The sequence below is a fragment of the Homarus americanus genome, unplaced genomic scaffold (assembly GCF_018991925.1).
Source record: "Homarus americanus isolate GMGI-L3 unplaced genomic scaffold, GMGI_Hamer_2.0 scaffold24260, whole genome shotgun sequence".
NCBI lineage: Eukaryota > Metazoa > Arthropoda > Malacostraca > Decapoda > Nephropidae > Homarus > Homarus americanus.
Window position 1 is genome coordinate 2,974,459 of NW_024721079.1, and position 144,179 is coordinate 3,118,637.

At 40.6% G+C, this 144,179-nt stretch overlaps 1 protein-coding gene across 1 annotated transcript; it reads left to right on the forward strand.

Moving 5' to 3' along the window:
• The first annotated feature begins 18,142 nt into the window (after positions 1–18,142).
• Positions 18,143–110,464, forward strand: LOC121861435 (agrin-like). The gene is made up of 30 exons (XM_042359157.1): positions 18,143–18,364; positions 68,248–68,383; positions 68,868–68,947; positions 70,101–70,316; positions 74,877–75,089; positions 75,827–75,921; positions 77,038–77,155; positions 77,315–77,457; positions 78,425–78,500; positions 79,539–79,799; positions 80,446–80,613; positions 81,031–81,156; positions 89,268–89,405; positions 89,813–89,956; positions 91,147–91,262; positions 92,191–92,320; positions 92,456–92,772; positions 92,941–93,077; positions 95,001–95,108; positions 95,409–95,610; positions 97,661–97,814; positions 101,071–101,178; positions 101,782–102,028; positions 103,869–104,033; positions 104,694–104,944; positions 106,184–106,265; positions 107,177–107,299; positions 107,553–107,751; positions 108,332–108,479; positions 109,805–110,464. Exons 1-30 carry the CDS (start codon positions 18,358–18,360, stop codon positions 109,954–109,956), a joined length of 4,560 nt encoding a protein of 1,519 aa, XP_042215091.1. The 5' UTR covers positions 18,143–18,357; the 3' UTR covers positions 109,957–110,464.
• Positions 110,465–144,179: the final 33,715 nt, after the last annotated feature.

Below are 144,179 nucleotides of genomic sequence, written 5' to 3' on the forward strand. Positions count from 1 at the left end.
TTTAAAAGAAGAATAAAAATCATAAGACTTAGGATCTAAACGGGTCAACGACTGCGGGATTCACGGATGACTGGGAGTGTCCTTCGTGTCCCCCCCCACTCCATTCCTATATCTCCAATTTTGTTCCTTCTCTTTCTCTCCGTCTAACCTTTACCCATCCCCCTATTTCCGGCTCCCTTCCACGTCATCCTCACTGCTGACTCCACACCCGCTGACACCAACCAATGAGAACGTTTCACTGAGGCTCAATAAACCGTGATTGGTTGGCTGCTTCAGTTGTATTTATTTTGTTATTCCATCTGGTGGGGACTGCCAAAGCAATCTCTTAAGGCTGCTCCAGGGAGGCCATAAAGAGGGAGCAAATATGGTGGGTATGCAAAAGCTGTGAATAGTCAATGCGGGAAGCTATCTGGGCCCCCTCCGTCAATACCTGGTAGGACGCCGGCCAATTGGTGAAGCTCTGCCTTTCTTCAAACTTACACGAATCAGTAAACAAACCAAAGCACCTGGTAGTATTATTACATTAGCATACGTAATGGATTATATTCCATAAACAAGAACAACTACCTGTACGTTTGTTTATCCGAGAATGTCTACTAATACATATTTACCTGCGAAAGAACCTGTAACATATATTAACAACAAAGGATTACATGTTCAGATGCCATAGTCTGATGTTTATATTGTATACATATACCCACAGCAAACGTAAACTTATGAATAAGAAAAATCTAAAATGCATCTGTTGTATACATGAGACAAGTTCTTCATTACCCCCCTCCTCCCTCTACTACTGGGTGAGCCTTGTGAGCGACACTGTTGCCAGATTATAGCCATCAGTTCACGCCGCAAATTCCATCCCATCATTCCTCAGCAAAGAGTGCAGCCAATTTCGAATATTGGGGAAAATTCGATGAAAATTTCCCCAACCAATTGTTGTAACCTGAATTTATTATGTTGTGTCACAGTGTTACGTGAAAGATAAGTAAAGTGTACTTATTTTCGTCGTATATCTAACACACACACACACACACACACACACACACACACACACACACACACACACACACAATAAATCTTCTGACAGAACATCTCGACATATACTGATCCTTGTGTTTCCTTTTAAGTAGTTATTATCACTGATCCGATGTTGGATAATGGGGTAAAAGCGACGATAGAGATCATAAGAAGAAAATCTGACAAAGAGAAGGAAATAAACGAGAAACCTCAAGACACTGACAAGATAAACTTAAAGAACAGAGGAAAAACGCCCGATTAAGTGACACAACAGCTCAACATGACAACTTTTACCAAGAAGGAGACAAATGGGTGGAGGTTGTCAGCTCTGCCAAGAAAACAAACGTTATGAGAAGACAGACAACAGTTTGTTTCGTGTCTCTGTGAAACGGAGACTCAAGGAGGTAAATTATGAGTTTCAGTGTTGTTCTAAGTCATTCGGGGTCAAATACCACGTAAACACAGTCGCATTCGAGATCTTACCTCTTAAATTTTATCAGTAACTGAATTTATAACATATAGACAGTCGCACATAAGCGACTCTGGATGCACCAGCCTCATAAAATCTCATCACTTCACGTTCAGTTAAAAGAAGGGAATAGGAAACGTCTGTTCCATGAGAGAAACAGGTGACTGGAAATAAATATAAGTAGAAAAATTAGATAAAATAGGGGACAGTTATGGGCCGTGATAATGAACTCCTCTACGTTAATTGGTAGTTGGCACACCTACCCCGGATGGTCGTCTTCCCGGCCCATCTATCTTGTTTATGTTCCCGCGTGGCGTCGTTCGCTGTGTGACCTCTCGTGACCTCTTGTGGACTCGCTTCATTCTGCGTGGCTTCAATGACCTCTTGTGGTTTGCTGAATTACTATGTAACCTTGTGTAGCCTTATATGGTAACCTGTTAACGCCACGATAACCTGTACAATATCTTCTACCTTGGGTTACACAGAACTTCGTATGGCCTTGTGTTCCTATGGGTAATGGTGTTACATTACTTCGTTACTTTAAATGACTTTCATCTCGTGTAGCCCCGTGCCATCCCAGGAAATTAAATTTGACTCTGTCCAGTCATTTATGAATTTGGTTATCTCCTGTGACTTCATTAAGCGACGGGTATGGTTCTCTAGCACTGTATGTAATCCCCTGTGGCTTAGGGTGACCTCGTAAACTAAGGTAGCACCTCCTGTCTCCGTGGTGCCCGGCTGGTCTCTGTACAGTATGACCTCACATAACACTAACACGTCGCAACAAACGTAAACGCTCTACAAACCATTAAATGACTTCAGGTGACCTTCCTGTACCTACTGTAATTCAAATATTCTGTGACATCGAAAACAAAAACCTCCCTTCGTAAGCTTGTTCATCTGTATACAAAATTGATGGTATATTATACGTGAAGGAATATATATATATATATATATATATATATATATATATATAATATATATATATATATATATATATATAGTACCGACAAATTTAGCTGGCATATCTAATATGAAACTGAAGAGCTTAATCGTTACCCCGACGCTGTAAGCTCAACACTTCTCTCGTAATGAAAACTTGAATATGATATCCCGCTATTGCTTCTGAATTAATGAAGAAGAAAGTGATCCTGTGTTAAGAGGACTCTGCAAAACGTAAATTCTGGGAATATTTCAGAGACCTGGGAGAATTTCTAAAGGTGCTGTTTAAATTTAAATAAATGCAATTTAAAAGTTTTCGGAATTATATGTTGATATTTTAGGTAGGGAAATATTGGTGTATTAATAGTCAGTAGAAAATGATAATATCCTTATGTTCTAAATTAGTAATTAAAAGACCAGGAAAATTTATCTGGTCTTCCGAAGTCCTGAACTGCCTTAAGTACGTTGGGTCCATAGTGGACAGTGTAGTCGGCCTGACCTATATATACAGCTTAATAGTTTTTTAGAGTAAAACAACGAAATATGCAGAAAGTCGAACATCTAAAAAAAAAATTGAAATAAAGAGTTTGAGGTGAATCTAATCTTAAAGGCATCTAAGGTCTTATTAAACACGAGAAGTTGTTGGGCGATTTTACTACTCTTAAGAAAATATGGAAAGAGAAAATAAGAAAATCCGAAAATTTTCTAAAAGAGTTTCTACAAAGTCGAGAAAAATCTATAAAAATTGAATAGTTCGGTAATTATTTTTAAATTTGTTATTTACTAAACAATTTCTCTTCCAATTAAATTCCACACGAAGTTTTTTTATATCAGAATTTTTGCAAAATATTGTATTACAGAGCACAAAGAGACACAAAAGAAATAGTGTTTGTAAAAAATTTGCATATGTTATGATAATCGTAAAATCTACTAAAAACGTTACATCTTTTCTCTTATATAGAAAACACCTTTTAACAATATTTTTTCAACTAAATATACAGCGTAAAGTGTAAAACATTTTGAATCATAATTCAGATATACAAGTGTAATGGCACTAAAAGTAATCACTACGTACTGTACTATACTGAGGTGAGACATAGGACCTTGTTAACGTGGTAGTCGTGAGCTGCGATGAGGCTTCTTTACCAGGTCTCACAGTGCCTCCACCACCGCTGGTCTGGCCGGAGCCAACGCCCATTATAATCCCAGCTCATAATAACTATTACATGTTTGCTTATTTACTTAAGAAAATTAGCTTGGCGTGAGTCTACCACATGTAAAAATGTATTCACTTGGAACCGCTACCATAAACACATCTGGGACTGTCTATTACGCCGGAAAATAGCCACAAATGGACGATAATTACACTGTGTCAACCCGATGTGTTTGTGGTGTCTGGGAGCAAACACAACGCAGATGAAATTTATTAATTGTAACGGGAGGCAGCCACTACTTTCTATGTGCTAAGACCACAGTACAACCGGGGAAGAAACTTATATTATTATCACATTTACTTCTCGTGTGAGGTTTTAATTAGAGATTGTATGTGAGTGATGTTAGACATGTGTGTTGTTTAGGTGGATCACTGTCTTCCCGCACTATGCTGTTTCTCGTTGATAGGTCAAACATCAGGGTCTGAGGTCAAGAGGTTATTTTACTCTCGTTATGATGTAGTTACCCTCAGTCTCTCGGGTCAAATTCTGATCTTTGGAATATTTTTGATATTTTTTTTTTTTTTTACATCTGGTGATTTTACATAATGTTAATGTTCATGTTATAATGTATTACTGTGCTTCGTGAACTAATGTCTTTCAGCTCATCTTTAATTTAGATTATACGCTAGGCATCATTTACTGTTGATATGTATTTATGTAATCCAACAACTATCTTAATCATGTATAGTAAATAAATTCATATGCGAGACAAGAATAAATAAGAAAGATATACGAGGAAAATTATTTACACTCTGACAGTCATTTATCCACACTGATGACGTCAACTCTATAAGTACTTTGGGAAGTCATACGATAGTCCTCCTCAGAGATACATTAATGACCATGACCTTAGAGGATACCGAATGAGAGAGCAAAATAGGTATCTAGGGTTTCAACATATGGATTAATACGTCAAATTTCAGAGCTCTAAGTATCACCATTGCCGAGATATTTGATTAACACACATACAGGGTAAATGCTTATGTCACCGTACAAACAAATACAATAAATACAAAACTTAATGATATTCTTCCTATAATGAAACTGTATCCTGGACGGTGCTTGGTAAAAATATCAATACTTCGTCGTGAAAAACTTTTATGTTGAAGGCCGGAATCCAATCAAATTACTCGAATGTAATTGCCTGAAACCTTTATGATGACTTTTGTACTTGTAAACTTGACAATTGATCTTTCTAAAAAAGTAGTATAAACCTGAAAGGATATATTTCATCCAGCAGAAGGCAAAATGTGACGAGTGGCATCTGACCTGAATGATCAAACTCAAAAAGACGAATACGCTTGACATGTATAACTGCGTAATTAGACACTTCAAGGGATGACTGTCAGAGACTTTTTGTTGCACCACAGAAATACTTACCTCACTATGGGCTACAGTTATGATTGGTTATGTAAATGTGACCTTTGCATAATGTTGACCAAAGATTCCGTGTGTCTGACGATGATCCCTACTGAAGATTATTTTACTTTAAGCCATATATCTCTGGGTTGAGCTGTTTTCTCGATTTAGGTTAAAGTGAGAAGGACTCGGGGACCTTAAGGCACATTCTTGACTAACTACAGCAGTTATTTCAGAAACAAACCAATGCTTTCCAAACATAAGTCAAAGGTCTCGTGTACTGACATTAAAGGAGAGAGAGAGAGAGAGAGAGAGAGAGAGAGAGAGAGAGAGAGAGAGAAAGGCAACACTTGTAAAACTCTACCTTCCACGTTTGAGCTGTGGTCGAGAATCCATTTATCCCAATTTCCATTACCTTGATCTTTGGACAACCTGGATGTTAATATTAGGTTACAATGACGTCCACATGACACTAATATATATATATATAAAGCTTCTGACCTTTAATTAACGCCCTTACCCCAGATAACACCCCCAAACATACTAACACCAACCATGCAGTATCTTACCATCATAAGTGACAAGATTACACCAACTAATAACCAACTCTTCAATATCCTTGGCTACAAATTTTCACTAAATAATAAAATTAAGACAAACAACAACACCGACAGATCAACAAATTTTTTACACGCTTCGCAAAGTTATAAAAATATTACCAATAAATCCACAAACTTGGCGAATTTTGGCCGTGTAATATGAGGTGATTCTGGTAGCAAGGAAGCATATATCAACATCAGGTTGTATCACAGAGGGAGGACGGGGATTAATATGCACGCCTGACTCTACTTAGTTATTGATCCTGGTGGATTATTACCTTCAGACCTGCCGGGGTGTTTCCTGCAGGTGAGGAGGTGAGTGAGGCCTCCTTCTGTCTCCCCCCCTTCCTATATCTATACAACCAACTTACAAACACGACTCTATACTGATCTGTAACTGCGATATCCAACTAATTTTTTTTTTTCGTCAGGAGGAAATACACTTATAATTGTTTGAGCTGTATAGTAAGGCAACTACTGCGTCACAGCCTCAACACTGGTTAATATTACAGGTCATGGTCTTCACATCTCTTGTTGAATATGAAGTTAAGGAGATAATTTTATATATTTATAGTGTTTTTTGAAGTGTTTGTGTTGTGTGTTAGTCTTCAAAATGATCACGATTTTTACTATAATAATAATAATAATAATAATAATAATAATAATAATAATAATAATAATAATAATAATAATAATAATAATAATAATAATAATAATAATAATAATAATAATAATAATAATAATAATAATAATAATAATAATAATAATAATAATAATAAATAATAATAAATAATAATTAATATTAAATAATAAATAATGATAATAAATAATTATAATAAATAATAATAAATAATAAATAATAAATAATAAATAATAAATAGTAATAAATAATAATAATAAATAATAATAATAAATAATAATAATAATAATAAATAATAAACAATAATAACAATAATAACAATAAATAATAACAAAAACAAAAACAAAAACATAAACATAAAAAAAAAAATAAAAAAAATAAAAAAAATACAAATTAAAAATAAAAATAAATAAATAAATACTGTAAAAAAAAAAAAATAAATAAATAAAAAAAAATAAATAAATAAATAAAAAAAAAAAAAAAAAAAAAAAAAAAAAAAAAAATATAAATATATATATAAAAAAAAATATATAAATAAAAAATAAAAATAAAAAATAAAAATAAAAATGAAAATACTCATAATAAAAATAAACAACAACAACACCAACACCAACAACAACAATAATAATACATTAAAAATATTTATAGAATATAAGGACAAAGGCATAGAAATAGGTTGGTAAGAATGACTCAACAGACTGAATAAATTATGGAGTTCAGACGCCAGCTGTGTCCAGTCTCTCCCTAACTGCCATGAAGGCAAGCAAGCAAACAAGCAAGTCAACACACACACACACACACTAGAATGCGTGAAGGAATCCTCACTGTGCCAGTATTACAATCGAGGTATTAATTAACTATCGCTTCTCTGCATTAAACTGTAATTTGTGTCATTTTACAGTATTATTAGTAAATATCATCAAGGTTTATGGCCTCCCAGGGACAAATAGTAATCGTTTAAATGTTTCATATGACGGACTAAGTTGTTTTTATAAGTCGCTGCACAGTTATTAGACAACAGTGCGAAAAGAAATAATGTCGGAAAATTTTCAGTTTGATTTCTGTTGAGTTAGATAATTATCTGATCAAGTCGTGGAAAATTATTGAGTAAAGAGACAGCGGAAGTTATCACAGTTCAGCGGAGGTTATCATAGATCAGCGGAGGTTATCATAGATCAACGGGGGTTATCATAGATCAGCGGAAGTTTAAAAAGTTTTGGGAATATAGTTTTGAAAGTTTTCTAAGTGTTGCATGTTGTAAGGAAAAGTATCATGAACTGTTGATTACATACTAGAAAAATACTTTTATTTCTCCTCACTGGGGAAGATTGTCATTTAAGACCTAATAATATCAGATGTATATTAAGAACCATATTAATTAACTAAGTACCTAACACGTTTCGATACCTGAGTACCACCAGACCTCGTAATACCAAGGAGGGAGACTCATGAGAAGGTAATTAACGACTGGTTGTTTTATTCTTGTTTAATGACCCAAAGTAGCAGCCATTTTGAAAAGTAAGGTAATTATGACCCCTGGGTGTGTTTACAGACACACATGGGTCATAATATTTAACAAATCGAGGTTCACTCCACTCCACTCCACTCCTCTCCCCTGCCCTGCCCTGCCCTTAACACCAAGAGAATCAAGAATGGCTGGAAACGATCATTTACTCGAAACTTATTCTTGATAATCATCCGGGTCAAGTTACCTCTCACATTATGCCAGTAGCTACACCATTACACTTATTTGTCTGGTCTGTGCAGATTATAATCAGCCGGACAAACTTCCTCCAGGGAGCATTTAGAGAGAATAATTATAACAGACATTAACAGGGTGAAAGGTAAGTTAAGACGGTAACTATGAAATGATGTTGGTAATAATTGATTCAACAAAGAACTAACACTCATTATAACATGAACAAATACATTACACTGAGTCTCTACCCTTACTTTAATATATTCACTTACCACAACTCAGGAGACATAATTACCATAAAGTCGACCAAAAAAGTATCGGTATCTCAGCATTAATAAAAAAAATCGAAACAACCTGGAACATTATACGATGCCTGTGGTTATGTTGGCACCCCTGAGGCACCTGTTGATGACGTAAGAATCGACACTGCAACCTTTTCCTGTCTCTAGTTTATTGTGAAATGTCTTATTATAATTTTCCTTTGGTTCAACAGTTAGGTGTACTCTAATGACTTCCTTATGGCGACAGCAGGGATGATGAGTGCAGACATACACTTAACCTGGACAATTATATCCGGTTGTTTTAAATGAACGAGTTGCCATCATCCTATATTCATGAACATCTCTAATATATTGTGGCCATATTAACCACACCATTATTTAACCCGTTTTTATGTTAGAGGTTATGTAGAATACTGTTTGGGCGATGAATTTAAAAAAAAAATCAAGGAGGAATTGTCTCATCAAGAATTACTTCATGACAGCTGCATCACACAGAGCACATGAGTCAAGTCTATTCATGAATCACAAAGTATTTCATTGGTCAGTCTTCATTCAAATCATTTAAATCTTTCTATGAACACCCTCCATGTTTTCGTAGTTCATTTGATTCGGTGGAATTCGGGGAAATATTATAAACATAAGCGTTACTAGTGGTCGACGGCAGCTTGTTATCTGTGAATTTGTTTTTAATTTTCGATCTGCGGTGAAATTTCCTTCCTTATTTACTTCATCTCTGTAAAAATTTATCAATAAAATCTCCTTAATGTGGCAGTCATTGAGGTTGTTGATCAAACTGGTACCACGCAATCCATCTCTCCATTGTCCTTCTGTCAATTCTTGGTTCACGACTGATGGTTCCTCGCTCAGTCAATTTCGATTCAGTGCAGTAATGGATCATCTTATTTCATTAGTTGTTTCGTGTTTTATTTGAAACTCTTTTCCCATTTTCCTTCTGTTTATCACTTAACGGTGTCGGGGAGGTGGAGAGGGCGTGGGGGAGTAGTGGGCGGCGTTAGGGGCGTGGTGGGGAGGATTAGGGGCGTGGTGGGGGATGTTAGGGCGTGGTGGGGGCGTGATTGGGAGGCGTGATTAGGAGCGTGGTTGGGGACGTGGTGGGGGGCGTGGCAAGGGGCGTGGTGGAGGGCGCGGTGGGGGACGTGGTGGGAGGCGTGGTGGGACGTGGGGGGGGGCGTGGCGAAGCGTGGTGGGGGACGTGAGAGTAGTATTTGTTTTAAGTTCAGTTGAATACATCATGTTCCTCACCACTGTTCCTCACTCCTCTAGGTATCATGTAACTCTTCGCTCATAGATAATATTATTTCCCTCACACACACACACACACACACACACACACACACACACACACACACACACACGTAGACTGTACTGTACGTAACCTCTTTAGAATCGTGATTCTGGCATGAGAAAGTTCATCCTTATAGAGGCAGAAACAATAATGATTTTTTTTTCGGCAAGTGATTCAATTCTGTACAAGTGAGTTCTGTCTGTATGTGCGTAAATGCGTGTTTGTGTTTGTATGTGAACTTTGTGAGTGTATGGGTATTGTCCAAGTAGGTGTGTGGATGTGTTTTTTTTAAGTATATGTATATGTTAGTGTGTGTGTGTGTGTGTGTGTGTGTGTGTGTGTGTGTGTGCGTGCGTGTGAGAATGTGTGTTTTTTTCTGTCCCCTGTTGGTCTGTCTCTTGGTCTACCTGTTCATCTACCTTCTACCTGTCTACTTGGCTACTTCTATCATGTTCAGCGCCTGTATGTGTGCGTGAGTGTACATGCAATTGTAAGATTATACCGTTAAGTGACAACCATACCTGCAGTAATTATATACTAAGTTAACGTGAAAACATTGGACATTGATTATAGGAAAACGATAATTATTCTCCACTGAGAGGCTAAAATATTCTCACATTTATGGAATTCGGAAAAAAAAATATATAAAATCATTAATGGATTTATCTTTGAGTTAATGATGAAGTGCATGACGTCTCAGTAACACCCAAAAGGTATCATGAATGTTTGTCCCTCAAGTTGATTTTCAAAGAGACATGAAGGAAAGTCTTATTGTACTAAGAGAATCAGAATCTGTGCCAGTTTTTATTTGTTCATCTTTGCTTTATATAGATGTGTAATGGATTGTGTTATGGGGGTTTATCAGCGTCGTCTATTTTCATCTGTAAAAATCAACGTTAAATCGTGGAGAAATTTGTAGCACTCCACGTAGATACTGGAACACAAAGGGCTCTTAACGTGGCCTGCCCCTCCATATTTCATACAAGACCAGTCAGAATATCTATAGATGTCTGGCCTTTACTCCTACGAGACTAGAGAGTATGTTTCGCCATGGTGAATACGTACACATAGTGGTATAACACAAGTACAGGACAATATATTGTAACAATATATAGTCACCAAAAATTCACAATACAATAGTCAGGGAATGTAATTACAGCCCAGTCATTGTGTGGCCGCTCGAGCAGTGCAGTTAAGTTTCGTAATGTTGAATTACAATGCATCACTGATACAGTTGCAATGTATAATGCGGTCCTTATGTGCCTAATATTACAGCAGTATTAACAAAAGGTTATGTTCATCGGTTTAGTTATCACGAGAACTGAGGCTGTAATCACAGCACAGTCACTGTGTAGGTGCCGCAACACAGCCTGTTAACAGTTATGTTTATTTACATTTTGCCACTAATGTTGCTTCAACTGTATAATAATGTCCTTATGTTCCTAATACTGCAGTAATACTGACGACATTTAATGTCCTTCGGCACAATTATAACGCGAACCGAGAGCACTTGTTTGTTCGGTGCAAACCATGAGAGGCTAAACAGGAGGCGTGGGTGGAGGAGCTACCCATGGGAGCCGTAAGCAAGTCCTCACAAAGTCACCCTAACCGTCCCTTTCCCTTCTATAAGTAACAACCCGAAAAAAAATAATAATTTGCATTTTAGAAACGTTTTACTGTAACTATGGATGGGATATTATGTATCAAGGAATTATTTCTTACGCAGTATCAACTGATGTATTGTGTAAAAACAGTCGTACATTCCCTCTCACTTCACTGTCACTGTGTAGTGACCTGCAACTCCCATCAAACTCAGTCACTGTACAACTTCCCTCTCACTTCACCTCCCACCACACTGACCTGCAACTCCCATTATTACTCACTGTGTAGCCACCACCTCCCACCACACTGACCTGCAACTCCCATCATAACTCATGCCTTACTTCACTGACCTACACCTCCCACCACACTGACCTGCAACTCCCATCACAACCCACGTCTTACTTCACTGACCTACACCTCCCACCACACTGACCTGCAACTCCCATCATAACCCACGTCTTACTTCAATTTCCTTCACTTCGATCAGGGTTCCTATCTTTCTTCACATCTTTATCTCCACCCCTTATCCACTTTCCAGGCTGTTCCCTTCTCTAAGTGTTCCTCTGCCACTTGAGTGTGTGAGAGCTCATCACACTTGGCACTAATGGTTGACATGTGGACCCTCGCTCTCTCCTCCTCTCTTATCTCCCGTTTCGTTGTCGGTTTCGTTTTTCCTAAAATCCTGGGGCGAGATTCTCAAAGATTCGTCCGTCAGTGTTTACGTCCTAGGTGGGTTTGTTAGAACGCAGTTAACTGGCTTACTTAAACTACGATACAAAATCGGTGGACAAAATCGCATCAAAATTCTCCCTCGGGTTTAGTCAGTGGACCAGAAATGGAAAAGCGGCTTAGTTGATATTTTCGTTACCGCTTCTCCCTGTATACGTGCAGCCTTGCCAGATATGATGTAGCAATTTTTGGTCATGAGTTTCACCCCGGTTGAAAGGTTGCGAGTGTGTGTGTGTGTAACCTTAAACTATTCAGATTTGAAAAATGGTGGACAAATTGTTCTTAAAATATTTATATATCCGTTAGAAGTGTGGATACAGCCTTGGTACACAAGGAGGCAGTTTGCCTGACACTGTCTCGACTTGACTTTACTTTCCCATCTAAAAAAAGAAACGCACAACTCAACAACTGGGGGAACTAAAGGTGCCACGGAAGCGATCTAGTGACCTTAAGTTCACTCGGCCGCAGTTCCCACAGACGTCAAACTAGCTGTCTTATATAAACACCACCAGACATAGCCGTAATCTCTTCAGAAGATCACTGACTGTAGCTCAAAGTGACAAAGAAATGGATTTACTTAGCTTACTTGTACACGAGGTAACACACTCTTCGTCTCTAGCAACTGGTGGATCACAATGAGCTTCACACCACGAACAAAACAATGTTGTCTCACTCACTATAGTCTGAGTCATTGATTACTGCACTGAAACTATAACTCAGAGAACATGGAGCTGATGATTGTAGCTCAAGCGTTGAACTTATTCATGAGAAATATCAACTCTGAAGATCATTCCCCTAATGCAAATGAGCTAAAATATCTTAGTCATTTATAAAGCTGTGTGAATATTTTAGTAATTAGCTAACATCATCAACCCTACAGTTAACTCTGGAGATTTTAAGTATAACATGTGACTCCTGACTTAACGGATAATCCCCAGTGCATGAACTTAACATTTAATCTTCATTGGTAATACATCAGAAAGATTTTACTGAATTCATTGTATTTTTTAAATGTAGCAACAGTGTGCAGTGCGGGCAGTTACCTTGTGAGAGTAACGTTTAGTTAAAAAGTGTCATTACGTTTCACCAACAACAATTTGGTATAACAAGTACCGGTATCACCTTTATCCTTTCGCTTGCCTCTTTGTCCCGCACAAACAGTAATACACATACTGCATCGTACGATATATACTGTACCGTACTATACATACTGCACCGTACTATACGTATACTGTACCGTACTATAACACAGTACATCCAAATATTTCAGTCAATAGTTCTAAACATAGGTAGAATTACATTAACTAACATTAAGCTGAGTCAGGTGGAGATAATTACGGTCACCTGATAAAGTGTAAACATATATAACTTTACTAATCAATGTTTGGTCAACAAAACTCATGAATTTTCAGACCGAGTCGCTAAGTTACAATCGAGTCCATAATACCAATGTGTCGAGTCAACCACCATACGGTTCTGAGTAATCAATGAATGTTAGACTCACAGTTATAAAACATTCAGTTGACCGTTTGTACTTTTCCTGGCAAAAAAAGTTATATTTAATTTATTGCAACAGTAAATGGCAAAAAATCATCCTAATGAACATATATTTGTAACATACTAACTAAAATTACTGTAAAAAAAAACTGCTCATTGGGAGAAATAAATTAAGAGCATTTAAAGTACCTTAAAGTATAAATAACAATTCACAAGAGTTAAAATTAATATTGAAGACCAAATTAAAACTCAGAAGTAAAAAAATAAAATAAAAATAAAAGTTTGTAGTGTACGTTGCTCACTTACCGAGAAAATACCTATATTGTTGGTGTATTGTAAGTCGAGCACACAGGATGAGGGGCGGGTGACCTTCAAAGGATATATGTACGGGGAGATGAGGGGGGGAGGGGGAGAGAGAGATTAATCCAGATTCTTTGAAAAGTTCATTCAATTTGGGCGTCAGAATTTCCTGTTCCATATTTTGAATAGATTTAATAATAAAATTTGGTTTATCCTCTCTAGACATTTTTACTCTTATGTTGCCTTGTGTCATACAGCACACGTGACACATGCAATTATTGACACTAGGTTAGGTTAGGTTAGGTTAAGTTATGTTAGGTGAGGTGAGGTTAGCGTCATCCTAATTATGTGGTTATGTGTAACAAGCCAGATAAATTGATGGTAATACCTGGATATACAGGTATGCTATTATAAATTAAACCACCTTCAATACCTGAAATTTAGAACATAATTGGTGGAGTTTGTAAAAAAAAATTAAAACTTGGATATTTTCGTATTTTTTTCCGGAATTAATATCGTACACACTCCTGCAACCTAACAACCAGTGGTAAAATGTACACACAGGCCACATGGAAGACTTTAGAAAATATTATAGATTTACAGATTATATTTACAACACAATCGCTTTTTTCTTTTTTTTTTACACTGCAGGATAACAGACTACCTACTGCAGTTGATGCGCTTTTAACATCCATAGCTACGAAAACGAACTAAGCTCACACATATTTCAAAATTCAGAGCAAATCCTCAAGTTCCCCTCATGACATCGTATACAGAAGCTATTAGATACTTGTTCATAGTAATTGAGTTAGGTTGTTGTTGTTTTTATTAATATTGTTGTTGTTGTTATTGATGTTATTAAAAAATATGATAAAGTCAATGTTCCAACAGAAGAAATAAGAGAGTAATTCAAGTTACCCTTTCCACGTCTATGAACATATTCTAACTTTGTACCATTTTCATTTCACTAAACAAAAATAAAGACAAAAATAGTAAACAAAGTAAATGAATAATATAAATAAGAGTTATAAAGCAATAAAAAGGACGTCTATGAACATATTCTAACTTTGTACCATTTTCATTTCACTAAACAAAAATAAAGACAAAAATAGTAAACAAAGTAAATGAATAATATAAATAAGAGTTATAAAGCAATAAAAAGGATTCCAGTGATCTTATATGAGAGGGGCACAAGTTAGCCACGATGGTCATAAGTTTGGTCATGTGTCAGGGAGGATGTGATAACCTGGGGGAGGAGGGAGCCAGGCGAGCCACTGGTCCCCTGGGCGTCCTCCTGGTATTAGTTCCATCTCGCCCACCTCTCTGCCTTCCCCGCCTGTTAATTAAAAGTATCCTGAGGGGCCCAACTTTCTTCGCCAGTCATTGTGATCTTCGTAAATGCGCTAAGAGGATTAAGTCTCCTTACTGAAGAGGGAAAAGGAGATTTAGCTCTCTCATTGGAGATTTAGCTCTCAAAGAAAACAATGGTGGTTTCTGCTGGGAATGGGAACTTAAACCATTCGTCTGCTTTTATAGGAATAATATATTACTTTAGGTGCAAATGTGTTCATTGCGACTACTTTCTTTTCCTTGAATCAACACATATTATGATAAACTAAACTACGGTTCGCGATACAAAGACGTGATATTGTTTACCGTGTAGTGAAGATGAACTTCCAGCTGTGGTAGAGAGGATGGGTCTCATCGTCTCTTGGGTGCGAGTCAGCGAGGGACGTGACAATGAGAGGCTAGTTGGCATTACCTTCATGACATGTTTTATTAGTCGACGACGAACGTGATGATACAGCACTGGAAGGCATGATACTGACAAGACGATAGATTGGTCGACGAGAACGTAACAGTATAAGACTCAATGGCATTACATTGACGTACTCACGAGTGCAGTTCATCACCATTCCCACACGTACTCCAGGCTTGGGCTTCCCGTTAGTACTCTAGGGTACGAAGTCATCCACCATCGTCTTCATTTTGCTGCCATTCAACATGCAGCTCCTAGCACCAACACTTAATCATTTAAAACAAGAGAGATCAGCCCGCAGTCACGACCCTGGGTTCTTCCCCGAATGAGGTACTAAGAATCTTTGAGAATTGAACTGACTCCTCCAGCGTAAAGAGGGTGGACTCCGCAGGAGGTAGTGATGACTCTAGCTCCGCCCTACCACCAAACTCTCTCCCCTCACATTTCTGTAACATTCAGTCTCCATTCTAATCTTTCCTGCGTGGGACTTCATCTGACGTTTTCTCTAAAATCCAAATGTATAAGAATGCCTCTCGTCAGCTTCATTTCATCTTTATTGAATCACTTCCTCCAATTGCTCGCCCCATGTACCTTGGATTACCTACAGTCAATGCCAGTTGGCTGCAAATGACTTTACTTTCCATAATCGTTCTTTTAATTTGTATCTCTTCACCTAACTGCCCCTACTGTGTGAGAGTCTTCAAATTCTTAACCATTTGCTACCAGACATTACCCCTCACATCCAGACGATTTAACCTTTATATCTGTACACCGCGATGAAAGACACGACTCTACCTTAGATAATCCAGATGGAGGAGAGAAACATTTTTTTTTTTTACTTAACGATTTTGAGCAAATGATTAAGCATCCAAGTTTAATTCCTGACCCTCACGAACATTATTTGTTTTTTCGTTTAATCTTAACTCCTCCCGCTATTTCTATCCCCTCAATATCCTCCCTTCCTCCGTTTCTTTTAACTGGTCACATCCACCCCAATTCTTATCTCTCTCTCTCTCTCTCTCTCTCTCTTTTGGGGTGGGGAGGAAGGGAGGGGGGTGTCGCTGGTCCTTGCCTCCGAGAGAACCCTGACCACATAGTAAAGGTCACCATAGTTAGGATAGAGAACACATTCGTCTTCTAAATCTTTGTCTTCTTCCTACTAATTACGTTGCCTATGTCTTGTCGGAGATAGAACGGACAGAATGGATAAGCTCTTCCCTTTTTCCGATTTATATTTCTTGTTTTTACTTTCGCTTGGAATCAATACACATCTGTTTGTCAAGTCAATCGCCCTCGACAGTTGTATTTCTTTATTATCTGAAAAATCTCGCTGGTCTATACCCGAATATATTTTTGAGAATTTCTTCATCTCTGTAACACCACGTGACTACTACGGCCAGATAACCAAACCCAGACAAGATCCCGTCAACCACTTTAAACCTTGGTTACATCTCCCGCCTCCAGATCAATTCTTACCACCAGAATATAATGACCAGTGATAATCCTTTAACAGGTTTATGACAGAAATTTCAGCCTCGGTACAAGCGTGAGTCAGAACGCCGATAGTTGTGCGAGTGTACAGAGTGAGTCAGTAGTGCGTGTACAGTAGCTGAGAGCACTGTTGTTGTTACTACACAAGTGATAACCTGTATATCTACTCGGGTGCATCTCGTCATCCAGTTGCAATGCACACTAGAGTAGATGATGTTAATTAATGTCACTGTGTTACCTGTGGAACACCTATTGACTTGCAAGGCACTGGTGAGTGTGTGGGTAACAGTCTCTAACACACACAAAGGACCAAACCTTATTAAGTATGATATTTTGAACTTTAAATATCATTTCGATACTTGAACCAAATCAAAAAGTTTTTCTAACTTTCATTTACTGTATAATATAAATTGCCAAGATCATAATTCCAATCAAGTTATTATAGTTTTCCAACTGAAGAGACACGTGTACATCACTTGCTTCACAGCGGTTCACGGGAAATAACTACATAAAAAAACTAGAGATTTAAGAAGCGTCGGATTATTATTTGATGTACAGTAACCCGGAAACTGTTACCAGTACCTACGATGACGTCATTAATATGGCCGCCGTAGCTGAACAGGGAAAACAACACGGGGGAACAAGTATTTTTGTTATATATCGGATTTTACTTAAAACATATTCTCAAATTCATAAAAATAAAACGAAAAACTTATCCAGAATTTTAAGGTAAATAATTGTGGGGATATTTTACAATACTGAACTACTTCCTGGTCAATGGCAGAATTATTTAGGTCTGTCTCCCCCCCCCCCTCCCGGAACACACACGGGCTCGCTCAAGTTATTATATATTTATTGTATTTGTACCAAAGTGAACCAGAAGCAGTCTTTAGGGAGGCACATTTAATTAAGTGGATAACAGCATTAGGAGCAGAGTGTAGTGTGGTAGTGACAGGAACATAGCTGCTGGCATCTGTGTCATGCATCCGTCCAAAGCTCTCTGAGCCTTTCCCTGTGGGCTGGGTAATTATGCTGTTGTATACCAATGACAGAAGGTGAGCGCAGAGGATAGGTTGTGTGGTAACGATGATGAGGTGGCAATGGTACCTTGGTGGTGTGGGGTAACGATGATGAGGTGGCAATGGTACCTCGGTGACGTGTGGCGACTATATTTGGTTATGAAAGGTAACATTATTATATATATATTAACCACGTGTTTATCTCCATGACAGAGGTGGCGTCGCAACCTTGTGATGGCGTCGAGTGCCGTTCAGGGGCTGAGTGTGTGTTGACGGAGGAGGGCGAGCCGGAGTGCAAGTGCCGTTCTCAGTGCCTCCAGGATGGTGCTCGCCGTCCTGTCTGCGGCTCTGACGGCACCGATTACAGCAGCGAGTGTGAGCTGACCCGCACCGCCTGTATCCTCAATCAACAGGTGCAGGAGCGCTACGCCGGCATGTGTGGTGAGTACCTGACCTACCTGGCTTCCTATTCTGTACCTGATCTACAGTACCTGGCCTCCTGCGGTGTACCTGACCTACCTGGCTTCCTATTCTGTACCTGATCTACAGTACCTGGCCTCCTGCGGTGTACCTGACCTACATTACCTGGCCTCCTATTCTGTACCTGATCTACAGTACCTGGCCTCCTGCGGTGCACCTGACTTACACGCATAAAGTGGACACTTATATTACTAGCCAACAGGACTAAGGCAGAGGAGATGTGTCTTAAGTGAATAAGGTAAGTGGGGTAGAAAGAAGGACATACACTCCTCTTACACTCTATTCGTGAACACTGTTTGTCTTACACAGCAAATCGAGATAAATTGGAAGGCCTTCTCAATACCAAAGCTGTCGGACGTGATGAATAACCTGCAGAAGGGAATTCAAATATGCTCCTGTCGGCCTCTCACTTACTCTGGACGTATTGAAATATGATTACAATTTTTATCAGTTATTCCTTAGCAGGGTCTAAAGTGTTTGTATGATCCGACTAATAGTTCACAGTATAAAGTCCCCATTAGTATCAGGATTATCGGCTCCAGATTTATTTGCCATAAGACTGTGTGGAGGAGGGGGGGGGGTGTTATTGTCTTGTAGTGGGAAATCTTCAAGGATCAGGTAATTTTGTCATCGGCTTCAAATTATTCTCGTATATAACTTTTGTATTTGTGTTCCGTTTATGAACATGTTCCTGGAGTAAAGTCATTATTGTAATAAGGAAGCGAATATCTATCACACAGTATCTTAGAGGTAACTTTTATAATCACCGGTTGTGACAGAATATAACATAGTCACCAGTAATGACTATACTGTACATGACGCTCTTCATGTCTATACTGAAAAGGACGATATTTGATGATACTATACTACGGATAATTTATATAATGACGGATAATCCTCTTTTTCTTAAGATGGAAAGTCAAGGAGAACTATTCTACCAACAGTGAGTTTTTACGACTCTTCACGATGCAAAGAGCCTCTCCCCATCTTGTTTACGATCCGTGACTTCTGAGTGTGGAATGATGACACAAGGAATGAACCAAGATTACTCTCAACTTTATTCTGCAATACAATGTGAAATGGTTTGTAAAAATGAGAAATAAATCATCTCTTATAATATTGTTTCTCTAAAGTAAAGGATTAAAAATTAATCTCTTGTTAATCATAAAAATCAGTAATATTCTCTCAGCAGGATATTTAAGGACAGTGGGTAAGGTTAACTGGTAAGGCTGCAGGGTGAAGGTGGATGTATGTACTAGGAAATTGTTTATATATATAGGTGCTGTTATACGGTGAGGCCGGAGACGTGAGTAATGTATGAGAGGCCGCTTACCTGTATTGATTACCGTATAAGATCGATGAGTAAGGGCAAAGGAAATTAATTACCATCTTCCATGAGTAATTAGGTTGAATGAGATCGTTTAGTGAGCTTAAGTGGGGTTCGGTCAGTGAATGAGGCCAACGAACAAGATGGTTTGGTGCGATCCCAGGCGGAGGTGGAGGAAGCTCGAGCGTGTACGGGGCAAGAGAATGTTATGTTCTTCTTTAGATATATTTATTTAATCATTACAAACTACTGACAGTCATTTCATCTTTTAAATCTTCATTCACTTGTTATTACTGATTTAGTTGAATATTTAATCTCACTATTCATAATTAAGGTAGCTTGTAAGTGTACCACATGAATACAGGTTTGGTTTTAAGTTAGGTTAGGTTAGGTTAGGTTTTCTTTTACTATTGATCACTCATGTTTATAAGAACCAGCTGATGGTACTATAAGGTGAAAGTATCAGGTCTCCTTATCCCTCATTTTCCAGTCCCAAAAAAAACCAAAAGAAGGGGAGAGGCTCAGACGTTAATCTCACATACCTCATACAAGCTTCCCTTATACTCGAGTCCAATTTACCCATCGTACTCAACTCGTCCCTCTCAGGCAACAGACACAAGTACACCATCCATTCCTGTCCTCCACACCCCTGACATCAACATGAAAAACAGTAACTACTGGAATACGCCGTCGATATTTCTCTTATGCCATAAATATGATCAAGGATTCTGTTAGGAGGAACTGTCCCATGGGTGGTATTACGACTCTGAATCTTCCTAACTTTAGATTTACTGGTATTTTCGCTATATAAATCAAATAAATACAGAATAATCTTTACTAACAACACAATAAGTCATCGTGGATAACCAACCAACATATATTTCACTTAGTTATCATTATTATAAAAAGTAAATATTTCATCAGTTTATTCCTTTTGTCCTAAACGTCTAAATAATTCCTATAAAATTAGTATTCAGGAGCCATCGATATGTAAGACCCATAGGTAGACAACAATGAAGATTCTGAATTAGTTTTATTAGAAAGTCTTACTGAGTTTCCTGAGAAATATTTATAATAACACTGATATCAAATATAACCAGGAAATGTACATGTTTATTATCTTTAAATATAAACGTGTATGTAATATAATCATTATTTACCTCCAGGTTATAGTAAATAGAAGCTGAAGTCAAGATGGTTATTAAAATTCTCGACAGCTTTGCCTCAGACACTCGCTGGGTTGACTCCACAAAATGACGAGAACGTGGATGACTAAATTTGCTATTGAAAAAAATCGTTAACTGCACCAAAAACTTAAGATAAACTTATACTGGCGTTTATGATAGAGACCAACACGCCACAAGGCAAGCCAACTGACCGTGTGGCAGGACTGTGGACCACCCGACCCCTCACACCTTCCTACCACATTAGGTGTTTCGTCCCTTTTCATAAATTGATTTTTCTTTCCTTCAAGTGATTCATTATCAAGAAGTTTCCGTCGATTGCTATTACGTGTTTAAAATGTTTGTGGTGCCGTGTTAAGAGTCGTGGCTTATCTTGTCTGTACCAGTAATATATATGGGCAGTCGAAGAGGAAATTTTCTGTTGTAATGGAAAACTGTGTTATCAATCTTGTTTAGGGGTTCACTGGTATAAATACACAATATACAGTTTGTTATAAGGATCTAGAATGTGATCTGCCCCGAGCCGTCATTCACCTGTTAATGAGACCATTACCTGAACCACAGTGATGGCGGACACTGGATGGGTTCCTGTCACAACGTTGGATGTTAATTGAAATGTTGATTTAACAAATTACGCCAATCCGTCATGTGTCACTTTTCCCAGCTGCTTGAAATTAATACAATTATTGCGATAACAAAGACGTATTGTGTCAAATCAGTGAGGACATCTGTCAACAAACAACTGCAACAATGGTAGTTTTGCCTGTGATTGGTTTCTCTCTCTCCTCATTGTTGTCTATTAGAGGGAGGGACCAGCAATTTTACACCAGAAAAAGACACTAATAACCTCCTGAGCAGAAGCAAATCAACTTTATGGGTCGAGACCATCCTCATCCAGTTTCCATCAACATCGTGAAAGGTTAATAATGGTCAAAGTCACTTTATATAAACATCTAGTCTTCATACTGTGAGTAAAACAGTGAAGGCTACACTTGCACACCAGTCATATCCCTAACAGACATGTTTTTCCTGAACGTCGGTGCAGCACAAATTTCATGGTTGGGCTGGAGGGGATGGAGCTCCACTGTTTCTGATGCGACGCTCCACCGACCACATGATTCGTCAGAACTCGTTGTTTATCGGAAACTCTCCTGACAGGGAAGCTATTAACACTTTTCCAGCAGCTCCCACAACACTGTGGCAGTATTGTGTTTGTGCTGGAGGAACCACAGTCGCTTTCTACAGTTAAAACAAATTGAAGATATAAGCGCATATATATATATATATATATATATATATATATATATATATATATATATATATATATATATATATATATATATATATATATATATATATATATATATATATATATATATATATATATATATGCAAGTAAATCACTGTAGGTGCGCGTGATCTCGGTATATGCTGATAACCACAAGGAAAGAAGATTCACAAATACGATATTTAGAAATAAAAGCAGAAGCCGTCTGCCTCAGCAGCTATGAATCGTCACCTGAAATCAATGAAAACTTGAGGTGCCATCGTGTGTTTGTGCTGCTGGTGTTGGCCCGGCAATGTAATCGCGGCTCTTCTTTTAATCCTGGCCATAAACCTTCCCTCCTTTGAGCTGAAGACAATAATGTGTTCATTACACGAACTCCCGTTAAAAGAAATGGCGAGAAGAAACAATGTGGTATTTTCTGCTCCAGGCATCTAAGCTATTTATCTCATGGTACACGACGGTAAAAGTGTTTAACGCTGCGTAGCGGGAGGCCCGGGTCACCATTCTTGTTGAGGACCCGGGTAGGAGTGGCTCAGGGTCTACACTTTACCTGTTATGTTGAGGGCCTGGGCAGTAGAATCTGTGGCACTACACTGGTACCCTGGGTCCTCAATATGACAGACTAGCTTAGTGCCTCATCCACTCCTGCTGAGGGAGAGAATTCACACAAAATCTCTCTGGGAATATTGGTGATCGAACTACCATGTAAGGTAACTATTAGTTCACAAACTCGCAAACGATTAGAAAAAAATAATAACCAGAAAAGAAAAATACTAGATGGTAGTAAACGGAAGTAAGAGAAAATGATCAAGATCCTCCGAGAAGATATTGTAAAGCTATTCAATCTAATTTCATCAACATTGTAAGTACTGTTCTAATTATTTATATCAAGAAACTGACTAAATTCATCTTTAGGTGGAAAAAACGTCTCTTAATTCCAATCCTTATGCAAAAATAGATTCGATGACATTCAGTATGTGTTTATTTGGGTACTTTAGTAGTATGATTAGGTTAGGCTAGGTTATTTATAGGGAAAACCTAATAAAGTTACAGATGGGGAAAAATATGTCCACTTTCCGGTGGGGGCAAAGGAAGGTTAAAGGAGGGGTGGGGGGATGGTTGTGAAGGGGGACGGAGGGGACCGAGGGGTGGACCTGGGGATGGGAGGGGGCGGATGGGCAGAGAGAGAGTGGGGGATGTGGGTGGGGGCCGGAGGGGGTTGGAGGGGACAGCATATATATATATATATATATATACACGTCATGTTTTTAACACTACCAGGGGTGTACTAGTGTCTGTATTATTATATAATCTAACCTCGTTTCCCTCACAGCATTATATAAAGTTAAGTTATTTGGTAAAGACATGTGAAGAAACAAGAAATATTATAATGTACAAATAATTATCATGGCACAGTTAATGATGATGACAAGTTGAGTGTAATAATAATATAAAATGAAAATAACAATAATTATAGTAAAAGTAAAAGTAAAACTTTAACTACTACTGCTACTATAACTAAAGGAGTGGTGAAGGCTGTTAGAGTTAGTGGGGGGGCTGGGAGAGATGAGTGTGTTACTACAGGCTGGAAGACAACAGACGAAAACACGGCTTTAGGAACTTCCATAAGCTGTGGGTAGGCAGGCATAGCCCAAGTCCACAGTGCATCTGTTATTGTTATTGCTCTCTCTCTCTCTCTCTCTCTCTCTCTCTCTCTCTCTCTGCTGTAGACTAAGAACCTCCACCTTCTCATATCCTGCAAACTGCCGCGGGAAACCCATTATAATAATTGCATTATACTCGGCAGCATTACCAACAAGGAAGCAGGAGTTGAAGGTAGGAAGGAAGGAAGGAAGGAAGGAAGGAAGGAATTACAAACTAAAATTTAAATAAGTCTTAATAGGTAAACAAAGTGAATATTGAAGGAAAGTCATGGAATGTTTAAGTACATAGCGTTATGTATAGGTCAGATGATATTCGTATATATAAGTCAGACAAGAGGAAGATAAAATCATAATGTTAAAAATAACCAGGAATGCCAACTAGTGGACTAAAAAATCATGAATTATAAAAGCAACACACATTTTTGCCTCCGAGGAGAAGAAGAAGAAGAAGTATTTGACAGATGGGTGGTACTTAGTGTTAACATATGGGTGTAAGACATGGTTACTGAATGACGAGAAAAAAAATTACAAGTCCAAACAATTCTAAAGGGAATCAAATAGAAAAAATATACTAAGAATAACGTGTAGATGAGAAACGAACTGAGGAATGAAGATAACAATAGCTGAGAGATTTTGACAGGGGGGCTGATTAATACAAGAAAATCCTCGAGAAGATAAGTCAAAACTGATAAAAACAGAGTCGTACGAAGGGCCACTCCCAGGTGACTAGGTAGAAATGAAGTTATTTGGAAGTTTTTAAAGGACAGGGAAAGTCAACGTGGCAGACTACATACAAGCATATCAGGGGACGCCTTCCTCCATGTGCTGTGGCCATTACGTGGTGGGTGGGTGGGTGGAGGGTGCTGCGGGGTGGCTGGTGGGTCATGTAAGTTCTCATGCGACTGCAGGCAATATTTGAGACCATAAATCTGCGGTCTACCTACTACTTCCCCAGGCAAGGGTAGAAAACTTGTTGCATGTGTGTGTGTCTGTGTGTGTGTGTGTGTGTGTGTGTGTAGACGAGGGGGAGAGGTGGGGAGGTTCGCTCGATTCCTTCTGACGTACACTATGAGTACATGAGACCAACCAGAGCTCAATCATATGTTCGAACATGTGAGTCTTGTACGAAGCTTACATAAGAGTATTCAAACCCTTCCGAAGTTTAAAAAGAAAAATAACAAAACAAAAACACTCAAAGCAAACACACAAAATTATCACAATATTACACTAAACAAATACATCATTAATACCAACATTGTCTTTGTAATCTGTATTTGTCTATTTATCACTACATACGCCACACCTACGTAATCTTGGTTAATTCTAGCTATGTAAACAGTCATGAAGAAGGAACTTTATGTGTACATTAAACCGTGATAAAGAACTGAACCACAGAGCTGCAGCCACGACAACCCTCTGTGTGTGTGTATGTGTGTGTGTGTCTGTGTGTGTGTGTGTTGCATGAAAGTTTTATACTTAAGTCATGCGTTGATGGTCATTGTTCTGTCTTCTAGTTTGTATTGTAGGCGGATTTGACACAAGTATGAAATGGGAAAGAGAGAAAAATAGATTATATGAGAGAGAGAGAGAGAGAGAGAGAGAGAGAGAGAGAGAGTGTGTGTGTGTGTGTGTGTGTGTGTGTGTGTGTGCGTGCACGCTCGCCAACCAGCAACTACACAACTTCCCTCAACATTTCCCGAACATCAACAAGATCACGTGAGAGGGGGAAAATCCGCGAGGCTGAAGACCTGAATATTGAGAGAGAGAGAGATAAAGGAGAGAAAAATGCAAATCAGCTACTTCATTGATTATGTATACAGGCAAAGCTCATAAACCAGCTCCAGTAGGCACCCAGGCGGCTCAATAGTACCCAAATATTCTGTTTGTTAGACCGTTCACCTGCGAGGCCTCCCACTCTTCCATTACCACAGGGAGAGGGGGTGGAGTGTAGGGGAGGGGGGTAGGGGAGGGGGAGGGAGGGAGGGGGAAGGGGAAGGGGAAGGGGGAAGGGGGAAGGGGTAGGGAAGGGGTAGGGAAGGGGAAGGGGGAAGGGAAGGGGTAGGAAGGAGGAAGGGTGAAGGGGGGGGAGAAAACAAAACATCTACCTCCTTACCTCCTTTCATCTTGATTCCTAAAGGTTCCTACGATGAATTGTTCCTTGTAATTGTCGATACTTCAGAGCACCTAACTGGGTAACTTGTGCTAAAGTGTATCTACAAGATTCTCCCCTCTCTCCAAAATATTGCATCAAAATTTCACAACGATTATATTAACTAGATACAATTACTTATTACAACTTACGAAACAAAATTTACGTTGAGTATTACCGGATATAATTTTGATGCTGTTTTTGAACGAATATTTCTGAGGTTTAGTTTTAAGTTAACCAGTAATTTGGGTTTTATTTTATTTAAGTTACGAGGAACTTTCATGAACAGAACCTTTGAAGATTTGGTTCCTCGTTCTCTCCGTCAGATTAGAAAAGGAGTTTATCTTCAGTATAGGATAAACTTTGAGGTAGAAACACTATTGTTCCTATTTTTAAGACAACACCAGGTTAATGAAGGTAACATGTTTCAGGGATGATAAGTTTACTTTTGGGTAAAACAGTAAGAGCCGAGTATAACCCGCCGTGTGCTGTTTACTTTCATGAAGATGGGGTCACATACTGCTGTCCAAACGATACTGCATGTTATTGAGTCTTGCTAAAGCTATTACGGGAGGAAGATGATATTGGAGAATTCTCATCCACATTAGTTAGCATCGCCCACTTCACATGCTTGAGAGTAAAATCAGCCAAGCTTAATAAGCACATATGAGTTGGGTGCCGAGCCTCCATAAGAGTCTAAACTGCCGGCCGCCGAGCCTGGCACACCCACTCTTAGTCACTCTTAACACACGGCTCAGAATAGATCGCCTGAGTGGGAAGGAAAGGGCAGCAAATCCTCTCGACAAATCCTGGGATTACAGGGAACCCGGACCAATCCTCGCCGACCTCTTCAAGTTGGCTCTTGGGTGAGGAGAAGGGAGGGAGAGGGTAAAAGAAGAGGGTAGAAGGGAGGGAAAATAAATGATGGTAGGTGGTAAGAAGGAGAGCAAAGATTATTATCTCTAAATTACTTTTCCTTCGAGCAATCTGTAAGAAGAAATTCCTATTAAGATGTGTTTTTATTTTTGTTCTAGAAGATGATAATTACTCTTACGGTAAGGTGAGTCTCTCTCTCTCTCTCTCTCTCTCTCTCTCTCTCTCTCTCCACTTATTACTCTATAATTTATTTCCTTACATCCATATTAACTCACTTTATTTATTACTTACATCCATATTTACTTTCATTCTTAATTACTTGTTCAAATTTTAACAATAATAATAATGATAATGATGATGATGATGATGATGAATGAAGATGATAATAATGAATGAAGATGATAATAATGAATGATGATGATTATTGATGGATGATGATGATGATGATGATGAATGAAGATGAAGATGATAATGAATGAAGATGATAATAATGAATGATGATGATTATTGATGGATGATGATGATTGATGATGATGATGATGAATGAAGATGATAAGAAGCACCAATACAATACGATAAAAGACACTTTGCCAAGGTGTTGAACAACCGGCTGGCCATCGGGCTGGGGACGGATCTTTCAAGTGTTGGGCTACAGTGTCATTTCCGACTGACGCGTAGTACATTGTTATAACACACACACACACACACACACACACACACACACACGTATACCTACATGCACGCACATACACCAAAAACTACGAGAAGCGCCGCTCCATCTATTGGTAAACAGAACAAATTGTTTATGAAGCATTAAACTCAAAAGCTTAGAGGTTCAATGTCCGTATACTATACCTCCAGGTCAGTGTCTGCCAACTGTTGTCCGCGAGTGTACCGTGTGTATTACACTGATGTACCGCGCAGTACCTTGGTGTAAAGTTGAGTACAATGAAGTACCTTGGTGAACCATGAGTTACCATCAAGTGCCATTATATACCATTAAATACATTGGAGAGCCATATTGTATTGGCCTTCCCATTCATGAAGTACCATGGTGTGCGTACCAAGAAGAACCGTTTTGTACATCGTAACACCATGATAAAATATGATATACTATGCTATACCTTATTGTACCGTAAAGAAGTGTACTGTACCATCACATAATATGGTGTACCAAAAAATATTGTGGTGAACCATAAAATACCTTAACAAAGCACCACGGTGTACCATAAAATGCCGTGATGTACCATAGAGCACAGTGAAGTACCAAGATATATCGCCGTGTACCGTGATGAACCGTAACTTTACTGATGGATCAATAGCACAGATCTGACCTTGTCGTTATAAAAGGCTGTCCAGGAACCATTAAATTGTGAAGGCTTTTTTAACAAGATCACTGAAAGGTTCTGACGACTGCCGCCTCACAGGTCACCAGGTACCACTGCCACCACTATCACAGCTACCACTACCACCACGACCACCACCATCACACACACATGCACTGGCATAATGGACACGATTTTTTTTAGTATATGATAATATGCATTCAAAAACTTAATTAACTCTCCTGAGGACTGAACTAACAGGAGTACCTGTGTGGGTGTGAGAGGTTGAGGCAGCAAGTGTACCTGTGTTGGTGTGAGAGGTTGAGGCAGCAAGTGTACCTGTGTGGGTGTGAGAGGTTGAGGCAGCAAGTGTACCTGTGTTGGTGTGAGAGGTTGAGGCAGCAAGTGTACCTGTGTGGGTGTGAGAGGTTGAGGCAGCAAGTGTACCTGTGTGGGTGTGAGAGGTTGAGGCAGCAAGTGTACCTGTGTGGGTGTGAGAGGTTGAGGCAGCAAGTGTACCTGTGTGGGTGTTGCTAAAGAAACAGCTTTACGAGGTGCTCTGCGCTTGTAACTTATACACACGGAAAACTCATTTGTTCCCAGAAACTCCGATATTTTATTTTTTTATTTTTTTTTACGTCTGGCACTGCTTCTCGGACTGCCAGATGCTGTACACAGAATCGAGATGAGTGTTTGTTTACAGAAATATTACCACAAATACAGAACTTAGCTACAAAGATTAGATACAGTAATTCAGCAGCTATGGGAAGATCTGAATCTGATATTTTTTTCCTCGATAGTTGTACAGGAGTAATTTAATATAAACTTCCAAATTTGTGGATATATTAACTTTATCAGTTTGTATGCGCTTGACCAGGTAATGATGTTGTCATTTGAGTTATATTGTATTTATCTAAGGCATTAAGACTTCCATTCCTCCCTCTTACCATTAAATTGCAATAAGGTCTTTTGAAGATATTACGTGATTTTTGTGTCCAATATTGTATCTCTTTAAGTGGTTAGGAACCCCGTTATAATACCTGTACAATATCAAGCTTCTCTCTCTAAGTACATCTACCTGTAATCAATATTATTCTTTAGTCATCTCCTTACCTATCCAAGTACTTATCTATCCATTTGTCTATTATTAATTCATCATTCCCCGTATTAAGATATTTACTTTAAACCAGGTATCTAGTTATTCTTCATCGTCTCCAAGTTTATTTCACCCTCACGTGTTTATTTTCTCGTTTAACATAACACCTTCCTGCTCTATACTTCACTCTATGTTACCTAAAGCATGAAGTCGTCTATACTATTTACTACATCAAAAGAGTCAATCTGTTTCGGTCTTTCCATACCAGAACATCAACACACTGCTTTACCACCACCACCCCGTGTGCCCTGATGACCACAAGAGGAGTTTTCTTTCACTGTGCCGGAGATAAATCTTCACTTATTTACCTCTCTTCTTATCTCCTCTCTCGTCATCTTCTCCCTCCACATCTCCCCTCCCGTTTTTTCATCTCTTCCACTCCTTCTGCTTCTCTTCTCCTCACCTCTGCTTCTCCTCTCTCCTCTCCCTCTCCTCACCTCACCTCACCTCCGGCTTCTCAAAAAGTGCTCGTTGCTTAGTGTCCTATAATGAATAACTTTTATTTTTTTAGCCATTTATCTACACAAGGATCTCCACTACAATTTCCTTAATGCTCCCTCAGTGTGTGTGTGGTTCCATTGTCACTACTGTTTGGTCTCCCAACATTATACGTGGCTGGCTCTCCTTCGTCTTCCCTATGTTCTTATTCCCTTATTTCTCGTTTCCCTCCATTTATTTCTTTAGTTATCCGTGACCTACCTTCTCCCTAGCTTCGACTCACTAAAAGCTAAATGTCCTACAGCGTCTTGTCCTCTCCATAAGTTTTTAATCTTGTTATGTATTTATTATCACGTTTATCCGTTCCTCACATTCATCTTTAATTCTTGTCTTTACTCGAAACTCCATGAAAATTATAAAGAACCACATATGTTTTTTTTTTATTTTTTTATCGCTATATTCATCCCATTTCTGCTGCCTCATGCCTTGAAACATTTATATTTTCACATGTGTCTACCCGAGGTGTTTAGTCTTGACTGATGAGTTGGTGGTTTAGTGCACTGACGGACGTAACTGTTGATGAATGCGGCCTCTCTCTCTCTCTCTCTCTCTCTCTCTCTCTCTTTCTCTCTCTCTCTCTCTCTCTCTCTCGTCTTTCACTACGACTCATTTTTCTCCTCAGTGAAATTGACAGTTCCTCACATTCATCTTTTTTTCCTTTACTTTTTACCAAATTTCTGACAGATGTAAAGATTTTTTTTCCCTGACACATGGAAATCAGTTCTATACATACAGTACATACATACAGTACATACAGTACATACATACAGTACATACATACATACATACAATACATACATACAGTACATACATACATACATACATACATACATACATACATACATACATACATACATACATACAACATACATATACATACATATATACATTACACATACTTACTTACACACTTGATGTTTTGTTTTATTGCTATATATGAAAGGAAATTAATTCAAATATGATAAAATTGCTATTTTAATTTAAGACATCATATGTCATCAAAGGATAGCTGACATATTTTGCTCTACACATGATATAATATTAAGGTAAACCAAGGCAACATTGGCAGATGTATGTTAGGAAAGTTTCATCAGGAAGTAATGACGTTCACGAGTGCAAGATGAAAGTATGTTGTGCAGGGATGTGGCGGAGAAGATCAAGAATATTTCATGAGAGCGGACGAGATGAGGGACAGGAAAGAGGCTCCCGGGAGGCAGAGGGAGAGACCCAAGAAGAAAAGGGTGGGAGAAAGGTCCTAGAAAGGGTGGGAGAAGAACCCCATAGAACTAAGGGAGAATGACGTGAGGGAGATAGGGAGAGGGACAACAGGGAGATGAACTCCTAGGATGAAACTGAGGAAGACCCCAGGGAGGCAAGGCGAAAGGCAAGAGGAAGGCAAAGATGGATGCACCAGGAAGGGAGAAAAGGCGGTATCAGAGAGAGAGAGAGAGAGAGAGAGAGAGGCCCGTGGTGGCATTTGTTAGGTGTACAGTATATGTAAATTAGAGCATCACCCCGGAACTCACAACACTACTCCACCTTTGGCTCCTGTTTATCTTGTTGTGGTGCAGGGGAGGGGATGGGGACCCTATCTAGTGGATCAGCTGTGGCGAGGGTTTACTGTGGCGTGGGAGAGACTATTTTGGCGAAGGGGGAGCTTATTGTGGCGTGGGAAGTCTCAATTCCAGACTAGGAGGACGGTCTCCGGTATGGGTAGAATTTATTGTGGCGTGGGAGGAATCTATTGCGGTCAGGAAGAAGTCTATGTTGGTGTGGGAGGAGTGTGGTGTAGAGTGAGAGAAGTGTGTTGTGGTGTGGTAGGAGTGTGTTATGGTGTAGGAGGAGTGTGTTAGAGTGTGGAGGACTACCCTTCGCTCGTAACAGAAGAGTTCAGTGTAGTGTGGGTATGGTATAGAACAATTTAAGAAGAGGAATACATTCTTAACATTGACTCAAGATTTCTTCTGACTAAAGTAGAAATTATTGAAGATGTAAAACTAGATCTGATATTAAATAAGAAGGGTAAATGAAAATAATTAGAAGTAGGAAACAAATTATTGACGGAGAAGAGAGTTTAGTAGGAGAGAGTAATGAATGTGGTTGGAAATTATAAGGAAAGAGAAGAAAGTTATTGTCAGGTAGCGAGAAGGAAGATTTTTTTTTTCTTTTTTTTAGGATTGAAAGAACAAAAATATATTGTTTATGGCTTTGGGATCTTGGTCCTGAGAGCCATATTGTTGAAGAGGGCAAAAAAAAAATGTCTGGGAGGAAGGACGAAAGTTTGGAGAGGAATTAAGTAGTTGAGGGGGGAGGGAATAAATTATTATAGAGAAACAAGTTGTTGAAAAGAATATAAATTGTAAGTGAGGAGTGAACTGTTGGAGGCAGGGACCATATAATTAGAGGGGGAATAATTATTGGAGGGAGAGACCCATACATTTGGTGAGAAGTGAACTTTTGAGAAGGATCAAGTTCTTGTGGCGGGAGGTGCATGGGCGTGCGAGCGTGAAGAGTTTATTTAGGATATTTTCTCCCGCACCACTCTTGATCTGCACGGCCTAGACATGCCTTGTTTGTTGTTCCCCTGTAATATTGATGGGCGAGGTGAGGGTGTGGCCTGACGGGCACGGCAGGAGGTAGAGAGGTAGAGAGGTAGGGAGAGAGAGGAAAGAAAAGGAGAAGAGGGAAGACAGAGGGAGAGAGGGAGTTGAGCAGAGAGGGAGAGATGAAATAGACAAAGGTAGGAAGATGCATTTGAGAATTAACTAACTATAATTCCACAGGTTTTTGTCGTCTTCATCCATCTTATTCATATTGCATGAAAGCTCAAGATCCCTCTGAGACGACCTACAACAGCCCACGCATGTCTACAGAAACTGACTCTTGTGTCGCGCATTTCACGTGTTTGGTGGTGGTGGTTGTAGTTCGCTAACATGCAAAAATGGCTTTCAACATATCTGGTTTAGTTTTAATCCCTTGAGTATGAAAACTTAACCCCCTGAGGTACATTGTCTTCATACTCAAGGGAACTCGTCATCATATCCAGTTTTAATACATTTTACTCGATGGGTTCATTTATAGTACTCAAGGGGTTAAGACTTCGTACTCAAAGGGTTGAAATATCTTAAATAGGTTAATTAATTGTACTCAGAACATTGACATCGCACAAACGAGGTTAAATGAATACTTCACTTCTGATGTTATAAAGCTCATCACGCCACATTAACATATATAATTATTTGTTGCTTTGTGATGAGCATTATTACCAATTAGCAAAATAGTTCTCTGGGCGTCGGCCAGAAAATAATCCCAGGTAAACACAAGATAAAACAAATTAACATTGTGTTTATATTTCCACGAGTCTGTCAACGAGTTAATCTTTGTGGTGAATGTACACGAGTCAAACCCCCAGAGATTTAATGGTTGAAACGTGCAAATGAAGCATCGATAGCAAACAAAATCTCTTGGATTTCACTAAAAACAAATAAACACTACGACCATTGGGAGACCGGATAAAAGCCTGCACCTTCCACTTTAATGGTCGCGTATGTTCCAGTGATGACTCAGATAACGAGTGGAATAGAGATTTTTTTCGAGGAACATTCAATTTGCATTTTATTCTTATTCAGCAAGCGTCTCATATCAGACCCGCCGTTCCCGCTAAACCTAGACCACCCGGAAGCTATGAAAACATGAAGATTCTTAGGATAATACTGACTGAAAATTCACAAAACGGAAAGAAAAAATCCAATTATTTTTTCCTTAATCTAGCAGAAGGCAGCAGAAAAAAAACCCTCACGCCATAAAGACTACCCACCGTATTTTTTCTGCAACTATCCTCATGCTCTTTGATGTACCTTTTACACGGTGAATCTTATCCAGATGAATACCCGAGGAGAGATTCTTTCTACATTTTACCATCACGACCGACAACTCCACCAAGTATATGATAGCGAGTCTCTGCTCTCACCTTTATGGGGGGACCTAATATCCTGGTTACCATAGAAACATATAAAACACATATTAATACCATGAAGTTGATATTATTGGTGTTCCTTATCATATCGTTAAAAAAATGTAATATAGTTCATCTTCCTGTAATGACTTTGTGTGGCTTCGAGTATCGTCTGTTAAGTGTATCAGTCGACACTCTTGTTCTATTTATCTTAACGCCTTCATCATGGGAGTTTGTCACACACACACACACACACACACACACACACACTAGGCGGTGTGTCGCCGTGTTCCTTGGCCACATGACTGATGAGGCGGAGGCGGTGAGCTGCGGGTCGCGGCACATTAACCACGAGACTAATGTGTAGACCCTGCCATCATCGCCACCCCCTCTCTGTTGCCCTTACTATCTTCCTTCTTGAATGCCTCCTCCTTTCACTATCCTCCTCCTTTATGCCTCCTTCTCTTACTCACTCTCCCCCTTTATGCCTCCTTCTCTTACTCACTCTCCCCCTTTATGCCCCCTTCTCTCACTCACTCTCCTCCAAAATGTCCTCCGTCCTGCACCATCATACCTCCCTCCCTCCCTCCACCTCTTTCATGACGCAGCAGCCTCCCTCCAACACTATTTCCCCTCAACACGGTATCTCCCTCACCTCACTCACCTCACCTCACCTCACTCTCCCTCATCCCATCTCCACCATGCTACGGCTCACACCTCATCTCTATACCCTCACCACACATCTCCCTCTTCCCTCACAAGTCGTGCCAAGTCTCCTCAACCAACGCTAAATCTTTCCTCTGTCTGGTCAAGCCATTGCTAACATCATCAAGCATTTTGAGACCTCGCCAAGTAATTTCCCGTCTTCCTAATCTTTTTAAAAAATCTTGTGAGACGTTTTCTGCTTCCTTCCACCACGACCACTAGGTTTTAATTGAGCCTCGGCCTCCCCACTGTCTAATATTAGGTCTTCTTTTTTTTCTTTCTTGGCCATAGATCTTAAATCCTATCCTACATGGAAGAGATCAGATGGAATGGGTTCAAATATGTGGAGTTAAATGGAAGGGAAATTAAATGGTAGGGAGTTAAATGGAAGGGGTTAAATGGAAGGGGTTAAATGGAAGGTAGATTAAATGGTAGGGAGTTAAATGGAAAGGGTAAAATGAAAGGGAAATTAAATGGTAGGAGGACAAATGGAAGGGGTTAAAGAGAGGGGTCAATAATTTTTACATTGCACGACTGAAGTGGATCCTGGATGTATGTTAGCGAGAGTGCAAGTTAAATGAAGAAGATTGTTAGACCAAGCGGTGTTTATTTTTTTTTTATTTTTTTTTTTTTTTGCTTTTCCAGTGATTAAATTATTATTATCTCCCTTTCGTTGTCTTTACCTCTTATTCCCTTCTCTCCCTTATTTTTTCCTTCTCTCTCTCTCTCTCTCTGTTACGTCTCCTGTTCTCCACTGTTGCCCTCACCTCTCTCACTCCCTCACCTCTCCTCTCCTCCATTCTAACCCTCCCTCGTCTCCTCTTCTACTCTCCGTCCTCACCTCCACCAAACGTTGATTTTTCTTCGCTTTCTACGTCCTATACACCTCTGTCCCCTCCCCTCCTCGCTTATCATTACACATCCTCCTCCCTACCTCATCTCATTCTCCCCTCCCCTTCCCTCCTCTCCCCTACCCTCCTCTCCCCTTCCTTCCCCTCCCCTCCCCTCCCCTACTACCCTTCACATGTCCCCTCTGTTGAAGGTCTGGACGGTTCATATCTCACCCCACACGCGCGCTGACTCAATTTATCACGAAGCTGGAGAAGGGGGGGAAAGAGGAGAGGGGAGGAGGAAGTTCCTCCCGCTCCTTGGCTTGTTTTTGGGCCGTCACCTGCCGCCTCCATCATAACATAAACACCCATCTCCATACACCTGGAGGGAGGCAGAGGCATCTATGACCTACAGACTAACATCACTGAACTAACGCCCTCGAGCCTTGACATCTATGACGGTACAAGAATCAAAACTCGGTGTCTGGATCTGGGACCTACACCCTAAATGGTAAGATTTCGTGAGCTATAAAATCCTGGTTGATCAGTACAGTCAGAGCCAATAATATAACTCAGAAGTAATTCCAAAGTCTCTACACTGTCGGTATAAACTTCAGACCAGACGACATCTAAAAGTCTGAAAGAAAATAAGCATCAGATCTTTCTTCACTCCTCATGACGAAGGATTTACCACATCTTTCACCACAAGCTCAAGGTTTTAGGACATCGTCTCATTCCCTCGAGATTAACTCTCCTGAGACGAATATTATCTTTAACTGGTCTCAAGCTTCTGTTAGGTGGGCGAGACTGTGTGGAAATATTATATTGATACTTTTTGATCCCGGTGGAGATAAAACAAAAAGTTCCCAAGAATTTAGATCAGCAAAGTTACACCTGCCATTATAATGAAACTTTTAGTAAAATAAGGTCAAAAATATATAGTTAGCATCAATCATCAGAAGTCAGGGGATATGATATGACTTCTAAGGTTCTAAATATGAAAATAAAAGTTGTAGTGTTATTGTGTGAGGAGGAATGTCCAGCTGAGGGTGACCACGACAGAGGAACTTCACACATTAATTACTATTATTAGTTGTCCTAGTTTCCATCGTGCTGACTATATATGTACAGTATGTTACAGGTAAATTTAAAAAAAAAATTACCTGGGTAAATGTTCCGATTCATTAAAAATGGCATGTGTATGATAGATAAAGTTAAGTTAAGCTAATATAAGTTAGTTTAAAGTAGGTTATGATAGGGTAGGCTACGTAAGGTTACGTAACAATAGACTTTATTATTCAGTTAAGATTTGTAAATGTCTTATTCTTCTTCTCACTAACCCTAACCTGACGTAACCTAATATATTCTAACCTATTGCTTTTCTAATTTAGTATTTATCCAGAGAAAACAATCATACGACGTCGATACCACATCTCAACCAGGTACAGGTGTGGCTTCTATATATTGGGCAGCATCAAGTCATGGCGGAGACGTATCTAAGACTCCTTAGGGAAATGATAATCTAAAACCTGATGTGAGTGTACTGTCGGCACCGTCCGTTATAGCAAAGGTACAGTGACCATAGCAGTGACTCGTAACCTCGTTTTCGGCGTGTCATAGTGAGTCGCTAATAACAAGTATATTTTTACCAAGTTCTTTCTAAGCGGGTCATTCAGGGGTCCAACGTCAAGATGTTTATAGTGGGATGCTAAGACTGCACCGTGAACATAAAGAGAGATTATATATATCACCAAAACACACATCTTACATACTGTTATTTGGAACATGCAGTTGATAAATTGGGTGTAGAAGGTAGAGTATAGTGGGGTGTAGAGGCTTGGTGTGATGTACTGTGTAGTGAGGACCCCTACAGCTGTGGGGCCAGCTGACACACGGTCACCAGCGGTAAAAACTGTGCCCGACGTTTATTGCTGTGTTATGGTGTGTGGCAGCTGGTGCCTTTACTTCACTGCTTGTCGTCTGTCAACCAATATTGCGTTTTTATCCTCTGACTCACAAACTACATATATATATATATATATATATATATATATATATATATATATATATATATATATATATATATATATATATATATATATATATATATATATATATATAATCACGTCTAGTCCCAGGTGTCTGGTGGACAATACGGGAAGGTGCAGTTTCAATGTACTACAGATCAAGGATCTTCTCGGTGCACAAGGAGCCGCTGTTGCCGCTTATTTCATCATCGCCTTATTTTCCCCAATTATAAAGTTAGGTACCCATTTACAGGTGGGTGAACTGTAGATACCCTGGTCAGCACCATAGTTCCTTAGGATAAAAGGCGAAAGCTGTCAACTACTGACATCTCCCTTTAATACACTGTTAATGTACCAACACAAGTTTTATAGGAACCTTAGGAACCTTATAAGCGGCTCATATACTAACCAGTATAGGTCTGTTTTCTTTATTACTAGTCGGCGTTTTTTAACAGTCATAAAAATAAACTGAAGATAATGAATTACTATAAGTGAGTCTTAATGACGATATTTTTCTCTTTTACCGTCTTTATGACTTCCCAAAAGGTGAAATACGTGGAACCTTTCCTGCCATTAATTCATGGCAAGAAAACTAGACTGGTTCTGGGGAGCATAACCCTGTGTCAGCGAGCATCCCTCAACTGCCTTCTACAGCCCCACCACCATCACTATCACTCCAGGACCTCCTCCCTCCCTACACTTGAGTCAGATAACATGAGTTTTTGCTGCAGATTCTGTTACTATTCTATTTTTTGGCGTCCAGGATGTACTTTGAGTAAAATGCATTAACATGCAGCACTACAACTGGCGAAATAATTATACTAAAGATATTTTATCATAGTCGTCGAAATTATAGACATATAAAAATTCACTTGAAATTTTTATTGTACGGAATCTACAAGACCTTAGTAATATAACAGTGTCAAGAAAAATGTGTTGTCTGGTATAACCAAAGGCCTTAATTCTTGCATGCACAAAATTTTCTACTAATTAGCAATGCTAGAAATTTTAATGCTTTTTTTGTGTACAAATTACGAATATAGACAATCCTACACTCCTGTGCTGCATTTTATCAACGATTTCTGTAATAAACAATGAGAAGTAAACCCCCACCTCACCGATAATATGGCTAGCTCTAAGGCCACCTAAACGTAAATAAGTTTCAGGTGTAAAAGCTGCCACCAACACAACAACCACATCTTGAGTTGGCGGTGTATGAGCCAGTGTCAATGAATAACCAAGAAGACCGGACAGTATACCAACTACACTGTGTAACTGACCAATGCCCCAGAATTCGATCAGAAAAAATTCACCTTTTCACTTCTCAATTCATACACTAGCACACTCATTGGTACCCTCACCTTAAAAAACACGTACACACACACACACACAAACGCATGCACACACGCGCACACGCACACACACACACACACACACACACACACACACATAGCGAGAATAAAAACTACGTTACTTAACAATGAATCTAATATATAATACACGAAAGACTTTACAGAAACTCGCATGACACAAAGGAGGCAATGTTAAGTAGACAGACAGACAGACAGACAGACAGACAGACAGACAGACAGACACAGACAGACAGACAGACAGACAGACAGACACACACAGACAGACAGACAGACAGACAGGGGGTAAGCTAAGGAAGAACATTATGACGGGAGCAGGAGGAGGATGAAGAGGAGGAGGAAGCTAGCAAGAGAGAAGAGAAGAATGGTAACGAGAAGGAAGATGGAGAGGTGTAAGAGGTAACAGGAGGAAAAGGAGAAGGAGGAGGAGGAGGGAAAATCGGATGATGAAGATGGAGAATAAGAGGCAACGTATAATAATAGAGATAAGGTGGAGGAGGAGGAGGAGGAAGGGGGGAGGAGGAAGAAGAGGAGGAGAGGGGAAGAAGAGGAGAAGGATCTTGGAAATAGGTAGGTGGATGGGAAAGAACAGGATAAAAATAATGGTAAAGAGAAGTGATAAAGATGGAAATAAAGAGATAAATAACGAGGAGGAAACATAATAATGATGGAAAGAAAAGAAGTAATGATAAAGACGCAACAAAGAGAACGAAACGAGGAAAGTTGAAGAAACACCATCACTCCCTGCCCCCTCCCCCTCCCCCTCCTCCTCTTCTTCTCCTCTTCTTCTTCTTCTTCTTCCTCCTCCTCCTCACTACTCCGTCCATCAAGTTTTCATTCCTAATTGGAGATGTGAGGACGCATCTAACTGGCTCATTAAAACTACGGCACAAAGATGACGGCCAAAAAATGGACGTGGAAATTGTGTTGAGACTATAGAGAATCTAATTGTGTGTCTTTATCTCCAGTTATAAGAGGAGGAAGAGGTAGAAGGACGAGGAGGAGGAACACACTTACACAACTTGAGACTCTTAACTCAGGTCTAAATACGTGAAGGGTATTTAGAACAATATATCAAGGGCCTCTGTGGCGACCATTCAGACGGCTAACGAGTTTCAATATGTGCTTAAATAAAGAAATAATTACGCAAAGGGGTATACAGTTAATGGTGGAATAATTATTTTAAGAAGTAAATATATCAAGATAATATTGTGGTATTAGGCATTTTGGAGGCCTCAGCAAATAGGCCTACTGAAGCCTCACTTAACATCGTAGACCATCTCCTCAACTGATAAGCAATAGGTGTGACAGTGAATCGAGGGTGGAAGCCGTTTTATATGGAGGTTACGTCAGATTTCTTCTCCTCCTGCTATGATAAGGAAGCTGGTACTGGTATAACAACGTAAGACACCAACATTACTAAGTGGTTTTCGGAACTTTCAGGAGTTTGAGTTCATCCTCTCATCCTTACAGTGCCTGCTGCGTCAGGTGCGAGGAAACGAAAGGATAAAGTAAAATTTGGGCGAAAAACAGTTAATTTTTAGAAATGAAAATGATATTACAGAGGAGTACACTTTCACTCACTAAATACCACACTGTATTAGGATCGCAGAGAAGCGGTCGAAAGAAACATTACTTGTGAAACTGTTCGTATTCCACTGGTATATCATTATAGAACTCAGCAAAATGTAATTAAATATATACATGTATTTATATTAAAATAAATGACTAGATAAAGAAATTAGTTAAATAACTCTATAGAAATAATTAAATAAATACATAAAAATTTACTTTCTCTTTGTACGAGACAGTAGGGTTGGTAGAGGCTGGGTTGGCGGCCGCCAGACACCCGGCCAGCTGCTACGCCCGTCTGTGACAAGTAACGGAAAATAATGGTCCAGTTACAACCAAAATTTACTCTTGATGTTACCCAGGAACTCGGGCAACAGACTTTACGAAAAATAAATAATAAAAGAGAAAGAGAGAGCGAGAGAACATCACCTTATCAGCGATTTTTCAACCCGCGTCTCGCACGAACGTAAAAAAATCACAACATAAATATTGAATACATCCACCAGTGTGCTGCTCAGTTGAAGCTTCTCGCTGACAGCTGGCATCAACAATAGTCTTTTAGTGACCATGACTGTTCTTTGGGAGGCAAAATTTGAGGCAATAAAAATCAGGGATATAGAATTTCACCGATTATCTCACTGTATCTTCCTCTGAAGACGAAGTTGATAAAAATAAATTAAATTCATAAGTTCTCCCTTTCATTTTACTTGAAGACAATTACACAACCTGGTTTAGCCACTTCGCATAATATTACAATTACTGTTAGAACTTACGGTGTTCTCACTCTACAAAGAACAAAAGCCATATAGTGTTAATTGATCTTGTTCCCAGAGAGGAAGGACATCACACTGTATACGTCTGCCTTACGATGTTATCACTGTGGAGTAACAAATACAAGTCTTACGTGCAGTGGTATAAAGGTGTCTATATACCATAACAGGAGATCATAAAGTGAAAAGTGGAGGGTGTTGCTGTGGTCCCATAATGGAGGCGGTGGACCCTGGCACGAGTGGCTTAGTGATGGCTGCCCAACGTGGAGGGGATCATTAATACGCCCTCACTCATGTTGTTAATGCATGTTACTTGCACTGTGTAGATGCTTGAGGATAATATTTTTTTTTTTAAGGTCGGAGCGAGGGAGAGGGTAATTACGTTCGACCGAGTCAGCTTATTCCTGGGAGTTTTTGATTGGACGCCACTGAGAAGTTCCGGGAAGAGTCTTAGTGTGTGAGGGGTTAATGTTCACGCCACAAGGTCATGCTTTATTACTATCTACAAGTAAGTTATTGTGATGTTTCCTCGTATATAACAAAGGTCAGTATCCCTGTGGTAAATTATATTTGTATTATAACTTTGTCAATTAAAAAAAAAATCAACGAAATTTAGTTATAACAGCGGTAGTGTTATGGTAAGGATGACCACACGCTAATACAGTGTTGATGTTACTTTACATTAAGTTATTGACGAACATTTACTGCAATGGATGACCGACAAATTTTATAGAGGAAAAATTGATGCCTACGAATCTATATTTCTCTATGATACAATGAAGTAAGTGGTCATTTTCCTATCCTATCTATAAAAATCAGCTTGAAAAGAACAATAAGTAAATAAGATAAAATAACTGGGAACTTTCAGCCCTACGTGGCATTCATGGTCACTCCGGGAGACAACAGAAGTTCTTTACGACTCCAAAGCTGCCTCTGTACCACGAAAAATCACATCACGTTAAATAAAACCGTAACGACAAAATGAATCAATAAATCTATACGTTTGTGGTGAAGTACAGACAGTGATGAGTCTTCCTCTATGTAGCAATACAGTCAGATGATCCCAACTCCACGTATCACAAGAGAGACTCCAACACAGACCGTAAGCACACTGATGATTTACGCCTTTACTCTCGATTATATACGTAATAATTGTGGGTCTACGTCGTTTGTTCTTCCATCCAGTCCGACTTTTTCATCTGTATAATGTTGTCGACTCAACTGATCACCCGTGTATACTCTCTCTCTCTCTCTCTCTCTCTCTCTCTCTCTCTCTCTCTCTCTCTCTCTTATATATATATATATTCATTCCGCCAATTACATTATTTCCCTCACTTACTCCATGATTCAATTTGCCACCACTCGCTGCCTCCTCCACTACAAGAAAGATATACCTGGAGCACCTCGCCTTCCTATTTTCTATTTCAGTTCAAAATTACATTAAAAATTTCCATATCTTTCTCTTCTTATATTCATCACTTTAGTTTTTTTTCTTCATATATTTTAGTTTTATTATTTCCATCTTTACCTTCAGAACTCATTGACTATAACACTTACAATTCACCCACTAAATTACTGGTTCACCTTTCATTATATATCCCTTATCCTTATCAATCATATTTACAACCCTCCTTTCTCTATTAATTTTACTGTCTCCTCTCCTGCCACCCTATCCATGCAAATATTGAATATACTTTGACTTACTGTGGGAATCTATTCACTTCTATGCATTACCTCCATCAATATATCGTTCATTCCTTAAATAAATCAAACTACTATCTTCAGTTTCCCGTTTAGATTATTTTTCAATCATTCTTCTGTCATTTTTATCATATCAAGTTCCATCGTTTCCTCTGTTCAATTTTTAGTTCTTCCATTACATTAAATACTTTTCAGTCTTACTCTTTAATACCACCAACTCTTTATCACAAGCGTATATCTAAATCCAGGTTCTAATCCCGCTGACAAAATATTTTCGTTCTATACACAAGGATGAATCTATACCGTCTCAGGGATATTTGGCGTCTTTTTCTATATTATTGTCAGTCATCCTCATAATGTTCTATCTATGTAAAGTTAACTTGATGTGGTCTCTGTAATCGATGTTGTTGTTGTTATCATTAGTAGTAGTAGTAGTAGTAGTAGTAGTAGTAGTAGTAGTCGTAGTCGTAGTAGTCGTAGTCGTAGTAGTCGTAGTAGTAGTAGTGGTGGAAGAGAGAGAGAAAGGTCAGGTATTTCCACAATCTTGCGTCTTTAACCTTTCCTGCCCATTGAGCTTCTCCAAACTTCGTAATTTCTTCTTTCCGTCTGGTTGTTAGTCTTTGTTCTTGGTCTTTTCAATCCTTGTGACTTCAGGCGAGGGTCTTCTTTCTTTATCTGTTCTTCTTTCATTATATCTTGTCCACTGCTTTATCAGTTCCTCTTTACCCTAGCAGAATGATCTCGTACTATGGTTTAAGGTCTCGTCTCGTCGTATCAGGTCTTATCTTTCTCAGGAAGACTATAACAATCATTTGAAAATATTCTCTACAGCAAAACGTGTCAGATTATTTTTTTTGTCGCCATCGTCAATGTTAATAAAAAAAATTACATTAATATAAATCTTCCTGTGGTACTTTTAATGATAGTCATGGTATATAAACTACAGGGTGTTACAGAAGAATGTACACACACTGACTGACAGATTCTTGGAGATCGCGTGAATGCTTCTACAGTATTACAAAAGTAATATTTTAATATACTGATAGAACAATTACTAACATGCAAAATTATACATAAATTGCATTGTGTAATAAATCTTTGTTACTGATAAGGAAAATTCATAAAAAATTACATTAGAATTATTTGTTTTTTTATGAAAGTCGAGTCATTAACTGAAAATTAATACGATAATGTGTAATTCATGTCTACCGAGGTAAAGCTAATGGCAATGTTAAGGCAGCAGATCAGTGTGTGTGTGCCCTTACGAACAGCGGTGATTGTGCTGTTCAAAAGAGTTCAAGGCTGAAATAATGACTTGACCCGGTGACGATAAGTCCTACTATCAACTTCTTACTCAGTTCTGACACCTGATCACAGTCGTCATGCTCATCTAATAAGCCAAAGAAGCTGGTGATTATAGAGGATGATGAGTGGCTCCCCACCCCTCGGCCAATCATCATGTTCCTCCTCAGATCAAAGGCCTTAGGTGAGAAAAAATGTATATGAGGCTAATAGCATTGAGTCCTCCCGTCATAGCAAAACGCTACCGACATCATCATCTCTCTCTCTCTCTCTCTCTCTCTCTCTCTCTCTCTCTCCTACGTATGAAGTGCGCGGTGGGACAGCAGGAGTATATTAGTGTAATTCCTATCTTAACTATTCAGCGATCATCCTGCAACACAAGAAGCAACAGATCACTGACCGTCAAGCTACAATAGCTAAATGACCTACTATGAGACAAAGATCGTCAAATTTCCATAGATGCGTTATTTATAAAGCTAACATCAGCGACCTATCTGCTATACTTTAAAGTGGCGACCCGTGATGTAATGGTCAGAATTCTCGCCTCGCAGTAATTGGGGACCTGGATGTTAATAGATTTGCGGATCGTATTACGGGGTAATGGTTAGCCAGTGCAGTTGGCGAGTTGTCCGGTCTTCTCGGACTATTCCATGACACTGGGTCGTGCAACTCGTTAACTTAGGGTGTGGTTGTTGTGTTGGCGACAGCATCTACGCCTTAAACAAATTCACGCCTAGGTGGCCCTTGGGCCGGCCATCCTTGTTACACGAGGGGCAACCATTATTATTACACTACTTTCAAATAAAATTATAGTTTCTCTTGTAATATTTCTGGAACTGTCTTGGTACACGTAACGAAACTTTTTCAGAAGTAACTGCACTAACAAGAGGTGTAGTCACCTTGAAAGCGTTTGTCTCCTCCGCCAATAACACCTTTCCTGTGGAGCTTTAGGATTGCTGCTGAATTGCGGCTCCTACATCCTTATCGCGGGGGATCTGGCCCTCGGTCGTGGAATGCTTATGAAACTGTTTTCCCTCCTCCAGCAGAATCCCAAATGTACCGCGACTACTTCCTCTGGGCTGGCCGGTTGAAAGGTTTTACACTTAATCAGATACAAGTTTACTCCCTATTGAAAAAGTTACCTATAGTTGCAATAAGTCCTCACCTGAAAAAACGGGACAAATATTTTCGGGGTGAAATGTCTGAACGCGGTTAAAAATCGCATTATTACATTCCGAAACTAATTAAATTAAGACTATATATCAAATAAAAAAACTTCACACAACATTAAAAAAAATATGAATTGTTTTTGTTGGTTTTGTTCGTGTGTTTCAACTGTTAGGGTTATTTCCATTATTCTGTCTCTCCTTTTAAATTAGGTTAAGTTGCGTTAAGGGGATTGTTTTCAACTACAGAATTTCTGTAGTCGAGGGCTCTAAGGGAAGCTGGCTCTGTGAGGAACTTAGTCTGACAGTATATCGAGCTCAGTCTGACAATATGAGGAGCTCATTTTGACTTTATGTGAAGCCTAACCTGACTTTCTGGAACCCAACCTGATAATATGTGAATTCCAACCTGATTCAATGTGGACCTCAACCTGATTTATGTGAAGCCCTTCTTAATTGTATCTTGGAGCCAAGCCTGAATCTGTTGAGCTGCCACCATGACTCACTCTATGGATCCCAGCATGACGCTAAATGGAATACTTAGTGAGTTATAGCTAAAACCTATTTCTGAATCTATTGGAAATTTCAAATCTGGTTTCAGTTACTAAAGGAGTTAATAACCCAGTGACTCTTCTGACAAACTACACTCACTGGTACCACCATCACCTCTCATCGTGTCCAGAAGGGCGTCCGAGAGGGCCAATAATACTTCTGTTCATATGACACCATGCAGAACCTGTGTTAACTAGAACCCATTATATCCTGAACAAGAACTATGTGGAGTACCTTGTCATATACTTTCCTATTATATAAATTCAAGTAAGCTCAAAAGATACTGCTTCGGATATTTGGGTCTGTAGCAAGGGGGCTGCCTTAATGAATAGATTTACCATTGGTATTTTCTCTCCCTGCGCTTTTTATTCTTTAATGAAAATATCGTGGAAATAGCCCCCCTCCACCCTTCCCCTGGATCTTCCGCTGGTATATAGAGGTGAGAGATCGAAGTCAATCGCAACGCTGCCCCAAAAACTAGTGTCGCATCTTACACATCCAGACTATTGGACGGCACTCAGGCTGCTTATGATGCAGATTCCTCGTATTCCAATACTGACTCCCTCGCGGCTTAAATGAGAATCTCCCTCGTCACTGCTGGGGTGGCTGTGTTTGGTCGTTTCAGAGTTCTCGAGGGGATGAAATTTGTTGTTCTGAATTTAAATGAAAACGTCAGTAAAGAGAAATTTGGTAGGCGTGTGTCGGTTTATCTGGGTCATTATATGGTACTTTATTTTTGTTTTGCTTTGTGACATTATATACTGTTGTCTCGAGAAAAAAAAAAAAAAAATCATGGTTTACATTTCCTTGTACTTCAGATATTTCTTATTAAAAAGTTTGTATTCAAAATTCCATTAACCCGTATTATCTGGCGGTGAATGTTTCAAGTGGCCTGTCATCACTCTACCAGCCGACGCTTAAGTGGAAGTCCATTAAGCAACACTTTTACACCGTGATTTTGTGACTAAAACGCCAGCATAAGTTCAGATGATTAGCACGAGGCGCGCATCCTTGTAAGTACAGGAACGTGAATGACGATTTTCTACTTTGGATGATAACTATTAGCTAGTTGTAATATATTCAATACTGTAAAGGAAATAAATGATCCTCAGTTGGGAATATGACCACCACCACCAACCATGTGCTTCAGCTATTTATCTTGTTAAAGCTGAATAATTCATAGCTTAATCTGCGGATGTATGTGAAGATGTTGTAGTTAAGGTGGTGACTCGCCCCTCTAGCACACTCTGCTCGCCATTCCCAGGCTCAATATATCTTATTGACACCAGCTCCACCACCAAGCTCGACCAGGGGCCTACCACCTCACATCCGCTTCACACCCTCACCCTTGTGTAGCTGTTATATAAAGCGTAATGTTGTCTACCTTCCATCCGGGCTTACTTCCCTAGCCAGTGGCAGATTGTCAAGGTTCAACCGAATTAAACGGGGCTGCAGCTGGTGATAAATAGGCGAGTCAGGGAACAAAACCAGGAAAGGGAAGAAATCTGTACTACAACCGAGAGAAGGAATTTCTGAAGACATCTGGAGATCGACAAGGACTTCTGATGTAAAAAGAGACAGAGACAAGACTTGGAATAGAAAAAGAGAGAGAGAGAGAGAGAGAGAGAGAGAGAGAGGTAGGTAGGTTCAAGGACTTTCAGTACAAGAAGAGACAACATCTACAATAAACCACAGAGACGCCATGACTTGGACTATTAGATGATGGAACGAACTGGAATAGAAGGAGAGAGAGGGCTAGGGACCTGGCATACAGTACAAGCAGAGAGGTGTGCAAGGATCTGGAATGCAATGAGAGAAATAAGAAAAAAAGTGAAACACAATAAAGCGAGAGACAGGGAACTGGAATTCAAGAAGAGAGATACGAGGACCGGGGAATGCAAGGAGAGAGAGAGAGAGAGAGAGAGAGAGAGAGAGAGAGAGAGAGCGCGCACTCATATACAAAAAATATTTAAAATCCTAGTCTAAATTACAAGAGCCAACAATATAACCCGGATAGAAACATACAATAAAAGGAATATCAATAGCAAATAATAATACAGTAAAGTGTGATAATCATACCATCGACTACCTGTGTGTTACCTGACATCTCATTATTTATTTTTCCTTATTTTCATTTTCTTCTCATTCCTTCCCATATTTTTGTTCTTCCTTTATTATTCTTCAGTATTCTCTCCAGTTGTCCCCTTTCATAAATGTGACAAACAAATTCAGATATATTTATAAACCTTGACGTCCTTAAAAGAGAGCAGGTCCTCCACAAAGAAGCTTGTTATCTGACTCAGCCTCTCCGGATACAAAGATGAAATGCGACTCGAGTACAGTGAAGTAGAAGCCAAATTCTGCCAATATATCCCTCAAGAGCTCCTGAGAATGTCTGGTGACGTACAGGAGATGATACACTGGAGAACCGGGAGGAAACGTAAGATTATCCTCGTTATCTTTATCATGTGGCATCTACTTTTAACTATGTACAGTAAATCCTCTATATAACGGACTTTTCTCTCCATATAACGGACTTTTTTCATATAGCGGACTTCTCTCTCCATATAACGGACTTTTCTCTCCATATAACGGACTTTCTCTCCATATAACGGACTTTCTCTCCATAAAACGGACTTCTCTCTCCATATAACGGACTTCTCTCTCCATATAACGGACTTTCTCTCTCCATAAAACGGACTTTCTCTCCATCTTCTCTCCATATAACGGACTTCTCTCTCCATATAACGGACTTCTCTCTATATATAAGGGACTTTTCTCTCCATATAAGGGACTTTTCTCTCCATATAACGGACTTTTCTCTCCATATTACGGACTTTTCTCTCCATATAACGGACTTTCTCTCCATATAACGGACTTTTCTCTCCATATAACGGACTTTTTTTCATAACATAACGGACTTCTCTCACTAACCTCACCTCCCTCACTAACCTCACCTCCCCTCACTAACATCCTCCTCCCCTCCTTCCTCTCCCTCCCCTCACTAACCTCTCCCCCCCTCACTAACCTCTCCCTCCCTCACTCCTCCTCCCTCCCCTAACCTCTCCCTCCCCTCACACTAACCTCTCCCTCCCTCACTAACCTCTCCCTCCCCTCCCACTAACTCTCCCTCCCTCCTCTCTCCTCACTACCTCCCCTCCCCTCACCTCCCCTCCCTCACTAACCTCCCCCTCCCCTCACTAACCTCCCCCTCCCCTCACTAACCTCCCCCTCCCCTCACTAACCTCCCCTCCCCTCTAAAACTCTCCCCCCTCCCTCACTAACCTCTCCCTCCCCTCACTAACCTCTCCCTCCCCTCTCCTCTCCCTCCCCCCTCACTAACCTCTCCTCCTCACTCCTCCCTCCCCTACCTCTCCCTCCCCTCACCTAACACTCTCCCTCCCCTCACTAACCTCTCCCTCCCCTCACTAACCTCTCCCTCCCCTCACTAACCTCTCCCTCCCCTCACTAACCTCTCCCTCCCCTCATCTCTATATGAAAGACATTCGACATTAGTAGATTAACTTAAATTAATCTCAATCTAATAGTAAAAAAAACATACACACGAAGATACAAGTGAACGAAATGTCATGAAAATTTGATATTAATATGAAAGTTTAGCATAAAAATGGACTTAAAACAAGAGTTAATTTGAACGAAGTTTAATGGGAAATACATAAATATATCATTAAAGTGAACGTAACTTTTTTAAACGTCACTGTGTCTATTTCTCTCACTCTGGCTGCATTAAAACTTGATTCTATTAACACAATAAAGCTTAAAATAGGGGATATATGAAGAAATCCTAAATCATTTGAATATAAGAGTCATTTATTGACAGCTTAATATCAGTAAGCTTATTTAAGATCACATTTGAGTATCACATCTTTTCACTCCGACCTTCTGAACGTTCTTCTTGTACCTGACCTCTCCTACCCTCGTACCCATCGTCCCTGACCTCTCCTACCCTAGCACCCACTGTCCCTGACCTCTCCTACCCTAGTACCCATTGTCCCTGACCTCTCCTACCCTAGTACCCATTGTCCCTGACCTCTCCTAACCCTAGCACCCATTGTCCCTGACCTCTCCTACCCTAGTACCCATTGTCCCTGACCTCTCCTACCCTAGCACCCATTGTCCCTGACCTCTCCTAACCCTAGCACCCATTGTCCCTGACCTCTCCTACCCTAGTACCTATAGTATTTGACCCTTCTTCACATTTCCCATCCCTGTTATCTCATAGTACTCGTCACTCACCCTCTGTTACCTCCACGTATCATAATATATAGACATCATCTCTGTACGTTTCCATTTTATGTTTGTGTTAGCTTCCAGTCATCCATTATCTTGTATCCAGTTGGTAAATATGTCGGACTGTGATTGATTACAAGGTTTATGGCTCTACCTGTGAAATATATATTTTTTTTGGGGGGGTGTTTACTCCATATCGGGAAAAAAAAGTTCGCATGTAAAGTAAGTTATCATCCAATACATGATTTTTGTGTGTGTGTTTTTTTTAGAAGTATAAAAATGACTTGAAATATATTGAAAAAATGGTCACAATAAATTAATGGGGTACAGAAGGGATAGGTCTCTCTCTCTCTCTCTCTCTCTCTCTCTATAATGTTATGAATGGTCGTATTTAATTCAAGGCTTAACTCAATGTATTTCTATGTATAAATTTTCTGATATACAGGTGTCTACTGGTTTACCATAGGTTTGGTTTGGTGATCATTAGCAATAAAGATATAGATTAAACCACTAATTTAACTTTTTTCATGTCCTAACTCCCTTTTTTCTAATGTGTTGGTTGCGGTGATATGTACCCGTGGGAGAACTGACAGTATGACGTGTTATCAAAAGTCACAGGATACACGCATGAAATTTTGTATGAATATTGATGGCGCTGCGACATAAACTAATTTATTTTAGCTATTCACACTTTACAGCTGTTTGATATGAAAGAGGAACGTCGACACATTGGTCACATTAATTAAATTATATAAACGACAGATTGCAAACTGTAGTACAAGTAATATTTGTTTTCAAAGTTACACTCAGAGCGATGTAATGCATATTTTAGTAGAATTTCTGTGCCTTTAGTCAGAGTAATTTGTTTTTCACGTATTCTCAGAAAACTTCAGCTCCCATTTACACATTACTTAACATTTAATCCAGTTGGTAGGGTTTCTTAATTATGTATGTATGAAAAGCTCTCGAGTTCCCTGTACAGTACCAGTCACAGGACGATATAGTTGGGAAGAGAAAATAATATAATTAATATATTTTGTCTATGTTAGTGATATAATCTGTCTCGTAAGTCAATCTTTTCTTCCAGGACGATTTATTAACACTTATCAAAGACATTTTATAGCATTTCTTCACCTCTGACCATTAAATAATGTTCAGATACAATTCAATATTACTCAATTTGATATTTCGTAATAGATAAGTTAATAAATAAAAATGAAATAGCTAAATTTTTACTTTTTAGGACAGACCATCATAGAGCCAACTCATCTCTCATTGATCATAACTTTTGTGTTTTGAGGCGGGCTGAATAATTTTCTCCTATCACCATAAAAAATTCTACGATTATTTGTTTAGCCACTTACTTGATATATGAATCAAGGCGAACAAGTGTACTCAGATTGTTGGTTTGCACTCGGAACCTCTACCCAACTGTATATTGGCACCTAACTCTGCAGCTGAGAAAGTGAAAGCAGTCTAGTGCAGTGTCGGTAAACTGCTTCCTCGTGTAATAGACAAGACGTGTACTGCAGAGTCCTTACACTGTCACTTTAGAGATAGTCTACATAACGTGTGTGTGTGTGTATATGTGTGTGTGTGTATATGTGTGTGTGTGTATATGTGTGTGTGTGTGTGTATATGTGTGTGTGTGTGTAAATGTGATGATGTGAGTATATAATAATTGTTTAAGCGATCCGATGAACAATTAATTCCCAGCCACCACCTGCTGCCTGCTGTACCCTCACCCTGGGGAACACACACACACAACCATTCACCACCATCACTCGGCACGACCACCACCACCACCCTCGCATCACCACCATCACCCAGCACGACCCCACCACCACCATCACTACCCCCACCAACCACCATCACGGCCCCACCACCACCACCACCATCACGGCCCCAGCACTCTCACCACCAACACCCTCATCACCAACACCGCCCTCACCCTTACACCACCACCAGAGGCAACAAATTTAGGGTACAAGAGACCTGAGTTCTGGCAGATTTTCCCAATATACCTCGGCTTTCATCCCACCACCACGGAGCTTTCCAACCTCCACCAATTACCACTGAGAGACGTAAGGGTGTATTGGTGACGTCACAGTGGAAAGAGCTCTGTTGTATGGGCGATTGCCAGAGTGAGAGAGCTGGATGGGCCTTATGAGAAAGGTGGTGTGGCCCGCGACCCCTTGTTCATCATAGTAATCCAGGCTGATGATGCTCTGCTATGGGTCTGGGCTGTTCTGTAGGTGCATGTGTGTTTCTATGTGAATTGGATATTTTGTGTCTGTGTCGGTCTGTCTTCAAAACAAAGCATAACAATCAGCCTGTAAGACCCCCGTAACTGGGTAGAGGCTTCTCCCAGTCTCCTGTGTTGTATTTCTCCTGTCTATTGAGTTCCTTCAAACATCTTGGTATAATTCATGCAACTAATAGCTGGTGTTTCTCTGCGGTCTTTTCGTTCTCTTCAGTGATGCAGACGAGGAATTCCTTAGCTATTTATTGATATTTTCTTCTTCCTGCACTATGTCCTTTTCTTACACCATGTACTGTAGGTAGGTCAGCTTTGGCAATAAAATGTTATGCTTTGGATTATGTTCTCATCCACGTCTCTCTTCTCCAATTCCTCGCTGTTATGTCAACATGTCTCCCTGTGACTTTATTTTTAGCTGCAATGAGTTTTTGTCACATATCTGCATTTAATCATGTTCCACAGCCGTATGTAAACACCAGGAGTACGAAATTGAGGGTTTTTTTTCGGATGCTGCTTGGGATCATTTCTGCTTTTCATTTTTTTGGTTGTCATTCAGCGATTATTGTCACGTTTGGGATTCTGTCAGGTTTGGTACGAAAGTAATACGAGTTGGTGGTATTCATACATAAGTTTGTTTCTCCTCAAAGAAATAATAACAACAATAGTCTTTCAAAACCGCTTGGAAGCTTCACACCGAGACAGTTATACTTATTTTTATATTTTAATTTCGCATTGGCCACTCAAGGCCAACTGATGGTCCGAAGTCCCTCAGCCAGTGTGTGATGACTGCCTGGTCTCCGTGACTATAAAACACTTACTGGTCAAATGTCTGGGTTACCTTAGGGGGCGGCTTCCCTCCACGGCTTGGGAAAGGGATTATTACTACCGCTTTCCCATGGCTCTCGAAACAGGTGTCACATTTTCACAGGAGGTGGCTGGTCTCCTCCATGAAATAGAAAGAATTTTTTTTTTTTTTTTTTACTCCAGTTACAATTACATCTGTATTTTACCTATATTTTTAAGTTCATAATTTTAGATGGACCTCCTCCCTCCTTTCTAAGTGAACACAGTATCACAAGAGTTTATAAAGCTCCAATAATATAAATACATGTTACTTTTATTTTCTGGTTCGTAAAAAAAAACTCGTAACAGACTTTACACCTTGGAATTTATGGATATTTTGATCAATGAAACCAACACAATGGTTATCCATATTCGTTGTAGCTGTGCAATTCTTACCTAACAATTTCCACGTGATACTATTTACCGATCAATAGTTGTTTATTCCTCGCTACTTACCAAGCAACAGTTGGTGTGTTGCCTCAGGTCATGTGATATATTTTGTTGACCTAGTATAGAACTGCCTGGTTTTGTGGGTCGTGTTGTGTATCAATTCAGGTCAAGTCGTGAATGTCCAGGATTGAGATCGTTCCTCTAAAGTTGTTTACTAAATGGAAATAGAACGAGATATAAATCCTTCTAGGTGAATCTGTGGCTGGTAGAACGATTTGTAACTTTTGATGTTTAGTTGAAGTTGTTAGTTTATTTGTTGTTAATATTCTGGTAGTGGTACTTCCTTACTGCTAGAATATCCATTTCGTTTCTTCATTAACTTTCTTTAAATTAATGGCACTGTAGTCGAGAATTCCAGTCCTGTAGATCCTAAAAGCTCCGGTCATTGATCACTACAGTACTGCTGCTGACACGAGGGGTGATGAATGAACTGTTGGCAGTGAGTGAGTACCTATTTGTTCTGCTTCATCTAATGGTTTCTATTATTCCATGCTACACTTTACCCGTTTAGCTGTAGCAGTGAGGGGTGTTCTCTGGAGTTCCTTGGATCAATGCAAAAAAATTCTGCCTATTTTGCCAGCAGCTAAAAAATATGTAATTTATACTTAATGTTAAAATATAAACCGTAAGACCGTAAATTTCGTATGTGCTTCATTGTGTATTATTTACATATTTGGGTTAACCATCCGTTTTAACAAATCAACTACGTGACCTTTCGTGTTTTCGTAACATTAACGCCACAATCAAGTTTGTGCATCTTGACAACAGAGAGCGCTGCTGGACTGGCCGGAAATGCAAAATGTAAAATTGCTCTGCTATTTAAAAGAGTTGATTAAGGTTTTACAAGTTCTATACTAAGAGTCAAGAATTAGATAAGGCTATATAAGTTCTTTAGTGATGCTTTCACCTAAAGAAAAACATTATATTTAATATAGTGATCACGTATATACTTTAGTCTTGTTCTTCTCTACTTTCAAATGTTAAGTAAGATATCATAATATAATTTAGTACAGAGAGTTTCGGTAATTAAAACCAGCCACATAAAACACTCGGGTAACTGTTCATAATTACCTTTTTGACAATGATGCGAACACAATGATCACTTCTGAGTCAAGAAGATGAACCGGGTCATATTGATAGCCAATGAGGCTTACAGCATACCCTCATGCTAGGGGAGAATCAATATTGGGGGAGTTCAGTCTGTGGTGCTGGAGGTACTGTATGTGGTGGCTCATGAGGATTGGTAACAAAGTATATTGTTTCTTCCTCTCTCTAATTAACTAACTCTCCCTCTACGTTCATTGTAAAATCGTCATCGGTAAGAAAATCCCAGGTAGGTAAAACGCGTATAATGATATATAAACAAGTGAACACTTCAGTAACCTATCTTAAAATGCTAGTGATACCAACAATATGACAGCAGAAAACAACAGAAGAGTGTGGAGTACAAAACAGGTGGTACAAGTCCTTACACAAATCATTTCCACCATTCACCAATATAGAAGATTTCACGTTTATATGGTTCAAATCTTTTTCAAGTAAAATATCGAAACTGGAAACCTATATTACTTCATGATGTTTGGGTTAAGCTTTTATGTGGTATGTGATACGCTAGATAATTATAGTCTGGGTAGCTTACGGGATTAAGGAAGTGCTCAGTGTAGGGGGAAATGAGTCGTTGGTGGGGAGAAGAGCAAGATCTTCTCCAGCCCGGCCAGGATGATCCCCTGCTACGCGAGATGACTTGCCCGGCTCTCCCCTGCTACGCGAGATGACCTAAAACACCACCTTCATCACAACACTGGCAATACTATCACCATCACTTCCCCCACAATCACACCACCACAAGATCACCACCACCCCTCACCACCATACAACCTCACCACCACCACATCACTATCACCACCACCATATGAGCACCATACCATCACTACAACCATATCACCACCACACTAACACACCTCTACCACTATTCTCCCCTAAACATTCATTACCACAACCTTCACCACCATCACTCTACGACACCATAACTTTTACCCCTCACCTCTCCTGCAACCCCTATCACCACCACCTGTACCACCGTCCTCATCACCATCACCACAACCTCCATCACCGCCCACTTGATTCACCACTCTAACCCAACCTTCACCACCACCACCACCACCACAGTCCATCACTAGCCCAAAGACGTCTCAACAGATAACCGCCTCCAGGTCAGTGGGACACAATTACAGATGATCTTATATTGATGGACAGTGACTACATGGCTGAGGGAACGTTAACCTAGTATCCTCCTCCTCCTCCTCCTCCTCTTCCTCCTCCACAGTCCACCATAACTGTGAGAGTTAACCAAGTATATTATTTAACTTCCCATCAGTTTGTTTTCATTGTTCGTTTATTCGTGTTACCTCTTTCTCCTGGTCATTTGGGGGCACAGAAGGCGCTATAGGGCAAAACAAATGAGGGAAAGAGAACAGAAAAATAATGTAAGAGTGTAGTCCTGGCCACTGCATCTGACAGAGATGTCTGGGAGTGTAAACTGTTGCACAATGATCATGAATTACACAAATGTCCCCATTATGTATATTGAGTCTATATTCCAACATCTATTTAAAAAAATTTTCAAGCGAAATTACACCCAAGAATCATTTCCACCAATCACCTACATTGTTTATTTTAGTATCGCGACGCTGCCACAAGTATGCAAACGTCACCACGGGAGGTAAAGATTGAGGAAACTATACAACTCACTCCCATTTCACATTCTGTTCCGCTACAACATTATTCTTTCCCTCTCGGACCTGCCTTCACCTGTTGCGTGGTGGGACGAAGCTTGTGCCTGACGCAACCCCGTAACTCATTCTCTTATTGTATCACCTGAAACCAAAGTCCTAATTTATTCCTAAGATAAACCTTCCTTCATTATGATCAAAAGTTCACATAGAGAGATAAAACATAATGGAACTCGTTCTTATCTCCTATCATCGTGTTGGTCTCTGTATTAGTTGTCCGTATCACTGTAATTCTTCCCACTATGTTGTGATGTAAACCCACCCCACACACGTCATGTTTCACTCTGACTCTCTACTCTACTATGATGTCAATTTCTCATAAGAATGTGGGATATAATTTTGTCTTGTTCCTCACTGCTGTTATGAGTTGAGTAAAATATTATAGTAAAATAAGTAACACAGATTTATGAAGATTAAAACTAATAAAAATGTTAATGCTCCGACTGTACATATGATTTTAATAATGCTCCAACCATACAGATGAACCTTAATAATGCTCCGACCATATACTGTAGATACCCTTAATAATGCTCCGAGCATACACGGGGGTAGTTGATAGTGATGTTAGAGGCAGAAGACCTGAAGGACCTATTCATGCTCGGGATGTTTCTAAGCTGAGGTAAGTGTCTGGCTGGGTGATGCTGTTACCAGGTTGAGTAACTAAGTGTTTTGTCTCCACCTTTATCGCTCTCTCTCTCTCTGTCTATCTTTACCTTTATTATAAAATCTTTTTCGGCACAACACTCCTGGGCGGGAGAAACGCGCACAATAGCCAATAGATTATAAATTTATGAGTAAACACTCCAGTAACCTATTTCAAAATGCTAGTTTTATCCACATTTTCTCAGCAGACAACAACAACAAAGGAGAGCGTGTTGAACACTACAGGTACACGACCTCGCAAAACACATTCATTTTTATCCACCAACATGGAAGATTTTACGTATAAATATTTTCATTATTTTAATTAAAATTTATAAAAATTAAATCTCGTATTGTCAAAGTTGTGAAGCGGTATTTTTTTTTTTTTATAAATCCCTCACCAGAACATGCACGCCATTCAGTTATAGCGTGTAGCTTAGGAGAGGAAGGAAGTGTTAGGTGTAAAGGGAAATGTGTACCAGACGGCGACGCTCTCCAGGTACTGAGACACGTTTCAAAAGTCTCAAGTACCTGTACTGTTGAAGCTCTTCTGTGTACTACCTTGTATGATGTAAGCTCCTATAAGACTATAAGATATAAGTTAGTCCTGCACCTCTCCTCCACCGCCCGATTGTTAATGGAAATATTGAAATATTCCAACGACACATCAAATTAAAACCCACATATAAGACAACTCTACCCAGCAGTCCCACAACCATGATCCGACCGTACAGATGACCTGTCTTGGTCAAGAAGATGAGCCAGGTCATGATGCCAGTGAGGCTTACAAGACATCTTCATGTTCAGAGAATATAAACATTGCACTGGATGTTGAGTCCGTATCTGATGCTGGTGACATATAGCTCTTGATGTTCATATTATAGTGCTTCTCTCTCTCTTTATGATGAAATCTCTTTTTAGTATAAGAACTTAGATGGGGAGAATGTGCACAAAATCCAACAGATTGTAAATTTACAAGTAAACACTCCACTAAACTAGAATAAAACGCTAGTTATATCCACACGAGTTCGGCAAACAACAACGGTGTCTGCAGTAAACTACAGGTACACGACCTAACAAAACATACCTTCACTTTCATCCACGAACAACAAGGTTTAACGTGTTTTTTTTTCCAAGGAAATTGTGTAAAGATGAAAGGCCCATTACCACCATGTTTACCAGAAGTAAATCCTCTTCTTTCACACATATAGTATATTTATCACCGGAACGTTATCTGCCTCGTCATATATTTATGGTCTGGGTAGCTTAAGGGATTAAGGAAGTGCTTAGGGTAAGGGGAAGTGTGAGTTGGTGGTGGACGGAAGGAGACGCTCTCCTGCAGGATGATCCCATCCTACGCTAGATGACCTGCCCAAGCTCCACCTCCCACCACCATCACATTACCACCAACACAGTATCACCATACCATCACCACACCACCATCACTATTACTTCACCTCACCATCACCAACACATCACCACACTACCAACCATTACCACACCACCACCATCATCACCATCACAATTACCAGTCACCATCGTCAAATCATCACCATATCTACCACCAATACCACCAACACCACACACCGCCAACACCACACACGAGTATATCAACACCATTATCACACACCACCATCAACACCACCAACACGGTATTGCCACTATCACGTCGCTACCACCACAACGCTACCATTGCCACCATTCCATAGCAATACTGCCACCACATCCTACAGCCCAGATAATCCCCTATCCCGCAAGATGACTTGTCCAGTCCTCTCCCACTAACAACCACATTCCATCACCACCACCACGTCTACCACAATTCATATCACCACCGCACAAAAATAACTTCACCACTTGCACATCACAACTATCACCACAGTCATTACTCACCATAAATACATCACATTTACCTGACTCCTACCACAGCAACACCACCTTCACCACCCACTGCATCACCACTACTATTGATATCATACTTTTAAACAATATATTCCTCAAGAACATTATGTGTCTCTGGCCATTAATTAAACACGGTAAATTCTGCATCATATTCTTCCTTCCCGGTGAGTGGTGACCCTCATGAACGGTCACCAAGCACCAGGTAATGTTCTCCCCAGCGGCATTACTAGTAGACCGTTTCCCACCTCCTCACACCACCACTGCTGCTCGGCTTAACCTCACAGGCCGCAATCTCCTCCACGTATTTGAATATATCCTTAGATGACATAAGAGTTATTTTACGATAATAATTTTAAGAGTTTTGTTGAGAGTAATATCGTATTATAAACGTATACATAAAGCCTATAAGATCATACACGATTTAGATATGTATATTGGTGTATACATGAAATAAATATATACTGTATTCTGGTACATAATAATAAAGTGTATATTTTAGTTTGTGGTTGAGGATTTTTTTTTACCCTGAATATATATTTTTTTTTTGTTTTGCTCTTCATCTTGTAGTGGTGAACAGTTAATGACATATGAGTCATTAATCCCCTCCCCTCCTGCCCTGCCCTCCCCTCCTCCTTCCCTCCCTCCCCTTCCCTCCCCTCCCCTCCTCCCCTTCCCTTCAGTAACCATTGAGATTCGTACCCATGTTCATAGATCATTTTGACTGGAAATAACCTAAAAAATTATCTCCTGGCCTATTGACACACACACACACACACACACACACACACACACACACACACACACACACACACACACACACACACACAGATAATAGACATAACTACAGAGAAAGTTATTTAGATGAATTAGTTGATTCATAAAAAAATCCTCCACTAATAATAAGAAAACTGATCACCCTCGAAAAATTCCAATTACATCATTCCTCGTTACGATAAAATGTTTCCTGCATCATTGCTCACATTGGAAATCACTAACGTGGAAACGTGACGGGATATATTTATCTGAGAGATACTCATGGGAGCGAGAGATACCTTGGTGGAGACGCGTAATAGGCCACTGAGACAGCCGGGTCCGTGTAAGGAGGAACGGCCCTTAAGCAGAGGATGGGAAGGTCAGGTCCTGGTCGTGGGTATACATGTTAATGAGACGTAAGTGTTGGTCTTCGCTGTCTGGACTCGCTCGTATGACAGATAGTTAAGATTATTTTTAAAGATTTTATGAATAGATAAGATAACTGAGTCCTTGTTCTACGGGGTTGTAAATAAGAGAAAAATCAGGGTCGTACGATACACTGGAATTGAGATAGAAGAATGTTTGTTGTCGAGCCGTGGTGGAGGAGACAAGAGGTGTGGGGATGAGCAGGAGGCTCTCTCTCTCTCTCTCTCTCTCTCTCTCTCTCTCTCTCTCTCTCTCTCTCTCTTCTCTCTCTCTCTCTTCTCTCTCTCTCTTTCGGAGAGAGAGGCCGAGGAAAAAAAAATCCTGATTCTTTTTTCCAAAGAGAAATGCTTCCATCACGAAAAATTACCCGGCGAACAAACTTGTTATGACATGGTTAATGGATTTTCAGTCTAAAACCCTGAACCTTAGTTGATGATGGTGCCGGAAAGAAAGTGTTCACTGAAAGCCTGTTGTAGTGGGAGACGCTGAAGAAGGAAGAGAAGGAAGAGAGAGTCTTTAGCTACTGTACAGACCGTGTAAGACAGAGAAAGGCAGCAGAGGTGTTGTTGTCGAGGATTTGGGGAGGTAAGGATGGGGGAGTAAATAAAGAAAGGAAGAAAGAGGGAGAAAGAGGGAGAAAGAGGGGGAAAGAAAAGAAAAAAAGTAAAAAAATACCCTGAGATGGAGCTTGGATAAGGATGCAAAGGGTGACATTGTTGCTGGCCCAAGTGGAGGTGGGGCCTGGGGCGGGGCACAGAGAGGCCTCCATTGTCGTGCTCCGGGAGGGGAAGCACACACCTTAACAGCGTCTTCATAGGTTCATGTGCCCGGGTATTAGTGGAATAACCTGAGCGTAGACATTGGTGACAGAAGGTATGTATACGTGTGGTTGGTTAAGCATCGTGAGCAAGTCTAGCTGGTTATCAGTGTGGGTGAGTGAGTGTTGTGGACGGGAGGGGGAAGAGGCTGCGTGTTGCTTAGAGTCAATGGGAAAAAGAATAAAAGAGACAAACATACACACAGACTGAAGGCAGGTTAGGGGGGACGGGGGAGGGCGGGGGCGGGGGGTTGAGGGGAGGCAGGCGGAGGAGGGCGAGGTTTGAGGGAGGGCGAGGGGTTGAGGAGGGCGAGGGGCTGAGGGAGGGCGAGGGTTGAGGGAGGGCGAGGTTGAGGGAGGGCGAGGGCTGAGGGGCGGGGAAGGGGATGAAAACGTAGCTGAGTGAAAAGTAAAGCAAGACCCTTATTAGAGCACAAGTCTTCGGGAAGTAAGGAGGCCGCCACCACCTCTCCCTCAAAGCGCGCGCACACCTACACACACACACACACACAAGCTAACAGACGGACAGGTAGAATGGAGACGGGAACACTTAGAGGATTAGGCGTGAGAGAACGGAATGAGGCTGTGGGTTGGACAGGGTCGACCCAGGGGAGAGGTGTGTCGCCTGCCCTTCATCACACAGACAGGCCCACCACCCCTCCCCTCCATTCTGTTGTAGCTCGTGTATGAACAACCTCTATGACTTATTATACATTTACATATACGAGTATGATCTACAGGTAAGTGAAAAGGATGCTAGTACACGAGTTTACCTTCGAAATTTGGCGAAAAGTTTGAGAAATAAAGAAAAAAATAAAGCAGGGAAGTTGGTCAGAGAGGCCCGGCAGGTGTGTGGAGGCTAATATCTTGTTCCTCACCTCTGTATAATGTTTAATGTTAGTTCGGAAAGTAGGAGAAAAAAATAGTAATGCAAAGTAACAGTGAAAAAGAGAGGTTTAGCTGTAACAATTGCCTATGAAGTCTTCGGCATTGTTGAGATGGACGGTGTGTGGAAATATACCTATAGTTCTTCCACCACAATAGTTTCGGATAAATGAACTTTTTTTTTTTAACCCACGTTGTATTGTGTTGAGAAAGAGGAAACAGACAGGCATGCTATACACCCCGTTCTGACAGTATTAAAGTGCTCTCTCTATCTATGCCTCTGCCAGACCCAAATTGTTGTCAAGGCAAGTCTTTCTACCTCTGTGTCTCGCAGTTGCTTCATCGATTCAGTATCAACTTTCCAGGAGCTAATGTTATGCGTATATATTTTTACTAAAGGCTTCAATATTCGATTCCATCTGTAATAAGAACGTCGATGATCGTTACAAATATATATGGTCGATTATGAGAATACTAACAAAAAATTTTAACAGTGAAAATATTCCCTCTGTACACAACAATACGTTATTACAGTACACCATATCACTGTTATTATCGTCGTTATATACTGATACAATGATGGGGGAGAGAGTCAAGTATGTATTGTCCATAAGTTACTCAAAATTAGTGTTTACATCTTCTGGCATTTTTTTCCTCTTTTAGGTGTGGAAAAACAGAGAAAAGTTGCATGTCTCTGAGGTAAATATATTCTGCAGTCACTAAATGTTTTAAATTCTCGTCTGTTTTTATGGTCTGTCTTCATTCTAACCTGTGCTAGGGTTGAAAGTTTATGCCGTACACATAAGTTCTGAACAAATATGACCATGTTTAGTAAAGCCTGAACTAAGGTTACCACGTTCTTAAAATTATACAACACGGAACACTAAGTCACATTAAGAAATAAAAGACACATGATTTTATTATCTTCCACTGTACGAGAATGTCAGTCAGCTTTAAGCTGTTAGTAGTGAGAAAGTTGGAAATTGTGTGTTGAAATGTATAAAACAACATTATCCAAACACCATCCCAGCCAACTTTTCCAACACCTGTGATATAATCAGCTTTAATCATTTTGATAAACTCGGCTTTATTATCAAATTCACTATAAATTTTATTAATGTGTTGACTTTTACGCTTCTGCGGGAAGTTATGTTTACTTGTTTTGTCTCAGTTTTAGTTGTATAAAGAATGAAGGAATATTTGTTTTTTACCCCCCGTCATAATTTTCTTTCTTGTTGACTCCTAATCCACACGCTGGTAAATATTGTCCGTCAGCAAGGTATTGTGTGTGTGCTTACGACAGATTCAGTTGGACGTGTCATGTTATGTTGGCCAAATTTTGAGCCTGTGTGTAGTTATAATACTGTACTCTATTTTTGTTGTATCACTTTCAAAAATTATTTACCAAACATATCCTAAGTGTATTGTATTTCAGTGACAGAAAGTAGAAAATAAAATTACTGTCGAAAAATATAAGTGTTGTTATAAGAAAGTATTGCATGAAATCTTTTGACCATAAAGAAACTCACAAAATGGATGTGTGCATATAAGCTGAGGCTGTACTTAAGTTATGGACACTTAGACATTAAGGCACCACGCGTCGACTATTGCTGCGTGTGATGGTAAATTATGTCCAGGCTAGAGCATTTTCAGGTTATTTTAGAAGCATAAAAAAATATATACCGGAAAAAATACTACACTCAAGGCAGAATCCAGTGTGTTGAGGAACAAATGAACATAAATTCTACGCCGCGTGTAATTACAGAACAACAGCAAGAATAGGAAGCAGATTACTACTGTCTGGCCAACAACCATACCGGCATCACCTGCAACAGAAGGTTTGCAGTTTCTATTAGGCAAAAGACAACCAATCATTGCATCTTCTCCTCAGGCAGCCACGTCTTCTGGGGTACCGATGCCAACCGTTTGGTCTTAAATATCAATTAGTCTCAGTTCATGAAATATATCCACCCAGAGGGTCCCCGGCACTGGTCAGTGGTGTCTGCTGTACAATGGCATACTGTAAGTTGCTGGGTGACACCAGTGATGTATAGATGCCCGGTTACCTTACGACAACCGTTTCTCAACGTGTTCCCTTCAGAAGAGGATAACCAAGAGACAAGGCTTCTTGAGAAATCAACGAGAACTTCATTCTAGAATAATGATGCATTTAAAATGTTATACAGTCCTGTGAGTTGGGCCAAGAGAACTCAGGCCCAGGACTGACGCACGCACACCGCTACACCTAGAAGCCAGTGCTGTCGTGTGAAATTAATAATTTTCAAATACAAAGTTCATGGAGCCGTGAACAGTGACTTATCCCTTGTGGTTAATTGCTACGACAACTCCATATCCAGGGCTCCACCCTTCTTATTATATATATATCCGTTAACGGGATGTGTTATACCAGCCATTAAGAAAGACCAGTCAACAAGACACATTTCAGGAAAGTCTGATTTTTTTTTATATATTTAGTTCCAGCACGAGACAGCAGGAAACAACACCCCTCCAGGCGGGATGATCACGGCTTATGAGGCCAGAGTTACCTGCCCCTACTGAGTCTCTTTCAGAAGACCTTGTTGTTATACCGAGATAATCTTTTGTCAGTTATCGTTCACGCTTGATATCACGTCCATCTATTGTTCACAAATATATTCTCAGTTATCACTATTTTCACTATACTGTGTGGTAAAATGATCCGTCACTATACCACACTGACCAGTCCCCGCTGCGTAAACACACTTTTCCATCCAGATGCTAAACAATTTATCCTTATTCAAAACAAGTATATTTATCTCTAGCTGACAAACATCTCCGAATATTGACACTCCAGTTGCAAAAAGTCTCCCGTAGGTGAACTAATACGGGTAATACTGTCCAACATGTCATTCAGCACCCAAGGAGTCTTAAGGAAACAACCAAACACTCATACCAAAATCCTTCACGTCTCCACCGAAAGGATTATGACAAATTACTCCGTGTTTCTCCTTCCTGTCAGTTAATAATTAAACGTCACTCCATCAAGTTTTCTTAGGATTACACTATGATCCAAAATGTTCTTCTTAATTGTTTTTTTCGAAGTAATTTATCGACTGAAAGATCAAAATAAATCACAAACATATTTCTTGCTGTTACTCAGTCATATCCAGGCCAATTTATATGAAAGAGTATATAACTACTTATCTCTATATGACTCGCATAAAAAGCTTTAGAATAAGTAAAATTTGTGTACTTTTAGTCATTCTATGGACCAAATTTCACATAAAAGCATAATTTTGAGATTTTTTTGGGGTCAATACTCTACAGGAAGTCACCCAATATTCAGGGAACTCGCTATAAACATTACTTAATAAATCCCTTTACTCCTATATATACATTGTTACCATTATACAGGATTAAATACCACAAAAAATTAATACATAACTTTTTTTACTAATCTTTACCTCATCTGCCAGACAATATCCATGAAACACAGACCCATACCTATAACCCTTCACATAATTTTTAATTTTTGAGAATCACAGGTCATTAAAGCTGATTTGGGGGGCTTACGTCACTCCTAGAAAGCCATGTGTCCCTGACTAGAGATATACTTCATTTATTTGTTAATGTTAACCTCTTTAGGATATCATTTGCTTTAAATTACAAGAGGTATATTATTATTTACCGATTTTGCAATTAGTTTATATTAGTTTAGGTTTACCTGGCAATGTTTATGGATGTCTACTACTTTTTTATGATGTAATTAAATAAGAAGATCAGGAAGACAGACATAAATGTATAGTGTAGACATATATATTCAGGGTAGGAGGATTATTCTGAATCAGCCAACAGTGAGGAGTAAATTGGAGTGTCCTGTAGTGATGATGTTTTTCACAACCGAAAACGTGACTTGAAATGTTACGCTTTTAACTTTGTAACTGTCATTTTTAGGTAAACATTTTACAATGAACCCTAAATGGTTTCGGTTTTCCTATCGTAGAATAAAAAAATTGAGGTAACTTGAGAATAACACACACACACACACACACACACGGTCCTACCATTACACTACCATAAGCAACTTAACAATACAATATAATCCCTCGGTACATGGAAGAGAAAGTACCAACTCGGGAAACTCTCATTACACTCCCACTGTCCTGGGCTCAATATGACAATAAAAAGCTGCTAGCCCCCGAGACCCCCGTAATACGTGTGACAGTAATGGGTAAATTATCTCAACAATAGATTTAAGAAAACCACACACACACACACACACTATGTTTAGGTTCTATCGCGGACTACGTGGCTACCAGGCTAAATGAAAACACCACAACAGCGGGGCAAAGAGCTACGGTGTTGACAATTAAGCAGTGGAACGATATGACGTGTAGTATATACGAGCAATATGAACGTGGGAGAGGATGAGAGGCGGGGACGGGTAACTAGCCTCTCTCTAATTATCGATAAATAAAGTTATAACTACCTTTGACTCTCCCATAGGTGAACTAAAGAAAATATGATATTGTGTTAATTAAAGACAACCTGCTAGGAACAACAGTAGACCACCATCAACACGACCAAGTTACCAGGACACGCAGCCTTGGACCCTTTGAGAATAGATTAATCCTCTCGACCGTGAGAATATCATCATCTCGGACCAAGTTACTGACAGTGTGTTGTGTGATTCCTCTCAGTTTAAAGTCATAACAAGATACCTAATACATCACAGTCTAAGTAGAAGTTATTGGTGATCATCTGATTGTAAATACTGAGGTGACTTGATGAATATTGTAATGATAGAGTCAGCCAAAGTCGACATTATGTGTTTTGTTTGTATTTACAGGTGAGGTAACTAGATCTTAGGATTACAAGTTTCACATAAAGGTTAGTGTAGTGAGGCCAAATTTAATGAGACAATAAATACTCCAGAATGTAACTAAGGTACCTGTTAGCATGCAGGTAAACACGGACGTGCTTCACCAATGATCTCAGAGCCGTGACGTATTGAAATTTTGCTGTGACAGTGACCTTGGTCCAACTGTGATCATAATGCAGATAAATGACGTTTTAAATGCAACAGAGCAAGAAGGGGATTTATTTCCATTCAGTTGTAGCAATACTCGTATATATAAAAGTTATCTCTATATGGCAAAAATTTCAGTTGTTTTTTTAAAGCTTAATATGTTATCATACATATTTAGAATACACACACACACACACACACACACACGTACGTTCTAGATTTACAGCCTGAGTGATTGTCCCTCCGATGCAGCAAATGTAGGTCTGAGCCGGAACACTACAGCCGCTCTAAGCTTGAACTGTTTCTGTAAACGGAGTGCTTTTAAAGACTGTCAGATAGCCCTGTCCAGCAGCGTCAAGACCTATACCAGACAACGAATTATTTGTTGACTGAAAAACACAAGAATTTTAAACTCTGGCATTATTTGGGTATTAATGAAGGGTAATTTATCATTTTGCACCTGTAAATTAACAAAGTATTGTAGAAAAAAATATCGTTTGTTTACTCTTCAGGTGTCAACCAATCACCTTGCTTAGGTAAATAGATCCTTAATTTATCTTTGCTTTGGGATTCTAAGTATAACGAGATCTCATTGTAATATACCAACTCATATTTTAGAATCACTGAAAGAATGCTGACAGCCATTTGGAATTCTCTCAGTATATTTTTTTCCCAGCTACATCTTCTACTGCTAATGATCCGTTACTAAGGAGAAAATGCATACTGATAACAGAGATAACAAGAAGTGGGAAGAATCCACCATATTGCTCATTTTTAGATAAGTTATAGACAGTTTTTAGCTAAGAAAGTCATATCAAGGGTCTACAGGACACAAATACTTCTACCCCTCTTCTAGATAATCGTCACATGAGCTTACGCCCTTCCCCTAACCTATTCCCTCATAGTTACACTCATGTACTCGTGTCAGTGTGTGTGTGTGTTATCCTTTATTCATATATATTTTTTTTAATTTCCCGTTGTTCACAAGAGCTGCACTAAGTAGTCTTATGATGTGGGTGGGGGGAGTTGGGTGGTCCCGTCAGGCTCCAAGAAGGTTATCGACTTGCACTCTGCCACAAAATTCAATATCCTGGTCATTAGTTTCCTCAAGAAGCTTCAATATTTTAGTCTCGGTGATCCAGAAAACTAAGACATAATTTGGGTTTATCATTTCCCTTATAACTTTTATTTTATTTATATTCTTGTAATTGTTTTTCATTCCCAGGAAATTATCAGTCTTAAGGCAAATGCAGTACTGACCACTTACCGAAGATTTAGTATACACTGTGCTGTATCCAGACTACCCGTGCTAATCGGCGCAATTTTACTCTTCATAATTATCAATGATCTATTTTGATTCAAGGGAACTAAACTTCTCAATTATCTACTCTTGAACAGATCCGTGTGGTCATGTGGTGTGCCAAGCGGGTCAAAAATGCCTGGTAGATGACGCCAGGGTGCCACGGTGCCAGTGTAACTCCACGTGTCCCTCCACTCTCTCACCCGTGTGTGCTAGTGATGGTACTACATACAGGTAAATGTCTTAGTGCCAGCATCATTCTGTGTCCTTTATATGATGTCCTATTTGTTACATGACAATACTATATACAGGCGACTTACCACGCTGCCATAACGAAGTACTAGATTTAGGTAAATGCCAAAAGGATTCAATAATATTCGAATAATTAGCTTATTAACAAGGAAGTATTGATTAACAATATCATAAGTACCATAATACATAGAGACAATTAGTGAAGAGTTTATATGATTATTAACACATCCGTTTTCTATAGATTCTTGCCGGTTTACCTCATAATGAGTCGTATTTACTTAAGGTCGAATTAAGTCACCAATGTTTTTCCTACAAATGACAACTAATGACGAGAAATTCTAACATTCACAGTTAAGTTTTGACCGCCTGTGTCTGGAGACTTTTATTATTTAGCAAGAAATTCTTAATTTTTTTTAACGTCACATGAAGGTATTATTTTTAAGGTTATTTTTCTTACGTGTTTCAGCAACGAGTGTGTGATGAACTTCGAGGCTTGCAGTAGAAGACAAGTTCTTAGTGTTCTATATCGTGGCGAGTGTTCCTCAGGTAATTTATGTGTTCTTCAGGTGACTTCGTGTTTTTCATTCATACGAGTTTCATGTTCTTCAAATTAATTAGGTAGTTTTCAGGTAAGTAAGACGTTCTTCATCTCAGTGAGGTGTATTCTTTAAGTGAGTTAGATGTTTTTAAGCTCTTGTGTTCATTAGAGAAGTTCTTTAATCTTCAAATGAGTCAGAATTTCCTTGGGTGATTCGTCTTTAATATTGGTTAAGCAATTTATGAGCTGCAGATGCTAGTAAAATTAGTTTTGTGAACAGTAAATGTTAGTATTATAAGTTTCATGAGTAGTTATTCTTACTATTATTATGAGTTGTAAGATTAGTAAAGGTTGGTATAATGAGCGTCTACCCCGGATCAGTGATGTACCCAGTGTGGGGCGCCTGCACTACACACGCAAGTACTGGGGTTTACAAGGAACCCGTTCACCCCACCTCGTCTCGGTTGTAGCAGACAAAGGTATTAAACACACTCGACAGAGGGGGTGTAACAAATAGATATGCTACACCGAGATGAGGAGGGGGTGAATGGGTTCCCTGTCAGACACCAGTACTGCTCGTGGCCCGCTACCTTTTATACCCCCGCGTGTAGTGTAGTACACGTGCATTTGTCAATCTTTAGATCTATTAGTATTGTGAGTTTTGTGAGGTTGAAGTCAAAATCGTGGTTTTTCTAAGTTCTTGATGTTCGTATAATGAGTTCTGAAAATAGCAGATGTTAAGTTAATGAATAATTAAGAGCTTTTTGGCATGTAAATGTTAGATATAAAATTACTTATATTTGTGTGGAAGAGAAATTTAACTTAGTGGTCGTCTGTATCTTACGTGAGTGAGTTTCGTCTAAAACCTGTCTGTGAAATTCGTGACAATCTTCAGTGTCTTGTGTCGCCTGTAACTTAGTGTGTCTGCCACATGTGTCGGTTGTGATGGATTACATTATTCTTCCGTGTTTTATTTGACTTTTGTGCTGTGTAATTCTCAACTCTGTCTGTGAAGCAATATAACTACAGTTTCTGTGTTACGTGACTATTTCTTTATTACATACGCACACAGGCGAGAACCTTGTGTGTGTATGTGACCCCAACCCCACCCTGTGCTACACGCCGTGTGTGTGTTATATCTATCTTGTGTGTGTGTGACAGGTGTCAACCCTTGCGGGGCGGTGCGGTGCGGGTCAGGGCAGGGGTGTGTGGTGAATCAGTACGGGGTTGCCACCTGCCGGTGTCGCAGATGGTGCCCGCCCGTGGTGACGCCCGTGTGCGGCTCTGATGGCACCACCTACGACAGTCGCTGTCACCTGGAAAGGGACGCCTGCCTCAGACAGAGGTCCATTACCGTCGCCTTCGTCGGCTCCTGTGGTGAGTACTTCACATGTTTTGGTTTTGATGTTTGAGTCTGTATCGTGTAACTCTCCCTCGTATTATACAAAGCACATACTACTGATTTTCGACTCGATAGAACAATCGATACTTGAAAGTCACACAAAAAAAAGCGATTAATCACGGCATCGACTGTCTCCCTCCCCCAACAGCTGACTGAGGGGCGTGTGGACTGCGAGGACCCAGCTGTCTGGCCGCTCACGGTGTCCGCCCCTCATGAAAGGAATCTATTACCCAACTTTCCACAAGACGGCTAACCGAGAGCCTTTTTTTTTCCAGTTTTCTCCTCTGTAACTTCATACACTGTGTTCTCTGAGTTCTGGCTGTATATCGTGACGGACAGATCCTAATACTTGACTAACATTATGAAGACACTTAACTCTACACTCAACAGTTTCACACGACACACCAACGGTTGAATATAAAGTATTATACTATATATTTACTTATCTAAATTTATCAAAAGGTCAGTAATAAATACCTTACACGTGCTGTTTCATTAGCACAGTCTAGTTACCAAATGTTTCACTATTATAGAAGGAGTGTTTCCATATACAGTAGGCTGTTTCCGAGCTTAATACCCACAGAGATTATCCTCGTGAGTAACATTATAGTCCAGTCTCTTATCTGAAGTAAACAAAACGGTGGACTATCAAGAAAATTCGTTAGTTAAGGATCTTAGACAATCAACCACATACCGAGCCTGTAATTTAGACAATGTATTTACCCATGTCTTTCATAGTTTAATATTTAACTTTTAGCATTCGTGAACCTAAGGATTGTCGTCTCATCCTCCTATGATCTATCAGGTGAATATCTAAAGTTAATATTTAAAAAAAACATTAATGAATCAGGAGAGTTGCATAAGCACGTGTCACAGCTATCCCAGGTAGGCGTAAACCATTGCTACGTGTTTACCTTACAAACCAATAATCTACCTTAAAAGCACATTTTGCAACAGGTAATTAGCATTTACTACACCTGTTCTCTACAACAGTTCAATCAACTATACTCCACATACCTAATAGTCTTCACGATCGATTAACATGTCATTCATATCTTACAAAAAAAATTATCATTAATACCGAAAAGCACTTCTGATTAGGTTAGTCTCTCGCTCGTATCTTACCAACCACCTCACATATCAACAAATCCTCATCGCCAGCACAAGCGAAACCCCACGTTGACTTAGCTGCATTATCTATTATGAACCTTATTGATTTATGAGGCAGTTAAAACATCCATAAAGAGAACATTTACAATTCCTTTCAGTTAGTTGCTGAGTTTGCCAAGACATACGTTATAATCGGACTTTATCGCCGTCGTAAATATAACCTAGCCTACCCTGTTACCCGGTGTGTTCAGGAATTAATGTCCATTTTCTGGTCTGTTGGTTTGATCTATGAATGAAAATGAAGATCAATATGAGGAAAATAATATACGAGAAGAAGTCATACAAGGTAGAGAAAGAAAGAGACTGACAGACAGGTTTTCTCTCTGTCTCTGTCTCTTTCTGTCTCTCGTGTGTGTGTGTGTGTGTGTGTGTGTGCATCAACTTGTATATTGTGTGTGTGTGTGTGTGTGTGTGTGTGTGTGTGTGTGTGTGTGTGTGTGTGTGTGAATATATCTAAATCAACTTACATATATTGTGTATGTGTGTGTGTGTACATCAACTTAAATATAACACGCAATAAGCCCAAAGCAATAACACTGCAACATTGCTCACATTCTTCAGTTAGTTTCAGAAATTCATTCTAGCCTAAACGCTTTACCCAGATGGAATTTTATTACCAAATATACGAAACAATCGTTGGCGTTATACACATATTGCCAAGTAAAATTTCGGTTTTAATAATTTTATGGAGGTTCGGGCACGTTCCATAAGCTGAAAAAATTAAAATAATCTGATAATAATGACGATTTAGAGTCTAATATTCTTTATAGCTAGTAATACTTGTCTTCCCGGCGTTAACACAAACTCTACATCAGAAAAGTATTACAAAATGACCATTCATTCTTTTCATGAGAATTAATCCCCACCAGTGTGTTTAGCAGAGCAGGATGATTTACCTGTAATCTGGCCTATTTACCAGACAAACTTACGCCCTCGCTGATAACAAAATAACTCTGCAGTTGTTCTCTCTCGTGTGGTGAACAAACAATACTACCTTCTCTCTACTGAGTTGACAACATCCTGAGTTATACTGTGTGTGTGTGCGGTGGTGGTAACCATACAGTGTGGTGGTAAACATTCATTTGTGTCTCAGTTATGTTACCGTACCAGCAGGCTGTAATATATGAAGTTGAACGAGAATAAAGGAAATTCCTAAATAGAATAAATAACTTTGTAGTGAAATGATTATTGTATTATTCACTGGTGTTTGTCTACATTATTCAAATATTTATTTTTTACTCGTCACCAACAAAAAGAAATTTATGAGGTAGACCCTGGAGAACAACCATTTACTCGGGACACTGGTGGCCGCTGGAGACGAGAAGATACAAGAAATCGTTCCATCTAACCTCACTTGTTTGTTACACGAGGACCCGTTTGAGTCTTCGTGTGTATTGAAGGTCTTACATGCAGTATTTGATTATGTGCAATTGTATAATTATATAACTTTGAATGTGTGTACGTACATGTAAGTATGAGCTTGTGTTCGTATGTAGATAAAGGCGAACACAGACATATATGAGCGTGGGCGTTTGTGTGTTTCTGCCTTTGTACTCCTGTGTGCTTGCGTGGAGAAAACCCGCCTATTAAAATGTATGAATACTTTATGTCATGATAGAGAACAGAATACAAAGGAAAATGTAGAACTTATTGTTCAATTAAGTGACATAACAAACACGTAAAGTGAATAAATATCACATAATAAGAGGCGTGGATGACATCTTTACGGCGGCACTAACAGCGTCGCCTACCATCTACTTTACTTTTGATGACTGACAGGACCCACCCCCCCCCCTTCCCTTCTCTTGTACCTCACGACACTATGGTATTTTCGATATTCTGCTGCTGTCCCGGCTAACCACACTGTCTTACTGTAAGAGGTTTTTTTTTTTTACCTTTTTGTGTTATAAAACATGGTAGGGGAAATGAAATCTGTACAAGAACTTTTGGAGGCCATACTCGTCATTATTTTAGCGGCTATTAATAAATTTGAAAAGTCTACTATCTATCTTTTTGTCTGAATTTGTTTCTCTTTCTTCGTTTATTTTGAACAATTCCCACGTTTTACTTGGAGAGAAGAGAGGAGTCCGACTCGAGTCACCGTTTTTGTGGACTTCAGACTTGACCTGGCCTCCAGTGTATACCTGGCTTGATTAGACTCGAGACTTGCTTCTCCCGACTTGGGACTTGACTCGAAATTTTCTGACTTGAGACTTGATTCATATATCCAGAAATTTTGATTTCAAGCTGCTTCCCCGCATAACTAGACTTACGCGTGGCAAAACTGACCAAGTGTTGCCAAGATTATAGGAGGGATTTTTCTGGTGTTTGAGGTATTGTAAGCTGGATGAGTAAAGCTTAATCAACTAAAACAGTTAGACAAGCAATTTGAACATATTTTTGAAGCACATTTTGAACGAAAAAAAAATGATCCGTACTGACTCAAAATTATACTTGTGACTCGGTAAAAAAGAACTTATGACTTGCCCCCAGTGACTCGTGACTTACTTGAGACAATGTGACATGTCTGATAATATTTCCTACAGCTTAGGGAGTATGTATCTGGGTAAACAAGGTATCCTATTACAAGTCCTTCATTATACTCCCAGGAAACTGATGCTTCTCCTTCACCCCTCTCATCCCTCTCACTCACCACCATCCCTCTCCCTCACCACCATCCCCTTCCCTCTCTCACCATCCCTCTCACTCACCACCACTCACCCATCCCTCTCCTCACCACCACTCACCACCATCCCTCCTCACCACCATCCCTCTCCTCACCACCATCTCCTCACCACCATCACCACCATCCTCTCCCCCTCACCACCATCCCTCTCCTCACCACCATCCCTCTCACACCACCCCTCTCCTCACCACCATCCCTCTCCTCACCACCATCCTCTCCTCACCACCATCCCTCTCACCACCATCCTCCCTCACCACCATCCCTCCCCACCACCATCCCTCTCCTCCATCCCTCCTCATCTCCTCACCACCATCCCTCTCCCTCACCACCATCCCTCTCCTCACCACCATCCCTCCCTCACCACCATCTCTCCCTCACCACCATCACCATCCCTCTCCTCACCACCATCCCTCATCCCTCACCACCATCCTCTCACCACCATCCTCTCCTCACCACCATCCCTCTCCCTCACCACCATCCCTCTCCCTCACCACCATCCCTCTCCCTCACCACCATCCCTCTCCCTCACCACCATCCCTCTCCCTCACCACCATCCCTCTCACACACATTAGAACATAAAGATATCAGCTGTTTCCACTCATGCGTTCTCCTTCCTTCACACTGCCTCCTTCCTTCACACCGCCTTCTTCCTTCACACTGCCGTCTTCCTTCATTGCAGGTGCAGGTGGTCCGTGCGAGAAGTACAAATGTGAGTACGGAGGAGTGTGCGTGGAGAGGTACGGCCAGGCAGAGTGCGAGTGTCCTGAGTGCGGCGGAGAGTACCAGCCCGTGTGTGGTGGTGACCGTCGCACCTACCACAGCTCCTGCCGCCTCGCCCGCCATGTGTGTCTAACCACCACCCACGTCGAGCTTCTCCACCACGATCCTTGCGGTCAGTTCTCTCCCTCCCTCCCTCCCTCCCTCCCTCTCTCTCCCTCCCACCACAGTTACTACCCTCTTGCTCCTCCACCAGTCATTACTACCCTCCCACTCCACTCTACTCCCACTCCTTAACCAGTCACTACCCTCCCACTCCAGTCACTACCTTCCCACTCCGTTCACTTCCCTCCCACTCCCTCACTCCTACTCCTCAATGTAGTAAAGAACGTCGGTAGAAATTTTGTTTACAATAGATTTTTCCAATATTCTAAATCAACTGTTTTATTTTGTTCATTTGACTGATCTCGTGTTCTTGTCCCAATACATCTGACACAGTGTATCACGTTGACAACTGGAGTGAGTTTAATTGTCATTTCTTTGTACTGTAAATCACGACTTTGCTCAAAACATTCCATTGCTACTTTTATCGTGACCACACCAGCTCGTCCGAATGTACTAAAATCTTCCAAAAATTTCCCCAACTTTCTCAGGTAACAGGGTTTTCAGAACACGGTTTCATACTTACTAAAAACAGTTAAACATATAACTATAGATACTTTATGAGTGTTCTGTTTAGGTTACATATTTTTCTTCTTTAAAAACTGTATCATGTTATGTTTATTCTCCATTAATGGGTTATTTATCCAAGACACGTCTGTACCTCTTATAAAATTGACCTGGCTCTCCACACACACACACACACACACACACGTTCGTAAGACAGCCACATCATAACGAGTTCTCTGACAGATGCGTGTAAGGGCGTTGAGTGTGGGGAGTTCGGACAGTGTCGGGTGGACGCAGAGGGCTTCGGTCGCTGTTCCTGCCCCACGAATTGCTCTCAGGTAAATACCAGGTGTTACTTAAGTGTCATGAATTGTTTATATTACGATAAATGTCCAATATATTAACGGAATTTTGACGCATAAAAAACAATTTTCACTTTTATCTATGTAGGATTTATATGTGACTAGCTGCGTAGTTGTCCAGTATCTCAAGGTAGGCGTTAATTATGTCTAGGTAGGTGACACGTAGGTGTAGGTAAGCACTAATTATATCTAGGTAAATGAGAAGTAAACATAGGAAAATGCTTAGTATGTTTAGGTAAGTGTCAAGTATGTCTAGGTAGGAGCCAAGTGATTCTAGAGATAGCAAGTGTGTTTATGTTACACTAGTTGAGTAGAACACGTAAGTATTTTATATCTAAGTGTGTCTAGATGGGAGGAAGATTTTCAAAGGTCGGGGCTAAGTGTGTCAAGGACGATGGTGCATCAACCTCGGTATTGGTGTCTTGGAAAATAAGAGTGGCCTGAAAATAATGTGAAATATTTATATGCAAATAGTAAGTCTATATAGGAAAATGCTTCGTGATGACACAGTAACTGAGAGCCATGGTAAATAAACATCTAATATTGTTTGCCATATTTTATAGTTAACTACCTCACTTTTGTACCGAGTTTATGTAAATAATATTAGATAATTCGCTACACTAAAAAAAATGATTCACTTGTATTTTTAGTTAAGTGTTTACTGAGTTCACCCGAAGGAATTACATTTGAGTCTTAGCAATACGAGTCATTGTCCTGAGTTTAGTCTGTCACGTCTCCTAATTGATTACAAAATTACTGTCTATAACGGTCCTGTCACCCATGAACGACTAGATCACCTTTGAACGTGTTTTTCAATGACTACGTAACGACATCAGGGGCTACGGTGCTACTATATATAGCCAGCAGCTTTAATTAATAGCCAATTAAGACGAGGGAGCTCCAGGATGTAACCAAATTGCCTTAACTCATATCCAAGTTGCCAAATAAAACATTACGCAACTCTTAAATGTGATCTGGTGGTATCTATGTGTGAGATGCCTCTAGGTATAAATAAATAGCTAACAAGTTATGTAAATACCTCAGAAGCTGCCAAGTAAGACTACTGACTATGTTATGTTCGGTTCTCCCCAGGCGCTGGGTGGGGAGGTGTGTGGCAGCAACGGGGAGACGTATGCATCAGAGTGCCACCTTCAAGTCGCCGCGTGTTCCACTCAGCAACACTTGAGCGTCACACACAAGGGGAACTGTGGTAGGTATTGTACCCTTATTAATATTAAACCTGTTTGGTAATGTTTATAGGACACTGAAGTGAATAAGATCAACTTTTTTTTTTCTTCTATGATTCGGGTATTATTAACGTATATCTTGTGTGTGTGTTTGTTTGACCTCTGGAGTCGGTGTGTTACAGATCTGTGCCTGGACGTACACTGTAAGTACAGGGCCAGGTGTGAGGGAGGCCGCTGTATCTGTCCCACAGACTGTCCCGACAAGAAAGAGCCTGTCTGTGGCTCCGACCGTATCACCTATAGCAACGAGTGTGTCATGCGCAAGGTGGGTGGCGTGTGTGTCATAAGGTGGATGTCATATGAATGTCATGTACACAAGGGGAGTATCGTGTGAGTATCATGAATAGTATGGGTGTCACGGTTGCTTTATGTGAGAAGTATGTTAAACGGCTTTCATATATCCTGTTGATCTGTTGAGAGTATGCTAGAAATAAGTGTCCTGCGTCATACAGAATACGTGGTGAGAATTTTAAGGGATAAATGTCACGCGGGTGTCATTCGTACTAAGAGACAGATGTCATGTGGTGTCATATTCACTTCTAAAAGACTCGCTGCAGACTGTGTCATATGAGTATCAGAACATGCTGGTGAAAAGAGAGTGCCACTTGTGGTATCAAACGGAAAACCAGTAAGAGTAAGTCTCATAAAATCTTGATACTAAAACAAAGCATGACACTGTACCAGCTGACACTGTACCGGCTGACACTGTACCGGCTGACACTGTACCGGCTGACACTGTACCGGCTGACACTGTACCGGCTGACACTGTACCGGCTGACACTGTACCGGCTGACACTGTACCGGCTGACACTGTACTATCTAACACTGTACCATCTAACACTGTACCATCTAACACTGTACCAACTAACACTGTACCATCTAACACTGTACCATCTAACACTGTACCATCTAACACTGTACCATCTAACACTGTACCATCTAACACTGTACCACACTGTACCATCTAACACTGTACCATCTAACACTGTACCAACTAACACTGTACTATCTAACACTGTACCAACTAACACTGTACGATCTAACACTGTACCAACTAACACTGTACCAACTAACACTGTACCATCTAACACTGTACCATCTAACACTGTACCAACTAACACTGTACGATCTAACACTGTACCAACTAACACTGTACGATCTAACACTGTAACACTGTACATCTAACACTGTACCATCTAACACTGTACCATCTAACACTGTACCATCCTCAGGTGGCATGTGAGAAGAACGAGGATATGAACTACCTGTTCTTCGGGGAGTGTGACGAAATAGGAGGCATCGTCACAGGTAAGAGAACTATGAAAGTATTTGCTTTTTTGGTTCCCTCTCTTGTGTTGTTATACCCTGTTATCATCTGTGTTACCTAATCGAGTTTTTTTCCCCTTCCTACTCTCTAACTTCGGTTTGTTTATGATGTGTTATGCTTAGTAATTTTATTTGACTATTAATTTGTAAGTTGACACACGAAAAGTTGTATTGTCTGATTGTTATGTTGGATTATTGCCTCTCGTGCTGTGCTATGAGGTGTGAAGCAATAATTCTGAGTTGAGCTTCTTTATATCATGTTTCGTGTGCCTGCCTGTTGCTGTATATCCACTACAATGTATCCTCCATGTCATTTTAAGAGTGTACCCCGTGATATGGTTGTGTCATGCTCTGATTTTATCGTCGTATTTATGTATTGTTACTGTCTTGTCATAATGAATTATAACTTACAAATTATATTTCGACTTTCTAGAGAATTTACGTTGGATACGATTCAAATAATACTGTAAAAAGATTATTTATATTTCACTGTAATGAGTCGGTATTTAATCTCAAATTTATCATTATTATGTTATGACTCCTACGTTAATAGCAAGTATTGTTACTAACTTCCTACATCGCATTGATATAAAATCACAATATTCCCAAAGCAAAATGTTTGTTTGCATGTAAGATCTCCCTGATATACATTAATACACATCATATTAAGGCACACAACACACGTCAGCATAAACTAGCATCATTTAGCTGTCGTATCTGTTAAATCTTTTCTCGTACTTCTGCACAAACTCTACCTTGGCCAAGACAAAGTACTGTATAAGCGAGGTTATGTCAATACTCTACGGTAGTCACGCGCCACATTTCACTTACTCGCCTGCGGCAAAGCTCTATGAAACAGACCACATTTTACAATCTACAAATTATTTTCCAACAAGTTGTAACAATAGCAGCAAAATTTGGACAAAAACTCGAGTTGCTTATTAAAGCTTAATCGACGATTATCCCTACTGAGCGGGAGTTATTTGTAACTCATATCATCCTCTATATTAACCCTCATAGACGTGATCTACCCCACGCCCCTGCCGCCTGCTAGCCCTGAGGATCCCTGCCACTTCCATACCTGCATTGCGGGGGCTAATTGCCAGAAGGACGCCGAGGGTAGAGCGCGCTGCGTCTGCGACTTCTATTGTTCGCCTCCACCTCGCTACGAGCCTGTGTGTGGCAGCGACAAGGAGTTCTACGAATCTGACTGTCTGATGCGCCTCCACGCCTGCAACATACAGGTCAAGCTCTCCGTGAGGCCCATCCACGAATGTGCCGGTGAGTGTTCCTCAGTCATTTGTTAGGACCATCTAGTACCAAGTAAATCTATCTTGTGTATCTCAATGTAATTTTATGTTACCTACTAATTAGATTAATTTAATTCTATGATTTTACTTAAGTCAACCACTTAGGTGCTCTGGTACGCCTTCTCTTAGGAGGATCATTCAGCGTATGAACCTTTGTGAACGAGAGGACCTAGGAAGGTTTCATTACGTAATACCGCTCCTTGGTTATACTCATGTTGAAATGGATTTCTGTTCAGTCTACATTAACACAGAGCGCCTAATGACGTCGTGTCTGTGGGGAAATTACTTGGCCTGCGTTTATAGTTATACTTGTGTTTTGTTTTTGTTTTTAATATATTACATTGAATACGAGATGAGGTACTGGACGATGAGTCATATCTCACTTAAGATTAGAATTATAATATTTTTATAATATTTTACACCATTTTGTTTTTTCATTCGTCAGATTTTCCCAATGAAACAATTATTACACAGATTATCACCATTGTATCTAGAGGTGCAGAGAATTAATAAACTTAAACCCAACCCCATAGATGACATTTGACGTACTCTAGTCATATAGTTTAATATTAAATATCGTTAATATTGAGAATGCTGTGCTCTCCATCCTACGTCAGCTGCACAGAGGCTGAGGGCGTGTAACGGGACGTCGCCGCTCATCAATCCATCGACGGGGGAGGACCTGTACTGCGGTGAGGGCGGCACCATCTGTCCCCCCGGTACCTACTGTCACCGCCAGCACGACTTCGCCAAGTGCTGCAGGGATTACTCCGTCAGGGTGGCTGGTAACCTGTCTCTCCCTCTTGACCTGTCTTGACCTGCCTTTCATGCTGTTGACTCGTGGGTTCTTTGTTGTTGACACTTCTCGAGTCTTTTGTCACTGACTGTTGAGTGATGAGCTATTTATTTAGTGACTAATTTCCAGATTTATTCACTAGCAGTTGAAACTTTTCCACTCAATTGCCCACTAGTACAGCATCACCTGAAAACAGAGGCTGATTCACCTCCCATTTGTGTTGTGTTATTATTGACCAAACTTATAACCTTTTCCGTTCTTCTTGTCTTCACCTGCCGTATAACTCTTGACGTAATCCTTCATTTTCTGAGAACCAATTTACCTCTTCTTGATAACAGTAAAATATAAACCAAGACTCTGCTTCCTCTCCCTCTGGTTCACCCATCCTTCTCTGGTCCTCCGGCAGTTATCGAAGCTCCAGTGCCCCGGGACTGTCACCAGAGTGACTGGGGATGCTGTGAAGACGGTATCAACTTCTCCACGGGACCGGAGAGCGAAGGCTGTCCCGAATCCTGCCGCTGTCACAGACTCGGTGAGTAGAGACGCTTCTGCTAAGACCGTTTGGTTGATACAGGGAACTGTTCTCGTACTGTTGCTTCCTTACTGTTGGGGAACATTTTGGGGGCTGGTGCAGTTGACCAGTGTGGATACATCAGGCCATAAGGGATAATTTCAGTTATTCTTACTTTTCTTTCCGAAATTTGGAGCTGATATGTACAGTTACGGACAAACTTCCCTGGACACTTGGCAATATCTAGCATCTATTTGTGGGTCATACATATGATTGGATTATATCCAATAACGCCGTTTTTCATCATAAATTATGTTGGAACCACAAAATGGAGAAAAATTACCCCTTTATATAGAGAAAATCTGAGAAAATACGTTAAAATTATATTCCCCTTTTCTTAACTATTCTACGTACGTTATGAGTGACCCGTTCATTTATATTAGTTTATTTCCCTTCATCCTCCTCATTTTCGTCGTTTTATTTTAATTTTCGATGATTCTCTTTTATACGTCCCCGTGTCTCCTGAGGCAAGACGAGGAGCTCAACAGCTTCTCTACTGGAGCACACTTAAGTCGAGGCTGTTATTCAGCTTTCAACACATCTTAAGTGAGCGAATATGTGCACACGACTTCTTCAAAACTCACTTAAGATGTTGTTAATCATCTGAATCTTATCCTTTTCTCGGTAATGAAGTAAGATATTTTGTGAGCTCATTTGAGTGCATAAGACCAGATTTTCAACTTTAATCTTCGTTCATTTCATTCCTTTACCTATATTTACTGTTTCGAATAAATTACACTGTTTTATCGATTCACTGACCATTAAAGATATATTACAAAAAAGGTTCATAAAAAAAAGATCCCTCACTCGCGCTCAACAGTGGGGAATGGCGCTCAGAGGGCTATTAACGAAGCCCTCCCCCCCCCCCACCACCACCACCACCCCATCTCACAATAATGTTTATCTTAACTCAGAAAGAATGTCTCCCAGGCTGACAAATAAACTTTTTCTGAAGAATCATTTGTTTGTGTCAGGTGTCGACGATGGCCTCAGCGAGAGAAGTGATACAGACCGTTCTACACCCGCTGTTAGCTTAGCTTAGCTTAGCTTGGGTTGGGTTGGGTTGGGTTGGGTTGGGTTGGGTTAGGTTAGGTTTGTAAGTATGCTCTATATTGATAATTATCAATATAGAGCATACTTACAAACCTAAAATTGGCTTAAATAATCACGATTCAAATTATAATTTGAATCGTGATTATTTAAGCCAATTTTACATATAAAACACAAACTCTACTTTTAACCTACAAAGTTTTAGGTCTGAACTGTACCCGAATTTAACGTACACAAAAAAGAACGATAAAGAATATAAACTCCTGTCATCAGAGTCATGTGGTTTAACCTCTGAATAGGTTGACTTTAACTTCAACAGGAGAACCCCGCATTAAATAGAACGAAAAATATGCCATTAAAACTTTTCAGTGTCAACAATTTTCTTAATTCACCCATGGAAGGGGGGAAGGGAGGGTGGGGGAGGGAAATGTTGTTGTTTTTTCATATATTTCATATTTTATTACAAGACTTCAGAAACGTAAAGTGTTATTATTATTATTATTATTATTATTATTATTATTATTATAAATATTATTATTATTATTATTATTATTATTATTATTATTATTATTATTATTCAACGGAAATAAAGTTTGTTTGTTTTTCTTATAAGATTCCAGGAATATATACAACTTCGTAAGATAGACAATTAAGAGACAATAACTAGGCTGTAATGAACCAATCGCCGTGTGATGGCGGGGGCAGGGGTGACAAGGTTTATGGTCAAGAGTCTAAGACGTTTATACGATTATTTTTTCTGGTACTTGAAAGTGTTAGAATGCAGTTGGTCCCTTGACGCAAGTTAGAGCGCAGAAATAACCTTCATATATAATATCAAAATTAAACTGACACTTTACCTTATATAAATACACTCGTTAATCACATGTCATGGAACAAAAATTAGGTACAGACAAAAATTAACTACAGCCAGAATCTTTGTAATGTTCCTGTAGATTAATTTGACCTCCTAACCGGTGCCGAGTGAACGTTTAAGGTTAAGTCATAGTCTCGGGGTAACTTTTATGTTATTTTTTATGTCCTTTTTGTCTTTCCGTTAGATGCATGGTTACATCTTTAGTTACTGGAAATATTCCTCAGGCAAACCTCTGAGAATCCAGACGCGTCTGTCTCACATCATATACAGACAGATAGATTTATTTAGCTCAGATTTTTACAAAGTATGGAGCACAGCTCCTCATCACAACGACCACATATCACAGAAACGATTTACAATTCATACATTTACACTAACAAACCATGATTATAATTAATGGAGTAATTCCTTGTATATGTTCGTATCAACTATCTCGTTGTGCATTGGAAATTAATTAATCACACCCACCCAGACCCCCTACCCCCTGCACTCCCCAGCCCCCGTAATTTTCTCTACTCCTGATTTTTACATCAGCACTATCGAGCAAAAGAAAATCTTTGTCAGACGAAGAGCTCGACATCTTTACTGTAAGACAACTGGATCATAACTCGCAGATAAACCCGCGTTCTCTGCGTCCGCCTACCAGCGCTGACTGCCGGCTCTGGTCGGCCCTGGAAACCAACAAACTAGTAACCTGCTTTCTTTGTGTACTTACCCTTACCCCATTTGCTGGGAAGAAACAGGTGAAAAATACCGGTTGCAAGTTTTAGCTAGTTTAGTAAAAACATAAAAAAAATCGTTACCTCTGAATATCCGGCGACTAAAAGGTAAACTACAAAAGTTAGGCCACTGTGAAAAGTTTGTTGTTCTTTACTTTGTCAAAAGCTTTTTATGTAATAGGAATTACAAGAACAACAGAGCTGCTAGTGGATTTTTATACTGAACAGACTCCGTAAGCGAGACTTTGTAGTCACGTGGAGTCTCCTGCAGTACGTGTAGCCTGACAAAACATTTCATTTAGTCAGAAAGCTTATTAGGATGTGGTTAATTAATTTGTATGAGTTTATCCCAGCGGTTATTAGCTACGTCCTTTAAGATCCATATCATCACACGTAAAGCCTTACTAAAACTACCATATCGATCCCAGTGCATATAATATTTGCTTCACAGGTTATACGACCGTCGACACGCCATTGTAAGCAACACTAAACAACATCGAGTCCTCTATCTCACTGTGTTGAAATACTTTTGAGTGCGGAACCATGAAGGACCTCCCAGCACAACGAATAAGTCCCCAAATCCACAGCAGATATTCCCCTGGTGATTAAGTCACATAGGTTATCACCGGAGTGTATGTACAGTTGTCAGTAAAAGTTCTGGCAACTGTACCTAAAATGAGCATCGGGAGCTAACGACATTCTCTCATCTACACTGTTGCTCTACACGGAGGTAGCGGCGACTTACTCAGTTAGCTGAGACGCAATACCCCTGACCAAGTGCAAAAACAACGATGACCGATATATAAAACTGACTTGGACATACCTGTAATGTGAAGTGTTATGGTACATCACGGTCCCTCGAGGAACTGGTAACTTTCACTTTCCTGGAAAAAAACCGAAACGCGATCAGATTAATTTTCCATCCTCCTTTACTCCAATAAAATGTTTGTAGAGATTAAGGAAAAACTCGCCACTTATACCAGGTAATACTACAGGGTGTTTCAGCAAAGAGTACATTAAGTTGGAGGATAAAATCCTTGGATAAATTTAAACCACAATGTCTCCATGGTAAAATGTCAGATTCTGCTTAGTTTCCATGTTACAATACATTTAAGATATTGTATTAATGAGAGTGAATTTGAAGGTTTTTCTAATCATTTATTCACAGATCTCTACAGTGTGACCCCTCTTTGTTACAACCTAATGGAAATGATCAAAGTTGCCCCCTTCTGCCTTAATGCAGGCCTGTACACGTCATACCATTGATTGTCTGACACGTTCCAGAATGCCTGGGCTATGTTTAATTTGCTCCCACCTGTCACCAACACGTGGGCATATGCAGAATCTGACATTTTACCATAGAGACATTGTGGTTTAGAATTATCCAAGGGTTTCATCCTCCAATTTAATGTACCCTTTGCTGAAACACCCTGTACATGGGGAGGATCACAAACATATATTTGTTTTAAAGTAAAAATACTTATTAGGTGGGAAAGGATTAAATAATGACTATCTTTTCATCCACAAGAAAACTGAGAACTGAAGAAAACAGAAAGTACAAGAGTTCTCGGGAAGCTTTTGACTGTAATTCAGGTCCAAATGAGGTTCTATACTATTTATAATTGAAAGGCATTGGTTTTATTAAATTAATTATAAGTAATTTTAATGCAAATATATTGTAATTAGAAGTTTTTCTACATACAAATTAAAAGTGCAGATAAAGTTATTTAACTTTTGCTTACAAAAACTGAGCGCGGCCAACATGAATGTAGTGTGTTGTAGGATCATTTCATACATCCACTGTACAGTACATCAAGAAAATCTTAAAACAACAGAACTTTTGAACAACCCAGCATTTAATGTTTTCTTCCGAGCGACGGAAATACGCAAACAGCTACATCGGAGATTACAATTGAAAATTCATTTTTTGACCGGGAACGGAGATGCAAGAACTGAGGGCACCTGAAATTTTGCCCCGTGTGATACTGTACCTCATAAAGATCATTGAATTGGATCTAGTTGGTTTGTTGTTGTCTGTCATCATTAGTGTTTTAAGCCATCGGCCTACCTGAGGGATCATAAAGTCCTAAAAGAAAACTGGATATATTTCCCATTTCTACATATTTTCTTTCTCTCCTATTAGATAAGCATCTACGAATTACAACAAATGTGTCAAAAAGGATTATGCCCCCCCAAAATAATATTGCTTAATAAATAACTAAGGTGGCAACTCTCTCCGTAACATTTACCAATAATTGTACTCTTCAACTAACAGGAGCAACCATGATATAGAAATTATTTTAGCTAAAACCAAAAATTAATAAAAATCTAATTATATACAACTGTATTGATATTTTAATCAAAATTCAATAAACAGTAACAAGAGATGGTGAATACTTCCATCCCTCGACAAGGATCAGTACAGTTCCTCGATATAACTTGATACAGCGAAGTACAAGTTATAATGGTCAGAACACCAAAAAGGAGTTCACGAACAAACCTACATAGAAAATTTTCCGGTGTTGTGATTCTTATTCATTCAATCAGAATAATACTTCTTCTACATATTCTCTAAGACTAGCATGTCCTCATACGCTTGATTTCTCCTCAGTCCTGCCCACTGTCAGGTTTCAATTATCATTTTTAGCTAAAAGGCTTTAATTTAATCCAAATGAACCGATTGTTATGTAATATTAACCATGAGAGGGGGGGGGGCTGGGGGTGCTCCGAAGTTAGGTCAGGTTAGGTAGGTTTGTTTGGTTAGGTTGGTGAAGTCTTCGAACAACACTTGTGCTCCTTGTTTTTTTTTCTTCATATTAACTAAGGTTAGGTTAGGTTTAACTTAGAAATAACCACTTTTTAACACATTTTCACAACCTACAACAGTGTCCACCATAAAACACAGTGAAAATTCGGCGTTTTTATAATATTTTTCTATGAAAAATCGGCCGCAGGTCAGTCTTCAATAATTACCATTTTTACTTTACTACAACACGGGAATCTTAGGAATTTTATCTTTGCAATCGATACTTTAGACAGTTCCAAGACACTTCTTCGATGACGTTTTCCTCGCAAATGACCTAACCTTGCCTAATATCCATACATTTTATTTACGCCTACCGCTATGGGAACCATTGACAACAATAAGTACAGTTCAATAGCTGCTACAATGGGTTCATGTATACCAAGCATGTCACTCACAACACGAAATTGTGATGGAAATGCGTCAAAAAGATTCAGTGGTTGATGTCGGATTAGTATGGTGACAAACTTTGTTTCATCATTTTCTGTTGTTTATGGTTTTTACATACTGTACCTATAAAGCCAAGATGTATTGTCAATCGGTGGAAATCATTAATTGTCAATTAACAACCACCTTAAAATGCTCTGAGTTTATAATTTGCTTATTTATAGTATTGTAATAAAATATTAATGTTTTCCTCGTCATTTTTCTTTTTTTGCCTTGACTTTATTTCCATTCACTCAAAATTCGACCCCCTAATAATATCCTGGATCTGCCCCCGAGATCAAATACTCAATTGAAGCATTATTTCTAAATAAGATGATGTTCGAATCGTATTTAAAACCATTTTACCTATTGTAAAGAAACATCTACAGTCCTTTCTGATATTTTCACTGCCAGCGGGTGGACTGAGACGCCATTTTGTAAACACACCAGAAAGGTATTTGCTTATTTCCCATTCAATTATAAAACAAAATATCTATGTATTCTGCCTCGTTCTTGCGAAATGCGAAATGTTATTTGCATTTTTCATGGAGTGATTGGTAAGAGTTTTTAATGAAGGGGAACAAGGCAATGTTATAAAATTTTAACAGTTGCTTGTGTTATAGGGCGAGTCAACTCCTGCTCACAACAACTACAATACATCTCACCGTATAGCCTACTGTACAACCTCATATTTAACACATTATCCTAACAAATAAACCCGTGTTAACCACCACTTACCTCCTTATTAAATTTTCCCTCGCCAACGATGTCATTTTATAACACTTTCACTGTGAGACTTCTTAGCACGGCAACACTGGTAAGCAAACTGAGCAGAGTCAGCTGACCGTCGTCGTTCATGACACTGATTCATAAAACATCTGCAAGTAGGTGTCGGAGCTTCACGGGACTGAATAAACCTGTCTCATCACTGTGAAAAGACTGCAATTGTACCTCTCTCTTTGAATTTACGAAATACTAGATTCCCTGCTATAAAACCCATGTAATTAATTTATATATTTCAACTAAAATTATTCTAGGCACATAAAAAACCTTTTTACTCTTACAATCATAAAGGCCATTACTTCATATGAATGAGTTCACTGTAACGAACACATATCACCACTGGTCATGAACCTCTGAAACAACACTTCCAAACTCTGTCCTCTGTCTCAAACCATCATTCAACTGTGAAGAAACTTTGAGAATTTGGTTCTTATTTTGTATAACTCAATTTACTTAATGAATAAAACAAAAACAAAACACATAATGGAATAAAACACAACTATATTAAATCGTAATGTATCGCTAACAAATGACAAAAGAAAACATATTTTTATACCAATGCTTTCGCCGACATCCACCAAGCAGAACTACCAACATAATATATAAACTATAACATTATTCTTATGTGTTTATGATTCACTTCAGTGCTGTACTAATGTGTTATATAGACTGTAGGTAAATTCATAGGAGGAGACGACAAGTCAGACTTATTTTTTCAAGAACTTGGTGTTTCATGTATACGTGTATTAGGAAGCACGGTATAAATGACATGGCGGTGGAGGTGGTGGAAGGAAGGTGACAGAAGTGGAGAAGGAGGGGATGATGGTGGGGAGGAAGGTGAGGGTGGTGGGGAAGAGGGTGAGTGAGGTGGCTAAGAGGGTAAGAGAGATGGGGAAGGAGGTGAGGATAATGGAAAATAAGGTGATAGAGGTGGGGAGGAAGTGATTGAAGTTGAAGAGGATGGGGATTAAGGGTGATCGGGGGGAGGATGGGGTGGAAGTAAACTATCTCGTCTAGAAGTAACTAACTATTTCTCAAGCTTCATTTACAAGTATAAGGAAATACTGAATGAACACCTTATCTTGATACTTCTATAACATAATTAAAGATATTTCTTCGTAATCTGCTGTAGCTAATAGTTGCCTGACGCAGTGTCGTGCTGCAGCTGCGTCTAGTACAGGGTAAATAAGTTTCCTATAAGGCAGCAGTGTCCATCATTATACTGATCCTAGACAATGGTTTATTTCTTAACTCCTTAACGTGATTTGTCTCACTAGTGGTTCTTCTCTGTGGTAGTAAACATTCTTTGGAGTACATCACTACCCCCCCCCCTCTCCCATTTTTTATCGTACTGAAAATGTAATCAATTTCAATGTGTGGGATACATTATCAAAACACTGTGCACGTGTATGCTCAGGGTCAGTGAGGGAGGCGTGCGATGCTGTGACGGGTGTGTGTGAGTGTCGCCCGGGAGTAGGTGGCAAGAACTGTGACCGCTGCCTCCCGGGTTACTTTGGCCTCCACAGGGTGTCTGACGGCGCCATCGGCTGCACACGTGAGTAAAGTATCGTAATTACTAATAAATAACCATAGATTATCATCATCAACATCTTAGTGCAAAAGTCGTACTGCAATAAACATTTAACCCCTTCACTACGGGGACGCCACTCGAGTATTTTGACTATATAACGTTAGATGATTTTATTCAACAGAGAGGTAACCCCGTACCAAGTGATTAATATCTTAACTTTATCTTAATATATAACTACGATCTAGTTAATGTGTTACAGATTGAGAAGTTTATAAACACCTAGATACAATTCATCTCTTGAGGTCCTTATGACATCCTGTACTTGATAAAATAAAATCAACGCGTTAACAATGTTCTTATAATGATAGGTTATAACTTAGTTGACTAAATAATTGAGATTAACTCATCCATCCGGCGAGGTGTTCCTGCAGCTTGTGGGTGCTCGCTGTTCGGGTCACTCAGGTCCGACTGTATGCAGATGACGGGGGAGTGTGTGTGTAAGACTGGGGTGACGGGCCACCGCTGTACGCTGTGTCCTCGAGGCCAGGTTCTCCGTCTAGAAGGATGCATCTATGGTGAGTAATAGTATAGTGGTGATGGTGGTGGTAGTGGTGGTATGAGTGTAGTAGTGGTGGTAGTGGTTGTATGAGTGTAATGGTGGTAGTGGTGGCATGGGTGTAGTGGTACAGTGATGGTAAAAGTGCAGTGGTGTTATAGTGGTGATAATGAAGTGGTGATGATGGTTTAGTTCGTAATGGTGAAGGTGTACAGTATTTGTGAAGGTATAGTGGTGGTGATGGTAGTGTGGTGTTGGTGGTGATGGTAGTACGGTAATAGTGGTGAGGTGAAAGTAGCGCGGTAGTGGTGATAGTCTGGTAGCGTTGTGATACTAGTGGTGTTGATGTAATGGTGTCAGTCTGGGAGTGTGATGATGGTGGGTAGTGGTGTGGTGAGGACTGACGGTGTGTGTGTGTGTGTGTGTGTGTGTGTGTGTGTGTGTGTGTGTGTGTGTGTGTAGGTTATATCACATATTTCAACAATTAATATATAACGTGTATCTGAAAATTTCTTGTGAAATAAACTGTTTCATTTCAACTCAGGTGTTTAATCTCTGTAATTAATGTACAAACGTTAGCGGAAGACTAAGTAAGCGAAACGTGGTTTAACCTATGTTAAAACGGGAACATGATTTACATATAAATTAGATTAAAAACTTTGTATGTGCTTTTTGCGTGCTACGTCTAATTATATATATTTTAAAGGAAAAAAATAATAAAAGGATTTAACAAGTAACAATTATACTGAGTTTTCACCTTCCTCATTGGCGTTAATCTATAGCTCTTTGTAAACATAAAACACACCTTGATATAAAGGTTACCAGATAGGGTGCGTGTTTCTTGAGGCTCTCTGTTTTAAGCGACGTCTGAATTTGCATTTTACTTGAATTTTAATCTTATTTCCACACTCGGCAGATCTCAGGGAGAATGACTATTTACATAAAGGCGTGAGTGTCACCCCAGATGATAATGGCAACAGTCACATTAATTTGGCGTAATGTTTGTTCTTTGTTAAGGGAATCTTCTGCATCCTTAACTCTGTGTATTTAACTCTACCAAATTCTTGATTGCAATTATTAACACACCTGAGGAACTTCACACCTGTCTTCCAGTAATTTGACACCTGTAGTACCAAGTTGAATTTAGTTTATATTAACCTGGGGTAGAGATCCTGGGTGTATTGTAAGTTGCCTTCACTACCCCGCCAGAGGACCTGCTCGTGCCCCAGGCCACCACCTGTGACCTCCTCCAGTGCAACTTCGGGGGTCGCTGTTCTGAGGACGCCGGAGCCGCTACCTGCGTCTGCATCCACCACTGTTTACCGGTAACCCACCACTATCTCCCTCTAACCCACCACTATCTCCCAATAACCCACCACTATCTCCCTCTAACCCACCACTATCTCCCACTAACCCACCACTATCTCCCAATAACCCACCACTATCTCCCTCTAACCCACCACTATCTCCCTCTAACCCACCACTATCTCCCAATAACCCACCACTATCTCCCAATAACCCACCACTATCTCCCTCTAACCCACCACTATCTCCCTCTAACCCACCAATATCTCTCTCTAACCCACCACTATCTCCCAATAACCCACATCTTTCATCAGTGTTTTTCATCTACGTTTTGCATGATTAATTTTACATTCCTCGTCATAATACATTGACTAATGTTGAACACTACAAGCGCCTCTGATATAATTGCCCGAACTTACTTAAATCTCTTTATTGTTTTACTTACAGAGATTAATATATTATCCCTCAAAGTGTTTATATAGTTTGTAACGTTAATTGGCAGTTCATATTTTTGTTTATGTTTGGTGAAATAGGTAACAGACTTAATTAGCCCCAACCTAACTTACCCATTGTGGTTAGTATCAATTTCTCATCGGAATCAGTCCTAATGGGCGTAACTATTATTAACCTCCTATGACAGTTGAGACTCACATGGCATCTAACCATATTATTTACTGTGTAAGTTTATCCGGCAGGAGAGAGTTAGTCTAGATGACAGGAAGAGTAGAGTTTAATCCTTGACGCATGACTAGATCATTACATCAGGGATTATCATGATTATTGAATTTTGTTGATGATTCATAGAAACAACTGGTGTTGGTTGTGCAGGCTTCACCCTTGTTCTCTGGTCCTCATGATAGTTTGGCTTCACCGAGTTCCTTGATGTGTACTTTAATAGAACTTCTCACTCGCTGATATCTCTCACTTTCTCTCTCTGTGGGCGTACAGAGTGGCGTGGGCGGAAAGCTGGCAGTGTGTGGGTCGGACAGGGTGACGTATGCCTCCGAGTGTGAACTGAAGCACCAGTCGTGCGTCCAGCAGGCGGACATCGTGGTCGTGGCCTTCGGGTCATGTACTGGTGAGACAACGCTGCCGTGGCTGATGTACTCAAGTAGTAATATGTGATGCTAGTCTGGGGAATAAAAAAAAAAACATTGCATAATAATAATTGATTCCAAGCACTATAACAGTCTGATCTTGTCACTGTTGTTAGAGTCTTGGACGGACGCTCCTGTACGTCGGTCCACCGCCGAGGACGGATGGGGCACTGAGGAATGGGCGTGGCCAGGGAGGGGCCTCACTGAACACCACGCCCTCGCTACTCGCAGACACATAGACGCCGCCCACTTCACCCGCGCTCACTCTGCCAACCCCTCTCACTCCATCAATATGATCGTTGAGTCGCCGACACACGTTGTGACACCCAAGACGGCACTGGACTCGGAGGAACAAGGCCACATCTACCCGCTCTCAGCAGCCACCAAACAACCCTATAAAGTGCCAGCCTTCACGGGCACCTCCTATATACAGGTGATCCCCCCCCCCCCCTGTGTCTTCCATTACATAATTTTAAACAAATAATTTACTCTTTTATTACAAGCCTTTACGTAATGCTCGACACAGATCCCAATTTCTTCTAAATAAACTATTATTTTCCTGGGATCATTTCTTAATTAATGACGTTTGACTATAATACAGTTGATGCCGTGGTCAGTACCGACGAAGGTGCAGCTGGAGGTGGAATTCGTAGCGCACGAGCGAGACGGAGTGTTGCTGTACATCCAACAAAACCTGGGAGGAGTTGGCGACTTCCTGGCGCTAGTCCTTAACGGCGGGTACGTTACTCTACCCTTGTTACCACTACCTCCCTACCACTATCTACCTCCACCTCTCCCTCCCCACCAATACTCACCTCCACCACTACCTCCCCACCACTATCTACCTCCACCTCTCCCTCCCCACCATTACTTACCTCCACCACTCCCTACCTCCACCACTCCCTACCTCCACCACTACCTACCTCCACCACTCCCTCCCCACCACTACCTACCTCCACCACTCCCTCCCCACCACTACCGACCTCCACCACTCCCTCCCATCACTATATACCTAACTCCAACAACGTGTTTTTTAAAGACTTCACAAAAACTAATATTCATGCCCGAAGAATCATGGGGGTCATGTCTGAGGGTTGGTGATCCCGGCCCTCGACTCCAAGCGTTTTCGGGCTGTCTTTACCAATCCTCTTATATATTTTGTACTGCTCTTTTAATAACATCACTGAGGGCACTAACTCTTCCTCATCTAGCCAACCCCTGAGGAGAGTTTTCTGCTGTATCCTTTTTCTTTGTGATTTTTCTATTATAACTAAGTCCTCCTGTGTGGTATTGGTAAGAAACACACTGCAGTCCTTCATCACTTCAAGATTTCTTTCCTACTTCTTCTCGTCTTAATTTTTATATGATGACTCTAATCCATCGGTAGCTCTCAGAAAGACTCCCCCTTCCCCTTCTCTTCCCCACATTGTGTTTCCTTTCCCGTTCTTTTATACTCATATCACAAAAAAAAAACGAGAAACAGGTATATTTTTCCAAAGCTCTGTTACCACAATGAAGTCCGTCCATCACGGGGAGCTCTTCACCCTACAAAGAATAAAAAATAAATGGTCACAATGATCCATAAACTTAATCCCATTTCCCTTGTACTCCTTCCTAATTCTTTCATCTAGACTAAAAACTCGCGAGACCCATTCATCCTCAGCAAAACCCTTCGGCCACACCAACGAGGATTTTTCCCCTTATTCTTCCTGAGGAGATCTTTAGTATTTCTTTATCATATCCTCAGCTTTCCCCTTCCTTACATCCCTCGGTCCCAACAAACAACAACAGCAGTATCCTCAGTGCTCGTCTAGCTAGCCTATCAAGTCACAAAGTTTCTCTCGGTTGTGGACGCTGCAGCTTTTGGTAAACACACGTTCACTCTCTCTTTTACCGACCTCACTTGTATAAAACTTCCCAGACACAAGATCTGACAAGAATCCGAGACAACCAGGACCTCCTTCTTCTCGTTTAACACTTCACACTGTTTGTTGTATTCAAGAAGCATCTTTTCCCCCCTCGACTAACTTTACTCTCGCGTTGCTCACTTCACCACTCTTCCACTCACCTTCCTCGTTTCCTTGATCCTCACCTCGCTCCCTCACCTGCCCCTCAGCGATCCGACCCTCCCTCCTTCCTCTACTTCAACACTCTTTACGTTCTTACATTTTCTAACTTTCTTCTTACAACACTTTGCACACCTCTTTTATCCCTATGTTTTTTTCTTGCACAGTTACGCTTCAAGAGGACAATCTCTTTTACCAGTCTGTCACGCAGTTTTTCCTCCACACAAACTCGACACATAACCTTGTTCTCACAGCTCTCTCTCCACACGCTAACCATAACACCACATATAAAGTATAATAGTTTTTTTTAGGCAACTTGAAGCCACTTTGACATTTCTTTAGTTGTCAGAATCTATGTCTCACACCAGATAACTTTAAATACCTTACTTCAAATTCCATATATTAGGTCAAAAATAATATATAAATAATCGAGATAAAAATAAATTAGTAAGATCAAACATGACTAAAGCATTAACCTTATTAACTGGGTTCCTTGAGGTCACCAATACATTGTTTCGTTCAGGTGATATGATGAGACAGATCACCATTAACCCATCAACGATAGGTAATGATAAACACACTTCTCTATTGGCAGATATTTGGAGGTTCGTCTTGATCTGGGCAACGGACAGATCACCGTCAGGTCACCGGCGCCAGTTGACCTCTTCACGAAGACTCAGGCCAGCGTCAGGACATACAATAGGTCAGTATCGTTCCTTCTTGACCTTATGTTACTCTTTGGTGGCTTAAGAACACTTCTTTGACCTGACCTCACTATGATGACCTTTCCTTACATTATTTGTTTTCATTTCGTGACTTGTGTGTGTCTGTCTGTCTCTTCTCAAATACACATCGCCATAGTAATGATATGTCCCTCCAATAAAACGTCCTAACTGAGCCCTTAGGTAACAGTTCCTCATAAGGGTGTGTGTGTGTGTGTGTGTGTTGTGTTTTTTTGTGTGTATGTGTTTTAAGATATAATGCCTTGGGTTGTATCCTACAGAGACGCACTTCTACAAATGGACGTGGGAGAGAAGGTGTCCGTGCGGTCAGACGGCGTACATCACGCCCTTGACATTCACGCCCCGCTGTATGTGGGGGGCGTGCCCAGCCTGACGCCACAGGTGCTCGAAAACCTGGGCGTGGCCAAGGGCTTCACCGGGTGCGTCCACTCCCTTAAGGTCGGCCAGCGAGCCCTCGACCTGGTGAGTATCTTCTCCTATCACAACAGCGCCACTGCGGGCGAAAAGCAACCTACCATTTGCCTGGCGTACCTTCCATTATTGTATCAACAAGGTGAAATGAACGCTAGGTGCTGCTGATCGCTTGTACTGGCGCTATTTTTCATTATATCGCTAATGATGTGGTATTGGCTGGGTGCTGGTAACAATGGATGAGATGGCGCAGAATAGGTATAAGGTGTTCTACAACGTGAAGAACAATATTAAGTACAGTTACGAGTAGAGCGACTGGGATCAAAGAATTGTGGGGATGACTCACCAAGTAAATCTAGAAGGATTGTGATACTAAAAATGTGAGAGAACTTTTTCACGAGAAGATGGACATGGGTTTTGTTGAGAAGAAGAGAGATAAGAAGCAATATGGAGAGAAGCCAAGTTCTTTAGCAACATTTTTGGAGAGTTCGAAGGTATACTAAACCCTGAGGATCTTCTGAATTATGTTGTGATAGGGGAGAAGTAGTGGGTAAAGCTGAAGTTTGTTTGGGTGGAGTTACGGCACTGAGATCAAAGTGAATTGGAGATAAGAAGTGAGGAGTATGATAAAAACTTTTAGCCCAGAACCAGAGAAATTTACTACCACTGGTATTCTGTGTATTAAGACTGAAGTTTTGAGCGATGATACCTTCTGCTGGCAAAGGTGACCGTAGACTTTTACTAAATTTACGTAATTTAGTATATCAAGTGTTGTGAGTGAGGTTACGTTTCCACAGTTTATACATATCTCATGTCCTGTGGCTTAATGACAGATCAAATCATAGATGGAAAGCAGATGATCCGTAAGAGTTAAGTAAGATAAATATGTAAATTTTATGGTGCACCAGGATGTTTTATTGGTGAGCTTCCCGAGAGTTCAAGAGAAATCACGAATCCCATCAAGTTAATTCTGTTGGAGTGTTAAATAATACGAGATTTTAATGAATAATGGCAAGTTATGGAATTTTAAGACTGAAGAGAGATTTTGATGGTGTTAAGACTTAAGTAAACAGCTGGAGTAAGCCCGTGTAAGGTATGTTTCTCAAGGGTGTGGGGGTGGACTAATTTACGAGTTCCATAAGGTTCTACTGTTCTTAGGTCATGATTAGTGGTAAGAGGAATGAGTAAACCAGACTGACCTGCTACTCTGAAATATACCAAACCTGATACTCATAACAGAGAGTTTGTTTTTGTAGTGTTGATGGAATGTAGAAATGTGAAATTTTAGAATAATGAAGGAGCGGTGATGTAGACGAAGAACGAGGAAGAGCTTATGAATGAGAGATACCTTGAACCAGAGACGAGATAATACGTTTTAAGATGGAGTCACTGGGGAATGTAATTAGGGGAATACGCAGAGAACTCAAGCCTCAGTCTAGGGAGTTCTGATACTCTGCCAGGGGAAAAGTAGCCGACGTGTGGATGTGTTGAGGGAAGTAGAAAGTGAACTAATTCATTAGTTAAGCTTATAATCCTATTAATGCAGAACTTAATAACAAGAGAAGAGGGGGAGCGAGCAGCCATAGGCGTATAAGAGCTACAGTAATATTTTTATATGAATTACTGACATAATAGTTGTGTTTAATAGGTGTAATTTATTCTAATAACAAATGTGAAAAGCAAGAAATTCGATGACCTTGCCTGTCAAGGAGACTAAACACAGGAGTCTTCTGTTGTTAAGAGGTAACACGCTATTTGCTGTGCTCAAGGAATTGTGAAAAAAATCCTTAATGTGGTCAAGGAGCTGCGAGATGAACTTAGTGGGATCTAAGGGGTAGTAGACGACCTGACTTGGGTCATAACTAACTGTTCAGGAGTAACTAAAGAACATCTCTAAGGCCACATGGTAACAAATAACCTTTCATCGGAAGCTAGGTCTAATAGATGACATTCCCTACAGACCTTGGGGTTCAAAAATTAAGACGTCATATGACCTCCAACCACAGAATGACCAGCTGCCCTTCGCTGAAGTCTAGAGGGTATGAGATGATCTTATCTGTGCCCAAGACATTCACACATGACCTTGTCTCTGCCCTGACAGGTGTGGGGACGGTCCGGGAGCGTCGGTCACGCCCACAACGTGAGTGAATGCCGCCCCTCCCCCTGTGCCGCCCACCCCTGCACCAACGGGGGCACCTGCCGCCCACGGCCACACAGCCTCGGCTTCCTCTGCCACTGTCCTACCTTATACACAGGTACGTACGTCTGCACAACACCTGTTAACACCGGTGTTATCTAACACCACCTAATACACCAGATAACACCAAAGTCATTTAACATCAGACTAACAGCATTGTTGACAAATAACACCACTCTATCAGTAACACCAACTAACGTTAACATCAACTGACACTATCACTCAAACCGGCTGTCACCAGTATCATATAAAACTATAACCAGTTAACACCATCACCACTGCTAGTCAACACCAGCACTAATTAACGCGTCAAATGACACCAATATCAGCTATCATAAGTATCAAGTAACAAACGTAGCAGCTAGCATTAACAGCGTGTAGATCAAGTATCAATAGCCACAAGAATCCACTGAGCAAATGAAAACTAAGAAGAACATCAACTAAAATATCAGGTAACATCAGTATCAGCTAGGGTAAGTATCAGCTAAGGTAAGTATCAGGTAACACCACTATCACCTCACAAAAATATCAGGTAACAGCGGCATCACTAGCACCATTACCAGTATCAGTATCGGTGAACCATAAGCTATCACTAACACATGTCATCAACCTAAGTTAATGTCTGCCAAAATATGGATTTCCTCTCCCACGATTTACCAGAGTGACTGATGAAGGCAGACAAATATACAGACTACTAGACAGGGAAGAGGGTGAGAAGGGTGCATTGAAAGGTACAAAGACAGATACTGGGAAAGCGAGATAGGAGACAGTACAGAATAACGGACAAGCGGAAAGAGAATGAGATGGAAGAAACAGAGAAAGCAAACCAAAAAGTCAACTGCATAATTTTCATAAAACGATAAAAGTGAAAAAGCCAGATGGAAGTTTGGTTCCCACGTGAAATGTGTTTGTAAGGAAGATTTACGAGACGGCCACACGTTCCCCTTGGTGGCGGGCGGGCGGCGGGCAGTGGCGGCGGGCACCCTAGACCACCGACCACACTTGACGGATGAACGCGGGAACTTGTACTGCCTCTCCTTGGCTATCAGGCCACAATGAACAAGATATTAGAGTCACGCTTACACACTTCCCTATAATGCTCTTTTGCCAGGAGAGACACTCACTGATCAACAGGTTAGCCTCTCAATATGGAGGTTTGAGGTAAGAGACCCCACTGTATGGTCGACGGAACCTCGTGGGGTCCAGTAAATATACGACCGTAAGCAGAATTCGCCACACACCCGCAGGTTTATTTACGTAATGGTACGATACACTATCATTATAGTGTTAGGAAGACTCTCTTGACCATAAATCCAGTTTCTACGAGATCGAACGCTGGTCTCATTAACCAGCAAGGTGTCAGGTCAGGGATTCACACCTGTAAACCCATAATCGACAGAACGGATTAATTTCGCCATCTGTATCCACATTTCCTTATCATTTCAGGTCAGGTTATCTGCTCGTTTCCCTTGCCATAAAATGGTATTTCCCCTCTCAAGTGACCCTCACAGGTGATCTGGTGAGATCTATGACCAGCTAAGAATGGGAGAAGGAGGTCAAATGTCAGTTAAAATCACCATGAGATAAAAGCAGGAAACGTATTTCTCCTAAGAGATGCATATCAAGGACTAACCTCATTTGCCTCCGAGCGCCACACACACATTGATTGGGAAAACACTTCGTTAAGATATCCAGGAACGATAACTCTTGTCGAGAGCCCGGAACTTGTGACCTAAAGACATTTGCTTCTCAATAACACCAAGGAGGAAGCATGTCCTCATAAACCAGGCGCTTTGGTGGTGTAATGAGGTTACTTGACCTTATTTTTCACCATCGACTCAGAAATATATTTTATATTGGAGATATTTGCAATAAGAGTTGTCTTTAAGGTGTCTGATAACATCAACAGGAAGCTTAACACTAAGGTCAGAGATGAATGGTGGCAATACTGAGCCAGAAAACGGAATTGGAAATCTTAGGTATAAACTTTGTGTTGAGTCAGGTGAATGATCGTAAGTTCTAAGCCATTAATGTCTCACTGCTGGAATATAAGACCAGTGTTTACTCTCAGCTAGGAAGGCTCAGAATCTGTCCCTATTTTATGCCCATATAATGACAGCACAGTATTATGAAACTCACTATTGTCATTGGTAATAAAATTGATAAAAAAGAGTAATACAGAAGCTGGAAGGGCAGACCACTGTGACAGAACAAGTTTACTTTCAGAACACCAACCACAGCCAGCCATTAAAGACCGTCATGTGATGTAGTTTCGTTTTAATGTATTCAATTATTTGCCTGTCGCTAAGTGAAAGTATCTGTATAAGGTCGATAGCGATGCAATCTTGACGCTAATAAGCTATCATTTTGTGCTTACGCTTAAAGGAACAAGTGAGATGTGTTTGCTCATCATTGTTCATCTCTACGTACAAAGAAATACAACTTAAAAACCACAGACTTGTGAACTCAGGGTACTGGGAATAACAACTCTGAAACAGTAATTGAACTGAACATGAGGGATCCGTGAGTGTGTATAATGCTGACCTGAACTTTCACTAGTTCATTAAATCACCTGTAGATCCACCAGAAGTTGGATTTATGGGTGAAAATATTGTTATGCCTCTGGTTAACAGCATCAACTGTTAGTGTTCCTGGAATTAACTAATAAGGAAAAACGCATTCCAAGTTACCTGCATCTCTCAAGTCCATCACTGCCACACATCACACAGCTCTTGAAATTGTGTCTAGTAAGTATTTTCTTTAAAGACATACAGTCACATAAAGAAATTAATTTTAGAAGTCAATGAGTAAAAACTGTACTCCCATGAAATTAGAAAAATATTAAGAATCACACAAAAAAATATATATCAATAAAATTAATCTTCGGAGGAGAGGAGGCAATACACATTTCCCTGGTGGCACGAATAAGGGAAAAAAAACCATCACAAAAATCCTTCTCCTCAGAATCCAATTTGGTTCCTCAAGACAAACACCAGACAGACGCGAGCCCCAGACGGACACCCAAGGCACAGTCTATCTATACTCATATATCTTGTCCCGGGTCACAGGAAAACCGTCTCTTAAATCTAATGTTTCTCAGGTTTACGCCCCGTTAATGTATTGTTAATGTATGTAGTTATTCTTAGCGTGAATAAATATTGTGATATGTTACGATAGAGGAAGGGCTGTAGTGTTGTAATGACTTCAGGTGTGTGTGTGTGTTATGTACTTTACTAAGAATTATCATGTGCCACGGACCAGAACACTCGCTAGCCATACTTACGTCATGTTCAACTTCAATCATGTCCAACCAGGCAGCCGGTGTGAGGTGGAGGTGAGTGAGGGTTGTCGTCGCCTGCAGTGTCCTCCCGGCACCACCTGTCAGCGCGTCCCAGCAGCTACCACCCTCCACTGCGTCTCGGGTGAGCTTTTACCTCTCCAACACCCGTCTGTTCCTCTGCCTCATATATTGTTTGATGTTAAGTTCAGTCTTTTACAAATTGCCTTATTTTAATGACTTTGTAACATATAAACACTTACCAATGCAAAGAACAAAGTGGGGGGAGGGGGGAGGGAAATCGTTACCTGAAGTATCGATAGTTTTAAGTTATTGAGATTTTGGTCAGAGTTACGGTGCACCCGCAACAACACGGCGACTTGCTCTCGCCTAACTACAGTTTAAATTCTAAGCCTGTACAAGGTTCAATATTGTCGTCGTTTTGATTAATTACTGTAAAAGGCTCACGTAAGAAACTAAGTTCAGTTGGATGTTGTGATAAATCCTCCAAACGGATTTACAGTCAAGCGGATTATAATCATACAGACTCCTGTAGTTCAGTCAAGCGCCACTACAACTGATCCAGGAAGCAGATGGAAATTTAAATTATTAGAATAAAATTTACTTCCAGGTAACTCGGCCCCAGCAAGGTGCTGGCTAGGATTCCTACAGGTGGTGAGAAACACAATAGAGCTTGAGACTATCAGAAGGTAGTTTATTAACACATGTTTATGCTGTCTGTGCTCAGAGTTGGGCGCAGAGGAAGCGTGGCCAGTTGCAGACCTGAAAGGGCGTGGGTATCTTGCTCTGCCGCGCCTGCAGGCTGTGTTAGAGGGCGTGTCGTTGGAGTTGTGGTTCCTGGCGCGCGCCCCCCATGGCATGTTACTGTACCAGGCGGAGGGACCCGCCCATCGTGGTGACTTTATCAGCCTCAACCTCGCCAGCGGCTACGTCCAGTTCAGACTGGATGTTGGCCCTGGTGTGGTCAACCTAACGTGAGTATTGTTGTTATGTTGATATTATTGTTGTTGTGATTGTTGTTGGTCTGAATGTATTTAACATCACATTAATGTTTTAGATGTTGCTGATGTTATTGTTGCTCACATTATTGTTGTTGTTGTTGAATTCGTCCCGGTAATGGTGAACCTCATGTAAATTGTATTATTAGTGTTGTTGTTTGTGAATGTTTATGTTACGGTTATTCTTGTTACTGATTGGTTTAGGGTTGGTCAACGTCACCCAAATGTTGTTGTGTTGCTAGAGTTGTGTTTAGATGTGTATGATCAGCATAATATGAGCAATGGTGTTTTTGTTGTTGATGGTGTTATAACTGTCGTTCATATCAGCGTTGTAGCTCAACCTCACACAAGTGCTCTTGGTGACAAAGTTTCTGAGACTTCCGGGTCAACCAATAAGAGACTGTCGTGTTTATTGTGGTTGGTTACTGTAACTGTCATTGTAGTTGTCGTTGTTGTGGTGTTGTTGTCTTCATGGAACTTTTCATCTTCCCTTTTTGCTTTAGTACATTCTGTTTTTGTCAATTATTTGTTATCTTAATCACCCTTCACTTTACACCTCTATTTGTTTCCTTATCACACGCTCAGTTTACATTGAAATATCCTCTGCAGTGTGTGTGTGTGTGTGTGTTACTCTTTACAATGTTCAAGCTCCACCACGCTGGATATCTCTTTATGCCTTCCCTCTCTCGTGTCCACACATATATTTCCCAGCATTTCTCTCCGTGGAAACATTTCTCACGTTTTGTTTATTTTTATTTGTTTTTCAACCGTTCAGTTTTAGGTGCAGAGCAGCGAGCCGCCAGCCCGTGTTCCTGATATACACCAGCATCCCACCTTTAACATTCTTCGTAGTGTTTCAACAATAATGTCTATATTTCCCTTAATTACACAATATAAGATCAATGATACGTGTGTTTATCAATAATTGAGTGCTTACCAGGTCCACATACACCACATAACAACATACAGCTGAAACCTCTATAACTTTCCTCAGTAATGGCCGCATATTGAGGAGCTTAAACTTATAACCACGAGACATAGACACTCAGAATACCTCTCCAACACCCCTTAACCCCACCACCCACAACCCCACTCAGCCCCCAACCCCTCCCTCTCGGTTCTTCCTTCCTGTCTGCACCCCAGGTTAGATAATAGTCCCTCTGAATTATCCCAAAAGACCATCATAAAGTGGGAGGTCTCTCAGCATAAGATACTCTGAACTAAGACCATCAACACGAACAAGAACTAAAACCACATCAAGATTTAAAGTCATGAAGGAGACACCAGAGAACACAAGACTGACTAAAACCTCTTCCTAATAACCTCATGCCACCAGAGGTAACCACGAGTATCTGTACCACCACCAATATCATTCTGGAGTTAAGAGGGAAGGATATACTCGTGGATAGGTAAAGGGATCTGGGAAGGATATCTTGCATCACGATTATTACGTTAGCAGGAGGGAGGTGGTGGTACACGAGTAATAATGGTAGGTGGGGGAGGGGGTGTATAGAACAGTACAGGCAGAGATGATTAACATTGCTGGGAGTTGAGTATGATAGACTGTGATGTGGTAAGATGTGATGTAGTTCCAAGATTTGGCAATTATGTCCTGGCCTTATACCTGTGACCAGCTCAGAGAATTCACTCCTCAGTTAAGAGTCGCCCCTCTGCAGCTAAGAGTCGCCCCTCTCCAGCTAAGAGTCGCCCCTCTCCAGCTAAGAGTCGCCCCTCTCCAGCTAAGAGTCGCCCCTCTCCAGCTAAGAGTCGCCCCTCCCCCCCACCCCAGCTATAAAAACCGCCCTTCTCCTTACAGGTCGACCGAGGTGGTGCAGGAGGGAGCGTGGCACCGCGTGAAGGCGTGGTGGGAGGGGGGTCGAGCCTCGCTACAGGTAGACGAGCATCCCCCTGTCACCTGCCCCGCCCCAGGACCCCCACATACCCTCACCCTCAACACCCCACTCTACCTAGGTGGCTTCAGGTGAGTCTCTCTCTCTCTCTCTCTCTCTCTCCCTCTCTCTCTCTCTCTCTCTCTCTCTCTCTCTCTTAGTCTCATAATTCCTCCTCCAACAAGTGTTTGTCTTTCAGTGTATTATCACGGTACAGTAAATCAAAATATCTCCGTTATACAAACAATATTCCTGCATGTATATATATATATCCTAATCTACATTCAAAATTACAAACTTATCCTAATTTTGTGAAAATTTCCTATAGATATTTTCGACATATTTTCCTAATTGATTTTTCCTTTAAATTATTTCAAAGTAAATAATCATCAGTCTCTCATTGTGAAGGTCCATTACTATTCTGTTTATGAGACTCACAGTAATCACCCTGAGAGTAACAGCTGGGGATTTTGATTACCTCTCAATGTCCCTGCCTGCCAGTGAGACCTTTGCTTTGGTATGCTGCACTCTTGTATTGGTTCAGTTACCATTTGTTTGAATGTGGCAGTATCTCATCTGCACTCTGTACTATTGTGTAATATCCCATCTACCCTGTATGGTTCCATGGTATGACCTCAGCTACTCACTGTGGTAATGTCAGGTACACCATGTGGCTATTGCTGTGTTATCCCAGCTTCAGGGTGTGTTGTCATAAGTGTGTCATGAGTACTGTGGTTTTCTCCCAACATCAGACTCTGGTACTTGGTGAATCGAGAGTCAGGCATCCTGGTGGGTCTAGACGGAGCACTACAGAGGTTACTGGTGAACGGCGTAGTGTACAGCAGGCTGACGGAGGCGGCGACGGAGCAACGGGGCGTATCGGTGTATATAGGCCCTCCCTGCCACCCCAACCCTTGTGCCAACGGTGGCCTGTGTGTGCCAATTCTCGCCAACTTCTCGTGTCGCTGCCCAGTCATGTTCGTGGGCAGACTCTGTCACAAAAGTCAGCACACACTGTAGTAATGTTTGTTGTGGTGATGTACTGTACCTCTGCATGATTCTCTCTACAGTGCTCTTCTACCCATCAACTAGCTGCTCCCTCCCTTTTTTTTCTTGGGTCTTTTCCTATCTCGTGGAATATCTCTAAACACCTCCTTTATCCAACGTTTATATATTTTTTTCCTTTGAGCATTATGTCTTCCTCAATACAATAAAAAATGTTCTGCGCCTCAAATAACATCTTGAGATCTCACCCGTTTGTGTCTTCTCTTCTCCTACCTGGTATGCTTATTATTATTATACATTTTATTATTTTTTTTTCCCATCAGTTGCATTTTCTTCTTATTCTTACTGTTATTCTCCATGTTTTTATCCTTCCGTGTGTTAAGGTTTAGTGGTATGCGATGATAAAGACAAGAAAGAAGCATCAAAAATTAAACTATCCAACGCTAGTCTGAGATCACAATAGGTAACTGTTTGGTTGGTCACTGATATCTTTCGACATATCAGGGTTTTAATAGAGGTAAGGAAGTCATTTTTATTTCTATTTTCACAGGGATTTTTGCATGTTAATTTACTCTTTTTAGAGATATAATTGATGATAAATATATTCTTGTGGTATGGAAATGAAATGAGATGAGCACCTCTTTCATTTCACACACACACACACACACACACACACACACACACACACACACACACACACACACACACACACACACACACACACACACACACACACACACACACACACACACACACACACACACACTTGGTAACAAATTCTTGTTTTCAAACCTTGACGTTAAAATGATCATTAATTTTTGTTTTCTCGTAATAGTTAAGTACCAATGTTAAAGTCAGACAATGAGAACTAACTGTTGTATAGTCAGTCTATTTCACGTACACAGTCACACAGTTAATCTTCTTTGTAAATGTCCACTGCATCATCACGTAAAGTTCTCGAGTCACCGCCAGTCTCTCTCTCTCGGTACATCACCAACAGCACTGAGTTCACCATCCCTCTACCCAATAAATTCTCTCCTAATTGGCGAATATTTTTAATTATCTTCACTATTACTCTCCCTATGAGTAATAAAGAGATTATTTAAAAATATATCCCAAACTAGATAATTTAATTTACAGCACACAGGTTCGGGGCTATGAATTTAAAACTCTTTATATTAGGTATAAAATGTAGCCTGTGGAGCGGCTATAACAGGAGGCTGGGTGTGTCCCGCAGGTCTGACTGGAGTGAGTCTTGACCAGCCTATTCACTTCGATGGAACCACGTCTGTTCTCTACCCAGGGCAGCTCTCCCTCAAGTAAGCATTCACTCAAACAACACTTACGAGTACAGTTCGCTCTACAGGGGCTTGTGTCTCCAGAGTGTAGATGTTACCACGCAGCCTTTTAAGTAAAATAATAAAGGGAAATAAATCGAGAGTGGAAGCGGGCGGAACAAATGTGTCACACAACAATCCGACCATCTACCACCCTCATCCGGGGCTCAGTAACCCCCTCACCCCGTCTTCCTCCTCACCCTTACATTATACAACACTCACTTCTTCTTTTCCATATATTTATTTTATTTCTCTTATCTATATACCCAGTTATCCCTCCTAAGCCAGACGCTCGCATAACATTCACATACACGTATAATATTTGGTCGGGTTATCACTGCTTTGTAAATTGTTAACGTAAAGTGTGGTACCGAATATACAATTCATTTAAACAAATTACTAAGTTGTCCAAGGCAGCATTATTGTCCCCAAGTTTTCGTTTCGGGTCAGTTGATATTTTTTTTCTCTATAATAAACAACTCACATATCATTTATTTTCATTTGTTATTTATTAAAAAAAATCACGTACTCAACCCAAATGATGTTCAGAGATGACTTTCCTTTGGAGTGTAAATTATTGTGTTTATTTCTGACAATATCTAATAATCCTGCAGCAGTGTACCAACCAGATGTTCTAACCACCATCAGGATCATTAGTGCTGAGTCGGTCTGACCTACAGTCATTATCCCAAGGTCCAGATCCTCATTAACTAGGATCATAAGAACATATTTCACTGATGCACTTAAGCTACTTTACGATGGTGGTGTTGTGGTGCCTACACTGAGACTACTTTAAGGGTAGCAGTAGAGGTAGACGCTGTAGCAGTAGAAGGAGACGCTGTAGCAGTAGAGGTAGACAAGGTAGCAGTAGAGTGATACAGTGTGTGTCGCAGGTCCAACAAGAGTGGGCTACACGTCCCCTGGAGTCACCCTGACTACGACTACCTGGAGTACGACGAGGTGGAGCAACAGCTACTGGACCAAGTGGTGGACGGCAGCAACGACCTACATGACAGGTGTGTGAACCACGTCTACACTCTCACAGAATATATGATAGTTTAGACCCAGTGTTTGCTCTAACTTGCTCTACTTAGCTCAGTGATTAATCTAGCTTACTCTACCTAGCTCAGTGTTTACTCTAGCTTACTCTGCCTAGCCTTGTACAGGATCTTGTGAACTTTAAGACACCATGCCAACGTTACAGTTACTTTAATTAAGGTTTCAACCCCTTCACCACCATGCTCTCCCTGGTGCTTGGGACATGTACAGAGGTCGCGGACGGCCACACGGCGTGCTGGAGGTCAGTTTCCGTGCGGACAGTGGGACGGGGCTGCTTCTGTGGGCGGGGCGAGGGCGGAGTGGGCGTGGCAAGGCGGGGGACTACCTCGCACTGGCTCTGGTCGACGGCTTCCCTCAGCTGGCAATCAACCTCGGCCGAGCCCGCAAGCCATTCATCCTCACAGCCACGGTACATTCATCTTCACAGCCATGGTACATTCATTATCACAGCCACGGTACATTCATCCCCACAGCCACGGTACATTTACCCTCAGGGAAGCGGTTCACCGATCCTTCATTCCTATTACTATTGATTAATGAATACTCCATACAGTACAGTTGTCTGTAGTCTCTCAGGTAGGTAACGTCAGACTCCAACGGGATACAGTACAGCCCTCTCATCGGCTCATTCAGTGTCTCTATATATCAATAATTGTTCCCTCATAGTCATGGTGCATTAACCCTGCACAGGTATCATAACTCACCTACAGTCTCTCCTAAGGTAGCTCTCCTTGGTACCCTACAGCAGTACAGCAGTGGTCAGTTATTCTTCTTCATTTTTTCAATCAACTTCTGCTTCTCTCCCAGCCACGTGTACCAAGGGGCATGCTAGTAATGAGTAAGGTGTAGAGTTCTCTTATGTAAGGCCATGGCAGTAAGTCATTCTTGCACGTGTCCGGACATCTCTCTTTTATAATATGTTCAGGTATGATAAGGTTATTTCTTCCGTGTGTTCGGCCATAATGAGAATTTCCGTTTGTGTGTTGCAGGGGACGGTAGATGACGGGTCCTGGCACGTGGTGAGAGTGACGCGACGGTGGCGACGAGCGCTACTGAAGGTGGACAATCACCGTCCAGTGCGGGGTAAGGCACCGCGCGGCGCCACCACCCTCCACACCGACGGTGATCTCTGGATAGGTGGGTCATGCCACGTCGCCGCACACACACACATACACACACACCAGAGGTGACCTCTGGATAGGTTCAGCCAGTTTACCTTACACAGACTTGGCTAGATCATTTGCAAATTGGTTACTCGGGTTAGGTTAATTTACACAGAACAACACATAATTTTTGAACGAAAGACTCAGGGCAGACACATAACCAATAATAAAATTACACAGAGCATCGCTATTATGATTGAGTCACATGACTTTAATATCACTTTACAAAGATCAATATATAATCTTGGCAGCAGTTGAGTAAAACATTAAGTGCAAGAAGTGTTTACCTATCGTATGTCCTTTACGCTCGCCTATCTGAAGTAGGACTTGTTCACAGGCATTTCTGAACCACAGGTAAGAACAGGTACGAGTGATGACAAATATCGAAAAGACGAAGATTCCTGCAGGCACAGGAGACAACCTTTAAACGTTACTCAGGCCAACTCTCTTTACCGTCAATAAAAAGGTTCAATAAATGGATATATTCATAATACAGGAAGCAAATAAAGACAAATTAATCAGAATATCAAGAGAAGTTTTATATTTCACTAAATATTTTACCTTGATGGAAAGATTAATTTTATACATCGAAAAGGTATTATGATAAAAGTAGGGGTCAGGCATGTTGAATATAATGATGAAGAGGAAAATACAGGGTCATGGAGGGTTACACCGGAGGCTTAATGCACACCGCACTAGAGCAAATAAATGAAGCTAAACGGGGAAATGAAACAGTCTGAAGAAGAACTCGTGGTGAAATGAATGTAATGAGTAGCGAAACTGACATGATTTTATTGAAGTAAATGAAAATGTAAAAAAAAAGTGGATGGAAATAAAGATTAATGGTAAAGTGACAACAAAATGATGTTATGTGACGGATTATTATAAGAGTGTGTGTACAGCATGAAAGGTGAAGTGGGGGAAACTGGCAGTGTGTGGAGACGTTTATCCTGTTGGCTTCTAAGGTTATAAGTGGTCCTACGATATCCTATGTTACCTACATCCTGCCACCCCGTCATTTATATCCTGCCACCCCGTTACCTATATCCTGCTATCCCGTCACCTATATCATGCCACCCTTTCACCTATATCCCGCCACCGTCACCTATATCCTGCTATACCGTCAACTATATCCTGTCACCATCACCTACATCCTACCACCATCACGAATAAAAATGGAATGAAACAAACAGAAATAAAATTCAAAATCAACATAAAAAAGAATGTAGTAATGTCACTGTAGTTATGTAAGAGACAGCGGACATTGACACGCCTCTCTTATCTCATCCTCTCCTACAGGTGGTCACAGGTGGGTGCCCACCCAGCTGGATCCCGCCTATCACTGGGGCTTCAGAGGGTGTGTGGACCGTGTGATGGTGGATGGCCGTGAGGTACACTTGGTCCATCACGCAGCCTCTCCGCGACTCCAGTTCTGCCAGACCCTCAGCTAACACCAAGCCGACACCCCAGCTAAAGCCAGTTTCATACATCTGCTAACTCCAAGTCCACACCTCAGCTAACACCAAGTCCACGTCTCAATGAACTCCAGGTCCACATCTAAGCTAATACCAGAGGCCACATCTCAACCTCAGCTAACACCAAGTCCACGCCTCAGCTAACACCAGGTCCACGCCTCAGCTACAGTAACTCCTGATACAAACCTCAGCTAATATAGTTCCAACGCTTCAGCTGACGCTAATCCTACGCCCTCAGTTAACACCAGGCCCTGCACGCTTCAGCTAAATTTCAAGTCTACGACCTCCACTTACAGTCGGGTCCACGCCTTAAATCAATAAGTTCATCTCTGCAGCTAACAAGATCATTTCCATCTCACCTAAGGCCATCTCCAATCCCACAGTTAACATTTACTCCACGAAAAGGTTCCTGTCCCTGGTTTTCCCTTAACTGAGTATCTAAGAACTTTTGTAAATGACTAACCAAGCGTAAATGGCGTCAGTATTGTCAAAAAAAAAATAATAATTAATAAATATATATATATATATATATATATATATATATATATATATATATATATATATATATATATATATATATATATATATATATATATATATATATATATATATATATATATATATTCTACAGAGGCTTGATGCGTTCTTTAATTCTCTGTTACGTGAAAATATTATCGTTTGAACCTTCGGGAAATGATATTTTGAACCAGCTGTTTACACTTAGCCTCACATTTTGTTTTCTTTCTCCTCCCAAATATTATAAAAAGTTTATTTCGTAATTTCGTATCGTTTTTTGTTTTTTGTTTTTTTTAACAGAAAGAAACAACCTTCAGGAAGAAAGGATTATTCTCACTGATAACAATCATCCAGGGCAGGTTTTCCAGTTACAGGATAAGTTCATATTTCCTCCGGGACAAACGATGGCCTGTCACTCCTGCAGGCCGTGACGATGAACTCCCCAGTGTTCCGGGACGCATGTGAAGATTAAACACGACTGTACAGAAACAGCCCACGTCACGTCCCCTGCTGTCATCCTCTTCACGCCAACTATGTCAACACCACGTGGTCATCCTCGTCACACATAATGACTCGTTTCAGAAAAAAAGGCTTAGTTTATATTTATTTTGTTGTATTCTTTAAATGGTCACGAATTACACGGTGTCTCAGCTGTGTGATGATAAAATGACAGTGAGGTAACTGTCCAACTCGACGACGTAAAGAATGTTTATAAAATCCCTTGTTTACAAAACGTTGACAAGAATCCCCTGATGAAGTGACGCGACTAAAAAAAATACTAGTAAATGCTCTGAAACTTTTTGCACACAACAGTGATTTTCACATTTTCGCAGCAGGAATTGTTAAACTACACACCATGGACGACCTAGATGCATTCTATACATTTTCACCAATATTGCTAAGTAACAAGTCACAACGGACTTTGTGGAGAATATAGTTGTATTCAGAAAATTATGGAATGCATGTCGAGGTTTTGGATAAGCCACTTGCTCTAGGGACTCAGTCAACACAAACATCAAGGGTTAACTGTGTACCAGGTGCGGAACCTTCATGGTGTTCACCCCACAGTGTTTTAGTTACCTCGCTCTTGATCTTTTACACATTCGGACTGTCACTTATGTGAGCCTAGGTGTTATTCAGACTTAGAATATAAATAATTTATTAAGCAAGAATTAAAATTTAGCATAACCTGGGCTTGTAAAACAGAGGCCAATATCCACAGTATATTTTCTTATAATAAAACGTTTTTCTTAAGCCAGTCATACACACCTGACCCTCACACTCCCTCCTCTCATTATAACCTGTATCCTATTACTCTATTATTTTATTTGAACTTTACAAATGCAGGAAATTCTAGTTGATTATATATATATATATATACATACATATATATATATATATATATATATATATATATATATATATATATATATATATATATATATATATATATATATATATATATATATATATATATATATATATATATATATATATATATAGTGTATGTGTGTGTGTGTGTTAATGTGTGATATATAGTGTGTGTGTGTGTGTGTGTGCGTGTGTGTGTGTGTGTGTTTTATATGTGAAACCGACGATGCATTTAAGATCAAAATAAAATTCTTGGCTTTATTAATAAGATAGAACAGCCTGACAAGATATTCCCCGTTTTCCTACACTATTTATCCACAACACAGAAGTTTATCACGTAAAATACAGTCAGATTTGTGCTAAGTTTTGTTATATTGATCTGAGCTTGGAGGTAGTGGGTGTCCAGAAGAGCGAGAGTTGTTGTTCACGACGTGCGAGAGTTCATCCGTCACTAAGCAGTGGTTACTAGTCTGCATCTTAATACTTGTAGATGGTGAACATTGACATAGAGTTATTCCATCCAGTCATCACTGTCACCTGGTGGTGACTCCTCCACCCTCATGCATAATACAACCTTCTCTTCATATGAATGTGTGAATTATAACAGGTGTGTTACGAGAAGCATGCAGTTTTATATATCTAGAGACATATACTCATTTTCCTTGTAATTATAATAAATATCTATATTAACACTGTAAGCAAAAAATATTTATAGTAAAATAATCCGGGTGTAATCATAAAGATAATTGGTTAGTTGTTGGGATTAGCTTTTTGATGTGCATTTGTGAAGAGCGTTTCGTCATATTTTTCAGGCAAACCTTAATTAGTGTTACAGTCAAGACCCTTCTCAGACAGAACCTGTGTTGCTCTGGGCTGCTGTGATCCATTCATCCCTTACCTCACTCCCTGTATGATTTACGAGGTCACAAAAGAGAGAAAATAATTATTAAAATCTAATTTGAAAGAAAAGAGAGAACGAAAGATTGACCAAGACTTATAACAATATCTAGGAAAAGACACGAAGGTCAGTGTGAAATCTAAAAGATCCTCGAGATGTAGCCAAGAGCTCCTGAACTAAGAGGATCAACACGCCACATAGGGCTCGCTGAAGAAGTGGTGTAGCTCCTGAAGAAGATCGTGTGAGAATAAAAGGTCACCAAACATACCCAAAAATTCGTTAGGTGATCACTAAAGGACTTGTGGGCCAATGAGTCTTGGATACAGAGAGGTCACCAAGATGTCCCTCAGAGGCTTAATTAAGAGGTTATCAGTCACCAAGAGGTCTTCCAGTACACAGCCCGGCGTCCACTAAACACCATGATGAACTAACGCAATTTTCTCTTTTTTTAGTTACTCTTCTTTACATACAGAGCAAAAAGAGAGCTATATTATGGTTGTTCTCCATCCACTTCAACACTGTACAGTAGGTTCTGTTCATATAATGTTTATAAGACAAGAGCGGACCACGTGGCCGTGCCAGCCCTCGCCTGTGAGGGAAGGGCGGGAAGGCTGTCACATACCTTAATACTTAGCGCTGATGCCTCGCGAGGAGACACACCACATACTCATAAATTGTTAGGATCTCGTGTACCAGAGCAAGAAGCATCATCTTACATGTGCATACTGAGCGCCATGTGTACATGTGCACATCTGTCCAACTCTCGTCCGAGCATCCGCATAAAGTTTTATATACAACAGTGTACAGGACTAGGGCTGTATTTCATAGTGTGAATACTCTTGACGTTTTGTAACCATTAAATGTGCCTTTTTGAAACCTTCACTTTTACTATCCAACACAGTGAGAGAAAACTTCTTTATTTAGATACTTAGTACTGAATATTGTAACCTATTTATGATAATATGTATATCTGAGCCAAACAGCAGTACTAAGCTAGAGTGGAAACAACGCCTGGGGCACCCTTAGTTCACCCAGCTGTAAACAAGTACTGTACATAGCAAGGGAAGTGAAAACATTGCATATAAGGTCGGTCACACTGCTTCCCTGTGTACCGAAAATAAGGGAACAAGACCACCTGCACTCCTCGGTCTCCCTGACATGACTGATAACTTACTGTACCCGAGAACACTGGCTGATACATGGTAACCTGTCATCACAAACACAACCGATGTAAAATTCCAAATCATCACATATATGATTTAGAAATCAGACTTAAAGTAAACTAAGTAAACCTCATATAACAAAATCTATGGAGGAAAGATCCATCTAAATTTAGTCTTCCTGTGGTCGACCCAGCCAAGTACCCTCCTGCACCTACACCAAGACGTGGGAAGCTGTCTCGTGAGGGGAATATATATATACCATCAAGTCTACAAAAATAACCAAAACACATAAACAATACTGGTTGCTCGCATCCACATCCAGGCTGTTCCCACCAGACCCAGACAACTACCAAAAACACACCGTCTAACATCATTAAGACAGTTCTGTCCTCCAGCCAGACGGAAAAATAACCCAGTGAAAGCTGCCAGCCCCTCCAGCTAAGTGGTGACCCGTCAAGCTATTTCAGGACAAACACTATTACTCAGGCCTCAGTTCCCTACCTCCCTGAACATCCTGCCATGCCTCTCTCTCTCTCTCTCTGAAACGGTCCATCATTCCTTGTCTCCCTCACTACTTCTCTTTCCGTTCCTTATTACCTCCCTCCTTTCTCTCCCCCCAACCCTCCCTGCCCAACCCTCTCTCTTTTCTACCAATACCTCTTTTTTTTTCCTTTTACTCTGCCCTCTTCCTGCACCTTTCCTTCCTTTTCCTCCTCTCCCTCCTCTGTGACCTTTCTTTCATCATATTTTTCTCTCGGTCCCCTCCTTCGTCGACTACAACTCCTTCTCTCTCCCATTCTACTCTTTCCCTCTTCTTTGCTCCTTTTCTTGTCCCTTGCTATACCTCAATTATTCATTCTATCTCATTTTTCTTTCGTTCTTCCCTTCTTCCCTTCCTTTCTCAACTCGCTACCCTTACATTTTTCGTCTTACTTCTTCCTTGTCACTTCTACCTTATACCTCTCTTTCTTTGTTCTTGATTCCCTCTGCTGTCCTTCTTTCTTTATTATCTCTCTCTCCTCTCTCTCTCCTCTCTCTCTCTCTCTCTCTCTCTCTCTCTCTCCCTCTCTCTCTCTCTCTCTCTCTCCTTGCCTTTCCGTGTCCTGTCAATCATTTTGTTGCTCCTTCAATTGCTAGATCTAACACTCTTTCAACACGCCCTCCCTTCCCTCCCCCTCCCCCACACATCCCTGCCTCCCACAGACACACGTAGACGTCACCTCGTGTCATCATTAACACAATTGCTGACCCGCTCACTGTTATTACTGTTCTTTTCGGACATATTTTCTCGAAAGTAAGTTTACAGACACACACACACACACAAGTAGACGTCAATAGTGAGGGGGGACCCATCCAAATAACTCACACCCCAATGGCCACAATCCCAAGGCCACACCCGACCCTCGACTCCTCTTTAATTTACCTCCCAATGGTCTTCCAAATCCCTCTCTTACCCCCGCCACCGTGAAGTAGCCCCGGGGCTATTTGATCTTTAATTGTCTCGCTCTAAGTCGTTGACCACTGGACCACGGAAATGATCTTTGGTGGATTTATTGGAGCGGTCAGTGGCAGGGAGGAGCCTATTATGGTAGGTCAGGAGGCGTCCGCTATAATACTACTTCTATGGCACCTAAGACTGTAGGTATTTTTAACAATGTGTGAAGAGTAAATGCCTGGTAACATATGATACCTTAATGGTTTACTTACATATGCAGAAGTAGAACCTTAATATATGGATCAAATAATGACTTAGAACTCCATCTGATTTACAATAGCAATTTAAGACTGTCTTATTACATAAACTAGAGAACATTGACAGTGAGAATTCCCGCCATGATATTTTAAGAATCATGGCGGTGTTTGGGAGTTCCTTTAGATTCTTGTATTTTACACCAGATCTGTAGAGTGGTAGTGATAATAACTTTTTAGGCCATAAGTATGATTCTACATTATCAATTTAAAGTTTTCCTCCAGATTTAATTGGAGCTGTTGTTGCTGTAAGTCTCATTATTGATCATAATAATATCAACAGCTGGTATACACATCGGAATCTGTATACAGTAGGAATAAAAACAAAATCTCACGTTGTAAACAAATCGATTGAAACATCTCCAACATATTCTTCCTTGACTGTAAAGATGTGAAATTAAAAGAACAACGTTATTTCACTCACAAATTTAGTTTAGAAAAGATTTTTGTTTTTCTTCAAACCTTCAAGAAAATAGGGAAAATCGAAGTGTATATATATGTCCTCAAAACACGCACATCTGTTTGGCGTTCTTCCGAGTATCTATATCAGGTCACTTTCCAGAGTCGTCAGTCAAATCGAGGTTTCTGTTTCTGCCTCAGTAGAGTGGTCTAAGTGAAGCTTAATGAAGGAGGAGTGTTGTCAGTGAAATAAGCTATGTAGTGTAGCTTAAATTCCTAAACCTCAGCGTAGTAGCCTCAGTAGAATAGTTTTAGTGTAGCAGCCTCCGTTTAATAGCCTCAGTTAGTAGCCTTAGTGTAGTGCCTTAGTGTAGTAGCCTCAGTGTAGTAGCCACCGTGTAGTAGGTTCAGTGTAGTAGCCTTAGTAAAAGTAGCCCCTGTGTAGAAGTCCCATCATTGACTGGGGTTACAGGAAGTGAAATTCTTTATAAATGTTATACTTGAGGTTCTTTGCTATGAAACTTGACGTTATTTGTGAGAAGAGAGAGAGAGAGAAAGAGAGAGAGAATCAGCTCTACTTACACCGATCTCCCCCGCCCTACACAGGTCAACTCAGAGACCTGTACACACTGTCACACACCAAGTATTTTATAGTCAGGCCACAGGCAACTCCAGCTATCAATGAGGTTATCGGGGAATACGTGGAGCAGAGAAGGCAATAAACCGGAGGAACTTTGTCGATACCTGCTGGCAATGAAGCCATTGTCGTCGGTCAGTTCAACAATTCTCAATATTAAACTGGGGAACAGTGGCAGTAATGGAATGACGCAGCGGCTGTGATGTTAAGAGTGTTTACAAGTTGTTGGTTCGAACCCAGTTACTAAGAAATAGTGGGTTCGGCTCTCTTAATACATCAAGAGGTAAGGGGGACTTTTAATCACAAGTTATACGTGTAGTCTAGAGGATCTCAGTGATATATGTCAAGTACTTTAAGGTGAAGTTCTCTCTACAGAAGGATTTTCATCGTTGTTAATAGTAGAGAAAAACATTAACTTATCTGGATACCTGTTGTGTTCTATCTTATAATGTTTAACTATTGATGGACTAGTGTAATTACTGACCTTGTTACGCGTTTAAAGACCAAAGTTGTTGAAGCGCAGTTATATCCGGACTCGGGGAAGTCACATAACTATATTTGGACACACAGAGGAATGATTATTTTTATTCAAAGTGTTAAAGAGTCGTTGTGTTGATAGTAATTTCTCGACTTTCAATACGATATATACTAGTTAACTGTTATGTACTAGACGTTATCCGCTAATATTCCCCCCAACCCGGAAATAACAGCTTTATCCGTTTCTCTTCATTCCAACTTAAGTGTTAACGATGGATTGTAAGCAGAAAAAAATGTACTGTTAGAATAGTGAAAATTAAGAGCCAGAGTGTATCGGTAAGCCCAGGTGTGGTCCATATGTTAGTGTTGTGATGGTGTTGTGGGATGACGCTTGCGGACTTAAATACAGAAATATGCATATAATTGTTCATACAGAATTGGCTATACAAGTAACCATCACAGGGAAATACCTAAGCTCACACACTTACACAAACACACAAAAGTATACACATTTACAAGCCTACTGTACATTATCTATATACAAATACATCCCAAAAGACTCAAAGCAGGAAGTTATTTTTTTTTTCCATTTGCTGTACATATTATCTACCCAAGTTGTTCTGAACATGGCCACGTGCTCATATTGATCTGGTAGTAGTGGCAGTGACACCATTGGTTGCAGCTAAACTGGGAGTATGGCATTTGTGACACTCACACTAAACGACATCATCAGCCTTGAGGATTGCCTTCCCTTGGATTCCAGCTTCCAGAGCGTCGCCCAGGGACGCAGGGAGTCTCTGCATAAAATCGTAATGCTCTGTACCAAGAACATTTTCTGTATTTTCTTACAGCTTTTCGTTAATCATTTCTTATTTTTTCCCTAGCGACTTTGGCAACAAGAGCTTAATGGAATTTCTCTACTTGTGCAACTGCTTGTGAATCCGCAAACCTGATCTTGCTGTGGATAGTCTCGTGAGGACCTTCACCCATCACCATTAGGCAACGACCTCCCACCACTTCACCAGACGACGACCTCTCCCTTCATTTATCGGGCGAAGACTCTCCCCCCTCACCACCAGGCAACGACCTACCCCTCAGCATAGTTGCCCCAGGGACTCACTAAGTCCCTGGTACACTCATTTCCCGTGAGAGTTTGGTGGTGGGCGGCCATCCTTGACTCTGGCCAGGATATGAAGTCACACACTCAGCTGACATAAATGAGGCACCAGTGGATTTGGATGGCAACATCTAGCCTACGCCCAGCACGTCCTTCGTGAATTTTAAGATTAAACCTTTGTAACGCGATAATACTTTGTTTTTATTTATCTTCCCTATATACGGTATCACTCCTTGATATTTATATACGAAAAAAATAGAGATCGATTATCAAACATTATAACTTTCTCAATTCAGTTCTGTTGTTGAATAAATGTATTGTAACAAAGTGATGACCAATGACCGAGTGTTTGTTAGTTTCAAGGCTCACACACACACACACAAACACACACACACACAAACACACACACACACACACACACAAACACACACACACACACACACACACACCACAGAGTATATCCCCAAAATAAATAAATCACTTAAAAACAACACCCAAAAAAATATTACATTAAAAAAAAAATTAAAAATAAAACAACCTAAACATGAATGATTAATAAAGAAAACCTTAAAAAAAATACAGGTATGAAAAGTGAAGTGAGAAAAAAGTATATATATTGCCCCTATAGCCAGTCTGGTGTATATAAATTCCAGACATATTACTACGCTAGTATACAATATATCAGCATAACTTTTTTATATTGTGTGAAATTTTTAAATGTTTCCAAAAGTGAGGTATAAAAGCTGAGCTAAATATTCCAAGAGGAGAGAGACCCAAATATTGCTGCCAATTAAGAGATTTTTTTTTTTTAGTTAGTGAATAAGCGGCGGTACAGTTTCATTAGTTTCCATTGCAGTGAATAATAAAAAATAAAACAGAGTGTTTGTTGCTAAGTGACCAGCCAAACAAATCGTAACTGCATAAACTGAAATGATCAGTGTTTGGTTTTCTGTTAGACGATTCATACAAACGTTTTAATCAAAGTTTTAGTAATTCATTGACGAAATCATATTGTCGTTTACACATTAAAACGTAAGCATTTATAACCACGAACTCACAAGTACTCTAGTAGCCACACACCCATATAAATGACAGCGACGATTGGTGTGTTGACGACTGTACAGAAGTTCTCTCAGCATCGCCTCAACCTCACATTAAAGTGATACAAAAGTGAGAAACACGTTCAGGATATTTACCATCAGCACCTCCGGAGTCTACAGGTGCACAGAGAGAGGGGGCGGGAGGGGTTACAGAACACAGTTTCTAAAATAAACTTGTGAGATGTTCACAAAGGAATCACATCATTGGCTGAAATCCTCAAAATCTACAAATCATCTACGCCAAATCTTTTCTAGTCTGTTAACTGTCATTAAAACAAAAGGTAAGGGAGCAGAGCGTCAGTCATACGCCCGGTTGAACACAGCAAACAACATGGCAACAAATGTAAAATAATTTCCTTCATTCTATACAAATACTTACAGCCAGAATATGAGGTTTTTGTCTCGTGTTATATTATAATCATACTATGTGCTACTCGCTCAAAAAAGATATCCTTACGGGTTTGTGCGAGACAATATGACACAACGGACGAAGGATGTTGACGACCCTACCGAGACAACAGGAGTCGCAGTGTTCATTTTGAAATTCATCAGACCCCTCCATAAGGAAACCTTTCTGAACGAGAGGTACCATTATTTACTATCACATTCTGTACAATAAGATTCTTTCTTGTTGAGTTTCATCATTAACAGGACATTATCGTCCCAATCAAGCCCGGCATTCTGTAAGCTAGAAATGATGCCGTTATTAGCGTCGAGCCCTGGGACTATGCTCTAATTTGCATGTTAATTGATCGATCGACGTACACATGACAATTATTGTACTAGTGTGGTATTACAGTACTAATAGGTTAGGAATGGTTTATGAATAATATTAAAGACAAAATTATTATTAATGAAGAATATTATTTTAAATAAACAATGAAAATGTCTACGTTATGGATTTTCTACTTACCGGCAATACCAGAGCACCAATGATGACGTTCACTATAAGGTTCACTGTGTATTAGTGCAGAGAGTATCAACAGCAAGGATGAATTTGTGTCGTCTGATGGATTTTGAAACAAAACTATGTAATATATATCACAGAGCCCCCCCCCATGGCGCAATTAGCCCCGGGAGGTGAGGGTTGGACACCACAATTTATATATTTTTTGTTGTAAAAATAAAACAAAATGGCATAACTCGGGCGTTTGAAGGTGTGTGGGTATAATGATTATAATTACGAAAGAGTAACTAAAATAATGTTCAGTAAAAATAAACCTGGATATCCACACTACGAGTATCCTAGCAGTGAGGGACGTGGTGGATAAGACGAGGAGGGTGATGTAAGCACCATTAATAGTTTGTGTTATGAGTATGTATATAATTGCCTCTATATACAGACCAGTTTGAATTTTCACAACCAAATAAGAAACATTAATAATTTATCTATATTTCGCAATTATCACTGTCTGTATATATGCCTATGTCAGGGAGTTATATACTGGAAACCCCTAAAATTGCCAACCGGGTTTCACTTTCCCAGATTATTTTACCCCCAAGAAATTTCCACCAACCTGAACCACTTCCATCAATTGTTGCTAACGTCGGCACCATGACTTATTATACACTCTTATTTTTTACATTAATACAGTTAGATTTGAGTTCATCGCAGGCAGAATTTCTTTTTAATCTTTATATATGGAGAAGAAAGTCCGTTATATCCAGTGTCCGTTAGATGTGACCCCCTCTTTCCCCATCTAGCGGATTATATGGGGAAATATGTTCGTTATATGGAGCTTTCACTGTTACACATCTCCATGACACCTTTCATTATACACCCATGACAATAAAAACAAAGGACATTCTAGACACGACCAGACGAGGTTCATCATCAGGGAGGCGGAGGAGACGGGGAGTAGCACAAAAGTTCCCAGGGAGAGGGGGAGGAATTTTATATGAACGGGATACGTTGGAGCTTAATCCCCGCCTGAATTAAAAGTCTGACAGCATAAAGGGATTACTTAACCGAGAGAGTGTGTGTGTGTGTGTGTGAGAGGGAGAGAAACACGAACTCCTCTCTTACTGTACACTATGACTTGGTCTCTCACCCACGAAAATGTCAAAGTAATGAAAGAAACGAGAGACACATACACGGGATGATTGAGACCGAAAGAAAAATGGTGTTAAAGAGGGAGTGGGAGAGAGTGCGATAATTATTTCTACTTGACATATAACCTGAAATATAACTTTCCTAATCCTACTATTCATTATAAACTCGTTTCACCGGAGTTCCCCCGCGCCGTTCTCAGATGTTCTTACAATTACTGATCAAATTTGTAGGGAAACCAACTATAAAGCTGCTTCCTAGTAAGAAATCTCAATCCAATCTCCCCGCCTTTGACTGACAGCGGCTCCGTGGATGGTAAAAATTGGTTCACTCTGCCTAGGACCTCTATTGGGAGGCGTGCAGTGCTAACCCTTAACTCGTACAGTGTATTATGGTTGTTGGCGCCGTAACTGAGTGGGTTCATTCGTTCCGAGTTTACCGAGAAAAGATATCATATGAATTTTTAAGAATGTGAGCAGTTGCGAGTTCCTGACAGCCTCGCCTCACAGCTACGTCCCGAGCCGCCATACCCTCTAACATAATAGAGCCATCGATTAAGCAGCTTGTAGTGTACGTCATTTTTAAGAGTCTCGTTAGCATACAAAGGCTTCTGTGGATGTGGGAGCTAACCTGAGAGTTTCCCTACTAAGAAAACTTGTAATATGTGACATTCCCAGTGATGAAAAGGAGAACGGGAGAGAGAGAGAGAAGGAACGAAGGTGAAAGGAAAGAGAGAAAAAGAGAGAGTGTCAGCGGGCTAAGGAAAACTAGAAAACGTAAAACAGACAGACAGACAGACACACAGACGATAATCAAACATAGAAAACAAGAAATAGGACAATAAACAACACGATGCTGTACAGAGTTAACAGGTCGGCGGTTAAGTTGATTACAAGGTCGTCACATCAACACCAGCATATAGACACAGGAACAGCAGAACGGAACACTGTACACTGACAACAGAACGACACACTATACACTAACAACAGAACGACACACTGTACACTAACAACATATAGGCAGGAAAGCACACTACACTATGTTATGACAGTCAAATAGCCTTCTATAACCCGACTGGAAAAACAAATATATATATGAAAACATGAACAGTAGAGGCGGTGTGGAGGATAGAATATAGAGTGCGTCGTTAGTGCTGATGACAACATACACTGAGAGAAGACGCTGATGAGACCCTGAACGTACTCTGATAATGAACACTGAACAGCATCTTTTGATAATAATGACTAAAGACAACATTACCGATAGTGAACTAGTGACAATGAATAAGATATATTGGTATTAAGCAAGAGACTGAATAATAATAATAATAATAATAATAATAATAATAATAATAATAATACAAATAATAATAATAATAATACAAATAATAATAATAATAATACAAATAATAATAATAATAATACAAATAATAATAATACAAATGATAATAATAATAATAATAATAATAATAATAATAATAATAATAATAATAATAATAATAATAATAATAATAATAATAATAATAATAATAATAATAATAATAATAATAATAATAAGACAAAATACATTAATAAAAAATGCGGTCTTGTGATAGTTCAAAATACATTTCCTACACTTTAACGAGGAACGAACACAACATTGTCATCAATAAGTCTGACCTGATGGAAAACAAGAGACACTGAACATGACATATAGTGAACATGTTTTGGTATCTAAATGATGTTAGGAATATAGATGTGCGTGTGTGTGTGTGTGTGTGTGTGTGTGTGTGTGTGTGTGTGTTCGTTTAAGTGTTCGTACTAATTTTAAGACAGTCTATCAAGCAGTTGGCCTCTTATATTTGTTAGATTTATGAACATTTCACCCTGACACTGGCCCCGCATCTTCTATGTTATAAATTATAAGCTTCAGCTCTCAGTCCTGCCTCCACGGTGTTCCAGGCTGAGTGTGGCCCCACAACACCATTGTACTTGCAAATACACACACAATCAATGCCGGACGCTGCTGCCCATGTGAGAGGAACACCAACCAATTTGTGTTGGGGCGCGCGTGCCGGCAGTGGTGTTCGGGTGAGCAAAGCAGAATAACACAACCATTCTGGCGATGACACACCTTACCAGACAACCTATCAGGATTACAGTAACTTCCTTCTGACCTGGAATTCGAGACCTTCCCAGTTCCTTAGATTTAATAACTCACTGGACACTCTCCTACAACTTTGTACAAGAAGTGAAAGTTTACTAAATGACGACTTTTCTGATTTGTAATGATTTTTGGTGAATTGAGGTCCAGTCAGCCACTGTCGACGGGTAATGTCAACTGTATATCCTGATGTCGTAACACAGGTAAAGTGAACAGTTAAGTCACTACCACCATGACGTGAGCACAGGGATGGTGTACAGTAAGTCACCACCACCATGACGTGAGCACAGGATGGTGTACAGTTAAGTCACCACCACCATGACGTGAGCACAGGGATGGTGTACAGTAAGTCACCACTACCATGACGTGAGCACAGGGTGGTGTACAGTAAGTCACCACCACCATGACGTGAGCACAGGGATGGTGTACAGTAAGTCACCACCACCATGACGTGAGCACAGGGATGGTGTACTGTAAGTCACCACTACCATGACGTGAGCACAGGATGGTGTACAGTAAGTCACCACCACCATGACGTGAGCACAGGGATGGTGTACAGTAAGTCACCACCACCATGACGTGAGCACCACCATTATAGACAGAAATAAGTCCTTTACTCTAGTCTTCACATAAGTTTTTGCATATTTCCTCACTGGCATGAAGTCTTAAAACGTTATGTGAGTATTCTTGCAAGTATTAATAAACAAATATATATGAGTTCGGTAGGACGGGACCCACCTTCACAGCCTCACATAATGGTATGGTAAAGTACTTCCTAATCTTCGTGTATTCTTCCGAAGAATGGATCAGTATGCGCGGTGAGCTGGCTTAGCGGCATAAAATCAGAAAATCCTTTCAAGAGGACAAAAGTGTGAGGTTTTTTTTTATGGTTGTCTCCGGGTGAAGAGGTGAGGGAAAAAATATAATTTACAAAAAAAATCTACCCTAAAGATGAAAAAAGTTCGAAATTACACCCCCAAAAAAATACTAAAATGGCCAGAGTAAGTTTTAATTATGTACGGAAGAAGCTTGAATGAAGTGGTTGATATATATAGAAATGTTACCGGGGGTTCATTTACTATTACCAAATTAACCAATATAATTAATAAAATGGCCAAAAAGGTAATTATCGCTTTAATTTGATATACTGTGTGTTGTTCGTAATAATATATTTTTGTCGTGGATTTATCTAAAGGCCGCGGGAGTAAAGAAAATACCATAGAAATATTACAGGAAAATTAAACGAATACTTCTCAATGCCTCCACCCCCCACCACCCCCGCCTTCCCAAGCTCAAAGATCATTATGAATATCACAATGTGTTACTGCGTTTCAACAACTAAGGTCTTTAACCGCTTATTTGGAGTCATTAACAGATAAAAGTTAATAAAGATACACTTGGTCATTTGTAATTTATAAAATGATAAAATTAATCCACAACCACAGAGTATATTTTTCTTCAAATATTTACATAAGGATTAGAAGAAATTTGCATTATTCGTGGTGAAGTGATTTTATTATCAGTAACCTTTGATCACTCAGGGTCAAGAAATTTCCAATATACTACATCTTTATTGTCAACATTATGCTGCATCAATACATACAGATATAAACTACAGATTATGGTTCATTTTGTGTGGCTGTTTCCTCCACTGTTCAAACTCTGTGTTCAGTTAACTCAACTTCAGTGTAATATCCTCCTGCATGCTGTAAAAGTTAAATGATTTAATAATTTTTTTTCACATTGTCAGTTGTAGAGTTTGATGCAGGGAGGACCAACTTTACCACATTGACAGTTCCGATGGTCACACGCTCAGACTGGCAGCTGCACAGGCTTGTCCTACATGGTCAGACCCGGTGTTGAAACTAGGGGCCGAGCTTACTGGCGCTTTTCATATGCAGCAAAATTCATGAAGTAAAAACGTGTAGGTCAAGTACAGTCAAAACCCTGTCTTAATGAAGAGTTGCCCCATGATTATTCTTACACTTCACTTTATTTATTTCGAGTCTATATTTTCATCCCTTCCTTTACTTTCAGCTTCCCTAAATCCCATTTGATTTTTTAAAACTACCTTCATTTTAATTTCTTAGATCTGAACCACACTCTAAACCTCTTTCCTGGGACTTGATCTGACCCAAACTCGGTACCTGGGTAAGTCGGTTTTAGTTTGGGGTAATTTGGGTAATATAATTCTTGGGTTTGTTGTTGGAATGTATAAGACTATTGACAATATTCCTTACATTATACAGGGGTTATATATGTAAGTAAAAGATGCATCAGGGAATATTGAGACTATGGACAATCAATAACCATCTTCCTGTCGTCACAAAACTCAACCAATCTTTTCTCATCTATTCTCGTCCATTTCTCACTTCCACCTTCCCCGTCTCACTTACCCTCTTCATCACTTTTTTCTCTCCCTCCCTCTTTTTCTCCCCCACCCCCAGTCTTTTATTCTCCTAACCACTCAACACTCACCGTCCCTACACTAACAACCAACACGAGAGTCTTTAGGTCGCGAACGCCTTCAACGACGCCCTCAGGTACGTCCTCGTGTCCCGGGGTTTAATCTTATTCATCCCTTTCATTAAAACACCTGTATTTTTAATTTTCAGAACAGGTAATTATGCTCTAAGGAGGAGAGATGGGCCAATCTAGCGGTTAATTGCATTTTCTTCCTCATATACCGAACAATCCCGAATTAATGGCTCCAGAGATTGCCAGTAAAATCCACTCACAGGAACCTCTTACATAAAGACTTGACGTAATGGGATATTTTGGTAAGTACAGCATCCGGTAACACGAAGTCTATCATACCAAGTGTATCAGGTCATACATCATACTCACAATCTAACACACACACACACACACACACACACACACACACACACACACACACACTCACACACACACACACACACACAGACACACACACACACACACACACACACACACACACACACACACACACAGATAGTCTCCAAACTCACAATTGTGAGTCCTTTTGTGGATAGTCTTCAGTACACGATAAAGCCAATACTATTCAGAAAAGCCTCGCTACTGTTACTACGTTGTACAACACAAACAGAACCCTACTGCCGAGACTCAACACCTCTAACAAGTACCAAGGCACAACACGTATATTTACCTGTAGATATAAGAGACCATTAGTGTGGGATTACACCTGAGATTCCACCTGAGCTGACCAGCCACTATCAAGCACTTCACTCTCTTATTGTTCAGTCTCTCCTCCTCCACCCACGTCTCTCTCTCTCTTTCTCGACCACACTACTCTACCCATCTCTTCCCCTACCACAATCCTCCACACACACACACACACACACACCCCTTCCCTGTTCCTCCACCCTACTCACCCACCCCTTCCCTGTTCCTCCACCCTACTCACCCACCCTTTCACCCCATCACCCACCCACTTCCACCATTTCACTCACCCACCCCTCCACCACCCCTTGACTCCATCACCCCCTACCCACTCTCTACCACAGCACTGATCATAGCTGTTATCTTAGTCTGACGTCAGAGAACAATTATCACCATCTTTCACCCTGGTCGTCATAGCTGCCTAAATGTATAGTTCAGTACTGATTTTAATGGCCACGTAAGGTCCCTCTCAACTGTCCGTTTCTTGCCTTTCATATTGTATAAATCCGAACAATATGTGAATGAAGAGCTTACTCCTGTATTAAATAATCCTCCGTGCATATGTTCAAAGCGCATTAAAACAAAGAAAAACAAATGCGCATCATACCCCCTACACCTCTCTCCCGAGCGAGCGAGAGGGATGGCTACGTCTCCAGGGATGGCTAGGATGAGGTTGACTGACTGGCCTGCACCAGGGAAGACCATAAAGCTGTCACAAGAGTCTATTATGCTGATTTACTACAGCAATTGGGGGTTGAAATTGAGGATAAACGACGTGACTAGTGAATCCAGCTGTATCCCGTTAAGAGGTGCTACTATGCGTCGGTCTTCTCACTTATACTAATTCTTAATCCTAATACTCTCTAATCCGGACACGACTCAGTACGAATAAGTCTTAGTTCTAATAAACGTAAGTTCAAATTGGCTCCAGTCCTAACCTAACCTAACCTAACCATAAGATTAGAGCCCAGCAGGAGTGTAAGGACTAAAGAGTGTCTCTCTCTCTCTCTCTCTCTCTCTCTCTCTCTCTCTCTCTTACCGGACAGTAGTTCCTTCAGGAAGTCTCCGTCATTACCCTCTTAAGTCCCTTTAAAACTGAACAAATATCTTGAATATTAATGATAACTTCAACTCATACAAACAACATGGAACAATTATTTTGTAGCTTAGAAAGTAATACTGTAGAGACTGTAGAGACGGTCTGTAGCTACATTGATCCACACTTTGTAGTAACTAGCCACGGTAAATAACTGGCCTGTACCATCAAGGTGTATAGAGTATAATGGAACGAAAAAGAGTAAACTATTTGAGGCAGTGATGTGTGATAATGAGGGCAGGTGAACAATAGGATCGGTGATTATCTAACTCTTTGGGGTCGTACTGAAGTTTGTATCGTTTATTGCGGTTAATGGCTTTTTATTATGTGTCTTGTGTTAGTTAATGGAGCTCTGATAAAAGGTAAAATGAACGAAAAAATAAAATAAGTTATAAAACAAGTATACAAAAAAAAATGACTCTGCTAAAGGAATTTCACTCTATTGTAAATAACTCAAAAGTAAAAGTAGTACAGTTTACCATCAACCCCCCCTCCCACCCCCCACCCCCTCCCCCCCACAAAAGTTGCTGTAGATAAAGAATAAGAGATCACAGGTAAAGTACGACTGTGTGGAGGAAACATGAGAGAGAACGAGAGAATGAGTGACTAAGGTCCTAAATTATAGAGTGAGGAACAGATAGGAGGTACCTAAAAGTTTTGAAAGAAAAGTTTACTCTGGTTTATATATTGTTTAAGTTCGTTTCCCACACAATTGATAAACCCAAATTTCCTCTAACTCTTATTTTCTTTTTACATTTACATTAATAATTAAGTTTAAAAAATAGTAATTACAGATAAATAAGCAATACTATTTTCTACCTTAACACAAATATTATCTTTTTCTTGCAGGTGATTACTTAACTGACCCAGATAACAAGTAAAGATAACAGGGGTCTTACAGGCTAACACGTACTGGTAGACTAATAATAATACTAAGAAAGTGAGTTTTAATAAGAAGGGAATTTTTTAAGCTTTACCTGGAGGTGTAACATTAGAGAATTTAACGAGCTATAGATCAATGTGTTGTTAGATTGACAACTGAAAGGTAATGTGAGAGGCAAATACACTGAGAGATGTTTTGATGATGACGGGAATAAACGTGAAAGAAAAAGGTTTAAAGCGAAAGAGAATCAGATAACCGAAATGAGAGTGTGTAGGTACAGAGGTGTGTAGGTACAGAGGTGTGTAGGTACAGAGGTGTGTAGGTACAGAGGTGTGTAGGTACAGAGGTGTGTAGGTACAGAGGTGTGTAGGTACAGAGGTGTGTAGGTACAGAGGTGTGTAGGTACAGAGGTGTGTAGGTACAGAGGTGTGTAGGTACAGAGGTGTGTAGGTACAGAGGTGTGTAGGTACAGAGGTGTGTAGGTACAGAGGTGTGTAGGTACAGAGGTGTGTAGGTACAGAGGTGTGTGCAGAGGTGTGTGTGTGGGTACAGAGGTGTGTAGGTAACAGAGGTGTAGGTAGGTACAGAGGTGTGTAGGTACAGAGGTGTAGGTACAGAGGTAGGTACAGAGGTGTAGGTACAGAGGTGTGTAGGCACAGAGGTGTGTAGTAACAGAAGGTGTGTAGGTACAGGAGGTGTGTAGGCAGTACAGAGTGTGTGGGGTGAAACAGAGGTGTGTGGGCACAGAGGTGTGTAGGCACAGAGGTGTGTAGGTAACAGAGGTGTGTAGGCCAGAGGTGTGTAGGCACAGAGGTGTGTAGGCACAGGTGTGTAGGTACAGAGGTGTGTGGGTACAGAGGTGTGTAGGTACAGAGGTGTGGGGTACAGAGGTGTGTGGGTACAGAGGTGTAGGTACAGAGGTGTGTAGGTACAGAGGTGTGTAGGTACAGGTGTGTAGGTACAGAGGTGTAGGTGTGTAGGTACAGAGGTGTGTAGGTACAGAGGTGTGTACAGAGGTGTGTAGGTAACAGAGGTGTAGGTACAGAGGTGTAGGTACAGAGGTGTGGGGTGTACAGAGGTGTAGGCAGAGGTGTGTAGGTACAGAGGTGTGTAGGCACAGAGGTGTGTGGGCACAGAGGTGTGTGGGCACAGAGGTTGGGGTAGAGGTGTGTAGGTACAGAGGTGTGTAGGTACAGAGGTGTGTAGGTACAGAGGTGTGTACAGAGGTGTACAGAGGTGTGTACAGAGGTGTGTAGGTACAGGTACAGAGGTGTGTAGGTACAGAGGTGTGGGTACAGGAGGTGTGGGGTACAGAGGTGTGTAGGTACAGAGGTGTGTAGGTACAGAGGTGTGTAGGTACAGAGGTGTGTAGGTACAGAGGTGTGTAGGTACAGAGGTGTGTAGGTACAGAGGTGTGTAGGTACAGAGGTGTGTAGGTACAGAGGTGTGTAGGTACAGAGGTGTGTAGGTACAGAGGTGTGTAGGTACAGAGGTGTGTAGGTACAGAGGTGTGTAGGTACAGAGGTGTGTAGGTACAGAGGTGTGTAGGTACAGAGGTGTGTGGGTACAGAGGTGTGTGGGTACAGAGGTGTGGGTACACAAGGGTGTGTGGGTACAGAGGTGTGTGGGTACAGAGGTGTGTGGGTGCAGAGGGTGTGTGGGTACAGGGGTGTGTGGGTACAGAGGTGTGTGGGGCACAGGTGTGTGGGTACAGAGGTGTGTGGGTACAGGGGTGTGTGGGTACAAAGGTGTGTGGGTACAGAGGTGTGTGGGTACAGGGTGTGTGGGTACATAAGGGTGTGTGAGGTACAGAGGTGTGTGGGGGACTGAGGTGTGTGGGTGCAGGGTGTGTGGGTACAGGGGGTGTGTGGGGTACAAAGGGTGTGTGGGTACAGAGGGTGTGTGGGTACAGAGGTGTGTGGGTACAGGGGTGTGTGGGTACAGAGGTGTGTGGGTACAGGGGTGTATATGGGTGCAGAGGTGTGTGGGTACAGAGGTGTGTGGGTGCACAGGGGTGTGTGGGTACAGGGGTGTGTGGGTACAGAGGTGTGTAGGTACAAAGGTGTGTAGGGTACAGAGGTGTGTGGGTACAGAGGTGTGTAGGTACAGAGGTGTGTGGGTACAAGGTGTGTGGTACAGAGGTGTGTAGGTACAGAGTGTGTAGGTACAGAGGTGTGTAGGTCACAGAGGTGTGTGTAGGTGCAGAGGTGAGGGAGGTGTGTGGGTACAGAGGTGTGTGGGTACAGAGGTGTGTGGTACAGAGGTGTGTGGGTACAGAGGTGTGGGTACAGAGGTGTGTGGGTACAGAGGTGTGTGGATAGCAGAGGGTGTGTGGGTACAGAGGTGTGTGGGTACAGAGGTGTGTGGGTACAGAGGTGTGTGGGTGCGGAGGTGTGTGGGTACAGAGGTGTGTGGGTACAGAGGTGTGTGGGTACAGGGTGTGTGGGTACAGGTGTGTAGGTACAGAGGTGTGTAGGTACAGAGGTGTGTAGGTACAGAGGTGTGTGGGTAAAGTAGAATAAGAAATAAAGACAAAAAAACGATAATTTATAGATATCAAAACAAATGAAAATAGAATAACAAAAAACTGCAAAAAAACAAATGAAAATCAATAGAAAGATTTGACATAGAGTTTTAAAGAGAGTTTGAAGAAGTACAAAAAAATATTCAAAATGTCAATTATAAATGGAAAGAGAGATGGAGAAAGTAATTATATTGAACAGGTGACAGGTGTAAGGAGGGTGATAAAAATTGTAAAATGTAATAATAAAAGATGTAAATGTTTAGGAAAGGAGAAGTGGGTTGGAATGGAATACAGAGTGTTTAAGTTATGTGGGGAGAATAGCAGGGAATATTTTTAAATCTTTCGATATCTTAGATATTACAAGTTTTAAATTGGTACTGATAGAAAAGCAATGAAAATATATGATGTAGATGCCAAAATCTTTAGAAGTATTGAAAATTATCAGTTTTAAAGAGTATTGACATGAAAATGAGACTTTTTATGATGTCGTAAGCATATATGTATAAGCATTTAAAACCAGCCATCCATCAACAGAGTTTCCTTAATCTATTATAAAAGACGTGGTCATATATCACAGCCAGCTCCTTGTACTGCCTCCAACCTCCAGCCTGGCCTCCCCCTACCTCTCACCCTACCCTCTTCCTTCCCTTCTTCCCTCACGGTGGATATTTGTTAGACTAAGGAGAGAAGAGGGAAGGTTTCAGGAGCCAGGGGAGGAACGGAGGGAGGACGGAGAGAGAGGGAGGGACGGAGGGAGGGAGGGAGGAGGGATGGAGGGAGGGAGGGACAGGGAGAGGAGGGAGGGAGAGACAATGTGGCTGCAGTAGGTCAGTGTTACTCCACACCAGCCATTGTTCACTTCCTCTGTTGTTTCCTCTCTCGTATTCCACACACACACACACACACACACACACACACACACACACACACACACTCGTTACAGCTGAAAAGTAAAAATCGAGAGGATGTTGATGGATTAGCACACAGAGCTTCAATGGCGTGCTATATTTTGGAGTTTTCTCATTCTCTTTTATTTATTTATCCTACTTACACCCAACTTTCTTCTCTCTCTGGGATGAGTGAGGGAGAGAACCAGAACATAAGCTCAGTGAACGGTCATGTATTCACTAATTTACAATGTCTAGGTGTGCTCCGAGGGGCTCCAGCAGCACCCAGGACATGTCTATTGTGTTCAGGATATTTATTTATTATATATATATATATATATATATATAAAAAAAAAAAAAAAAAAAAAAAAAAAAAAAAAAAAATTTTTTTTTTTTTTTTTTTTTTTTTTAATAGGGATTAGCCCACCCGGCACAGGTCACTGACCCATCAGGGGCCTGGGGGCGACAAATAACAATAATAATAATAATAATAATAATAATAATAATAATAAAAAAAAAAAAAATAATAAAATAATAATAATAATAATAATAATAATAAAAAATAATAATAATAAATAATAATAATAATAATAATAATAATAATAATAATAATAATAATAATAATAATAATAATAATAATAATAAATAATAATAATAATAATAATAATAATAATAATAATAATAATAATAATAATAAAGAACCATACAGAAATACAAAATGAAAAAGAAATATCACGATTGAGAAACGATATATGTATGTTGCGTTGTCAAGTAAGAGAAACAATTGAGACCCTGCAATTGTGTGTAAAATGAGGCGAAAGTCAGATCAGCAACCTGGGACTTGGTCACAATTTTCGTGATGCCATATGGCAGCAGGGTCTCCATTAGACAACACATTATGCTTCCAATATCTTCCCAGGCGGTAGTGCCTCCCTGTTTGATAGCTGCCTACTAGTGCTCTCTCTCTCTCTCTCTCTCTCTCTCTCTCATTATCCAGTATCATAATGCAAAAGCCTTAGGTTATTATTATCTCTTAGGGCTACATTCACGCTCTCGTCTTCCATTGTTTATGCTTTATTCTTGCCCTCAAAAGCTGTGCCACCAGCCTCCCTTCCCTCAGCAGATGCCTCCCCAGCTTTCCCTCCCTCAGTCCCAGCCGCTCCTCCCAGTAGACGCCCTCCCCCGAGACGCCCCATCAGCCTCCCTCCTCAGTAGACACCCCTTCAGCCGCTCCTCCCTCAGTAGACGCCCCAGCATCCTCCTCAGTGAGCCCATCAGCCTCCTCCTCAGTAGACACCCCACCCTCCAACCCTCAGCCTCCTCCCTCAGTAGACGCCCCATCAGCCTCCCTCAGTAGACACCCCTTCAGCCGCTCCTCCCTCAGTAGACGCCCCATCAGCCTCCTCCACCATCAGCCTCCCTCCCTCAGTAGACGCTCATCCAGCCTCCCCTCCCTCAGAAGACAACCCCAGCCTCTTCTCCTTCCTCAGTAGACACCCCATAGGCTTCCCTTCCTTCAGTAGACGCCCCCATTAGCCTTCCATCCCTTAGAAGACGCCCCACCAGCCTCCCCTCCTTCAGTAGACGCCCTACCAGCCACCATTCCCTCAGTAGACGCCTCGCCACCAGTTCCTCGCTAATTAAACGCACCATCACGCTCCCTCACCCACATCAGCCGAGCGGCGTCAGCAGCTCCTGAGACACTGGTTCCCCATTAGGCCTTTGTGCCTCGGGGGTACATCTCTCATCTGTTTCACTGATACCTCATAACTTCACTGACTGTTGATCGCGGGTGAAACTCCATCGTCGTGTTAAGGCGTCTCTGTTATTATGGCGTCACTGTGTATCGTCCAAAAGATAACTTCTTCAGCCCTCGAGAAATACTTTTATTTAAATTTTAAGGTTGGTGGACGAGTGGAACAAGCTCAGCAGCTTTGTAGTAAGTGCTGGAACGCTGGAAAGTTTTAAAAGGAGGCTAGATAGATTCATGGATGATAGAGAGTGGTAGTAACTCTCGACAGGAGCTGCCATGCACAGGCCAACCGGCCTATTGCAGACTCCTTATTTTCTTATGTTCTTATGTTCTTATAACAAACGTGTCATAAACGAGTGAACGGATAAGACAGCTGTTATATTCCTCCAAACAATGAGTCGAATGGATACAAAAGATATTTAAAGAACCAGTTCACAGGCCCATGTAGTCAACTCACTAACTACGTCTGATTTGCGGTAAACTTAACATTTTTCCTCCAAAGTTATCATTTTCTCAAAGTGAAAAGTAACTCCCACACTATTGGAAAGCCGGAAAATAAATGACTACACTGGTTGCCTAAAGCTACTGCTAAAGTATCTATGTATGTTCTTGGATCATGTCTGGCCGCTTAAGATATAGTCGAGACTAACTTTGAGCACAAGAAAAAATATGTATAGTATGCAAATATATTTAGAGGAAAGGTAAGAATGTACCACTGTAAATTTGTGTAAAGAGTTTAAGTGAATGTTTGTCTTGGAATACACCTCTGGAAGCTCCCCCCCTCCCTCCCTCTCTTCCCTCCCTCCCTCCCTCCTTCCCTCCCTCCCTCCCTCCTTCCCACCCTCCACACCACATGGCAACCTCTCCTTCTCCGTCCCTCTTTACCTCAGACAAACCCGACAACTCTCTCCCTCACTCCCCTTTCTCTTTACCACATACCTCAGGAACCTCTCTCACCTCCTCCCCCTTCTCCCAAACACCTCAGCAACCTCTCCCTTACCTCCCCCCTCCCCTACACTCCTACACGCACTAACCTATCTTCCACCCGCCTTCCCCCTCCCCCTCACACACACATAGATCAGTAATTCCAAGTTAGGTTAGTGTCTCAGGAACATTTTACTATACAGGGGTGGCTTAGTTCTGTTTTACTTCGGTTATGTAGCAGCTCTTATTGGCCCGATATTCACCTCTCCGGGAAGATAACACAGACGTCTTTCTGTCTCTTGTCCTCGCTGGCACCTGACGTGTTGAGTCGTTTGTGAGAAGCACCTTGTTGTTGAGGTTACCGCGGGAGATCTCGTGTGTTTCAGACCCTTAAATCCAACATCATTACGTCGACCGTTTTGTCAAGACGCCTACAACTGCCCTACATGTGTCCAGGTGTTTCTCTTCTCTGTCTTTCCTTTAGTATATCCAAACACTCACACAGACACATAAATAGACATAAACACACACGTAAACACACACATACACACACACACACACACACACACACAAGGGTAATACAGCTTTAGAGATATTCAAATATTCAAATGAGATTTGTCAAGCTGGAATCCTCTTGCCTTACTTATGTGATGTTTATACTGATGAACTAAATTCGATTTGTATCTGAAGGAACTGTGTCTGCTGTTTACAAAATAACTGTTGTAGCAAAATAAGAACAACTCCAGGTGAAAATTATTACATTTAGGTCTCGAGTCTATTGTCCATAGTTATGTTTTATCACCCAAATGATTCATGAAATGTGGAACGATACTTAAAAATTTTATTGGAAAATGTAAACTAATTCTCCAAGCACCCGACATCCCCAAAGTGGCCGTCGGAGCACATTAGGTGAGGGAAAGATGTAAGGCATTTAAATTTACTGTTTTATAACTATATAGCATCAGTTCCTGCCATCCCTCTTTATCCTTCCCTTTATCTCTCCTATCTTCCTCTCTTCATCCTTTCCTCTTTCCCTTTAATTCTTCCTCCTTCCTTTTGTCCTATCATCTTTCTCTCTACCTCCCATCCCCTTTTCTTTGCTTCCTCTCTTTCTCCCTTGACCTACCACCTTGCTCCCTTCCTCTCTTCCTCCCTCCCTTTATCCTACCATCCCTCTCCCTCCCTACCTCCCTTCCTTCCTCCCTCCCTTTACCATTATCCCACAGGTTCGTCAGCCATTTACTGCCAATTTCCGGGCGGAACCTGACCCTCCCTCCTCTCCCTCCTTATTTCCCCTCACCTCTCCCTACCTCTCCCCTCCTGTAGTACTCTCCCTCACACACTATGCTTTCTCTCTCTCTCTCTCTCTCTCTCTCTCTCTTCACCTCTCCTCTGCCTTTCCCTTTTACCATTTCCTTTCCCACTACCTCCATTTCATGTCTCCCATCTCCCATTCTACCTGACAGTTAATCCCAAGGTGATTTTCCTGCTTAAAAAAACAAGCTTGATAAATAATTTGTCACATCTGTATTAAACCACACTGAGATATTGATAAAAAAAAAACTCCCTCACTCGCCCTAAAATAACTTTATCAGTCCGGTCAGTCAGGGTAATATTTGGGGACAGAATGTAAGTAAATAACAGACAATAGTTGATGACGTAAAGAAAATGATTAAAATGGTTAAAGAATCTTCTCTGATGTTTTCCTGCATTGTTTTCGTCACTTCTCAATCTTTCGTCACTTTTTTCACTGTTTTTCCTCATTTTCTTCCGTTATATGATTAAACCTATCTTTCTCCCCACTTTCCTCCGTTTTGTCATTATTCCGGATTTTTTCGCCACTTTCCCCCTGACCATAGTGTTCCCCTGACCATAGTGTCCCCATGACCATAGTGTACCCTGACCATAGTGTCCCCCCTGACCATAGTGTCCCTGACCATAGTGTTCCCCTGACCACCAGGTGTCCCCCCTGACCATAGTGTTCCCCATAGTATCCCCTGGCCATAGTGTCCCCCTGACCTAGTGCCCCCCATGACCATAGTGTACCCTGACCATAGTGCCCCTGACCATAGTGTCCCCTGACCATAGTGTTCCCCTGACCATAGTGTCCCTGACCATAGTGTTCCCCTGACCATATTGGCCCCCCTGACCATAGTCCTCCTGGCCATAGTGTCCCCCTGACCATAGTGTCCCCTGACCATAGTGTCCCCCTGGCCATAGTGTCCCCATGACCATAGTGTCCTGACCATAGTGTTCCCTGACCATAGTGTCCCCCATCTCCCCTGACCATAGTATCCTGGCCTTCCCTGACCTAGTGTCCTGGTGTCCCCTGACCATAGTGTCCCCCTGACCATAGTGTCCCCCTGGCCATAGTGTCCCCCATGACCATAGTATCCCCTGACCATAGTGTACTACACTACTACTACTACACTAATACTACACTAATACTACTGCTACACTACTACTATTACACTACTATTGCTACTACTACATTACTACTAATACTACTACACGAAAAAATATACTACTACACTTCTACTACTACTACACTACTACTACTACTACACTACTACAACTACCACTATAAACATTAAAGGCGACTTTGGAATAATAGATTTAAAAAAAAAAATATGACAGGTTTTACAGGTGAGTTAAGAGGTCTTTACGATGTCATCAAGAGCAGTAAGACAGGTGACCGTGTTAGCGAACCACCTGTGGGCGCTGAGGTATGTTAGGTTAACGTCCTCTCTCTCTCTCTCTCTCTCTCTCTCTCTCTCTCTCTCTCACTCTCTCACAGAGCTTGTTTACACCTTCACCCTTCCGAAAAAGTAAAGTTTCTCTCAAAGTTTTATATAGAGACGTATTTCATATCTCACCATTACAAACGTTTCAGAAAAAATCAACGTAAAAATTCCAAAATATTAAATAAAATACTTATTATCATACCTTATACTTGTGTTTTGATTATAAGTTGTTTTAATTTATTCCCTCGATTTAGCGAGATAAACTAAATGATTATAAGGTGTTTTAATTTATTTCCTCGATTTAGTGAGATAAAAATCCAGAAAGAGTATTACTGGAAATGATCAGGAGCTACTCACAACAGCGATGACGTCTCGAGCAACATTCCCTCTGACATCCTAGTGAGGTTGAGAGCCCCCAGCCAGGAACCATTAAATTGTGAAGGCGTTTTTAACAAGATCAGTGGAAGGTTCCGATATGACTCACCGCCTCATACGTTACCAAAGTACCACCACCATTATGAAGGCTATACTACCACTATCATCAAAGCTACCACTACTACAAATACCTCGGCTACCACTACTACCCTCAAAGCTACCACCAACATCAAGAGTACCACTATCACCATCACCATCAAGGCTACCACCACAACCACCACCACTTCAACACCCTCAAACACTACCGCGACTAACATAACCACCATTTATATCATAGCATATTACAACCGCCTTAATAACTACCACCATCACCACCACCATTTCCACCGCCACCATCACATATGACACGACGATGTAGTGGTGGCGTGTGGGGGGGGGGGGCTGTAGGTTATTCCCCACATCGTCATAGAAACGACCGTCAACATGAACTCATTTATGTGAGAAGACAAAAGGCGAAATAGATCATGTGTTTTATTTTTATGATTTTTTCTCCTATAGATTGCCTTTCCCCCCAGAATGAACACCATTATGAAGGTGTAGTTTCAAAAGATAAACATGATGTCGTCTTTCAAAGTCAAAGATTGAAGTATTTTAAATCGGACATTTACTATAGTCTCTCCCATATATGTGAATAATTTGGATACTACAAGAAACTTCTCAACATTCTGCTCTCAGCCAATCACCGGCATAAGTTCTCCACTCCCTCTTGAGAGGCCGCAGTGTGTCGGGAAATAGTTTTCCACTTAAATGGGTCGCAAGTGGAACATCATGCTTGAATGATTCCTTCATTTGTGAGGCTGCTTCTCTGAGGTATTGTATTACGGTCTCTTCTGGCAGTTCTTGATAAACCGAGTTCTAGGTGCGGGCAGAGCGCCTGTTTAGTAATCCACACTAAGGTCACACACACTTTGACCTTTAAAAGCTACTTCTTTGATATTTTTCATTCCTGTGATGGACCAGATGAGGTACAGAACACATGAGACTAAGATCTCTGGCTGACAAGTGATCCACAGACAAGCTAACCTGGCCGAGTACACAATGGATATGTCTAAAATTTGAAATTTATCTTTTATTCGCGTAGAAAGTTGTATGTGTATGAAAAGACACGACACAGCACAAAGCTTCACAAACGAGCAGTGCGAGGAATGAGGAGGGAGAAAGATGAGGACTTTCGAGTGAATGAAACTTGCACAGAGTAAATGACATAGATTGTGAACTGAATTGGAAAGAGAGGAATGGTGATTGGATTTCATTGGGGCACTGACCATGGAAATATTGGAGGAAAAAATAAAGTGAAGAAACGTTGTCAGATATGCAGGGAGGATGTGAGGAGCTGCTGTCAGGTTGTCATCACTGCTGGACTCGAGTTGGACCTCTTCATCTCTTGTTCTCTTCTTTATTATCTTCATCCTTTCTCTCTTATCCTCACTAATCCTTTTCTTTGGGAGGGGGGGGGGCATCCACTCTCCTCTATCTCTGGGTAAGTCTTCGGGTAATTGATCCAGTGTATTCTTTTCGTCCGAGTCTCCGATTCTGGAGAAATTCTTTGTCTTGTTGAATCGTGATTATCTCCACCGCCACCTCATGAGAAACATAAGAGAGCTCATCTAATTCTGGCTGGATCTCTTTCACTTATTTTGTTCAGGATTTTCTTCTTTCCAGAACTGTTTTTCCTCAACTATGAATACTTGCTGACGTCGATTTTTTTCCAGACGTCTTATTTACTTTTAAACCTCCTCTGTCGTGCAGGTCCTTTACCGCACTATAGTCACAGTTAAATACACATCTGGTGGTTTGTTGAGTCATCTGTTTAATCAAGTCTGTGATGATGGTAACACCTCACCATTACTTCTACTGGAGAAGGTCCTGACAGTGATGGAAGAGGCAGCACTATTAATTAGATCTAACTAGGGTCCAGCCCCAGCACCCAGCAAGCAATTAGTAACTTTTCATCAAAATAGTGAGCTCAGGCGACGCACAGTTCAGGAACATGTGCATGAAACCATTACTACCGGGTTGCTGGGTGCCGGGGCCAGTGTGATCAATAGGACGAACAGTTATTCCATATCTATTGAATATGAGATTCCTTAATTTATTATAAAGCATTTTGTTGTTCCGCTGAAGTAGTCCCATTATATACTGTGCGTGTGTGTGTGTGTGTGTGTGTGTGTGTGTGTGTGTGTGTGTTCTACGTAGCTTCATAAATTATCATATTTATTCTGTAAAAGTCTGAAGAGCATCTCAAGAGCAGCTCACGACTGATGCAAATATTTGACCCAAAAAGAGGGTTTTTTCAAGAAGAAAAAAAATGATTTACGTGAAGCAAAATTTCTTTAGCATCACTGATTGCCCCAAAAAATTATTCATGCAGACACATAAGGAATTAGTCTCCCCTTTAGAATAATGAAGAAGGCGTCATCGAGACTCACTTTACCACCTGGTGATCAGAGGATGGTGGATACGAGGAGAGAGAATTCCCCGTCAAGTCATGCGGCCACAGAGGCTGCGAGTGTGAGAGGAAACTAATGAGAGCCGCCACCTGATCACGAGAACCTCCTCCCAGGTAGTGTGACAGGCAGACTCTGCACTGAACTTTAATGTGTTGTGTCTATATTGTGGTGATTCATTTCTGCCTCTGGCGTTTTTCTATGGCATTAGTATGACGAGGGCTTGCCACTGTAGGATCATTTGCACACTACGGTTTATCCATGTAAAAAAATGATCTATTGATATGATAAAGGCTCGCCCATGTGGATATAAGCGTGAAAAAATTGCAATGCATCTGTGGAAACATTAGTGACGTCTTACGGATATTTGGCTCGCTAAAAGAACTGATTCATATGAACCATTTCTGACACTGTGACAACACTGCTACAATAATATACTGTACTGTACTGTACTGTACTGTACTCAAGCTGTAACAACCGTCTTACCACATAAAGTACTGAAACTTTCCAAAATTCCGTACCCAAATTTCATACATTGCCAAGGGAACATACAGTACATAGTCAAGACATTATGGGGTGAAATAAAAATGGGTTCCTAATCTTCAGGTGGTCCAAGTAAATTATGAGTGTAATTGAGACGATATTTCTGGACGATTTATCTAGTGCTTTTGCTGAGGTCAACGAGTTAGTTGCCTTCATACACCTTCACGTACGACGAATATGTATCGTAAAATCCTTTGAGAATCTTATACCTGTAGGGTTAATGGCTCACTTTTGTCATTTCCTGGTCATCTTTACTGCAGTCAGTGGCAGGCTTTCTCGGTTATTGCCCCAGTAAAAATGTTACTACATACAGCATTATAATTGGTCCCGTAAACCATCACTACGCTTAAGGGTGGCACTAAGATTAATTCACCAGTCTTAGCGCCACCTTTATAGACCAATCTTAGTGCCACTCTTAAATTATAACATTGTTTATCCCCCATTTGATGCTTAATAAACACTTTACTTTAATCATGTAATGTAGGTCTGAGATTCATTAAAAGCAGAAACATTTAAAATTTGAAATGAAAAAAATATATAAAATCCAGAAATATCCAGAGATTCAAAAGTTCATAAGAATTTTTACTCATTATATATCATTATTCTACAATTACTCATTACCTAAAACGTGATTCAATATACACACATTTACACATGGTGAAATACACATCATCGCATACATGAAAAAATACACACATAAGGAAGGAATTGTGTCGCGACTAAGACCAGAAACAGTCTCTCTCTCTCTCTCTCTCTCTCTCTCTCTCTCTCTCTCTCTCTCTCTCTCTCTCTCTCTCTCTCTCTCTCTCCCTTGGTACACAGTCTTCTCACGCCATAAAGTATCCTCCTATTTAAACTTCCCCGTAAAATGCTCTCCAAACAAGTTCTCTTTCCCAATGCAAAATTTATTTACTCGACCGAAATTCTATACGAAAATTATTGTAATTCGATTGTTATCATTACCCGAGACTTTCATTTCATCTCTTTCCTGTTTTTGTTTATAATTTCTTCTTCTTCTTCTTCTTCTTCTTCTAGGGTATAGGAGGGTAGAGAAGGAAAGGAAAAGTGGGAAGGGATGGTGTTATGGTGTAAGGGGAGGGTATGGTGTTGTTATGGTGTAAGGAGAGGGTATGGTGTTGTTATGGTGTAAGAGGAGGGTATGGTGTTGTTATGGTGTAAGGGGAGGGTATGGTGTTATGATGTAAGGGGAGGGTATGGTGTTGTTATGGTGTAAGGGGAGGGTATGGTGTTGTTATGGTGTAAGGGGAGGGTATGGTGTTGTTATGGTGTAAGGGGAGGGGGTGGTGTTGCTGTGGTTGGAGGGGGAAAAACATTACTGCCCTGGTCCTGAAAAGGGGGAAACCCACGTCACAATTAATTGACGTGAGGAAATGGGTGTAAAACTTGGTTGGGAAAAAGAGGGAGAGAGAGAGAACAGCCTGACCAAGCGCATGTTGCAGGATGAGGTGTGTGTGTGTGTGTGTGTGTTGAGGCATCTTACCCTCTCAACATATCTTGTATTATTACGTAAACTCGACGGTGGGAAGAGAAGGAGAGGTAAAATTTGTCATTCCTTGAAAGTACAGTATGTTAAGTTTTATGGTAATGGTCGGTATCCAGTTTTATTGTGTGTGTGTGTGTGTGTGTGTGTGTGTGTGTGTGTGTGTGTGTGTGTGTGTCTGTACCACCAGCCTTGTCTCCTACTTATTTTTACCGAAATTCTAGCAACTTTGAGTAAACTTGTTAGCTTATCAATAACAAATATATTTATGCCAGTTATTAATATATAACTTCTAATAGTAAGTCATTTATCCATAATATGTAATGCGAGGTGTTGGCTGCGTCCGGGTAGAAATCATTTTTACTGACAATTTTTTTTCCTTGTTAAAGTTTTATCTGTTCTGGAGGTGAGACAGAGGCGGTGACATTTTGACCTGTTGCCTCATCTACAGGTGAGAACAAAAAATCTTCTGCAAAAGTTGTGTAAAAAAAATTAATTAAACTTTGACAAATAATGAAAGTTCAGCTGAGGGATGATATTCACCTTGACATGTAAAACTTTCCGTCAGAGGTGTTGTATGTCAAGCATTTCTCTCTAGCTAAAAACAGTGAGCCTCCGATACCAGCTTTAGTTTCACATGTGGCAGGCGTTGTGCGATTAATTGCTATATAGATTTAAATTTACTATATTTCGTATTGTTTCGAATTTTTCGAACTGGTTTCTAACTGACGATCTTGTCCATAAGAGTATGAACTATAAATGAATAACACCAGATCTAACCTAACAAACGTAACCTGACCTGACCTGAGCTGACCTGCCCTCACCTAACCTAACCTAGAAAGTTGGTCCTTCAGGCCTGACGGACACAGCACACTATATACCTGGCCTTCGGTACACATGAAAACAGTGTCGCCGGCACAACACTCGACCGCCTTCACTTCCCCATCTGTCTAGTTCCCAGAGACAGCAGGGAGGACTGGGGGCGCCTCGGACACGAACCAGCTGTATCAACATTATCTCTAACTGGCAGTCGCTCATTTGATTCCCATTTTCACTTTCAACTGATGGCAGGCGCGTGGGAGATTATAAATTAACGTACAAAAAAATCAAAGTAAAAGAACCGAACAAAATATTATGCTAAATGACAACAATTAATTAATGCAATTTATTTATCAAGCATTATGCACTTGTTTAACAGCGAGTTGGCGTCACTGGGTGGGGATAAATGTGGTTACACTGTACGTTTCACAGTTTTGCATAATTCACACAAATTATTACTCTCGTTAAATAAACACACGCGCAACACATTGTAAACTTATGTAGTTTTCCTGAACATTAAGACTCATCAGGACAGACTAGAGACTCACCCAGAAACAGACTAATAGATGTAATTGTCTTGGTGATAAGATGTCGTGGTTAGTGAGCAGTTATCTGTGACAGTGTGACGTGTGGCGGGCAGTAACGGTAGTTAGAGTAGAAGCTGTATTTATCATTAACTTGATCACGCAAGTTGCAAGTCTTTATTGGAGGATACAATACTAATTAAGGGGTGACAGTGAGCAATGGAAGAGAGTGAGAGCCTGGCGACCCGAGTCTCCCACTATGAGCACCACCACGTTCGGTATTATTATTGTTGAGGACTCACTAAAACACAGCTTAAACTTTATATACGACTCAAGGG

What these genes read in the sequence shown, in the direction of transcription:
- LOC121861435 (XM_042359157.1), top strand. An exon ending in AGCGTCAGGACATACAATAG is followed by an intron (nt 95,109 to 95,408) that starts GTCAGTATCGTT and finishes TGTATCCTACAG; the next exon opens with AGACGCACTTCTACAAATGG. An exon ending in CACCCTCCACTGCGTCTCGG is followed by an intron (nt 101,179 to 101,781) that starts GTGAGCTTTTAC and finishes GTCTGTGCTCAG; the next exon opens with AGTTGGGCGCAGAGGAAGCG.